This window comes from Pongo pygmaeus, chromosome X (assembly GCF_028885625.2).
Source record: "Pongo pygmaeus isolate AG05252 chromosome X, NHGRI_mPonPyg2-v2.0_pri, whole genome shotgun sequence".
Taxonomy (NCBI): domain Eukaryota; kingdom Metazoa; phylum Chordata; class Mammalia; order Primates; family Hominidae; genus Pongo; species Pongo pygmaeus.
In genome coordinates, this window is record NC_072396.2 from 110812182 (window position 1) to 110937037 (window position 124856).

General features: G+C 36.2%; 1 protein-coding gene across 2 annotated transcripts; it reads left to right on the forward strand.

Annotated features, from left to right (window-relative positions):
* Window positions 1-13338: 13338 nt before the first annotated feature.
* RNF128 (ring finger protein 128) lies at window positions 13339-119355 on the forward strand. Of its 2 annotated transcripts, none has more exons than XM_054473129.1 (7): window positions 13339-13744; window positions 92898-93145; window positions 105042-105113; window positions 107912-107994; window positions 112522-112618; window positions 113403-113571; window positions 117914-119355. In XM_054473129.1, exons 1-7 carry the CDS (start codon window positions 13339-13341, stop codon window positions 118045-118047), a joined length of 1209 nt encoding a protein of 402 aa, XP_054329104.1. In that variant the 3' UTR covers window positions 118048-119355. The 2 variants fall into 2 exon arrangements, with proteins under 2 accessions (XP_054329104.1, XP_054329103.1); XM_054473128.2 differs by lacking the exon at window positions 13339-13744 and adding an exon at window positions 48247-48968.
* The last annotated feature ends 5501 nt before the right edge of the window (window positions 119356-124856 follow it).

Sequence of the window (124856 nt, forward strand, 5' to 3'; positions counted from 1 at the left end):
GACCAATGGGAGTGAGCATATGTGATATGTACAGTTTTGGAACCATTCCTCAAAGGTTAAGAGGGAATGTTTTATTTCCGTCCACCCCCCTCTTCCTGCTAGCTGTAAAGTGAGCATAGTCATGAGACATTGTGGATCACTCAGAGAAGAGCAACACCCTAGGGATGGCAGAGCAACCAGCTATTAGGAGCCGAGGTCCCTGTCATTGTGGAGCTGCCATACCAGCTTTGTACACTGCTTACCACAGTTTTGGCTGTTACATGAGACAAAAAATAAACTATTTTCTTTAAGTCACTGTTATTTTGAGTATCTGAACAGAAGTTAAATCTGTATTCTACAAATGTAGGAGGCAAAGGTGAAAGCAAGGAGACCAGCTAGGTAACAAATAATATTGAGAGAGGTAGATAAATTCAATATAAATTTTAAAGGTAACATTAAAATGCAGATTTTGTTACAGTTAAAATATAGATTTTTAAATGTAATAAGTACTTTCATTCAGGTACTTAATATTAAGTACAAGTAGTTGAAAAGGTCTAGTAATGTTAAATTTTGACAGCAATATATAGTAGTGGTTCTAAAACTTAGCTTCATATTGGTATCACCTAGAAAGCTTCATAATTACTGTGCCTGAGCTGCACCTCTAATTGGGGTGTGGCCTGGGCACTGGAGTAGTTAAAAGGTCCCCAGGTGATTTTAATGTGCAACTAACTTTGCAAATCATTGGTATATAGTGCTGTTTCAAGCATTTGTTAGTTTTATTAGAGCTCAAGCATCACACAATGCTTTAAACTCACCGCCTATTTAGGCTCTGTAATTTCATGTACTCTTAATTCTGCTTTATTATGAATTGTGCTGCTGGGAAGGAAAATATTAGAAATTGGTAATTTGTAAACAAGTTTTTCACAGAGCTCTAGTGCCTTTCATTTGGAAAAGACCTTATAGATAAATCCTAGTCTAACCTTGTTTATTGTGCAAATGAAGTAAAGGTCCCAGAGAGATTTTTATTTTCCCAAGGATATGATACTAGTTATTGCAGAGTTGGCACTTGTGGAAAGTTTTGGGTTGTGAGATGCTCCATAAATGTTCAGAGTACCACTTAAAGTAAAAGTAAACATCAAACATTTATAGATTGGAAGTTGAGGCACAATTAGTTTAAAATGAAATGGTAGCAACTCATTTGTCAAAACCAGAACTAGATCCAGTTACTATACATCATATAGAAGTTGTATGATCTAAAGTTCTTAAACTTGAAAGTGCATAGAAATTACCGGGAGAGCTTATTTAAAAAGCAACTTCCTAGGTTTCCCCTCAGATTTTGATTCAAGATGATGGAGGGTGGGACCCAAGAACCTTCATTTTAGTAAGCTTCCAAGGGATCCTAATGTAGGTGTTCCACAGACAAACTAAAAACACTGAATAAGCACTTAGACCATTCACCTTGCAGCAAATTATCTTAAGAGTTTAAAAAAAAAAAGAAAGAAAATTGTATTGATGGATATTTATTATTTTAGGACTAATTCTACTTAACTGCAAATTTTTAAAAACAATTGAAAATTGTATTTGCAAGTTATGACTCTCTGAAAACCATAAAAGGAAAATGTAAAAGCACTTATGTGCATTATATATGACGATGGTTACCATAACGTCATGTACTTCAGGTGGAAGCAGAGCAAGATGGTCAAAAAGAAGACTCCACCAATTATATGCACAAAAGTAACACAAAATTGAACAACTATCCACACAAAAACACCTTTATAGGAACCAAAAATCAGGCAAGTGATCACAGTACCTGGTTTTAACATATTAAGGAAGGAGGCACTGAAGAGGGTAGAAAAGACAATCTTGAATTGCCTACACCACCCATCCACCAGCAGCAACCATGTGGTGTGGACAGAGAATCTGTGTGCATGGGGGAGGGAGAGTGCAGTGATTGTGGGACTTTGCATTGGAACTCAGTGCTGCCCTGTCACAGAAGAAAGCAACACACGGCAGAATTCAGCCGGTGCTCACAGAGGGAGCATTTAGAACAGCCCTAGCCAGGGGAATCCTCCATCCCAGTGGTAGGAACCTGAATTCCAGCAAGCCCCACCACCACAGGCTGAAGTTCTCTGGGGTCCTAAATAAATGAAAGGCAGTCTACACCACAAGACTGCAATTCCTGGGCAAGCAACAGTGCTGTGCAGGGCTCACAGGCAGTGAGACACTGGCTAAGGCAGCCAAGGGAGTGCTTGCATCACCCCTCCCCCAACCTTAGGCAGTGCAGCTTACAGCTCCAGGAGAGACTCCTTCCTTCTGCTTAAGGAGAGGAGAGGGGAGACTAAAGAGGACTTTGTCTTGCAACTTGGATACTAGTTCAGTCAAAGTAGGATAAGGTACCAGGCAGAGTGCTGAGGCTTCCATTCCAGGTCTCAGCTACCAGATGACATTTCCAGACACACCCTGGGCCAGACAATAACCTACTGCCTAGAAGGGAAAGACACTGTGCTAGCAGGATTTATCACCTGCTGACTAAAGAGGCCTTGGGTCCTGAATAATCAGCAGTGGTAGCCAGGCAGTACTCACTGTGGGCCATGGGTGAGACTCAGAGACATGCTGGCTTCAGGTGTGACCCAGCACATTCCCAGCTGTGGTGGCTACAGGGAGAGACTTTCTGCTTGAGGAAAGGAGAGGGAAGAGTAAAGGGACTTTGTCTTGCAGCTTGGGCACCAGCTCAGCCACATTGGGGTAGAGCACCAAGCAGGCTTCTAGAGTTCCTGATACCAGGCCTTTGCTCCTGGATGGTATTTCTGGACCTTCCCTGGGTCAGAGGAGAGCCAGTGCCCTTAAGGGAGAGACCCAGACCTGGAAGCATTCACCACAGGCTGACAGAAGAACCCTTGGCCGTTAAACATCAGCGGTAGCCAGGCAGTACTTGCCACAGCCTGGGGTGGTGATGGCCACAGGAAAAAACTCCTCCACTTGAGAAAAGTGGAGGAAAGGGTAAAAAAGATTTGGTCTTGCAACTTGGGTACCACATCAGCTTCAGTAGAATAGACTACCAGGTAGATTCCTAAGGTCCCAACCCCAGCCCTTGGCTCCAGGATAGCATCTCTGGACCCTCCCAGGATTGGGTGAGGAACTTGCCACCCTGAAGGGAAGGACATAAGCCTGGTTGCATTTGCCACTTGTTAATTGTAAAGCCATAGGGCCTTGAGTAAACATAGGTGGTAGCCAGGAATGGTCACCATGGGTCTTGGGCAAAACCCAGTGCTGTTTGCTTCAGATCTGACCCAGCACATTTCCAATGGTGGTGGGAACAGGGGTACTTGTATCAACCCTCACTCAGCTCTAGGAATTTCAGCACAGAGAGAGAGATTCTGTTTGTTTGGGGGAAAGTAAGGGAAGACAACAAGAGTCTCTGCCTGGTAAACCAGGGAATTCTTTTAGATCTTACCCAAGACCACCAAGGCGGTAACTCTGTGTGTCGACAAGAGACACAGAATTACCGGGTTTGGACTGCCCCCTAATGAAGATATGGCTGCAGGGACCAAAGACTTAGACCACAATACCTAAGTCCCTTTAAAGACTTGGCAAGCTTCCTTAAGCAGGATGGGTACAAACAAGCCCAGACAGTGAAGACTGCAATAAGTACCTATCCCTTCAATTTCCAAAGTCCACAAGCATCAAGGCCATCCAAGCAAACATTACCTCACCAAATGAACTAAACAAGGCACCAGTGACCAATCCTGAAGAGACAGAGATATGTGATATTTCAGGCAAAGAAGTCAAATGAGCTGTTTTGAGGAAGCTCAAAGAAATTCAAAGTAACATGGAGAAGGATTTCAGAATCCTATCAGATAAATTTAACAAAGAGATTGAAATAATTTTAAAAGAAGCTGAAATTCTGGAGCTGAAAAATGCAAATGACATACTGAAGGATGCATCAGTCTCTCAACAACAACAAAAAGATCAAGCAGAAGAAAGAATTAGTGTGCTTGAAGACAGCCTATTTGAAAATACAAAGAGAAAATAAAAGAAAAAAAGAATAAAAAAGAGTGAAACACACCTACAAGATCTAGAAAATAGCATCAGAAGGGCAAATCTAAGAGTTATAGGTCTTAAAAAGGAAGTAAAGAGATCAGGGTTGAAAGTTTATTCAAAGGAATAATCATAGAGAACTTCCCAAACCTAGAGAAAGATAGGAATATTCAAGTACAAGAAAGTTATAGAACAGCAGCCAGATTTAACCCAAAGAAGACTACCTCAACGCATTAAGTAATAAATTTCCAAAGGTCAAGGATAAAGAAAGGATCCTACAAGCAGTAAGAGAAAATAAACAACTAACATACCAAGGAGCTCCAATATGCCTGGCAGCAAACTTTTCAGTGGAAACCTTACAGGCCAGGAGAGAGTAGCATGACATATTTAAAGTATTGAAGGAAAGAAGCTTTCATCCTAGAATAGACTATCCAGATAAAATATTCTTAAAACATGAAGGAGAAATAAAGACTTTCCCAGACAAACAGAAGCTGAGGGACTTCATCGACACCAGACCTGTCCTATGAAAAATGCTACAGGGAGTTCTTCAATCCGAAAGAAAAGGATGTTAATGAGTCATAAGAAATCATCTGAAAAGACAAAACTCACTGGTAATAGTAAGTACACAGAAAAACACAAAATATTATAACACTGTATTTGTGGTATCTAAACTACATATATCTTGAGTAGAAAAACTAAGAGATGAACCTATCAAAAATAAAAACTACAACAACTTTTCAAGAAATAGGTAGTATAATAAAATATAAATAGAAAAAACAAAAAGTTAAAACATGGGAGGATGAAGTTAAAGTATAGAGTTTTATTAGTTTTCTCTTTGCTTGTTTGTTTGTTTGTTTATGCAATCAGTGTTAAGTAGTTATCAGTTTAAAATAATCAGTTATAAAATATTATTTGCCAGCCTCATGGCAACCTCAAAAAACCTACAACAAATACACAAAAAATAAAAATCAAGAAATCATAACACCAGAGAAAATCACCTTTACTAAAGGAAACACAGCAATGAAGGAAAGAAGGAAGAGAAGACCACAAGACAACCAGAAAACAAATAACTAAGTGTCAAGAGTAAGCCCTTAATTATCAATAATAAGATTGACTATAAATGAACTGAACTTTCCAATCAAGAGATAGACAATGGCCGAATGGATGAAACAAAAAACAAGACCCGACTATCTGCTATCTATGAAAAACACACTTTACCTCTAAAGACACATATAGACTGAAAATAAAGGGATAGAAAAAGATATTCCCTGCCAAAGGAAACCCAAAAAAGAGCAGGAGTAGCTATCCTTACATTAGACAAAATATATTTCAAGACAAAAATTATAAGAAGAGACAGAGATCGTTACATAATGAAAAACAGGTCAATTCAGAAAGAGGATATAACAATTGTAAATGTATATGCACCCAACACTAGAGTATCTAGATATATAAAATAAATATTATTAGAGCTAAAGACAGAGAGACCTCAAAAAATAATAGCTGGAGGCTTCAACGTCCTACATTCAGCATTAGACAGATCTTCCAGACAGAAAATCAACAAAGAAACATTGAACTTAATCTGCACTATAGACCAAATGGACCTAGTAGATCACGAACCACAAAGACATTGGAACACTGTACTTGTTATTCGGCGCATGAGCTGGAGTCCTAGGCACTGCCCTAAGCCTCCTCATTCGGGCTGAACTAGGCCAGCCCGGCAACCTCCTGGGCAATGACCATATCTACAATGTCATCGTCACAGCCCAACTTACAGGACATTTCATCCAATGGCTGCAGAATACACATTCTTCTCCTCACCACGTGGATCGTTCTCAATGATAGACCATATATTAGTCCACAAAACAAGTTTTTAAAGTTCAAAAAATAATGAAATTATATCAAATATATTTTCTGCCCACAATGGAATAAAACTAGATATCAATAACAAGAGGAATTTTTGAAACTATACAATCATATAGAAATTAAATAATATGCTCCTGAATGACCCATGGGCCAATGAAGAAACTGAGAACAAAACTAAAAAATGTATTGAAACAAATGATAATAGAAATACAACATATCAAAATGTATCATATACAGCGAAAGCAGTGCTAAGAGGAAAGTTTATAGCAGTAAGCACCTACATTTTAAAAGTAGAAAAACTTCAAATAAACAACCTAACAATACATCTTAAATAACTAGAAAAGCAAGAGCAAGCAAAATCTGAAATTGGTACGGAAAAGTAATAAAGATCAGAGCAGAAATAAATGAAAATGAAATTTACAAAAATACAAAACATCAATGAAACAAAAACTCGTTTTTTTCAAAAGATAAATAAAATTGAAAAAACCTTTAGCTAAACTAGCTAAGAAAAAAAGAAGGAAGATACAAATAAATAAAATCAGAAGTGAAAAAGGAAACATTTCAACTGATACTACAGAAATTTGAAGGATCATTTAAGGCTGCTATGAGCAACTGTATGCCAATAAATTGGAAAACTTAGAAGAAATGGATAAATTCCTAGACTCATACAACCTTCCAAGATTGAACCATGAAGAAATCCAAAACCTGAACAGGCCAATAACAAGTAACGAGACCTAAGCCATAATAAAAATTTTCCCAGTAAAGGAAAACAAGAGACCAAATGGTTTAACTGCTGAGTTCTACCAAATATTAAAGAAGAACTAATACAAATTCTACTCAAATTATTCCATAAAACAGAGAAGGAGGGAATACTTCCAAACTCCTATGAGGCCAGTATTAACTTGATACCAAAACCAGAAAAAGATAAATAAACAAAAAGAAAACTACAGGCCAATATCCCTGATATACATTCATGCAAAAATCCTCAACAAAATACTAGCAAACCAAATTCAACAACACATTAAAAAGTTCACTCATCATGACTAAGAGGGATTTATCCCAAGGATGCAAGGATGGCTCAACATAAAAAGGTCAATCAATGTGATACGTCATGTCAACAGAATAAAGGACAAAAACCATATGATCATTTCAATTGATGCTTAAAAACATTATGATAAAGTTCAACACCCCTTCATGATAAAAACCTTCAAAGAACTGCGTGTAGAAAGAACATACCTCAACACAATAAAAGCTATATATAACAGACCCATTGCAAGTATCATGTTGAACGGGGAAAAACTGAAAGTATTTCCTCTAAGATCTGGAACATGACAAGGATGCCCACTTTCACCACTATTATTCAACATTGTACTGAGAATCCTACCTAGAACAATCAGACAAGAGAAAGAAATAAAGGGCATTTAAATTGGCAAGGAAAAAGTCAAATTATCCTTCTTTGCTGATGATATGATCTTGTAGTAGGAAAATCTAAAGATTCCACCGAAAACTATTAGAACAGATAAATAAATTCAGTAACATTGCAGGATACAAAATCAACATAAAAAAAGTTAGTAGCATTTCTATATGCTGATAGCAAACAATCTGAAAAGGAGACCAAAAAATTTATTCCACTTACCAAAGCTAAAAACAAAATAAAATACAGAGGAGTAAACTTAATCAAAGAAATAACATACCTCTAAAATGAAAACTATAAAACATTGACTTAAGAAATTGAAGAGGCCAAAAAAAAAAATGAAAAGATAGTCCATGTTTATGGATTGGAAGAACCAAAATTGTTAAAATGTCCACAATACCCAAAGCGATCTACGGGATTAAACACAATCCCTACTAAAATACCAATGACATTCTTCACAAAGAGAAAATGAAAATTCCTAATATTTATATAAAACCCCAAAAGATTCAGAATAGCCAAAGTGATCCTGAACAAAAAGAACAAAACTGGCAGAATCACATTACCTGACTTCAAATTGTACTACACAGCTATAGTAACCAGAACAGCATGGCACTGGTATGAAAACAGACACAGAGACCAAAGGAACAGAATAGAGAAACCAGAAATAAATCCATACATCTAAAGTGAACTCATTTTCAACAAATACACCAAGAACATACATTGGGGAATGGACAGTCTCTTCAATAAATGGTGATGGGAAAACTGGATATCCATACGCAGAGGAATAAAACTAGACCCTATCTCTCACCATATACAAAAATCAAATCAAAATCAATTAAAGATTTAAATCTAAGACTTCAAACTCTGAAACTACTGCAAGAAAACATTGCGGAAACTCTCCAGGTCATTGGACAGGGCAAAGATTTCTTGAGTAATACTCTACAAGCACAGGCAATCAAATAAAAAATGAGTTCACATCAAGTTAAAAAGCTTCTGCACAGCAAAGGAAACAATCAACAAAGCGAAGAGACAATTCACAAAATGGGAGAAAATATTTGAAAACTATTCATCTATAAACTAGGGATTAATAACCAAAATATATAAGGAACAAAAGCAACTTACAGGACAAAATCTAATAATCCAATCAAAATGGGCAAAAGATCTGATAAAAGATTTCTCAAAAGAAGACATACGAATGGCAAACAGATTCACGAAAATGTACTCAACATCACTGATCATCAGAGAAATGCAAAACAAAACTACAATGAGATATCATCTTACCCCAGTTAAAATGGCTTTTATCCAAAAGACAGGCAATAATTAATACTGATGAAGATGTGGAGAAAAGAGAACTCTCATATAATGTTGGTGGAAATGTAAACTAGTACAACTACTGTAGAGAACAGTTTGGAGGTTCCTCAAAAAACTAAACTAGAACTGCCATAAGATCCAGCAATCCCATTGTTGGGTCTATATACAAAAGAAAGGAACTCAACATATCGAAGATATATCTATACCCCTATGTTTATTGCAGCACTATTCACAATAACCATGATTTGGAATCAACTTAAGCGTCCATCAACAGACGAATGAATAAAGAAAATGTGGTATATATACATAATAGAGCACTATAAAAAGAATAAGGTTCTGTCATTTGCAACAACATAGGTAGAACTGGAGATCATCATGTTAAGTGAAATAAGCCAGGCACAGAAAGACAAACTTTGCATGTTCTCACTTATTTGTGGAAGATAAAAATTAAAACAATTGAATTCATGGATATAGAAAGATAAAGGTTGGTTACAAGGCCTGCAAGAGTAGTGCAGAGGGAAGAAGCAGGGATGGTTGTCGGGTACAAAAATATAGTTAGGTAGAATGAATAAGATCTAGTATTTGATAGCACAACAGAGGAACAATTTGTTGTACATTTACAAATAACCAGAAGAGTATAATTTGATTGTTTATAACACAAAGTGAAGATAAATACTTGAGGTGATGGATATCCCATTTGCCCTGATGTGATTTCTACACATTGCATGCCTGTATTCAAATATCTCATGTTCCCCATGAATATATACACCTACCCACACACAAACATTTTTTTTCAAGTTTAAGTTATGTACTTCAACCTCCAGTGCAGTGTAACATAATAGCTTAGGAATGTTCTCTTATTACACCAACACTGGCACGAGATGTTATGGGAAAGTTGTCATTGTTTAAAATTTATTTTATTTGTATTTTTTTAAATATATATATAGAGAGACGGGGTTTCGTCTTGTTGCCCAGGCTGGTCTCGAACTCCTGAGCTCAAGCAATCCGCCAGCCTCAGCCTCCCAAAGTGCTGGGATTACAGGCATGAGCCACTGCACCCAACCAAGTTGTCCTTTTTTCAGAACTTCATGATTTAACTTGTGCAAAAATATGTCAAGATTTGAAACTAGTATGTTCAGATTATTTAACAGGGAGCCAGTGGTAAAGGCCTGGGTGTGCCTTCCTACCTTTCTCCTTGTTTGTGTATACAATTACACTTCTTTTTAAAGATACAAAAAAGGCTTGGTTTTATTACCAAAATAAAGTCATAGTATGCATATTATTCTTTAATTTGCTTTGCTTTCCATGGGTATAAGATCTTTAATAACATGTAATAAAATATCTTTGGGGCATTTGCTACAAATATTTCCCCAATGTATCACTGCCTATTTAAAATAGTTTAACATTGTTGAGTGGGCAAATGTTCCACTTTAATTTTTTCCACTGATATGATATGATTTTTCCCTTTCACAAGGTTTAATAAATACCCAGGTCTGTGCCTGCTGGTTTTAAAAAATTCTTAATTTTTCAAGAAACATTATTACTTAATCCAACTGTAATTTATTTGGGTGTTTTGTGAGGAGGAAATGGGGAGCAAACTGATTATTTTCCTTCTTTAACTGACTAGCCAATTGTCCCATCACCGTTTATTGAATGGTGCCTTCTTGGGTTGTTTTGTTTTGTCTTGTTTTGTTTTTTGAGACAGAGTCACTCTGTCACCCAGGCTGAAGTGCAGTGGCGCAATCTCAGCTCACTGTAGCCTCGACCTCCCAGGCTCAAGCAATCCTCCTGCCTCAGCCTCCCAAGTAGCTGGGACCACAGATGCACACCACCACACCAGCTATTTTTTTTTTTTTTTTTTGGTAGAGATGGGGTTTCACCATGTTGCCCAGGGTTGTCTCAAACTCCAGGGCTCAAGCAATCTGCTCACCTCTGCCTCCCAAAATGCTGAGATTACAGGCATGAGCCACCGTGCCTGGCCTTTTTCTATTTTTTATTGATAGATTATAGTTGTGCATGTTTATGGAGTACATGTGACATTTTGACACATGCAATGTATATTGATAAAATCAGGGTAATTGGGATATCCATTACCTCAAACATTTATCTTTTCTTTATGTTGGGATCATTACAATTCTTCTCTTCTAGCTGTTTTGAAATATACCATACACTGTTGCTAACTATATTCACCCTTCTGTACTATCGAATACTAGAACTTCTTCCTTCTAGCTAACTGTATTCTTGTACCCATTAACCAACTTCTCTTCATCACTCCCTCCTCCTTCCCTTCCCAGCCTCTGGTAACTACCTTGGAGACATGGGAGGAGGAATAAGGCAGGAGAGCTTTTCCTTAGTGTATTTGTATCCTGAATTGTTTCCTGAATACGTAAAATGTGTTAAGATTTTTTAAATGTTCAAAACTTCAACCTATTAAATCCACTGAAAAAATCTGTTAGGATATAATCTTAAACACAGAAAAAGTTATTATAACAAAATGATAATAGCAAAAATATTATTTAAAATTTTGACCAAGCAAACAAAAATGGAATGACTAAGTAAACCGAGGTATTTCCATAATGGAATATCATTTATCCAACAAAGATTGTCTACAAAGATTATAAGATAAAATATATAATGACTGAGATATTAAATGAAAAACTAATTTAAAAATATATAAATATGATCATGTAACTAAGAAAAAATCCCTACACAGAATAATGAAAAGAAATTTTAAGATAAACAAAGAAATATTATTTTTTAAAATTTGACTTCTAATGGATTTAAGTAACTTCTCACTAATCTGCTTTTAAATTTTTTTATGAGAAGGTTTTTTAAGGAGTAATTTAATAACTGGCAGAAAAGGATAGATCGAATTTCTGGGATTTTACTAATTATTTAAATGTTGAATGTTGATGTTGAATTTATCACAAAAGACTGTCCATCAGCAATCTCTAAGCTAATGGTTTTGACAACACTTGTAATAACAATAATAACATTTCTGTTTTTAGTCTGATAATTTTCTCTGGTGAATACAGGCTTTATTGTGATCTTAAAAACATATCAAAATGATAGAGCTGGTAGGAAAATAATGAACTATTTGTGTTTACTCTTAAATTGACCATAAGATAATACACAAGACCTTTAATCTTTTCGGTTCAATTATATGAATTATTAGGTTGTTGCTAAGTGTATCATGCTGGTAGTACCAGGTACTATGGGAGGGTACGCTAATGAGTAATTGGCAGCTATGATATGACAGCAAGGTTCATATTTGTATTTTACATCTGCTGGGATTTATTCAGCAGGTTCTGCTGCTGATTCCCTGAACTCCTTCCCTCTGCTGAGTGGTGTGAACTGTTAACTCTCACCTGCAGGGTCCACTCCAACACTGATATTTCAGATGTTTAAAAGCAGACAAGTAAGGAGAAGAAACAGCTTCATTGACCACCTCCATCAACAACGTCTCCTATTTTTTTATTTTCGGTTGTCCTGTCCCCTTGACTCTAGTAAACCTTCCTGATTCCAGATTACCTGACTTGGACCTTGGACTACCATTGTACCCACCTTCCTTTTGACCTGGTAGCTTTTTGCTTCCCTGGCAGCCTGATGCCTGTTTGTCTAGTTTGCTGACTCTTGGCCCAGTCAGACTCCTGATATCTCTGTTTGTCTTGTTTGTTCATCTATTCCTTCACCAGCCCTTGGCACACATTGCAATCTCCCCATACCAGCAATTTTCACAGACCAGTTGACCCCGTAGCGTATGTGTCCTAATGCTGTTAGTGTCCAGTGTGCTCCTGAATAAAAACAGAGCTTGAACTAAAGGAAGCAATGAAATAAATAAAGTTGTCTATACATCTGGGAGAACTAAAACTTTAAAAATGTAAATGTTAAAAATTAAACCTTAAACAAACTTTTTTAGAGTATAACACATGGGGCACAAAAATTAATGGAATGCAGCAACTCACAGGTATCAATCAACAAATATTTGAGTGCCTGCCATGGGCAAGGCACTATACTTGAAAGGGAAGGAATTCTAGCTACTGAAATATGTTTGTTTTCCAACGAATAAACAAGGTAACAGAGGATATCCCTTGGGGAGCCTGCTAAGAAAACACACACACACACACACAGAGAGAGAGAGAGAGAGAGAGAGAGAAGTTAGAAAAGAAAAAAGCAGTAAAATTCATTCTACTAATGCCATAGCAATTAAACTCATGGATCTTAACTTACTCCCAGCTGAACTGGTTGATAGCATATTTCAGCAGGGCTTGGCAAACCAGTTTAGTGTTTTAGATATTCTGAGAGAGGTAACTTTCAGCCTTGTCACGTGGGATTCCCCAGAGTCCAGTTCCTCATTCCAATCCACTCCATGTTTATGAAAGTGCATTAGTTGGAACAGTAAGAAGAAAAAGAAAATGTACTGCAGGAAGTCATCCAATCCTAATAAGTTGACATGTAAAATAAAGTTGATGGTGTTATTTATTACTAAGATAGTCCTGGTTAAGCGTTGCCTGTGTGTACAGTTGGAGGAGTGGCAAGCAAAGGGGAATGTAGATAACTAAAGTGAAATAGAGCTGATATATCCAGAGGTTATGTTGCTAGAGGTGAGATCAGTTACCTACGTGCAACTGAAATTTCAAACTTCTGTTCAGCAGGGACGTGAGTGGACAATAGTAACTGATAGTTGGAAATATCAGCAAACATCTTAAATTTTATGCTCAAATGAATGAGCAATGAACCAGGAGAATAGGTCCAGTTTTTTTTGGCTCCTTGTAATTTTTACCTTTTTACTTAAAATTACAGCATCTTTTTCAATGACCGCCTATGTGACTGTGACTTATTACAATGAAACCAGCAACTACACTGCAATAGAGACATGTGAATGTGGTGTTTATGGATTAGCTTCACCAGTGGCTAATGCTATGGGAGTTGTAGGCATCCCTAAGAACAATAACTACCAAGCTTGTGACCACAACACTGAGTTTAGTAATACTAAGAAGCCCTGGATTGCGCTGATAGAAAGAGGTAATTGTACATTTTCAGAAAAAATTCAAACAGCGGGCAGAAGAAATGCTGATGCTGTTGTGATTTACAATGCTCCAGAGACTGGCAATCAGACGATACAGATGGCAAATTTTGGTAAGTAATAATTGATTCACAAAGAGAGTTAATGTCCGTTTATCTTAGAGTGGTATTTCCATCTAGAACTGCTCTAGGATCTGGCAACAAGGTTGTAAAATAATTTTACTTTAAATTTTCTTGCCTGGCACGACTTGTAATTACTTTATTATTATTTAATATTTTTAATTAATTTGTTCCAAAGACAGTAGCAATTCATGAAGTGATTCCTATTTTCTTTCATGTTTTCCTAGCAATATAAGTTTCCTCAGTGGGCATTATATCGTGAATTGCTTTTTAATAAACTGTGCCTTTACCTCTAAACATTAAAAAATTTAATTTCATTATTAATTTGCACTTCTCAGTTTGATTTATTTTCTCCTGCAAAAGGGATTGTATGTTTTCAAGTTTGTGAAACTGCAAAACAGTTTCATTATGCTTAAATAATAGCATATTATAAGTGTGTAAAATGTTATAGAAATGAGAACTTGACTCTACTCTATGCTTGTAAGATTTGAATCTTTTTGCGGGACTGATACAAATGAAACTACTCTGCAAAAAAATGATGTTACCCATTGAAAAGTGTATGGCAGAAATAGGATAACACTGTAATTCACAAAGAAAATAAAGATTTCCCTTAGAAATATTTACTAATGGCTTCTTAAGTAAATAGAAACTTCTAATTTATTAACTTTTTAAAGGAGTTACTTCTGAAAATTACTGGTTTTTATTTTATTTATTTGAAAAAACAGTTTCTAAGTAAATAGATTCTTAAACCAATGAAGAAGTAAACTTCTGAATCCCATTTTGTTCACTGTGGATAGGTATGTGTGTTTTTATCAGACTTGTTCTAAAAAAAAAAAAGGAATAATTTCAATCAAGGCAAGAGCTGACAGTAAATGAATACAAAATTTTGATAATTGGTGTTATTGCCAAATTTGGCCTCTAAGAAAATTAATGCAAATTAAATTAAACAGATTTTAGAATTATGAAAAGGAGAAAATCAAACTTATGTTAAGAATAGTATGGTGCTTGGAACGTTCCAAGTTGTACACATACAATATCACTGTTTAGTACTACTATTTGAAAACCAAACTGCTTATTTCGCTAAGCATCAAAAAAAAAGTAAGATGAACTTCAGCAGTACAAAATTACTGTAGATGTAACAAAACTCCATGTGCTACCTTTTGTGACACATCCTGGACACTGCAAGAGCTCGGACATTCACATTTTATATTATTTTCTATCTAAGAGCATTTCATAAGCATTCCCTGCCTGTTCCTGTGTTTTTACGAGTGACTTTCATTTTTGTAGAAAGAAACCAATGCCATTTTCTGATAAAACTTAGGAATTAAATCTGTCCTAAGGAACCAACTTGCTATACATTTAAACTTAGAGATTCTGAATACTCTGGGTTTCCTTTTGCACGAACACATTCTACTTATTCACTCTCCTGCTATTTTTGAAATACAAACAGTATCAAACTAAATAGTAGCCCTGTTTTCAAAACTTTCTTTGCAACCTGTATTAGGGACCAATATCTAGTAGAATGTAGGTACCCTGCCAGTAAATTTGGAATATTTACCAAAGATCACTCACAGTAAATCTCTCCAAAAGAAACATGTGCATAATCATTTGAATATGTGACTCTGAACAGAGTTTTAAAAAGGAGGCAGTTAGACTTATCATTCAATATATACCTCCAATATAACCAAAGACACATGATCAAAAATATTTTTAAAGCTACAGTATTGCACTTTTGTTTAAAACTGCAATTGCAGTATTGTTTTAAAATAAACACATTGAAAAAGATAGCATAATGACCATAACTGTGATAGTTAACATTTATTGGCATTTATTATATTTCAGGCACTGTTATAGTGTGTTTATTTTATTTAATGAACGTTGTTTTTTAACATATGATGATATCAACCCCAAAGAATTAAAACTAAATTTGGAATTTTGCCCTTTTAAGACCTGCCAACTAGTGTGCCATTGGATTTTTTCCTTCCTAGAAATTTCCCTTATATAAAAACTATTCAGTGATGCAGTTGACAAACATAAGGAATCAAGTGTGGATATGAAAACTAGATGACCAGACACTAGATCATTAAAGACTGTCATTATTTTATGCCAACATTTTGTTTGTTGTTGCTGTCTTTTCATTCGTGTTTTGTTTTGTTTTGACACAGAGGATGTGGGAAATCCTCCTACAATAAAGCTCACGGTTTCACCTTCTGTCATCTCATCTTGTATTACCCCCTAAAAACCACCTTTTCAGAAAATCACACTGTAGCCCCCTCAGGCCCTTGTACTCTTCTACTCTTCCCTGGCTCCCCCTACCTCCTCATTCCTTCAGTCCCATTTTCCTGTACTAGGTCTTACTAAGCACTTCCACAATGTTGTGTCTCTTTACTTCTTTCTAATGTCAATGCTCTCCAGCCAAAGACCACTAGCAACAGACCTGTAGTTTAAAAAGGTAGATTTATTACTTGTTGCAGCAATTGGAAGAGCACACACCATGGAAAACCATAGGGCATCCTAGTAAGAGGGTGTTAAAAAGGACTTGCAGGATTTGGGCTTGCTTTAGGTGTTTTGGGGGAGAGTTGAAGGAAGGTGGCTGTTAACCAACCATTCTAGTTTACTTGAGATTGAAGGTTTCTTGGGATGTGGGACTCTTAATGTTAAACCAGGAAATTCCTGGGAAAACTGTGACAAGTTGGCCACCCTAGCTGGCCTTGTTCTGAACTTGGAGGCTGCCAGTAAGTTGTGGTTCTGTGTTTAGGTTCCTAAATAAACCTTTTTTATAAGTGGGGAAGACTAGCCCATGGCTAAAGCTGTAATTGGTAAAGAAGCAATAGTTACCCTTATTAGCCAGAATAGAGAGATATTTGGTAGTTATCCTTATTAGCCAGAATAGAGAGATATTTGGTAGTTACCCTTATTAGCCAGAATAGAGGAATATTTGGTAATTTTTGTGGCGTGGACACTGTCCATATTTTGTCTGTGTTCAGATCTGATTATGGAGTGGTCTTTTTTGTTTGTTTTGATCTGTCATAGTCACAGATTGACCTTCTCTAATGTTGATGTTTCGTGAGATGGTTTATATTCAACAAGAAAATGTCGAGGCTTAATTGAGAGTGCCAGGCTAGGTCCTAAATATCAGGAGCAACTTGTCTCTTTCTCACTGACAATCTACTTCAGCCACCCTCGTACTGTTGTGCAAATATACTCTCTTCCCCCATGTCCTTTCACATTTCTGTGCCTCCGCATCCCCTATAAGTTGCCTTCAAGGGACGTGATAAGTCTAAGGGATGCTTCTGCACCCCTTGTCTCACGTGGTTTCACGATTTAAATACAGAATGTCCTTACTCTTGAGTCCAGTCTATTTACAGCCTCCCTACTAAGAGTGTTATTTTTCTGAAGGGGATAATTTCAGTTAGAGAATAGCTTTCACTGAGGAAGAATAGTGTATAGCCTAATACTTGGAGGTAAACTTCTAACTCAGTTTCCCATTGTGCTGTGTCCAGTAGCAGTTTCTTAATTTGCTCTTGGATTTCTCCTTTGGGTTATATTCTGCATTGGTGGATATATCTGTATCTATCTACACACAAACATACATGTATATATACATATATTTTCATATTCTAGCTTACCAGAAGGAATAATGGGATTTTGACTTGGCATTTTGATGAGGTGGGAAATAAAAGGATATGTTTACCATGTTCTTAAGTAAGTATGTAACTTCCTAACAATCTTTTCCAAACACTGCACACATGGCCTTTCGGTTCTATTCTAGAGATGCAAGAAAATTCAGGACTCCTGAGTTATCCAAGCAGAAGACGCGTAACATGTTAAGTACTTGTTTGCTGAGCAGTCAGCTTTGGAAGTTAAATATGCTATTTTTAGGTAAAATGTTTTAAGAAATGCTTAGATTTGCATGTAGTTTATATCAGTATGGTCAGTAATTTGGGAGGAATAAAATGGTTTTTACATTTTATCATTTCAGCTGTGTCCAACGAAGTGGATTAGAGTGAAGTGTGCGGCATTCAGAATCCCCAAAACTCACCAATTCCAGAGTAGTGAAGTGCATGAAAAGGAAGGGTTTAATTATAACAGCAAACTCACATGCTTTATAAAAATGCTTTTCTAGAAGTAAAAGGGGAAATAAAAGCATGGTATATAAATGAAGTGAGAAGATGATAAAAACTTCAGTAAAACTAACTCAGATATGTACATAAAGAAGAGCTTAATTCAAGAAAACTAATCAGTTCCATTTCAAATGAGCCTCAAATCTGTCTAATTCTGTGCATCTCCAAGACACCACTCACTCTATCTTAGACCTCTACAACAGCTTTCTAGTTGATTTCCCTGCCACTCTTGTCCCCTTCCAAGCCCAATCTCCAGACTATAAGCCAAAGTGGCTTTTTAGAGAAAATAAATCTCACTCTGTTTAAAATCCTTCCGTGGCTTCCCATGATACTCAGGGTAAATCCAAACTTCTTTCCAAGACTTTATCCAGCTCTGAATCATCTGGCCTACTGCTGTGACCTCATTTCCTCTCACTCCCTCCTCTTCTACTCACTGAACTCTTGCCACACGGGGCTCGTTTCAGTGCCTCAATTCCACTAAACATTTCCTTGCCAGACAGCCTGAAAGTAACTCCTGATGCCTTCCTCATCTTCGCTCCCACATCTCCTTAAACATAAAGTTCTCTTGATCCTACCTCCAAGCATTTCTTAAGTCCATTCACTTTTTCACCTCTGCTGCCTCCATCCAAGCCCAGGCCAAAATCATCTCCCACCTGGACCACTGCAATAGCTTCTTAAGTGTTCTCTCTTGCTATTCTCGCCCCTCTGTAGCACATAGCAGCCAAAGTGATCCTGTGGAAAATGTAATTCCACCCCAGTTAGAATAAAATCCAGGCCTTGAGCCTAGGCCTACAAGGTTTGATGCTAATCGTGTACAGTCAGACCTTATCCTATGCCCTTCTCCCCTGCATTACCATGCCTCAGCCACTCTGGTTTTCTCTCTGTTTTTTAACTAAGAGAAATAAGCACAAGCTTTTGTATTTGCTGCCTCCTCTGCCTGAGTCACTTCTCCTTCATTATTTTTTTTCACATAACACTGCCTCCAAAATATAACCATGTCTATCTACTACCACTAGTCTAGTGCAGGCTACTGCCAGCTCTCGCACTGACTACTGCAAATAGCCTCCAAACTGGGCTCCCTGCTTCTACTCAACCTACCCCATATATTCTCTACACAGAAGCCAGAGTGATCTAAAAATATAGGTTGATCACATCACTCCTCTTCTCAGAGCTCCCCAGTGACTTTCCATTGTTCTTCAAATAAAGTCTAAATTTTATCAGGCCTAAAAGGAGTTGCATGATCTGGCCTCTGCCTATCTCTCCAACCTAACAGTCTACTCTTTCCCTCTCCCTCACAATGCTTCAACCACTCTGATCTTTGGACATTTTCTCCAACATGTGAAGCTTTTTCCACGTGGGACGCTTTTTACTTGCCTTGCTCTCTCTCACCACCATCATTATCACACATAACAGGTACTCCATATTCCAGTTTAAATGTTTCTTCTAACAGGTCTCCCTTGACCTTATTCGTATTATTTTCTATCAAAACCTTCAGCTCTTTCTTGTTAAAATTTATTTTAATGTATATTTTCTTTTTTAATTTATTTTTTAAATTTATTTATTTATTTATTTATTTATTTTGATACGGTTCTTGCTCTGTCACCCAGGCTGGAGTGCAGTGGCACAAACAAAGTTCACTGAAGCCTCGAACTCCCTGGGCTCAAGCAATCCTCCTGTCTCAGCCTTCCAAGTAGCTGGGACCACAGGCCTGTGTCATCACATCAGGCAATTTTATTATTTTAGAGACAGGGGTCTCACTGTGTTGCCCAGGCTGATCTTGAACTCCTAGTCTCAAGCAATCCTTCTGCCTCGACTTCCCAAAGTGCTGGGATTATAGTCATGAGCCATCGCACTTGGCCTAATTATTTTCTTATTTGTTTATTATTTGTTTCTCCCACTAGATTGTAAGTTCCAGGAGGACAAAGACCACGTCTGTCATGTTTGCCATTGTATCCATTGTACAGAGCATAGTGCATGGTCTTCACTATTTGCTCAATGAATAAAAGTTTAAGAAACTACAAAACAATTCTCTTTTATATATGAAAAGATGGACAAGTTTAAATGAAGTTTGGTAAATTTGGCAAACTATTGTATTTTTTAAATTGTTTTTATTTTTACTGATACAAGTAATAAATGAGTAGTTTCTCCTATTAAAAATACTAACAATATAATTAAAGTCTCCCCTTGACTACCACCCCCAATTCCAGCACCCTTTCAAGAGATAACTATTGCTATTCATTCAGTATGTAACCTTTCAGACTTTTTCTATTCATTTTTGCATATATACGTACAGAAAACACGTAGTCAATTTGTGTTTTATTTTCAATATTAACAAAGTTATTCTGTAGCTTGCTTTAGCTACTCAACAATAGGAACTGGAGTTATGTTCATGTCAGTAAATTTGTATTTAAATCAAATTCATTCTTTTAACTATTGCATTATATTAATATTGCATACGCACACGTAATTTATTTAACCAGTCCCCTAGCAATGGACATTTGGGTTGTTTTCAGTGCTGCTCTTTTACAAACAATACTTCAATTAACATAATTATTGCTGATACATAAGAAAGCTATTGATATTGATCTTGTATCACTATTGTTGACCTTGCATCTGACCACCTTGTTGAACTCCTATTAATTTTATTAATTCATTCATTGATTCTCTTGAATTTTCAAGATAAGTGATCATTTTCTCTAGAAAGTTTTGCTTCTTCTTTTATTTTAATTCTACCTCTTAATTTTTCCAATTGTCTTATTCCATTGTCTAGGGCTACAATAGTGATAACAGTATACATCCTTGACTTGTTCTTGACTTTATTAAAAAGTGCACCCACCGTTCTATCATTGAGTATGTTATTTGATAGAAGCTTCTGGGAGATAGTCTTTATCAAGGTTCAGGACTTCAGTAAGATTTTTTAATTTTGTTATTCTTATGGGTAAACTAGAATATGAATATATATGTATATATGCATATATGTTTGTCTGTAGATAGATACAAATAGAGTCACCATGTAGGATATGCCCAAAAGGGAAATCCAATAGTTTACTGTTAGCTTGCGAGAAATAATAAAGTGGTATACAGAAACAATAGATGATCTCCATAAATTAGGTATGGAAAGAAGAAACAATAGGTAAAAGGGACAATTTTGGGTTATTTTCCAAATACTATTTTATTAGTGCCCTGGATAAAACAATTGAAAAAGAAATTTCACTGCGACTCCAAGTTGAGTGTCAAGTTGTAAGACACAAACAAACAGTAAAAGCATCTTGACAAGTTAGGAAAATTATTTATTAAAAACAAGATGAAGTACCATGGTGAATAGTAAAGAATAATAAATGTAGAGACAGATATAAAATAGAAATATATGGGCAAAAAACACAGGTTTCTAAGCAAAATATTTGACAACTACATTGTACCACAAGTCAACTAAAGAATGACACAGTTATTTTAAAAATTGACATGATTATGGGATGTATTAGTAAGTATATAACATGTTACGCCTGGAAAATAACTCAGCTATGCTTGGAATTCATGAATCTCTGAAACATCATAAGTTTTTTTTTTTTACCTGACTTACAATAACAAATGATTTTAGTACCTCTTTTATGCTTTCACACAAATGCCCAGGTGCCCCCCTCCCCTGGGTACAGGCACATACAAACATAATTGCATAAAAATGTATGTTTATAAGGAAATCAAGATATAGTACCTCTGAGCACCAGTTTCCAGATAAAAACAAAATGAGTAAATTTACTGTGAGCCCTTTCAAGTACATTTCATCTCCCTTTTCTCCATTTTAAAATCAAAGAACATTTTGAAAGCATCTAAACATGTGCCATTTGTTCATTAACATATCCTTGGCTTAACTCTTGGCCTCTTCCTCCTAAATTTTTAATGTTTCATTTATTATATTATGATTTGCTGCTCAGACAGATTTCCCCCACAATTACTTGCAATTATTAGAAAAGAGTGTGTGTGTAAATACACACAGAACAATGCCTGAGCAAGACTACATAAAGTAGGCTACTTCCTCTTAAGTACTCTCTCTCTGTCGCTCTCATTTCAGTAGTCCTCAGTTCACAAGTGCTCTTACCCCAGCTACCTCTCTTCCTTCATTCAAGAGTACATTCCCTAGGCAGCAAGGACATCATATAAACAAATTATGTCTGTTTCTGTCTAAACTTGCAAGTTTTATGGCTACTTATTTAGAAAATTTTTCGATATTCAGGTGCTATTTTGATAAAGTTGGGGGAAAGATTTACTTGTTGCACCTAGAAACAATATGCCTTAAAGGAAAAACAAAACAGATTTCTTACTGGTGATATCAGGACCTTTGACAGAACAGTGGAAGAGTGAATTCCAGGAGATGATGTTTCAGAGTGTCCCTCATCACATCATGCAAGCAACAACCTGTTCCACCCATGCTCAGGACATGCTTTGAGCACATAAATATTCAACAGTATAGTAATGTTAATTGTAATGTAAATATTTAACAATATAGTAATGTTAACTGTAACTTTTTAGAGTTTTAGATGTATATCATATTTTTGCCTAAATTTTTAATGACATATATTCTCAGCATGACCTAGCTAATGACCTTAATATGCAATGATAGTAACACAATGTAGTTAAGTAAATTCGTCTCTAGCAATAATCAATACATTGACATCTCCCCTGTGGAAAGAACAAAGAGAAATGAAAATTTCCTTAATAATTCACTTGCTTTCCATTTATATTTTGAATGACTGTCTCAGCATCATTTCTCATAATAAATTGGAACTCTTTATTTCTTTCAGTAATGTACCTGTTAAAGTATCTGTTTTTCCTTCCCCTTTATGAAGGCAGTTGTTAATAGTAAGTACTCTGTTAGCTATGTGCCAAGCATTCGTCTCAGTGTAATCATCCCAACAACTCCTATGAGGTACATAGTGTCAGTATCTCCATTTTATATATAAGAAAACTGAGGCACAGAGAGATTGGTTAAATTTGCCATGGTCATACAGCTAGTATGTTTCAAAGCTGAGGTCTGAAACCTAATATCCCCTTCCTATGTCCATGTGTTCTCATTGTTCAATTCCCACCTATGAGTGAGAATATGCGGTGTTTGGTTTTTTGTTCTTGCGATAGTTTACTGAGAATGATGATTTCCAATTTCATCCATGTCCCTACAAAGGACATGAACTCATCATTTTTTATGGCTGCATAGTATTCCATGGTGTATATGTGCCACATTTTCTTAATCCAGTCTATTATTGTTGGACATTGGGTTGGTTCCAAGTCTTTGCTATTGTGAATAGTGCCGCTATAAACATACGTGTGCATGTGTCTTTATAGCAGCATGATTTATAATCCTTTGGGTATATACCCAGTAATGGGATGGCTGAGTCAAATGGTATTTCTAGTTCTAGATCCCTGAGGAGTCGCCACACTGACTTCCACAAAGGTTGAACTAGTTTACAGTCCCATCAACAGTGTAAAAGTGTTCCTATTTCTCCACATCCTCTCCAGCACCTGTTGTTTCCTGACTTTTTAATGATTGCCATTCTAACTGGTGTGAGATGGTATCTCATTGTGGTTTTGATTTGCATTTCTCTGATGGCCAGTGATGGTGAGCATTTTTTCATGTGTTTTTTGGCTGCATAAATGTCTTCTTTTGAGAAGTGTCTGTTCATGTCCTTCGCCCACTTTTTGATGGGGTTGTTTGTTTTTTTCTTGTAAGTTTGTTGGAGTTCATTGTAGATTCTGGATATTAGCCCTTTGTCAGATGAGTAGGTTGCGAAAATTTTCTCCCATTTTGTAGGTTGCCTGTTCACTCTGATGGTAGTTTCTTTTGCTGTGCAGAAGCTCTTCAGTTTAATTAGATCCCATTTGTCAATTTTGGCTGTCGTTGCCATTGCTTTTGGTGTTTTAGACATGAAGTCCTTGCCCATGCCTGTGTCCTGAATGGTAATGCCTAGGTTTTCTTCTAGGGTTTTTATGGTTTTAGGTCTAACATTTAAGTCTTTAATCCATCTTGAATTGATCTTTGTATAAGGTGTAAGGAAGGGATCCAGTTTCAGCTTTCTACATATGGCTAGCCAGTTTTCCCAGCACCATTTATTAAATAGGAAATCCTTTCCCCTTTGCCTGTTTTTCTCAGGTTTGTCAAAGATCAGATAGTTGTAGATATGCGGCGTTATTTCTGAGGGCTCTGTTCTGTTCCATTGATCTATATCTCTGTTTTGGTACCAGTACCATGCTGTTTTGGTTACTGTAGCCTTGTAGTATAGTTTGAAGTCAGGTAGCATGATGCCTCCAGCTTTGTTCTTTTGGCTTAGGATTGACTTGGCGATGCAGGCTCTTTTTTGGTTCCATATGAACTTTAAAGTAGTTTTTTCCAGTTCTGTGAAGAAAGTCATTGGTAGCTTGATGGGGATGGCATTGAATCTATAAATTACCTTGGGCAGTATGGCCATTTTCATGATATTGATTCTTCCTACCCATAAGCATGGAATGTTCTTCCATTTGTTTGTATCCTCTTCTGTTTCGTTGAGCAGTGGTTTGTAGTTCTCCTTGAAGAGGTCCTTCACGTCCCTTGTAAGTTGTATTCCTAGATATTTTATTCTCTTTGAAGCAATTGTGAATGGGAGTTCACTCACGATTTGGCTCTCTGTTTGTCTGCTATTGGTGTATAAGAATGCTTGTGATTTTTGTACATTGATTTTGTATCCTGAGACTTTGCTGAAGTTGCTTATCAGCTTAAGGAGATTTTGGGCTGAGACGATGGGGTTTTCTAGATATACAATCATGTCATCTGCAAACAGGGACAATTTGACTTCCTCTTTTCCTAATTGAATACCCTTGATTTCCTTCTCCTGCCTAATTGCCCTGGCCAGAACTTCCAACACTATGTTGAATAGGAGTGGTGAGAGAAGGCATCCCTGTCTTGTGCCAGTTTTCAAAGGGAATGCTTCCAGTTTTTGACCATTCAGTATGATATTGGCTGTGGGTTTATCATAGATAGCTCTTATTATTTTGAGATACGTCCCATCAATACCTAATTTATTGAGAGTTTTTATCATACTCTGGGGACTGTTGTGGGGTGGGGGGAGGGGGGAGGGAAAGCTTTAGGAGATATACCTAATGCTAAATGACGAGTTAATGGGTGCAGCACACCAGCATGGCACATGTATACATATGTAACTAACCTGCACATTGTGCACATGTACCCTAAAACTTAAAGTATAATAATAATTAAAAAAGAAAAAAAAAGAAACCTAATATCCTAATAATTAAGAGTCTGTGCTCTTAATCAGCACACAATACTACCTTTCCAGTGATCATATACTATGGAAGGCACTGTAAAAAATGGTACAAAAATATCATCATTGCCCTCAAGGAGGGAAATGTAGTCGGGGGACTAATATTTATACAAGTCATAAAAGGCAGAATAGAAATGTTAAGGTTATTAGAACTGAAGCAATTAAGAAATTGTAAAGGTCAGAGTGTTGGAAGGGTCATCAACACAGAAGGTGATAGCAGAGAAGTCAAAGACCAGTACCGGGAATATGAAAGTGAGAGAGTTATAGGATAACCAATCAGAAAGTGGGATATTTCTGTTAGGATTTCGGAGGTTTAGCAGATTAGGATGCTGATAATATACAGAGTATGGCCATGGCAGTGGGGTCAATAAAGTGGAATGGCGACAAAAATTCCTGAAGTTAAACCACACTGAGGACAGAATGTTGAGTGATGGAAAGATTTGAGGGTGAAAAGGATGGCTGTGATCCAAATGATAATGTCTTCGATAAATGTGGGGAAATTACTGGGAGGTTGGTCCATGGCCAAGCAGAGAGGAAAGTAATAGAGGTTATTAAAACCAAATGCTGTGAGTCTCCAAGAAGCAGATTTTGATTCATAAGAGTGGGGGAGTAGGCCGGGCGCGGTGGCTCATGCCAGTAATCCTAGCACTTTGGGAGGCCAAGGCGGGCAGATCACGAGGTCAGGAGATCAAAACCATGCTAGCTAATACGGTGAAACCCCGACTCTACTAAAAAATACAAAAAAGCCAGGCGTGGTGGCTGGCGCCTGTAGTCCCAGCTACTCGGGAGGCTGAGGTAGGAGAATGGCGTGAACCCGGGAGGCGGAGCTTGCAGTGAGCCGAGATCGCGCCACTGCACTCCAGCCTGGGCTACAGAGCGAGACTCCGTCTCAAAAAAAATAAAAAATAAAAAAGAGTGGGGGAGTAGTCTGGAAACAACAATGTGGGAGTGAAGAGACTCCTATTCCTTGAAATATGTGGGGCACGAACAGATGGGCTGCCTTTACTGAAAATATCTGAAGGAGAAGTCGCGTCCTCATGATAAGATGGGTTTTGGTTGAGTCAGGAAGCACAGGGAACCCACAGTGAAGAGAAGATGAGGAAAGTATACAAGTTAAACATCTGTCGTGTAACCAGAGATCTAGAAGACACATGGAAACTTTTAGGAGAGGAGAAGTAGAAGAAGAAAGTAAAGAGCAATACAGAGAGAGGTGCACAGAAGTGAATAGTAAACAAATTAGCTTCCATTTGGGGCACTAGCTAAGGATGGAATGAATGTGATACCAGGTGGCAATAATGTAAAGATTTGAAACAAAATTCTGGAGTAAATTTGTCTCAGGCAAGTATGGTACTTGGTTTATCAATGTAAAGGGCTGGCATTGTATATACAATGTAAGAGCATTATTTACAAGGGAGCAGCCACTCTTGAAGGAGCTGGCAAGGGCAGAGCTGAACAGATTAGAGATGAAAATGTGAATAAATTTAAATCACAAGGGTTTGTTCCTAGATCTATGATTGTAGATCACAGGGATGGAGAAGCATGTCAATGTTTGGGCAGGGAGGTAGGGTACAGTGGAGGGTAACAGGTGCTAAATGACCTGAATATAAAATTAACCTGCCCTAGGGTTCCAAATGGAACTGCTTTATAGTCTTAATCCAGGTACAAGTTGGTCCTTGACTTGAGTGTCACCTGGGTATCTGGAGGATGTTGCATAAAAATAGGAAATCATTATAAAAAACAAGCACATGAAAAATTATTTGGGGCCATTTTAATAAATCAAATGGCTGGAAAATGATCTGTTTGTTATGACTAATGCTAATTACCTATCTGCATTGAGGAGATTAGAATTTTAGTAAAAACTGGTAGAAACTTAGTCAAGGCCTTAGGATGTCAAAATTGCAATCACTAAATGCCTGGATACCCTGCATTCCAGAATTGAATTAAATCCAATCAACATTTACTTATGTATATTTTTAGGTTTTAAATGGAAATGTAAATTGAGTTCTTTTCCTCAAAGCAGTCAATTCAGCAGAGGAAGAGGAGTGTACAATCAGTCAAATAGGATGTTTGATATTGTTTTAGCTCTAAAAATGTCAGCATGGACCGAATAACCATTTTTCAGAAATAATTTTTCAACTGATATTTTTAGCCTCATATAGGATGCAGCCAGCATCTAAATGCTCAGTTAACTTATGTATAGCAAGATTAGCTGCAGTTGGAGGCCACAGTAGTTACATCTGAGAAATGTAGTACTATTTCAACCATACACACAGGCAAATGCTCTTAGAAAATTAGTTTTCTCAAAAAGCCAGGATATGCAAAATGACCATATTTACCAAAGGGCTTTGTGAGGACTCCTTGGAGCAGAACTCAGAGAGAGGTGGGTAAATCACATGTTGGTTAGAAGAAGGTGTGTGATTTGATTGTTTCACAAGGAATACATCTTTCTCACCTGAAAGCTGCTGTCCATTACCTCAATAAGGGCAGCTTAAAGAAGGCCTACAGAGAAATACTAGGGCTCTAACCTGATGCATTACCGCATGATACCTCCACGGCATGGGAGACCAAGGGGTGAAGAGAAACCCTGGGGTAAGAACCCCTGAGTTGCTATTCATTCTTGTTTACTTGTCCATAGCCTTGGCCAAGGGTAGCTTTGCAGTGTGGCTAGGAGGAAATCTCTTAGGGAGAGCAAGTTCTGGCTGACAATTGGATTTTCTAAATTGGGAATAAAAGAAGGCAAAACTGTGATTTTTGTAAATCTAAAAAACAAGGATTTACTTATTCACTCAACAAATGTTTACTGAGAGCCAACTATTTGTCCTCCCAAGTTTTACATTTCATAGTTCTATCTCTGAACCTTCAAGCATGCATGGCTTCTACCAGAAGCAGTGAGATGTAGTAGTGATTCAAGGCATGGGCTTTGTAGGCGGATAGACCTGGGTTTGAATCCCAGATCTACTGTTTGTTTTCTAGCTGTGTGATCTTGGTCTAGTTACTTAAACACTCTGAATTTCAGTCTTCTTATCTCAGTCATCTCATCTGTAAAATGGGAATACTAGCAATACTACTTTAAACGGCGAAAGATGTACAGGATCTGAAAAGAAATAAGAGTATGTGGTACTACTTTATATAGGGTGGTTGTAAGGATTAAATTACATAATGCATATAAAGAAGGCACTTTGCGCAATGTCTATTCTATAGTAGACAGTAAAAACTACGGTAGTAGCAAGATGATGCTCATGAAGTCATCCTTATTTTCAGTTCATTCTCCCTCTTCTTCACCTATCTGTGTCTCTTTCTCACTCTAAACTCTTGGGCAAAAATATTTGTCCTACAAGAAGTTTTTTTTGGCTAACAGTTTATCCTGATATTTCCTTTACTTGGCACCTATTCAAAATTTACATACATAGTTCGGGTCATGCTAATTTTGCCTTTTTGCCTATTTTTATGTATTCTTATATATTCATTTGTATAATTCCTGAATTCCTAACTATCATAGGCTAATAGATTCATAGCTTAAACATTAAAAAATATATAATTTCCATGTACTTCAGAAATCCCTTAAACTAAAACCCTGTCCAGTGGTCATTCACTTACTACTTGAGCACTGTCAGGGACAGAGAGTTCATCATCTCACAAGGCATTTCAGTTCATAGCTGAATAGCTCAAGTTTTTAGAAAGTTATTGTTCAAACTATGCCAAAATGTGCCTTCCTCTAACTTTCACACATTTTTCCTTGTTGTACCTTCCTGAGCAATATAGGACATATTTTAAGTTGTCTTCTATTTACTTTATATCATCCAGTCAATTCCCAATCAGTGGTATTGACATGTTGGCTTTTTTATTAACTAATGTTAGAATTTCAATGTTTTTACTACTAAAATAATTATAAATAAATTATTTTTTAAATTTTGTCTTGGTGGGATGGGATATACTCCATCTACTTTTTGAGGATAACTTTACTTTTGTGTCTTGGAGAAGGATTTGGGGACCAGTCACCTGTGCAATGTGTGGTTTTTTGGGTCTCAGGAGTCCCCCTCCCCAACAATATTCTCCTCCCTATTAACATGCTGTATAAAATTTCATCCTTCATTAAAACAGCATTCTTTCGGGTTTTAAAAGCTGCAGGGTCTTTGAGTCCTTGTTAAAAAGGCAAATGGTCCCAGGGAAGAAAAAAAAAAAAAACACCCACTGAAAAGTACTACTGATAACTTAGCAGGGATTAATTCATTGATGGCAACCTGAGTGTAAAATAGCAGATTGATTGAGGTGTGATCTGGAAGCAGTACGAGACTGACGGAGATCCAGGGACTTTATTTCATTCATCTCATTATAGCACAGTGACTGATTCATATCAGGCTCTCACTGATGAATGAATAAATGAGAGTATGAAAATGAATGAATGAAGCTGGAAAAGTGAGCATCTATCCCCCCAGTCAAATATTTCCTACTTCATAATCTTATCTAGAACCATTTAAGTGTTATAACACCAGAAAGATTGGGGTTCCTCGGCTTAATGACACCATGCTGACTCTTAACAGAGTGTTCTTTTATTCTCTGTCTGCTCTCCCCACAGCTATTTGATGTCTCATCTTTAGCTGGCAGTTGGAGACATGACTTCTTTGTTAGGCTGTTTCTATATAAAGCTCTGGCAGTAGGAACTGCCTAGGTTACCAACAGTGATTCACACAGCTACATAAAGTGCTTACACCCACACAGGGTTATGGAGTGAAGGAACCAGATTCCAGTTCAGATCTTGTTTCACTGCACGATATTGTGGAATTAGTTAACATTACTCTCCACTTATCTACATAAGCTATTGTAGATGTAGTGATCTCCATCATACCATGTGAATTTGAGTAGAGTATTAAAAACCTCATTAATTCTCACCAGTGTTTAAACTAAGTTTAAAATGTGGGGTTAGCACTTAGAGGAGTGAGGAGATTATTAAGTGCCTTCAGAGAAAGAAACTCTTTTAAGTAGTATATAGAAGCAACTGTTTTCTGCAAACAATCTTTGCCTATTCAATAAAGCAGATCTGGCAGTGCTTCTTTTTGGCATCATTTTAGTAGCAATTCATTTGTGTTATTATATTACTTGAAAATAATAGAGCTGCATTTTATATTTTTAAAAAACTTTAAGAGGAAGGCCTACCTGACAGCAGTTTTTTTAACAATGGAAGGATATATTTAAAAATACATAAAATGCCTGGTTTAAGACTATATAGTAATGTAATCAAAGCTAAAGAAATATAGAAATCTGCTTCAAAGAACAATGTAAGTGATTTGAATTAATACTTCAGTTGCTTTTATGCAAATGAATACTTCCTAAAGCACTAGAAAAATTGTGGGGTCTTTTTTTGTACAAGATTCCTAGTGCAGAACTTATATACAGTATGAATTTCCTTTATCATAGAATGAGTGCTAACCATTCTCCAAAATAATAAAATATTACTATATTCTATGATTCCAATTATAGAACTTGCCTACTTCAAGCAAGTTTTATTAGTATAGTTTCACTCTATTTGCAAAATAATTTCATAATGAAAGTAGGCTTCTGTTTCCTTTATTTTGTATGCTCAGACTGTACTTCTGACAATGAAAAAAGTTATATCTAAAAGAATATCCCCATTGCTCATTTGTGGATATTGTTCAAATTATTGGATATCCTATTAATACTTCTCTGAAGAAATAGATGTCCACAGCCCATTAATCCTTACTCTATAAATACATAAAATGTTAACAAAGTGATAAATATTGATAAAACTTGTCTCATTCAAGCAATAATACGTTATAAATCTTCTACTTTAGGCTTTCATTTCACTGAACTGTGCCGTTTAAATGTAATTACATTTTCATAATATGAAGCTATGGTGGTTTTGTGTTGTTTTATATTTATTTGGAACATTTTTAACTGTTATAACTTCTTCTTTTTTTTTTTTTTTTTTTTTAGATGGAGTTTCGCTCTTGTTGCCCAGGCTGGAGTGCAACGGCCCGATCTCGGCTCACCGCAACCTCTGCCTCCCGGGTTCAAGCAATTCTCCTGCCTCAGCCTCCCGAGTAGCTGGGATTACAGGCAGATGCCACCACGCCCAACTAATTTCATATTTTTAGTAGAGACGGGGTTTCTCCACGTTGGTCAGGCTGATCTCGAACTTCTGACCTCAGGTGATCCCACCACCTCGGCTTCCCAAAGTGCTGGGATTACAGGTGAGAGCCACCGTGCCCAGCCTGTTTTAACTTCTTAATGGAATATTTTTATTTCCCTACGGTAGGATCTTGGAGATAGTCTATATTTTTTGAAAGGCTTCCTCAATCACATATCCTATTTGTACTTTAGGGAAAGAAAATATTACTCAGAATAGAAGGGTAATTTAAGACTTTTACCTTCAGCCAAACAAAATGGCAAAAATGAACAAACACTCCAATGTTCTAAATTTACTTTCATATAAATTTTAAGTACTGCATAAATTGTGTTCTGATTCCTGAGAAGCTAAACAGTAAAGTACCATGTTCTACTGAACTATGAAAAAAATAGATAATCTCAATTCCTTTAATATGGTTGTTTTCCTGACCCTAGGTCAGTTTCACCCTTGTCTTTGATATACCACTAGAATTTGTTATGAACAGAAGGAAAGCAGTGAAGATATACACAACAAAAGGCAAATTTCTAGTCCTCCAAGCACTACTTTTGCACCTGTTATATATTTTGTTAAAATGGTATAAGCAATTATGGATAATATATTAGGAAACTCAGAGAACTACAGTTTATTGAGGATATTGACTTAAATGAGTCAGAATAATTTTCAGTTTGATAAAATTAAAACCTTTTAGAGTTTCAGGGATACGAAAAGCTGATCTGGCTGGGCACTGTGAATCATGCCTGTAATCCCAGCACTTTGGGAGGCTGAGGCGGGCAGATCACTTGAGGTCAGGGGTTTGAGACCAGCCTAGCCAACAAGGTGAAATGCTGTCTCTACTAAAATACAAAAATTAGCAGGGCATGGTGGCAGGCGCCCGTGATCCCATCTACTGGGGAGGCTGAGGCAGGAGAATTGCTTGAACCCAGGAGGCAGAGTTTGCAGTGAGCCAAGATGGTGCCACTGCACTCCAGCCTGGACAAGAGTCTGTCAAAAAAAAAAAAAAAAAAAAAAAAAAAAAGCTGATCTGGGTGCCTTAGGGAGAAATTCACAAAGAAAATAGCCAACTATATTCTGGCCAATTTTATTTAGAAATAATAGTCTCTCTAGGTTTAGTCTAGCTTCTTGATTTGCCTCTTCTGAAGCTATAAGCCGAAATATGTGGTCAACTAAAATGTGATTTATATGTGTACAACATATGCAGCTGAACTATGAACAACCCCATTTGACTGTGAAGGAAGTTGGTGGGAAAATACTTGTTGAATATTTGCTACTTTACCACACAGGATGTTGAAAAATATTTTGATCCACAGCAAATATAAAAATAATTTTTGCTAAAAAAAAATCACTGAATCTGATTCCTCATTTTCAAAACACCCACTTAATTTATAGGAAGATGTGCTTATTTATAGGAGCCAGCCTCTCTCCCCATCTACTCACCGCCTAGCCCCAAGGGAGTGGAGGGTTGGAGTGGAAATGCACTTTTGCAAACACTGCAAAAATCTGAAATTAGTATCCACCCCTTAACAGATATCCTCTTGTGGATGGTAGAATTATTTAGTTGGTTTACATATTTATGGAGCAATCACCAGACGGTAAGATCATTTTGTTTCATAAGACACAGGAAAGTTCCTAAGCACATAACAAAGTTTGCATTTATTTGGATCTCGACGGTTTTTTAAATCTTCCTTTTGAAACTAGCTAAGTGAGCCAGACTTATCCATACCAGAAAAACCTGTGAATATGTATTTAGGATTTATTTATTGCATATCATAGTTAGAGTGGAATTCCTTTTTTCAACCCACTGTACAACAGATGACACAGCATTTTTTTGTTCCAACCTTATAAAAGAAAGGCCCAACAGAGAGCATGTTGAACATTTTTATGGCTAATTCAAACACTTCAGTACTTGTCTCAAGCACATTTTATTTTGGTTTATTTTTCCACATTTTTTAAATTTTATTTTATTTTAAGTTCCGGGATACATGTGCAGGACGTGTAGGTTTGGGTAACTTGTTATATTGACATCTGAAATCAAATTTCCAATGTCTTCTGACACCATATGGCAACTGCTTCAATTATGAGAACACCAAGACACTCAGCCAAGGTCAGCCAAATAGATTTAAATAAAACAAAAATCAATCTAATTGATTATTTTAAAACTAAGCATCTTGAAGATGGGAATAAATTCCCAGAATGAATAAGATCAGTAAGTTCATAGAATCTCTTTAGTGGCTACATGCTCATGGGAGTAAGGTGACATACAGAATACAAATATGCTAAGTTTTGCCATTAATTTAATTACCTGCATGTGGCTAGCCCACCGGTGGTGGTTAAATCTCAGGCTAACTTTCTTTGATCACTCAACATACTTCAGAGTCACCTCTTTATAGGTCTGAAGAGAATGCCTGCATAAAACAGAATATGAAAATGTGCTGAAAAATGCATTTCAAAGCCAACTTCAAGTGTCTTTTCATTATCTGCTCCTTTGTATTATCTGCATCACTGCTTCCCATCTACTGGTATCTGTAACTGACTCAATTCCTTTTTAAGGACTAATAAGCAGCAACTCTGAAAAAACTATACATTGCTTTAGGTAGAAAATAAAATTCAATTCAAAAAAGAAAAAGTTAATTTTAAGATCTCAAGAAGAAAGCCAGTAAAGCAAGGTTATTGTTAATGCTTTAAGCGTATAATTCTTCTAAGAGAAAGATCATTAGAGCTTTGATAAATCACTAACACTTTGAGCATGAGCACCTTCTATTCCTAAATATCTGACAAACTACAATGAACCAGAATGCTACTTTTTGCAAGACACAAGTTCCCTTATGCATTCTCCACCTTTTTTTCTGCCTACACATCTAAAACGTTACTCAACTCAGCTATTTTTCGCATCATAGTATTTAAAATTTTGCTCTTCCCTCTTAACTGAGTTAAAAGTTAAGTAAAAGGGTTATTTTAATAACCCTTTGCCACAGTTAGTATCATATATGTTTACTAAAATAAAAGATATACTATTTGAACAAAGTCACTGAACATTCCACTTTTAGCCAGTTGTTTTGGTGTTATGTAAATAAGCCTGACTCTTGACTACCTCCTAATATTCTTGAAGTTATAAGTAGATAAAGTTACTTTTTTTTTTTTTTTTTGAGATGGAGTCTCACTCTGTGGCCCAGGCTGGAAGTCCAGTGGCGCTATCTGGGCTCACTGCAACCTCTGCCTCCTGGGTTTAAACGATTCTCCCACCTCAGCCTCCCCAGTAGCTGGGACTGCAGGTACCCACCACCTCGCCCATCTAATTTTTGTATTTTTATTAGAGATGGGATTTCACCATGTTGGCCAGGCTGGTGTCAAACTCCAGAGCTCAAGTGGTTCCCCACCCCCTGCCTTGGGCACCCAAAGTGCTGGGATTACAGGTGTGAGCCGCTGTCCCCAGCCCGATGAAGTTAATTTAAAAAAAAAAAATACAAGCAAATCTCTGCCGGGTGCGGTGGCTCACACCTGTAATCCCAGCACTTTGGGAAGCCAAGACGGGTGGATTGCTTGAGCTTAGGAGTTGGAGACCAACCTGGCCAACAGGGCGAAACCCAGTCTCTACTAAAAATACAAAAATTAGTAGGGCGTGGTGGCACAGCCTGTAGTCCCAGCTACTCGGAAGACTGAGGTGGGAGGATCGCTTGAGCCCATGAGGTGGAGGTTGTAGTGAGCTGAGATCAACCACTGCACTCCAGCCTGGGCAACAGAGTGAGACTCAGTCTCAAAAAATTAATTAAAAGCAAATCTTATTCTGAATGTTCTAGAGCAATGCTGTCCAACAGAACATTTTACAATTATACAAAATTCTATTTCTGTGTTGAATATGTAGCCACGAGCCATCTGTGGCTACTGAGTGCTTGAAATATAGTTAATGCAACTGAAAAACTGAATTTTTCATATAAAAAAATGTAAATAACCACATGAGCCTATTGGCTACCATACTGAACAGTATATGAACATGAACATGGGGTCGTTGGATAACTTTCATAAGGTCCGTACAACTCCTTGAAATTGTGCACAAAATTGTGTGTGTTGATTTATTTTGTACCTAGGTTTCATCAAATTTTCAGAGGTAACTCTGACCTCAGAAAGGTTAAGAACTACTATAGCAAGGCCGGGCACGGTGGCTCACGCCTGTAATCCCAGCACTTTGGAAGGCCGAGGCAGGCAGATCAAGAGGTCAGGAGATCAATACCATCCTGGCTAACATGGTGAAACCCCGTCTCTACTAAAAATACAAAAAAATTAGTCGGGTGGTGGCGGATACCTGTAGTCCCAGCTACTGGGGAGGCTGAGGCAGGAGAATGGCGTGAACCCAGGAGGCGGAGCTTGCAGTGAGCCGAGATGGCGTCACTGCACTCCAGCCTGGGCGACAGAGTGAGACTCCGTCTCAAAAAAAAACAAAAGAACTACTATAGCAGGAGTACTATGGGCTTTATGTTTCCTGACAGAAAGTTAAAACTAGAAACACGGTGATTTTTATGTTTTAAGAAAATATGCAAATTCTTCAACAAAAATAATTTCCTAAAGTTGAATTCAAATAATGCATTATACAATTCTACAATCAACATGTATTCCTCTTTTTTAAAAAAGAAAAACTTTTTATTTTTTAAAAATGTAGATTTACATGCAGTTGTAAGAAATAGATCCTGTATACCCTTCATCCCTTTACCTAGTTTCCCCCAGTGGTATCACCTTGTATAACGATAGTACAATATCACAACCAGGAAATTGGAGTTGATACAATCCACCCACCTTACTCAAATTTCACTAGTTTTACATGCAATTATATGCAAGTTCTACACAATTTTATCACATGTGTAGGTTCATGTGACTATCACCACAGTTAAGATTCAGAACAATTCCATTGCAACAGAGCTCCCTCATATTGTCCCTTTATAGCCAAAAGGACCTCCACCCTGTAACCCCTTATTAACTCTGGGCAACCACTAATCTGCTATTAGTATAATTTTATCATTTCAAAAAATGTTGTATAAATTGAATCTCATTGTATGTAAACTTTTGGGATTGGCTTTTTTCATTCAGTATAATTCTCGGGAGATTCATCCAGATTGTTGCATATATTAATAGCTCCTTTCTTTCTACTGCTAAGTGATATTCCATGGTGTAGATGTACCACAGTTTGTTTTACCATTCACTCACTGAAGGATATTCAGGTTGTTTCCAAGATTTGGCAATTATGAATGAGGTTGCTATGAAAATTTGTGAATGGGTTTTTGTGAATGTAATTTTTCATTTTTCTGAGATAAAGGTCCATGACTGAAACTGGTTAGTTGGATGTTAGTTTTATAAGAAACTGCCAGACTGTTTTCCAGATTGACTGTGCCATTTCACATTCCCACCAAAAAAAATGTACATATGATCCAGCTTCTCCACATCCTTGGCAACATTTGGTGTAGACACATTTTTTTTTTTTTAATTTTAGCCATTCTGGTAGGTATGCAGTGATATCACATTGTGATTTTAATTTGCATTTCCCTAAAGGCTAATGACATTTAACATCTTTTCGTATGCTTATTTTCCATCTGTATTTCCTCTTTGGTGAAATGTTTATTCATGTCTTTTATAATCAGACACAAGCATCCAAAATAGGAAAAAGTTCTTTTTACATAGGAATTCAAGTAATCAGTGGATAATATGGTTTTACAAAAGAAAGAAATGCTGTTCAATGGGGATTTTTTTTAATTGGCTATCTGCTAAGACAGATGCCCTAACATTAACTCTTACCCCAGTGAAGATGTTTTTGTGGAGGACTAGGAAAATAGGATCCAGGAACAAAACTTGCCTTTCTGATACCTTGACTGTAGACAGAATTGAGAGAATACAACTGGAGATAAAAGAGAGCTTTTAGCAGGTATCGGATTCAATAATTTCATGAATGCATTTTCTAGCAAGTATCTGTAGTGCAGATATTTTATGTCCTTGGTATACTTTGGATATATTTAGATGTAGTTTGTTGCCTTGTTTTAGGAGTCCAAGTTGTATACCTACCTGGACAGAGAGCTGTCTACTACAATTCAGGCAGGGCAACAGAATTACCTGCAGGCTAAACTACTCTTCTCCTCATAAAAGAGATCGAATAAAAAGCCTACAATGACAGTCCACTGCCCAGTGAATCAAGACCAACTCCAAAATATGTTATTCAAGGTCAACAATGCCCTAACCTACCTTTTCTGCCCAATCTCCCACTACTCCTCCTCTTGTACTCTAGCCAAATGAAAATACTGTTTCCCAAATCCGCTCTGCTCTGTCTTGACTCTGAGCTTTTGTTACTGCTACATCCTCTACTGAAATACCTTCCCTCACCATTTGTGTCTATCAAAATCCCACCTATCCCTCAAGGCCCTGCTGTTATCCATGAAACAGCCCCTACTTCCTTGAGTCAGATGCATACGTTCCTGCCTCTATTCTAGCACAGGACTTTGTACTCCCTCACAGCACTTATCTCTCTGACCACTCTTTTGTTTAAATGCCACGCCAACGCAATAACATGGATGAATCTCAACTGCATTTTGCTAAATGAAAGAAGTCAGACACAAAAAGCTACATGTATATGACAATCCAGAAAAGGCAAAAACCATAGGGAAAGAAAACAACTGAGTAGTTACCAGGGATTAAAAGTGGGAAGGGGTTTTGACTAAAAAGGCATAGCATGAGGGAGTTTTTGTGGTAATGAAACCATTCTATATCTTGATTGTGATGGTAGTGGTTAAATGACTGTATATATTTGTAAAAACTTATATAACCATATACTAAAAAGGATGAATTTTACTCTATGTAAATTATATCTTAACAAAAACATTAGGAAAAAATACCAGCTAGGCAGCAAGCTAGACAGCCTGCCCTCAAATTCTTGCAAATCATTTACTTGCTCTTCAAGTCATGTGCCAGAGTAAGATCTGTGGCTACAAAAAAGATACATGGTCCCTTCTCTCAAGAAACTGTCTCTAATGAAGGAGATAGGAATGTAAGTAAATAAATGCAATATAGTATGAAAGATGCCATATATATTATGTGTAAAATACAGTGAAGAGGTAAAGGAGGAAGTGGTCAGATTGACTTAGATTGTTGAAGGCCTAGAATTCCAGGTTAAGAAATTTATATATTGCTGGGCACGGTGGCTCATGCTTGTAATCCCAGCACTTTGGGAGGCCGAGGCAGGCAGATCACGAGGTCAGGAGATCGAGACCATCCTGGCTAGCATGGTCAAACCCCGTCTCTACTAAAAATATAAAAAAATTAGCCAGGCGTGGTGGCGGGCGCCTGTAGTCCCAGCTACTCAGGAGGCTGAGGCAGGAGAATGGCGTGGACCCGGGAGGCGGAGTTTGCAGTGAGCCAAGATCGCGTCACTGCACTCCAGCCTGGGCGACAGAGAGAGACTCCGTCTCAAAAAAAAAAAAAAAAAAGAAAAGAAATTTATATTGTATTCAATATGCAATGAAAAGTGACATAATCATAGCTAGGTTTTAGAAAGTATAATCTGGCTGTAATATGAAGGATGATTTGGAATAGGGAAGAGACTAAAATCAATTAGAAGGCTATTTACAATAATCTAAAAAAATTAATATCACTTCTCTTCTCCAGTAGCAGACAATCGAGATCAGACTGTGCTTTCAATTAAAGCTTATATTGCTGATAATCTAGATATGTGAAAGTAAAAGCAAAGAGAGGACCCACAGATCTTTTCTTGATACAGTTTAACCCTATTAACTGAGATCTTTAATGGGGGGAACTTGTCGCATTCATGTTTTTATCTTCCCCAGCAAATTTGTAGGACTTTGTAGACAGCAGAAACTCTAAGAATGTTTATTCTAATGAATAGAGTGGATGAATTTTATTTTAAATCACTGAAACTCCAAAATAGAAAATTATAATACCTCTATGCCCAATGATAGTTACTGCTTACAATTTTATGTTAGAAATCCCAGAGGGTTAAAGTTGATAAAAATGTTTTGTTCCTTAATTTGTATACTTAATGTAGAGATTAAGTGGGATTCGTCTAGCACATTTTTCCCTAGCAATACTGTTTCATTGAAAGTCTTCTGTTCTTTGCTTATTCACTGCTACCTATTACAACTTGCAATGAGTGACAAGGGTAAGATTCTGTTGCAAACTGGACAATAGCAGGCAGTATAAATCTACTCTTTGGTAGACTGCTCTTAAGCAATTGATTATTGCCTCTGTCTTAGAACTTGGAAACCTCTGCCTAAAATGCCATACATGGGGCATATTGAAAGCACTGACATATGTTAGCCTGCTTACTGGAATGTGTGTACTGAAGAGTTTTTATTCTGTTTTAAATCTAACCAATAGAAGGCCCTAAAACCAGGAGGGAGCTATGCCCTAAACACCATATAGAGGCCAAACATATGCTCTCATCAGGTCTCTAAATACCTCCATTATCACCTAAGAAAACTAAGACATTTAATGAACTAGTGGGATCATTGAAGATAAACTTAATGAGCCTCTTCTTCAAACAAACAAGAGCTTCAGGGTTTCAATTTCTGCCCTCTTTTTCCCCTCTCGAAAATCAAACATTGCTGAGCCACTTCCTTGCCTCTGATAAAAGACTTTCTGTGACTCTAGAGTTGGCAACATCCAGAATATTCAACAGTCACAGATTTCTGTGTCTGAACTAGTTTACTATGAAGAAGATAAAATATTTTGATGTTATCTGCACCCAAAGCTACACAGAGACAGCTTAGAAAAAATGTGCCTCCCCCGACCCCCCAGCTAATTGGAAGATTGTCGGCTAAGGGAGATGTGATTTTATAGATGCCAGGTTGTGCTCTGATTCAATGCATCTGGGCTTTTTTTTCCTTTTGATGTTCCCGTTAGTATTTTTCCCCATTAAAGTTCTTGTACTTTATACTACATGATTTGTGGTGAAGTCAAAACCGAAGTCATTTTTGTAGCTATAAAATACCTTACTGTTGAAGGCCTGCTTGTTCCTTGCCTGTTTCCTGCTACCAACATAACCATGACACTTGTCTAATTCTGGTGTGACAGAACTTAATTACTGTGTGAATCATGAGTGGCAAGGAAGCCAATTTCAGTTGTCCCAACTACGTGCTAGCACCTGGTCACTTATTGCCAGATACTTGTTTACTCCGAGTTATTGATCAAGTTTGAGTCCTGCGCAGCTGCCACTAATCCTAATGCATATAGTTGGCAGCTGTGAATTTGTGACTTTGCCCCCTTGGAATAAAAAGGCGGTCTTTGCCCCACTCATGAAGACTTTAACTTCTAAAGGGTAAGTCTTAGCTTAATAGGTGATTGTGATTACATACTACAGTAGAAGGATGTTTGTTCATAAATTGTTTTTTCAGGAGCCCCAGCCTTATTAGAAATTATCAAGTTAGGTTTCTATCAGAAAAGAATCCCATTGCCTGTAGATTAAAAAAAAAAATACTGCCCATGGGCATTTTTTTTTTTTTTGAAACAGAGTCTCTGTTGCCCTGGCTGGAGTGCAGTGGCATGATCTCAACTCACTTCAACCTCCACCCTCTGGGTTCAAGCGATTCTCCTGTCTTAGCCTCTCAAGTACCTGGGATTACAGGTGTGCTCCACCACACTCGGCTAATTTTTGTATTTTTAGTAGAAACGGGGTTTCGCCATGTTGGCCAGGCTGGTCTCAAACTCCTGCTCTCAGGTGATCCACCTGCCTCAGCCTCCCAAAGTGCTGGGATTACAGGGGTGAGCCACTGCACCTGGCCATGGGCACTTTTAATAACTTAATTTCTCCCCAATTTACTAAACTGATTTTATCCATGCCTGACAGGTCCACTTCCTTCTACAGCTCTTCTCTCATTTGTCCTAGGCAATGGCAAGATCATAGATATTTATTTTAGATATACTATCTGATTTGTTAGGCTTTCATCTAATATGGAATATTAAGTGATTCAAAATATATCTGTTCAATTTTTTATCAGTAGTATTGCTATTTTAGTTGAGAAAGAAGAAAAAGAGACTCCCTCAATGTTACATAACCAGTCAACAGCAGAGTTAAAAATAAGAACAGAGACTAAAATAGGGGGGATTCTGTGGATCTAGTATATTGAGTGTCATACTGGATCTGCTGAATGGATTGGAAATGAACCTCGAATACGTGGTCATATTTACAGGGCATAGTTCATTAAAAATATTTTCCTCTCCCACTTTCCCCAAATAGTTGTTTTTCTTTCTTTTAAGATATACAGAAATTCTCTTGTGGTCACAGGTTTAATTCTTTCGGAATCTTCACCTTATTGGAAACCTGAAAAGGAAAGATAAGAGACTGCATGAGACGAGATGTTTCCGAGGTAGGTTTGCCCAATACCACAGTGGGGAGTAAAGACCACTCATCTCCATAGTTCCTTCCAGCACCTCCCTTGCTCAACTTGCCCCCATGCCTTGGGCCTTTCCCCACTCTTTATCCCTCTCCTTCTCAGCAATCTGTGATCCTCTCAATCGCCTCCCTAAACTCAAGATAGCTAATTTGATCTCCCAGTAGCAATCAAGTGCATACAATTTAGCTCAAGTTTTCTGCAATGATCTCCACCAACACAATTTCTTTCTTTTTTATTTAAAAATATATATTTTTTATGTTTTGTAGAGACAGGGTCTCACTATATTGCCCAGGCTGGTCTCAAACTCCTGGGCTCAATCAAGCAACTCTCCTGCCTCAGCCTCTCAAAATGCTGGGATTACAGGCATGAGCCACCACACCCGGCCTCATAATCTTTGTTATCTAGGATTTCTGGGCTGCTCAGCAGGATTCTGGTGAGGGGGTTCTTAGCATGGTAAAATGTGTGGCTGAAGAAGACCCATTTTTTCCACCTTGTAATAATGTTCTCCCTATGTATGTGTAGAGGTAGTACAGCAGAATGAAAACAGCATGGAATTTGGAGTCATACATAACCCTATGTGAATTCCAACTCCACCACCTACCAGCCATGTGACCTTCAGCAAGATACTTCATTTTTCTGAGTCTCATTTTCCTCATCTGAAAAAATGTAAATTATAATAGGATATCATTACCTGTTGTGAAAATAAAATGATATCATTAATATATGTAAAGTACCTGGCCCATAGTAGACTCTCAATGGTAGTTATTAAAGTTATGGATATGAAAAGATTGTTCTTAGTTTTAGATACACCGTATCTACCGTTTGTAAAGCCACTCTCGGTAATTCTGTCCTTTCTTTGGGTGCATGAAAGTTTTGCTTTAAAAAAAGAATCCCTGTTTCCTAATGGTTGTATACTAACTTGAGCTGACTGAGGTTTAATCTTCATTTGCAAGTGACATTATGTTATTTGGAAGTATGCTGTTGGCATCATGCTTTGGCTTTTCGTTTTGTTTTGTTGGCTGCTGCTTCTCTCCACACACCCACCATTTTCTTCTTGCTATCCATAGAGCAGCTGCCTGGAGTGGAGATTTATTGTCATCCCTTGTCTACACATTCTCTATACCTATGTTGTCGAGCTGTGTATCCAGCATCACTTAGATGCCAGGATACTGTTTGTCCCAAGTTGTGCTTTGCCATTCATTTAATGGTGAGAAGCCAGATATAATGTCTCATTTCTTGCAAACATATTAAAAGCTGAACACTATCGTCCATCTCAACATCTCTATAGAGTCAGTGTGATGGGAAACTAAATCTGCCACAATGGTTCCCTGCTGTTGCTCCTGCAGGATGCTGCTCTGCTTATCAGTTCATCATTAAATAGTGAAGTGCTCAGGGCAGCTTTCAGTTTAGTATTGCTGATACAAATATTTGGCAGGGTAGGCCTTTGTGGTAGGATTTGAAGAATTCAAAAAGGCTCCTGGCCCATATATGTCTCCCTCAATGGTCACAGTGCCTGAAATGCATACAAGAGACATTTCACTTGAACTTTCTCTTTTCGGTATAAAGCAACATCCAAATGCGAATGGCACTCTCCAGAGGGAAAACTGTTAAGTCATTATCAGCTATTAATACTTAAGAGTCAGAACGGCATTGGAATCCTTCTTCTGTTCCTAGCTATATGCGTTTTGGCAGGTTGCTGTAATTCTCTCTGGGCCAGTTTTCCCTTCTGTAAAACTAGGGTTAATAATAGATACTTGTGAGGATTAAATGAGATAATGCATGTAAAACATACAGTAAATGCTCAATGAACAGTAGCTGTTATTAGTCTTAGGGAGAGTAGGACTCTGAGGGAATATATTTGGGACTAGTAAATTTGATTTGTCAGATATAAGGTGAAGTCTGGTACAGGAGGACTGCTCAGAGCAAAGGCGCTGGTGGAGTAGTGATATGGCCAGGGAGTAGCATGGAAACTCTTGGGGCCTGGGTTTGGAAGAGGAGGGTGGAAGGAAGAAGAAGGACTGAAACAGGGTCAAACTATACTTACATTAACTTCCAAACAAGAAAAGTGTAGTCTTACTCAGGATGGGATGCTTGGTGAGGTAGTGAGCTCTGACACTGGGAGTGTTCAAGCAGACGCTGGATGCTAGCTACCTGTCAGGAATACTCTAGTTTACCCTAGGGCTCCTTAAACATATATACATGCAGATCCCCTGGGAATCATGTTAAAAGACAGGTTCCAAGTCAGTCGGTCTGGGTGGAACCTGTGATTCCGCATTTCTAACCAGCTCCCTGATGATGCTGATGCTCCTGATCAACAGACCTCATTCTTGGTAGCAAGGCTCTGTTGTAGTTAGAAAATAACTCACAGTGAAATACAGGAATATGGTTGGGGAAAGCCAGTGGGTTACCCAGGCAAGTCTCCATAGAGTGGAAGGACTTTGTTGCAGTCATGATCTACAATCTAGTTCTTAGCTTTGTAAGCCTTGAAATTTGATTGGTAGTATAACCAGAGACTGGGTTTCTGGGGACTGACTCACACTTAACCAAATTCACTAGAGAACAATATATAAGCCAGAATGCCAATTGATTAATTTATAATGAGAAGTACAACTTCCAAGTGGACCAGATACTAGTGTTTGCTAATCAGTACATTATCTCCCTGTAGGCATATTTACATGAGGAGCTAACTGATAATAAGTAGGGTTGCTTGGTGAGGATGAACTCAGAGCAAGGGGAGTTCATAGGATGATTTTAATGACTCACGTTATCAAGCTATGGTAGTCTGATACCTCCATTCCACAATTGTCTAGACCTCCAGAATAGTTCTGGAGATATTGGCCTCCTCACTATTCTCTTTTTCATCAGTCTTGTCCTCATACAATCCATATGATCTCTTTAAGTTCAAATCTGATCATACCATTCATTCGCTCCATTGACTTCAATATAAATTCACAATTTTAAACTCATTATTACAAAATGTTTAAAATACTGTATAAGTAGAAAAAAAGTACAATGAGCACCCATATACCCACCATCTAGATTTATCACTTGTTGTCATTTTGCCATATTTGCCTTATGTATGTGTATACACATGTGCATGCATATTGAGTCCATACTCTTTAATATAATTTTCTGGCCTGGCGCGATGGCTCACGCCTGTAATCCCAGCACTTTGGGAGGCCGAGGCGGGCAGATCATGAGGTCAGGAGTTCAAGACCAGCCTGGCCAACATGGTGAAACCCCGTCTCTACTAAAAATACAAAAATTAGCCGGGCATGGTGGCACGCGCCTGTAATTCCAGCTACTTGGGAGGCTGAGGCAGGAGAATTGCTTAAACCTGGGAGGCAGAGGTTGCAGTGAGCCAAGATCGTGCCATTGCACTACAGCCTGGGCAACAAGAGCAAAACTCTGTCTAAAAAAAAAATATATATATATGTATATATGTATAATTTTCTAAACTTTTCATGTTCTGGCACAAGTTATTTGACTAGCTTCACTGCCCTTGGCTCCCCCTTTGCAATTTTATATCCCAACCATACCAAACTACTGAATGCTAGTTCCCTGAATGTTCTTTGGAATTCTCATATAATATACTCTTGCCTATGCCTGAAAATACTTACTCTCTTTGCTTGGGTCACTCCATTTGTACTTAAAGACTCAGTCACACTCGTCTTGCCCTAGTGCCTTATACTTTTCTCAGTCATAACATGTATTACACTGTACTGTTATTGATAGTTTACCTCTCTGATTGTCTCACTAGACCATGAGCTCATTGAAGGCAAGGGCTGTTTCTTTTGTCTCTCTACACCCCTGTCTCTCCCATGCTTTGCACTTAGTAGGTGTTCAGTGATCAGAAACTCAACTGCCTATCACACAGTTCTACCTGGTTACATCATAGGCACCTCAAAATTGAAAGATCTAAAGTGAACTCATCTCTCCTTCTACCCATTCTATACATTTAAAACCCTCCTCCTGTATTCCCTGATTGAATGTCATCTAATCTTCCAAGTCAAAAACCTCAGAGTAATTTCTAACTCCTCCTTCTCTTTCATCCCCCAAACCAAGTCCTGTTGATTCTACCACCAAAGAACATTCCCATTCTGCCCACTTCTCTTCATGTCCACTACCTGTCTATCCAAGCCACCTTCATCTCTCACCTGTAGCACTGCCAACCATCTTCTGTATGGGCTCCCTGCTGCTATTCTTATTCCCTCCAATCTATTATCCACAGAGGAGGATCTCTAAACTTCAGATCTGATTCTATTACTCCCTGATTAAACCCTGATTATATTACTCCTTGTTTTTGGATAAAGTCTAAACTTCCTAGCTTTACCCAAAGGACTCTCAAGAACTGGCCCCCATGTACCTCTCCAACATGATCTGTTACAACCTTCCCTCTGTTACTTTGGGTTCCAACCATTTTGCATTTACTGGGCCTGTAGTAATTGTAGCTTCCTAACATTTCTTTTTCATATTTCAATGCCTTTCCTTGTGTTGTTTTCTGCCTAGAAAAGTTAACTCTCTCAAACTCAGCCCAGGTCTAACCTCCTCTGGGAAGCTTTTCCTTACTTCCCAGTCTGGGTTAGGTGCTTCTCTGTTATCCACTACTACCCTGTCATATCTCCATCATAGTGCTTACACTATATACATATATCAGTCTATACTGCACTTACCATTTTACTTGTCCTTCTCATCAAAACTAATGTATGAGCTTCTTGATAGGAGAGTTGATGTCTTATTTGATTTTGTACCACAATGCTCAGCCCATGGCTTATGGCAGATGTACAACAAATATTTAAGAAAATAATGAATGGACAAGCATTAATAAATGTCTCTCTGAACTTCATTTTTGTAGCTATAAAATACCTTCTTTCTTCTGAACACATTGTTTCTTCAAAGTACAATATAGTTGGCTGTCATTCAGGTAATATCGATTGAATTTTGAACGCTCTTCACCAGCAAAATCAGACAATTTCTGGAATTGTACTATTTCTCAGAGGTGGTTGGTCCTACCCATTTTTCCCCTAGGTAATTTTTATCTCAGAGATTACCATCACTATTTGGGGGTACCATGCTATTGGTCTCATATACCCACTTTGACCTCTAAAGTCCCTTTCAATACCTAAGAGTATATGTTTCACAAAATTGCCCATTTATTTATGTTCTAGGTGTTGTTTGGTATACGATGTTAATTTTCCTCTAGGTTTCTCTCAAGCCATAAGAGTATCAAGTACAGAATTGTTCCATGCTTAATCTTTGTAAATAACATTGATTAAGTAAATGCGGGGCCAGGGATTGAGGGGAGTAATTGATCAGAAATTTAACAAATGTTGAGCTGCATAAAGTAGACTGTATTTCTTTGAACTGAAAAAGTGGCTAAGACTGAACATCTTGAACATCATTTTCTCTGATATTACCTCAAATTAACAACTTTAATATTATTTTAGAATTGTGTCTCTGAACCTGTTTAATAATTTTAATATTTAACATGTATTTTTTATATTGCTAAGCATTGTTCTAAGTGCTTTATTACATGTATTAACTCATTTAATCATCTGAACACTCTGTGAGGTAGGTGCTATTATTATCCCCCTTTTACAGATGATGAGGAAACTGAGGCACAGGGACGTTCCCCAAGGTCAAAAGTTATTCATAACTATCAGACACCAGGTGTATTAATTCAGCTTAATTCAAGGTTCATTTGTTAACCATCTAGTAAATATAATAGTTGACAAGGTAGACAAAAATTGTATAATTGTATACTTAAGCAAGGATAAATCATAATGTAATAATGCCATGAGTGAATCGCCTAGGCGAGTCAGGCTCCTTTCAGTTAGTGGGAAATGGAGAAAGATTATGTAGTTAAGGTCATGAATAGCGCAGGAACATCTGCTTGGGTAAGTCAGGTTTGTGAAAAATGCAGAAAAAAGGCTTGGTTCTGAGGTGTGTGAAAACAGTCATTCTTTTGTGAGGACTAAGATTAGTTTTAGAAGAGGCATCTGATGCGGTACATTAAACCTAGGGTAATGGTTAAGGAAATACACATGTATGAGGCTTCTTAGGAGCAGGGAAAGAGAAAGGTGCCATTTGAAGTCAGTAAGAAAGGGTAACAACGCGCTTTTCCTGCCCTTCCCCCCTCTAGAGAATCAGTAAATAGCCTGATTCTACTCAAATTCCTTCCCTATCCAAATTCCCTTGACTACAACTCAGACCTTTTGGATTTGCGCTTTTTAGAAGTACTGTACTTCACATTCTGGCACCGTAAGCCCGAAATGTCCTTTAGGCAAATGTTAGGAGGGAAAAATGTATTCTTGCAATTCAAAACCGACTCGAATCCTGCCAGAAAGCTTTATGTTTGCGGACTTTATCGTTCCTCGCCTGTCCGTTTTTTATAAAACGACGCGACACACCTGACCACACAGCCTCAGATCCTATTCTAACATCGTTCCATCCTGTTACCCTTTTAAGAGGCGGATCCCGCAGTGTCCTTTCCTCCCTCCCAGCCACCTCTACCCCCAGTCGGCTGGGCGGAGCTTCACGCTAAAGCCCCAGAGCCCGACGCGGCAGCCGCGGTAGCGGAGAAGACTGGAGCTCCGAGGAGCTGCATCTGCGGCAACCTGTGTGCTGACGCTACGTGCCTCCTGGCTCCGACCTAGCTCGCAGCTCCCCAGTCTCCCTTCATTCCTTCCCCACCTGGCGCGCACCTGCTCAAGACCAGGGTCCTGCCAAGTGCTAGGAGGGCGCGTGCCAGGGGCACTAGGGAACTGCGGAGCGCGCGCGCCATGGGGCCGCCGCTTGGGGCCGGGGTCTCCTGCCGCGGTGGCTGCGGCTCTTCCAGATTGCTGGCATGGTGCTTCCTGCTGGCCCTGAGTCCGCAGGCACCCGGTTCCCGGGGGGCTGAAGCAGTGTGGACCGCGTACCTCAACGTGTCCTGGCGGGTTCCGCACACCGGAGTGAACCGTACGGTGTGGGAGCTGAGCGAGGAGGGCGTGTACGGCCAGGACTCGCCGCTGGAGCCTGTGGCTGGGGTCCTGGTACCGCCCGACGGGCCCGGGGCACTCAACGCCTGTAACCCGCACACGAATTTCACTGTGCCCACGGTTTGGGGAAGCACCGTGCAAGTCTCTTGGTTGGCCCTCATCCAACGCGGCGGGGGCTGCACCTTCGCAGACAAGATCCATCTGGCTTATGAGAGAGGGGCGTCTGGAGCCGTCATCTTTAACTTCCCAGGGACCCGCAATGAGGTCATCCCCATGTCTCACCCGGGTGAGTGCAGCTACTAGATTGCACCCCTCCAGACCTCTGCCATGGCCAGTTTCTCTTATTTTCCTCATTGCCCTCCTCGCCCTATCCCCTTGCTCCCAAGGAAAGTGGATGCCCTTTCTGTCCCCCACGGAGTGGGGCAGGGTCCTTCCCGAGATTCACCAGGGCTGGGTGTTGGGCAAAAAAAATCCTTCATTTGCCTCTCTGGTGGAAAAGGGTAAAACAAACCGGGTGCAGAGGCTGGCAAATCAAGGACTGTTTGAGCTCTTTGCGTTCCCTTGTCCTGGTTTTTCACAAGGGTGTCTAGCCTTGGATTAAGTGGTGGTGGGCATCCGGTCTTAAATGACAGAGGAGAAGATCACCTGGAAATCTCTTCCTCACTCTGCTTTTTAACAACCTCAGACTGGCAGATTTTCCCCTCCTCTCCATGTTTTTCTCTCCATGTTTCCTGGGTATAAAATACTAGATCGTGCTACTGTGCCCTGTTAACCTCATTGCAATTTTGGTGGAAACTTTGCTTAGTTCTTGGGTTCTTCTCTGCCCAGTGGTCTCAAGTCCCAAGTGACTGTTGGTATCAGTGCTTTTGTTTGCTTCTGAAAAATCTGATTTAGGTTATTGAGTTGCAAAACAGGTGACTAACGTTCTTGAAAAAGAAGAGGTTTCTGCATGAGGATAGCGAAGGCCTAGACTTTGGAGAAAAAAATAGTCCAGGTAGTTCTTAAATTCTTGGAGATGGTGTGAGGTTACTATTTTTCCCCCGTCGGTTATCCTTCCAGAAACCTCCCTATTTGTGATTAGGTATCCATACCTTATGTATATAGTTATCCTAGACCCTAAAGGACAAAGGGGAAAAAAATAGAGAAAAAGAAAGAGACACGTGTAATGGCAGTGTATCATAGTTTTTAAGAGCTGGGCCTCAAGTCAGAGCTTGGTTTAAATTCCTGCTCTGTTGCTTACTAGTCCTGTGACCTTGGGCAACTTATTTGAAGTCTTAGAGTCTGGGTTCTCTCATCAGTCAAATGAGAATGAATAATAAGAAAACTTATCCACAAGTTTGCCTTCAGGATAAAATGAAATAATGCCTTAAAGAGTTTAGTGCAGTAAAGCACATCATCCACTCTCAGTAAGGGTTAGCTGATAGGATTAGCCTTCTGGGAGTCACTGGAAGGATGAAGCTGCTTATTTGACTACTGGAGGTTTTCTGTTTTTCTTAAAACCTTATGACTGAACCTGCCTAGAGAGCACTTGTATTGAGTGGCTGGATGGCGTAATGGAAAGAACACTGAATTGGAACTCAGGAGATTTGAGTTCTTTTAGCCCCTTCTTTGCCTCTACCAACTTTGTAACCTTGTACAAGTTACTCACATGTCAAATGATTGTATAGGCAGTGGAGGCCAAGTTAGAAGGGTGTACCGAAACAAAACAAAACTAGATGAACTCTAAGATCCCTTTCAGATCTAAAATGCTATGATTTTTAGATTTTATATTGATTAAAGGAGAAACTGTATCTCTCTTGGCCAATAATTCATTGATTAGAATGAATCAGTAGCTTTTAGAAGTTACTGAAAATCAAGAATAAAGACCTAATAAAGTTTATAGTCTTTATATTTCAGTTGACTGTCTAATAGCAAGGGTTTGACTTTGTCTTCTAATGAGATTCATTTGCATGAATGATTTGTAATTAAAGAGTATTTAATTACAGAGTCCTACTTAGACCATTTTCCTTTTACTTCTGTTAAGGGTATTTATCTGATAGTTTTAGGAGACAATAAAATTAACTTTTGCTGGGCTCCCACTATATGCCAGGCACTCTACATACATGTTACTTATACTTTATTGAGAGGCAATATGGTGTACTAAGAAAAACACAGGCATTTTAGTCAAGATTGGGAATAAAATTCTGGATTTACCACACAATAGCTTTGTGTCCTTGATAGGATTATTTAACTTTACTGAGCCTTGGATACCCCATCTGTAAGATGGAGATAATATTTATGTTGCTGTGATTATTAAGGATTATATATATACTACCCAGCTGATAATAGTCACTGAATGTTATAATAGGTTAATGCTAACAGGATGCAAAAAAATAATGTACAAATGTATGATTGTGCAATTGTCGATTTGAAGACATGAATACACTGGGAATCTAACTATGGCTGTTGTGTTTCAGGATACCATATAGGAATAAAGCCCTAAATATTGATCACCAAATTACACTACATTCAGAAAAGCATTTTGATACTTTAAAAACAATATTATCTGAGATAAAGGCTATACCAAAGTTTGCCATCAAGCTAACTAGACAAAACTAGCAAATTACTTGAGGTAAGGAATCACATTTCTCCTTGAACTCCTGGAAAAACTATTTTTCAATATGGGGGAAAATCACCTTGCATATTATCCACATGTGTTATTGAATATTTGTTTGCAAAGTGTTATATTGTTTACTTTACTCATTCCTCAGAGTAAGCCTAGGGTTTCCTTTTAATCTCTGGTCAAAAACTTATCTTGGATCATAGTGGCAGAGAGATAGGACTGAGATTTAAGTATGGATTAATTCATTATATATTGCTGTGAATTACAAAGGGGCCACCAAATGTGGAAAAGCCTTCTGTATCTTCTTTGTTTACAAAATCTCTCTTCACTCACTCTCATAGGGGCCTGCACTTGAATTGTTTGCCCTTGGTTAGAGTTTGTGCTGAGTGTCTATACTCTCACCTAACTAATTTAGAACAGTTGCTTTAAAATTTTTGTTTAGGAGAAAGAAACTCCACTATATAAGAGCAATCAATTAGGAAAATGAGACTTTTATGTATACCAAAATTTTACAAAAGTTAATTGTAACCTAGCATCAACTCATGCAGTTTATTTCTGTATTTTGTTTGAAGAGTATTCAGAAAATTCTGTTTCACACAGATAAATAATTGCAAATGACAGATGCTTATTGGCAGTTTGGCTTGCAATCTCTGGATATATTTCAATCAAATCAGTGCAGAAACCTGAAAGGAAATTAGGAGAAAATTTTTATTCCAAAGTATAATTACTATTCAAATTTCTTATCTTAAAAATGAAAGTCAGATAAGAAGTGGCCAAATCTTAAAGTAAGCATCAAAACCACCTAAAATGTAAGATTGTCACGAGACACGTTAAGCATGTTCTCACTATTGCGCAACAAACTGTTCTGCTTTCGCCAGGCAGATGGGCCTGAGCTTTGCCTGGTGTCTAATTGAGCACAACCCACAGGTTGAAGAGATATGTATACTTGCTTGTACAGTTTTCCTTGAGTCAACATTGTAGGCATGAATTTATTGAAAGACCAGTGCAGAACTACAACCTTCATAATTCATGAAACATTTACAAGAGCTTGAAACATATGCAAAGGGATGTCAGGAGAAGCATTATTCCTGAGGGCTGTAAAAAAAAAAGTGAATGAACCAAGCAGTTTAATTAATGATTTGGGAGTCTCCAATGGGATACAGTTTGATATATAACACAGTTGCTTGTGTACATTGTTGAAAGATAGTGGAACAGATTAGTTAAGAGGTTGTGCTCTGCCAATTAGTATTTTTTCAATCTTAGGCCAGTTATTTTACTTCTCTAAGTCTCAGTTTTCTCCTATGTAAGGTAGGCATAATAATAAACTTGCCTCCTAAGGTTGCTGGGATTCAATGAGATAATGCAGGTAAAGTGTTTAGCACAGTGTCTGACATATAGGAAGCTATTATTATGTTTTAATCACAGTTAAGATAAATATGTTTTAGAAAATGAAAGTTGAATCCTGTGTTTGTAGAACATAATTGGAAATGAACAGTCTAGAGTACTTCAAAGTCCACATTACCTGAAATTCTAATTTGATCCCTTTAGGTACGGAGGGTAGACTGAATTTTAACAGGAAAAAGATCTTTTGGTCCTCATATGTTTGTTGTACTTTTCTCAAATAACTGCTTCTCCCTCCTGCTACCAATCTTTTTCCGTTCACAGAGGACCTTGGAATAGTATGTTTGTACTACTTAATCACCACCCAATCCCTTCTCAACCCTTTTATATTTAAGTTTTATTCTACTTTTTCTAGAATGTTGGCTTTGAAAATAAATCTTTTTTTAATAGAGAAGTTCAAAAGGGATTGGCCAGTGATGATTAACCAATGTAAAATACTATTCTCAAAGCCATTTTCAGATGTAGCCTTCTTGGTATCTCTGCAGGACTGTATTTGACACTGTTAACTACCTCTTTAAAACTATCCCAAGTAGTGTCTTCCTTCCTTGCCTCTCTTTTGTTTCATTACTATTTTATTAATTCATGCATCTGACACTTCTCACTTGCATCCCAGACTCCTAGTACTCCTCCTCCAGTAAATAGATGCCACATCCTGTTGATTCTGGCACTTTAAACATTCTCACATATGTCTCCTTCTTCCTTGCTTTCAATACCCTGCTTTCAGTTCCTGTGTCTTCTCATGGGAAAAAATACTTAGCCTCTTGATTGGTCTCCTTGCCTCCAGTAGTTTTTTTCCTAGTATGCAGTTCTTCCTCCATGCCATCAGAACACAGCTCTGATCACATATATGCTATTACTTATAGATTTTAGACTACATTTATCAGCATGGCATATAAAACTCCTAGTAATTTGATCCCAAACTACATTCAAAGCTTTATATGCCTCTTCTTTTATGTTGGTCCCTAAACATTCTCTATTCTTTTCCACTAACATTCCTTTGCTTCTGCTATTGCCAACAGACCTGTTTTTCTTGGCTCTGCTGGTCAAAAATTTACACATCCTTCAAAATACAACAAAAATGCCTCCTCATCTTTGAAGCCTTTCTTAATTCTCTCTTTTCCTCTTCCCAGCACAGCCCACACCCAAAACAAAGTATAGTAATCTCTTTTTGTTCCAATAGCACTTCCTCTCTTATAGTATGTTCTGCATTTTGCTGGTAATTATTTGTTTACATATTTTACCTTCTACTGGATTATAATCATTTTAATGTTTTGTTAATCTTTGTAATCTCTATAGAAACCTTTGTACTATACATGCTCTAGAAATGCTTGCTGAATTGCCTTAAACACCCAAGAACTCTAATGCCAGAAGGGTCACAAGATTCACTAGAAAAGTATCTAGTGGATTGGAATTCAATTCATCGAGCATTTATCAAAGATCTGCTGTCTGATAGATACTGTGCTTCTTGCCTGAGTATACAAAATAATTAAGATAAAGTCCCTGCCCTCTTAAGCAATGTACAGTCTGGTAGAAGAAAGAAGAGCATACAGGAATAGAGTGTACACATACTTCAAGATTGCTGGCTAACTTCTATGGTGATTAGCCTGGTTTTATGGATTTTTAATGGCAAAATGCCCTAGGTAACAAGAAAATAATGACAAATGAGTTTTCATATTGAGCTTTCCCTGTGCTGGTTTTTTTTTTTTTTGATCTTTTAAAAACTACACCAGCATTATATTTATGTCTCCAATTAAAATGCTTCCATTGAACATGTTGGTGAATGTGAAATTTCATAAAGTAAAAATCTTTTTTAAAAAAAGGAAAATAGAGTCAGCCCCCTGTATCTATGTCCACATTTATGGATTCAACCAACTGAGGAGCAACAATATTTGGGGGAAAAGAAGCATCTGTACTGAATATGTACAGACCTCATTTTCTTGTCATTATCCCCTAAATGATACAGTATAACAACTATTTACATAGCATTTACATCGTATTAGGTATTATAAATAATCTAGAGATTATTTAAAATATACAGGAAGATGTGCACTGGTTGTATGCACACATTGAACCATTTTATATAAGGAAATTGAGCATCTGTGGATTTTGGTATCATTGGGAGGTCCTGAAACCAATCCCCCATGGATACTGAGGGATGACTATATAGCTTGATCAGTGAATTGTTTTCTAAGCACATAAATAACTTTTCCCCCGTCAGTCCCTGGAAGATATGTGTTTTCAATACAGAATGCCACATTTTAAGTCTGTTCACACTCAAATGGACAGAAAAGAGGAGAGTACTAAAGACATTTTCTAAGTAATTTTCTGATTATAAAATTAACTGTTATAGAAAACTTGAAAAATACAGAAAAGTGTAAAACTAAAATACCCATAATTTTACAACACAGATGACACCATTAATATTCCTTCTTACCTTGACTTCTGTACGTAGGCATAACTTTGTATTCTACTTTTATAATAGTTAATTTTTTATAAATATTAATGTAGTATTAATAAAATACAGAAAAAAATGAAAAAAGATATACAAATCTGTTTTAGCATTTTTTTTGGGGGGGGGGGTTAGTCATTTTATTCTTTTTTTTATTTATTTATTTTGAGACAGAGTCTCGCTTTGTCTCCCAGGCTGGAGTACCATGGCGTGATCTCAGCTCACTGAAACCTCCTCTTCCCGGGTTCAAGTGATTCTCATGCCTCAGCCTCTCAAGTAGCTGGGATTACAGGCCTGTGCTAACATACCTGGCTAATTGTTGTAGTTTTAGCAGAGACAGGGTTTCACCATGTTGGCCAGGCTGGTCTCTAACGCCTGACCTCAAGTGATCTGCCTGCTTTAGCCTCCCAAAGTGCTGGAATTACAGGCGTGAGCCACCGCGCCCAGCGTATCATTTTATTCTTTTGCTCTGTATATAGATATATTATTTAAAGAATTACATACTATATATACTAGTTTTCTATACTGCTTTCTATTGTAAGAATTTCTCCATGTATCTAGAAATAGAAGATGGTCCTCTTGTAGTTGAAGGTTGTGGTCATTGACTGAGAGTTGGGGATTGAGCCTCTCTTTCTTTAGCTACCAGAAAGGAAGTGCAAAAATGGAGATGGGGAGGGTTGTGAATTGGGGCATTTAAATAAAAAATATGCTCCACCGAGGTTTACATTGAAATATACTTACTAGCCATAAACATGGTCTGATCTAACCCATATGCATTGCCTATTGTGGCCTTGGTATTTCTTAGGATTTGATCACCACTTGTGCTTCAGTTCATTTTCTTCCCCAATATTCCCATAGGTAATGCCTTTTTCTTTTTCTTTTTTTTTATGTCTTCTTCACAATTGAGGTTTGCACCTGGTTTCCCCTGTTGCTTTTAAGTAGCTTTTCTATTATAATGATGGCTACTGAACTATAAACTGTTGTTGGTGTTTACCCCAAAGTTTATTTGATAAGGCACCATAGGTATTTCCTGGGGATAAATAATTTTTGTATATATAAGTTCTATCGAAGTATAATATACATCCCAAAAAGGTACATAAATCATTGATTTATAGCTCAGCGAAATTTCACAATTGAGCACACCTGTGTGACCAGTGCCCCGCTCAAGAAATAAAATAGTACCAAACTCCAGAAGAGCACCTCACACTCCAATATGAAGAATTTTTATGTAGCACAATTATCAACTTTGTTTCCTGAGGGAATGATGTCTTGCAGCGTGTGGTAGGAGCCCAGTCACCCACAGAAATATTCTCCTCTTCACTGCATTGGAGTTATTTTATGGTGGTGATCCTCAGCTACATACCGTAGGGAGTTATTACCAAGCACAGAGTACATGCACCTTTCCAAGCCAGTTCAGAATTGCCACACTTTACTGTACACCACCACCTTGGAGCCCTATGGGCAAAGTGGAACACAAGGGCTCTTTGTTATGTTATTTCCTGTTCTGTCCTTTTCTTTTTCAGCTGTGTGTATGTCCTTCTATGCACCATGGCATGTAGTTGCTGCTTGAATTTACCGATAGTCTTAGTGCAATATTGATTTGTTTCTTAAGGAAAGTTTGGTGATTCATGCTGACCTCTGGGAAACTGGACTTGATGAAGGTTGTTAGCTCCAGAATCTGCTCATGAATTACTTGCTTTTAATACTTGAATGACCAGGTTAGGTACAAATCAGTAATTCTGAGTTAACCCTATTCATTTTGACCTTTTTTGAAAGAAGATAGTCCTTGAACTCAATAATTGATATATGTTTCTCTTTAGATGTTAACTTGTCATTTCAGACAAAATGTTGAAATAGCTTAGTTAAATACTACCTGCAACTAAAAGCATCTTAGCTTTTAAAAAGAAAATACACCATAATGTTAATATTGTTGGTGAAATTATGGGAGAAAGTATTTGTTCTCTTCATTATTATTTTTCTATATTTTCTGACTTTCTTATAACGAATGTTTTACTTTTATAATCAGAAAAATTCGTAATTTTAAAGAACCCAAAATACTCCAAAATTATTGATAGATCCTAAAGAAAGGATTACTAATGTGACTATAGTGACAACAGGAACAAAGCATATCTGCTCATAGAAATGATTTACAAACTATTATGAGAATTTAAGAATTGCTTTGGCCTTTTGAATATAGCTATCTAATCCATATGATAGTTGGTGTTACCTTTTATTGTTAACACTGGTTTCTTCATGTGCCTTGACGACTAAAAGAATTTTCAGGACTGACTTTGCCTATTTTAATATGGAATCTTTCTCTTCTCTTTACCCATTGTATCACTAGCTTTTTTTTTAACCTCCCCCCAACACACACATACATAAAAAATGCACATTCCATGCCTTTCTTTGCATTTTTGTTTTTTTTTCCCATAAGAGGCCTGCTTACCCTCATTAGCCCCCTTCAGTATCCATTCTACTGTTAAGATTAGTGCTAATAGCTCAATATGAAGAATTCAATATATTGGTAATTTTCATCCATGAGACACTGACTTCATCTGATGGTGATAGATTTTGTCATTCTAGAAAACAGGAGGAAATTGTATTAGATTAAGGGCAGAAGGGAATCGTGATATTCTTATTTTACACTTTGTTAATGATAGAACACACAAGCTCATTTAAATTGAGTTACTTGTTTTTAAAATGAGCATTTCCCTTGGGATTTTATTCAGCTATATAAAATTCCACTAGTTGGTGGTTTATACAAGAAACTGTCAAATTCCAAGGTTGTTTTGGTACCACTTATTTTCCTCTTAGAATGTATTTTGTGTCATACTTTTCTACCCTCTTCCTCTGTCTTTCATAACATGATTAATTTTACCTTAGATAATCTTACAAATACATACACACCCCTCTTAGAGCTTCTTTTTCCTTTTCAAAAATTTTTTGCTTCCTTCTATGTGATTCCACTTCTTTTGATGTAGTAGTAAACATTATAGCAAACCAGTACTCTCAAAATCTAATGACCTTGAAGGTGTCCATAACTTACTCCCATAAATTCTATAAAAACCACCCGTTAACCATGTAATCCTCCTGATTAAATACACATTTCCTTCATGTACCAGTATTCATGATAAATTTGATGTGCCTTTGTTTGTTTTACTTTAGATATTGCAGTGATACTGTTTTCTGAGAAGTTTTATTACAAATATGGGTTAAATAATAATTTAAATTTGCTTTGCAGTTTTTGGTCTTCAAAGCACTTTCATATGTAATAATCTTTGAGCTCATTTGAGAACCCAGTGTTTAGCAGCATTACTATGGGAAAATATGTTGTCTCTACTTCCAAAGAACTGGTTTACAAATGAACTTTTAAAACGTAACCTATTAGTGTTTCTATTGTGGCTGTTCATTATGATAGCCCCATCGAGTATGGATTATTATATTATTCCCAACCATGCTGGTTTAGGGAGTTTTAATTCAGTTTCTTTGTCATGTTGACCAAAGTTCTGTCTCACCTTTTCCATGTACTTCACCTTAAAGACTACATTTTGTTTTCTTAATCTTTGAGGATCTCAGATGTTGGCTTATCTTAAGAGCATTTGTAATGTCCCTAAAAGTCTTAAGAATGTATCTTGATTTATGGCTTAGTTAGCCATCAATAGATTTTCAAGTACAGTTGTCCATTGGTATCTGTGGAGGATTGGTTCCATGACCTCCCGCATATACTAAAATCCACAGATGCTCAAGTCCCTGATATAAAATGGCATAGTATTTGTATATAATATATGCACCTCCTCCTATGTGCTTTAAATCATCTCTAAAATACTTGTAATACCTAATACAATGTAAATGCTATGCAAATAGTTGTTAATAGCATTGTTTAGGGAATAATGACAAGAGAAGAAAGTCTGTACATGTTCAATACAGGCACTTTTTTTCCCAAATATTTTTGATCCTTGGTTAGTTGACTCCATGGATGCAGAACTCATGGATATGGAGGGCTGACTATACATCTCTTATCTTCGAAGATTTCAACAGTCACTTGGATGAAAGCTAGAAAAAATGTGATCATATTGAGTGAGGGTTTCATTCATAGAACCATGGGCAATCTATATTGAACACAATTCCAAAATACTTTTATAGGTGTGTTTCAATCAAATTCTTTCATCGCCAGTTCATTTTGGCAAAACGGCAGGATATATAAGACTGAAACTGGATGGTGTAAAATCACCAATTACCTCCCTTGGCACAAACCATAACTGCCATTATCTTTGCTGCTCCTCTATGGCTGATGCTTTTTGATTGAACTAGCTAGTAAGACAAAAGAATTGACTTACTTTGAGTAATGTAATTAAAGGCCAACAGATCATCATTTGATGGTAAGGAAAGCTATTTGATTGCTCTGTTTTTATTTCAACCTATTGTACCAAGGTGAATGTGTTCCATTTGAAATTGGGAGACAGCATATTGCAGTGGAAGCAGGTGTCCTTGAGTTAGACAGATTGATTTGAATTCCAGCTCTACCAATTAATAAATATGTGATCTTGGGCAAGTTGTTAACCTAGACCTTATTTATCTTGTTCATCAAAAGGGGGATGATAATACCTACTTATTCTATGATATTATAAATCAAGTGTTTGGCAGGTAGTGAGCGTTTAGTAAATGCTAGTTCTCTTGAAACTTTGCTAACAATTTCATTACTACTAAACATAATACTTCTCCATTGGTTATTATAGATATTTACTACCACATTTTGAAATATGTAATTGTTTCATATGTAGAAGCAGAAAAAACGTAACATCCATATTGCAATTTTTCTGGGCAGTTCCTTAAAAATGCAGGAAGAAATCACATAATCAAGAAACTGAAACGACTATATTATCTTCCTTCTCCCTGGTGTATTTCCACTTTAAGCAAAAGCAAAACCTTAAAATCAAGATATTAAGCTCTAACAATGGAAATGGCTATGACCCTTTTGCTGGCACAGTGGTTAAGAAGAGGGGACTTAGGAATCAAATGGATTTGGTATGAGTCCCAACTCTATCATGTAAAACTTTGTGACCTTAACCAAATTAATCTAAGACTCAGTTTCTTCTCCCATAGAATGGGTGATATAATTGTCTTTATGTCATAGGGTTATTGTGAGGTGTAAATTAAATAATATATGTTCAGTGCTCAGTGCACATCCTGGTTTATTAAAGGATAGCTTAACCATCTCCTTACCCTCATCTATAGCCCAGCTTTGGAGATTGGCAGTGTATATCACTGCAGGGCTTCTTAGAGCCTCTAATATGCAAAGGAAACCCTGTTTGACTTTGTTCAATGCATTATTTTCTGAATTTATCTGCAGAGTCCTTTTTGTCTTTCCAAATACTTAACATCTGAAATACGATTTGGGTAGCACTGATTATCAGACACTTAACAATTTCTCTCTTCTCTTCTCTTCCTTCCTTCCTTCCTTTTTTCCTTCCTTCCTTCCTTCTTTCTTTCTTTCTTTCTTTTTTTCTGACTTTTTTTTTGAGACGGAGTCTTGCTCTGTCACCCAGGCTGGAGTGCAGTGGTGCAATATGGGCTCACTTCAACCTCCGCCTCCCGGGTTCAAGCAATTCTCCTGCCTCAGCCTCCTGAGTAGCTGGGATTATAGGAGTGTGCTACCACGTCCAGCTAATTTTTGGATTTTAGTAGAGGCGGGGTTTCACCATGTTGGCCAGGCTGGTCTCAAACTCCTGACCTCAAGTAATCCGCCCGCCTTGGCCTCCCAAAGTGGTGGGATTACAGGCATGAGCCGCCATGCCCAGCCCTCATATTTTAACTGTATCAAAGTTTTGTCAATGTCAGAGACTAACTAATAAAGTTAACCTCAGTATGATAGGAACAGAATATATTCAATGTGATGACAAATATTCTTTTTTTGTACTAATATGGTAGCTTCTATATCAGGTTTATGTGGCTTTAAAGTGGTTCTACATGCTAGGTTTATTCTCTTTACGGACTTTCAGAAACAATTTATAGTGAAAAGATAAGGACATAAGTGAGACAGATTCATGTTTGGTTTTATAATTCGTGTGTGGGCCTTAATGTAGAAGCTAGCTTTTGTAATATGTTATACAGGAGGAAATTTAATATACTCAAGTACTAGAATGTTATTTTTTATAGATTTGTTGGTGCCTATAGGATACCAAAAGTCATGCAGAGGCATCCCAAATTCTCCTTTTCTCTAATTTGAATACATAATGGAATAATAACTAATTGGACTACTGGAACTCTTGCACCCTTGGATTTTGTGGCCAGGTCAAAATGAATACCTAATCTCTCAACATAATACTCTTCCTAACTTTAATGACAAATGCAATTTCCAACCCAATCCCCATATTAAAAACTATACCTGAAGAGAATGCATATAAGAAGAAGCACCAATTTCAATAAAAGTTTGAATGCCCCTTTATGACCAGCATTATGCTGAATGTTGTAGTAGGAGAAGGGGAGTGAGTAAGCAGCATGCTCAAAACAACAATGATAGTGTTTTTTCCTTCCAGGGACCTCACATTTTTAGCCTCTGTTGTTGTTGTTGTTGTTGTTTTGTTCGTTTGTTTTGCCTAATAATATTTTAGTCCGGCACTTAAATGTCAATTTAGGTAGGGCTTTCAGATCTGCACAAAAAATTACATTGACTAGAGTTTGGCAACATTTAAGGTACAGAGTACAGGTACCTTTCATGCATTGTTTTACTAGTTCCACCTGGTCTGAAAGGTTCAGGATAAAGTGGTGAAGGTCATGTCCCAGTTTCATTGTAAGTCTAGGCTATGACCTATGTCTGTACCCATATGTTTGCTCCTAAATAAACAATTGAATAAACAGTGGAATTCTCCTTTACAAGGGCTCACATTATAGGAAAATACAACCAACAAATAATTTTTACTTTTTATTTTTAGAGACAGGGTCTTGCCCTGTCATCCAGGCTGGAGTGCAGTGGTGCAATCATAGTTCACTGCAGCCTTGAACTCCTGGGCTCAAGCAATCCTCCCATCTCGGCTTCTCAAAGTGCTGGGATTACAGACATAAGCAACCACACTTGGCTAGAACCGAAAAATAAAGGACAAAAGGAACACCGTAATTTCTAATGATCATTTGTATAAATTTTCTCTCCCTAAAACCTCAAAGTCTCCTGTTTGCTCCTGTTTTTAAACTGCCCGGCAAATAATCTAATTATTTTTAACCACTTGTATATATCTTGTTAGTCATAGTTGTTTCACCTTTTCTCATCAAATAGTCCTATCAGATTCTGAACAGCTTTTTATATTTCATAGTTTATAATCCCAAGGGATTGAAAATGTTGATGGTATAGAGTTTACTGACTAGCATTCCTCTAGAAAACATAAATAAATAGCAACTGCAAATGTTAAATCTGGTTTCTAGAAACCTTACCACCCCAAAACAAAAACAACGACAATACAAAACATTGGCATAAAAATTGTAATATAATTACAGAATACCCATTTATCAGTATAATAACATATACACTATAATTTCTGCCTGGCCTTGCAATAGCATATCTTATTTTTTTCCTCAGTATCAGCAGAAATTTAAGGTTTTATAGAGACTCAACCTGTTCTGGATGCTTCAGTGCTTCTCTTTTATGCCCTCTGAAATTCCTCATAACCGTCCAAGCCATCAGCCTACTAGTGAACCAGGATGATTGTGTTTTAACTTGAGCTTTGGGCTAAAATGGCATGTGTACCAGCATCTGAATGGAAGTTTGAAACTGAGGTATACCAAAGCCCCATGTTGGAAGGGGATTATTTGTCACCATTAGTGCAGCTCTGGAAGTATGGTAATTTCAACAGAATCAGCACTGTGGCAATAAGCATTCCGCTAAACCCAAGGTCTATAGGATAGAATTAATATTTAATTTTTTATCTGTTTTTGTGATAGGTCTTTGCTGTAGGCAGACATGTCTTGTCTAGATATGCCATCTTTATATAGAGAGAGGACGCACACGGTAGACTGTTAACCACAGTTATCTTTAAAAGATGAATTTGTTTTCAGATTAAATCAAAATTCAAATTATCACTAAATATATTATACTTAAAATTGCATTCATCAGAAATTTATTTGACATGTGTTATGTGGTAGGCACTCTGCTAGTTGCTATAGATACAGTGATGAAAGACCTAGTCCCTAACATGAAGTTCATAGTTTATGAAGGACAAATAAACCAGATAACTTTAAGGGAAGTCTGTAGTAGGTAGTGTAAAAGCAGGACATCTAACACAGTCAGGTCAGGATCTTATAAAAGGAGGTTTAATTTTATTCCATTGGTGAAATGGAACTCTTTAAGGGTCTTTTGAAAAAGAATAATGTACTTTTTCCTTTTCAAAATGTTTCATTAGTAGCCATGAAGAGAATGAATTAGAAGTCTAAAACTGGTGGCTTGGAGACCAGCTAAGGGGTTGTTAATGGTGATTTAAATGAAAGATAATGGTGACAATGGAGATATACTATAACAGGAAAGGAATGGGACTATTTCTGATATAGCAAATTTTTAAAATTCTATGTGAAGTACATTACATACTGAGGAAAACAAAATAATTCTATTGGCAGAGTTTTTCTCTGCATGGTAAAGGATTGGCATTGATCTGGACAGACGGAATAGACTGCTATCTTGAAACTCTTTGACCTTAATGTTGGAAAAGCTATAAACAAACTCCAATCCAGTATTTCTCAATGTATTTTCCACAGACCACATGCAGCAAAATAACCCACAGAACTTGTTAAACCTGCAGATTCCCAAGCCCCACCCCAGATATACTGAATGAAGGAATGGGGCCCAGAGAGCTCAGTGTTTTAACAAGTTTCCCAGCTAATTCTTCTGCCTATTAACGTTTGAGGATCATCGATCCAGCACAATGGTTCTGAAATTATGATCTGGGGACTACTAGTCTCTGAGATTCTTTCAGGGGTCCATGAGATCAAAACTATTTTCATAATAATGCTTACACATTATTTGCCTTATTCACTGTGTTAATATTTACACAGACGATATAAAAGCAATGGTGGGTGAAACTGCTGGCACCTTAACACAAATTAAGACTGTGGCACCAAACTGTATTAATTGTATTCTCTACCTCCATGCACTTCAGGAAACAGAAAATGCTGGTTTCACTTAAGAATGCCCTTGATGAATCAAAAAGAATAATTAATTTTATTAAATCTCTACCCTGCACAACTATGTATATAGTGTGTGTACATATTGATATACGTATATGTATATGCACATATATATACATGTGCATATATACACATATATATGTATTTCTGTGTCATGAAATGGGAAGTAGGCATAAAGCACTTCAACAGCATACCAAAGTATGATGGTTATCTGAAGGAAAAGCACTTGTATGACTGAGTCATGAGATGAAATAGCCACTTCAAACAACTCTTTAACTTGAAGATCCACTGACAAACAACAGTTGTTCAGACTTCAGTCCTATTTGGAAGACATTTTCTCAAAAGTTAACTGGGTGAGCCTGTCCTTTCAGGAAAACAAATGACAATATTTGTTGCCAATGATAAGATTTAAGTTTTTAAGCAAAAATCAGAATTTGGAAAAACTTTTATCTACTATGTAAGCATAACTTCCCAATACTTAGACTTTTCTAATGGGATCAATGGTGATATTAACAACTGACTTTTTTGTTATTGTTTTATCTTGAAATGAGTCCCCATATAACTGCATAACTCAGTGAATCTGCATAACTGAGTCTGCCTAACTGGGATCTATGTAACACAGTGAGCCAATATTTTCCAAATGACCAATGCATGATATTACAAAACCCCATATAAATAAAAGATCCATTCAATGTGTGAGATAGACCAATGGATTTTCATTTAACCAAGTAGAAAGAATTCATTGATATTGTTTCAAATTCTATCTTACACATAGTATTTAAGAAACTACTATTTGTTGAGTTTTGGTATAGTATCAAAGGATAATATCTACAGTTATCTGAAAATGCTATTGAGACATCCGTCAATTTTCCAATTGCATATCTGAATATAGTTTTCCTTCTTGTGCTTATTTGACCCAGCCATCCCATTACTGGGTATATACCCAAAGGATTATAAATCATGCTGCTATAAAGACACATGCACACATATGTTTATTGCGGCACTATCCACAATAGCAAAGACTTGGAACCAACCCAAGTGTCCAACAATGATAGACTGGATTAAGAAAATTGGCACATATACACCATGGAATACTATGCGGCCATAAAAAATGATGAGTTCATGTCCTTTGTAGGGACATGGATGAAGCTGGAAAGCATCATTCTCAGCAAACTATCACAAGGACAAAAACCAAACATCGCATGTTCTCACTCATAGGTGGGAATTGAACAATGAGAACACTTGGACACAGGAAGGGGGACATCACACACTGGGGCCTGTTGGGTGGGGGGAGGGGGGAGGGATAGCATTAGGAGATATACCTAATGTAAATGATGAGTTAGTGGGTGCAGCGCACCAACATGGCACATGTATACATATGTAACAAACCTGCACGTTGTGCACATGTACCCTAGAACTTAAAGTATAATTTAAAAAATGATTTCCTTCTTGTGCTTTAACCAAAACAACATATCACTATAGATCTCATGCAGAAACAGCTATGAAGATTCAGCTATCTTTTATTAAATCTGATATTAGAGGTTGGCACAAATGAAAAACAATGCCACTCTTCCTTGTTACATTTTTTTGGGAAATATAGTTATTTTTAATACAATTAGGTTAATTAACATGAACTTATGATTATTTTAAATGAATATATACATATATTGAGATGGAGTCTCACTCTGTCACCCAGGCTGGAGTGTAGTGGCACGATCTCAGCCACTGCAACCTCTGCCTCCCAGGTTCAAGTGATTCTCCTGTCTCAGCCTCCCAAGTAACTAGGACAACAGGCACATGCCACCATGCCGAGCTAATTTTTTGTGTTTTTAGTAGAGACGGGGTTTCACCGTGTTAACCAGGGTGGTCTCGATCTCCTGACCTCGTGATCCACCCACCTCGTCCTCCCAAAGTGCTAGGATTACAGGCGTGAGCCACCAAGCCCAGCTGAATAAATAAATAAATATTTTTCAAATTCCTCTGTGTTAATTTCTAATGTGGTAAATATCAATAGAAATAATCTACTAAACAAAAGTTCTTTGGAGTTCTCAATAACTTTAAAGAGTGTAAAGGGGTCCTGAGACCAAAAAATTGGAGAATTGCTGATCTAGCCCTTAGGTTCTATGTGATACGTTAAACATAACCACTAGTGGAAGTCAGAATAGTTCAAGCAGGATCAGGTGTTTTACATAATATTTCTAAGAATTGTTTACCTATGAGTATGACATGTCATCCACAAATTATTCATCTGTGACCTTTTGAACAGTGTCATTTCTAATTCCCCAATGTCTTTAATATACTGTTTCCTGAGGACTCCATCTGCCAGAGAATTTTTGTGCTATATCAAGTATGTGACCCATTCCCTAAAGTATTATTGCCTTCAAAAACTACAGCAAAATTATCTAGAGGTGCAGGGCAGAAAGGCAACTCACTGTACTCTGCATTAGCTGTGTGCCTTTGTTGATTTAAAAAAAAAATGGTAATAAAGGTGATTTGGGTCACATTCCCTGCGATACACCCTCCCTCCAAAAGATGATCTGTGATAATCCAGAATATTAAGAACCATTGCTTTAATCAACAGCTAATCTGTACTAATGCCTATTCTGCAACAGACTAGATTTTAACAAAAGGCTAGATAGGAGGTGTCTTAGTTCATTTGTGTGGCTATAAAGAAATACCTGAGGCTAGGTAAAGAAAGAAAAGAAATCTATTTGGGGGCCAAATAAACCATATTCAAACCATAGCAGGAGGATAATCACTTTATACAGGGGTGTGCACTACTGATTTTGTCTGGTTCCTAGTGAAACACTGATATATAGTCCAGATACTTTTAAGAAATCACTTGTGTATTTATTTCTTTGATGAGGTACACTGATAGTAAATACATATATATATTGCAAGAACTGCTATGAAGGAATCAAGAAACGCAAATTTAGTTCATCTGTGACTGAGACCAATCAAAAGGAAAAAAAAAAGTTGCCACTAAACAGGACTTTGAAGAAAGAGAGGCTAGTTTGGCTTAAAAGTTTAGATTTTTTTTTTTTCTGTTTTGAAAAAGCACCACTTGGGATTCTTGGTCTGATGAGGTTTGGTATCACCCTTTGAAATAGTTGTCCTTCCCTAGTTGCCCAAAGAGTTTGGGATATAGGAGGAAAAGCCAAGCCTTTGAAAAGCTACTGTGGACAAAATGAATATTTAGAAGTCCACTTGAATTGGTTCCAGATTTTATAATGGAGGAAATGTTTGTTATGTTGGAACTCTTTACAGCTAGATCTTGTTCATTCTGGATATCAGCAAATTCAGAAGTGCTGACCCTATTGTATTATCAGGATGTTTGGACAGTATTGAATGTAGTTTTAGAAGAAGAACTACTTTGCCCTTCAGTTGCCCTTATTATTCTCATTGTGAATAACCTCTCTTTTCTAATATGTTAATATTAGAAAATGTTGGTTGAAAGAGATACTAGAACAGCTTCCTTCACCTTGTATTTTGTATTTCAATGCCAAGGTGCTGTAAGTATGTTATCACTATGCTTAGAATATTTAATATATTGTAAAAATATTTTAGAATTTATTTTACATTTTAACACGTTAATATTAAATGTGGGGGAAAAAAAAGGTCCAGAGGCACAGAACTTATTACATAGTTGGTGCTTAATAAATATTTGTCCAGTGAATTTGTGTTTACAAATAAGATTAGACAAAAACCATAATATCATTAGCTTTTTGAAAGAAACAAGTTGGCCACCAGCAGGATCCTACAACGGATTTCTATATGTTGTGAATAATAATTTTTCCCCAATAATGCCCAAGATAGACATTCTTTGTATTAACATTTTAATTGAATGATATTCAACAATAGGTAAGAGTTGCTACAGCTTATTTCATTACCTTTGTTCCCAAGATAGGTACATGCCAAAACCTTTTTTCACTGTTAAACATTTGAAATTGAATCTCTATTTCTTCTTCTACTTAATTGCTACCTATTTCTAATCTGTCCCTTCTCCTAAGATACTTTAGATAGCAGAATGAAAATGCATAAAACTCTAGCCATGTCTTGTTATTATTAATGACTATTAAGCTTGAGAATTTCTCATAGAATTGGAATCTATAACTACTATATACATTTGTTGTATCAAGATAAGTGTTCTTTAAGTTATAATGGACTCAGGAATCTGTATTTAAGTAATAAGGGTCCAGATTAACTACTCTTGATGACTAAATTGTCAAATACAAAGTGGTATAAATACACTGGAATTATAAAAATGACAGCTTTTTCTGCTATTCAACTCTGAAAATGTAATTATTAGATATAAGATTTATGAGTAAATCCTTGATTGATCTCTACAAATCAGATAGGCATTTAACAAATAAATTTTATAGTTTGTGTTAATGATTTTTGCCTAACAGTCCGTGAAAGAAAAGGGTGTGAATGATCTCACAATTACCTTTGAAACAAAGTACAGATTTAGAAAGATTGAAATCTTGAAAAGACAGCTGTTCGGTGATTGGGGTTTAGACTATTAGTTCGTTGTCCAATTATCAGTTTTTCTCATCAGATACTTTTAGCAAATTGAGGACTTTTTTCTTTTCTTTGGGATGAGCGCTCTGTTTGTTTAGAAAAATAGGATGAAATTAATAAATGATTTGGAGATTCTATAAAGATAGAAGAAATGTAGTGATCTTCCTTTGCCAGACTTGATTATAGAACCTTAGAAACCTAGCACAGCCTGACCTCCTTCATGCAGAAGATGCAGCCCAATCTTCTGATCCCATTTGAGTTACTTTGGCTACATTATACTGTTTCTCTCTCCCAAACTGTAGACTGTTTCAGGTTACCAGTTTTTAAATAAAGAACACTATCAAGTTGCGAAATATCAAAACCAATACAAAACAATTTGTTATTTTACAAATCATTGGACATTGAAGGAAAATAAATTTTCCTTTTTATTCTACTTGTATCAGTTTGAAATGTGATTTGGGAATTATTATTTTCTACTACTGGCCATAATAGTAGATATATACAATTCATTTCACTGGCTTGGATCATATTCTTCCTAGTGATGAATATCTAACATATGGAAGATATTTGCAAGTGCGTAGAGGGCAGGGACTGCACTTTATTACTCTCTGTAGCCCCACAGGCTAGCATAGTGCCAGGCATGTGTGTAGATATTCAGAAAAACACTTAATGAATGAAATTAAGAGTACTGTCTGTCTTCTGTATAACCGGTCCACAAGAAAGTTAATGGAACCATAGCTTTGATCTTATTAGTGCTACATTTTAATCAACTGAGCTATGTAACCCATTTTTGGCTTCTTAAGCCTGGTACTTTCCAAAGGAAATAGTTGTTACAGTGAAATTTTGGACAGAAAAGTGGAAAACTCTAGAACTTGTACAGCAATCTATATATTAGCATATCAACATTGGTTTTAAAGATCAGCTCTCAACGTTTTGAGGAAAAAACCTTAATTTTACAGACTGGTAAAACTGATTGCATTTGTATAATATGGTGTTGTTTTATTATGAGAGAATAACAAAATTTGCTGATAAGCAAAACTCAGCAACATAAACAACATAGATTCAGTGATATGGTATCTGTTCATTGAACTTGTGTTCTTGAGGACCTAAACTCTTGTTTTCAAAGATCAATTTTTATGAGCACTTAAAGAAATGCTTTGATATTGCAGCACTATTTACAATAGCCAAGATATGGAATCAGTCATCAAAAGATGAATGGATACAGAAAATGTGGTATGTATACACAATGGAATACTATACAGCCTTAAAAAATGAAATCCTGTCATTTGTAGCAACATGGATGAAACTAGAGGATATTGTATCAAATGAAATAAGCAAGGCACAGAAAGACAAATATCACATGTTCTCACTCATGTGGGAGCTTAAAAAGTGAATCTCATGAAGATAGAGAGTAGATTGGTGGTTATTGGAGGCCAGGAAGGGGAGGGATGAAGAGAAGTTGTATAAGGGGTACAAAATTACAGTTAGACAGAAGAAATAAGTTCTAGTATACAATAATACAGTAGTGAATAACTTATAGCTCAAAGAAATGTAATCTTCTCAACACAAAGAAAAATAAATATTTGAAATGACAAATATCCTGATTACCCTGATTTAATCATTACATATGATATACAGTTATCAAAATATCACACTTATCACAAAAATATGTACAACTATGATACATCGATTTTTAAAAAACAAAGTGAATTTTTTTCTCAGGCAAAAGATGATATTTTAATCTGTCTTTGAAAAAAATGCCATCCTTCACATTTTCCAAATCTTGTTTAATATGAGAAAAGCTTCTGGTCCTGTGTATGTTTTAAATATTCCCTTCACTTTCTATTCCCTAACACACTGAAAATCAGGGAGATTAAATATCTATGATAAATTCTGAACATGACCACATCTATATTGCTTATAATAAATGGCTAACTTTACATACTGAATGTTTTGTGATCCTTTAAAAAGATAACTTACAAAGTCACTAATTTTAATTTGAGAAGTTTGGAATTTGCTGGCGCATTATAAGAGACCCTTTCCAATATTTTAAGGATAGAAAAAGCTAACGGGAAAAAGAGGCTCAACAAGGCCTGCTGTAGCAACAGAAACACACAACACCACACAAAAAAGCACACACACTAAAAGGGTTTTTTTCTTGTTCCACAAAGGAAGTTTGATTGTTCTTCCTTGGAGTTTCAGGGTACATATTTTGTGGTTTTCAACAGAGTCACAAGTAGAGACACTTAATTTGGGAATGTGCATGGGTTTTCACTAGTTTTTAAACACAAGTATGAGGCCAGCCATGGTAGTTCACACCTGTAATCCCAGCTCTTTAGGAGGCTATGGTGGAAGGATAGCTTGAAGTCAGAAGTTTGAAGCCAGCCTGGGCAACATAGTGAGACCCCTGTTTCTACAAAATAAAAAAATTACCTAGGTGTGGTGGTGTATACCTGTATTCCCAACTACTCGGGAAGCTGAGGCGGGAGTATCACTTGAACCTGGGAGGTGGAGACTGCAGTGAGCCGTGATCGTGCCACTGCACTCCAGCCTGGGCAACAGAGCAAGACCTTGTTTCAAAAAAAAAAAAAAGGAAATTAGGTATGCACAAGTGAAAAGAATAGCAAAGTAAAATAGTTACAAATTTTGAATTGTATTTAGTTGTAGTTAAGCTTTTTTAAGACTAGGTAAGTTCAGTATTGAGAAGTGGGGAAAGAGTAGAATAAGCAGTTCAATCTGTAACTGACTGAAAAATCAATTGTACTTAAGTTTTGAATCTGTAATGTCCAGTGGTGAGCTTCTTCAGTCAATTGTACACATTTCATCCCAATTCCACATTCATGTGGCTATGGTGGGAGTATTTACACCATGGAAACTGGCACACACTACAAATTAGGGCTTTCTCCAACCCTGAGAGCAGATTTCTAAACATTTACTACTGCACCCATGAATGTGCCTATTTAATTTTCACTTTTACAGTTAAATAACAGCTTTAGGTTTCATTGAAGAAAACTAGTGTAGAATGGTGAAGAGCAGAGATACCAGAGCCAAACTATCTGGGTACAAATACCATTTCTTCACTTACTAGCTTGTGTTATCCTAGGCAATTAGTCAGTCTTATCATTAATGGGGATGGTAGCAATGCCTACCTTATAGGGTTGACATGAGGATTAAATATGTTAAGGGTCTGTTTTATAGATAAATCTTATCTGGCAACCTCAGAAATCCAGCGCATAGCCAGGATTCAGGAAATAAAAACATCACTGAGCCACCAATGTAAATGTCAGACAGAGGGTACTTGCCCTGAAGCCCCCAAGCTTTCTCTAGAAGCTAATTTTACTCTTTCTGTAGAACCAAGCTTGATTGTCTTTTCTGAGCCAAAGGTATATTAGAAGCATGACATCACCAAAAAAAAAAAAAAAGAGAGAGAGAGGAGAGATGCTGCTAGAAGCAACAACTGAAGTGAGAACCTTCCTCCCTCAAAGAAAATTATCCAATGTGAGAACTCAAAAATGAGTCAGACTGCTTGATTGCTAAGATCTGTTCCATTTCCAAAAATTTATGACGAGTGAAAAATTGCAACGGTTTAGAAACAAATAATCTTACTACTATGTTAAATAATGGCATACAAAGATAATCCAGTGTCAATAATAAATCATAATCAGTATCTCTTAGTTAAGAAAATAGGACAGGGAGCAAGATGGCCAAATAAAACCCACCAGTGATCATCCCCTCCATAGGAACACCAAATTGAACAACTCCCCACACAAGAAAGCATCTTTGTAAGAATCAAAAATCAGGTGAGCAGTAACAGTACCTTGTTTTAACATCATATCAAGCAAAGAGGCACTGGATAGGATAGGAAAGATAGTCATTAATTTCTTACACCACCCCTCCCTCATCCCCTGGTGGTGCAGCATGGCACTGAGAGAAAATCTGTGTGTTTAGGGGAAGGAGAGCACAGTGATTGTGGGACTTTGCATGGGAACTCAGTGCTACCCTGTCACAGAGGAAAGCAACATGGGGCATAATTGTGCCCATACCCATGGAGGGAGCATTTAGACTAGCCCTAGCCAGAGGAGAATTGTCCATCCCTCTGGCAAGCCTCACCACTGTGAGCTAAAGTGCCCTGGAGTCCTAGATAAATATGAAAGGCAGTCTAGACCAAAAGGACTGCAATTTTGAGGCAAGTCCTGGTGGTGCTGTGCTGGGCTCAGAACCAGAGGACTTGCGGTGCATATGGCCAAGAAAGCGTTTGCATCACCCCTCCCCCAACTCCAGGCAGTACAGCTCACAGCTCTGGGAGGGGAGGAAAGATTAAAGTGGACTTTGTCTTAACATTTGGATACCAGCTCAGCCACAGTAAAATAAAGCACCAAGCAGAGTCCTGAAGCCCACATTCCAGGCTCTAGATCCTGGATGACATTTCTAGACACAACCTGGGCCAGAAGGGAACCCACTGATTTGAAGGAAAGGACCCAGTTCTGGAAGGATTCATCACCTGCTGACTACAGAGCCCTTGGACCTTGAATAAACATTAATAGTAGCTAAGCAGTACTCACCTTGGGCCTTGGGCAAGGCTTCAGGTGTGACCCAGCACATTCCCAGCTGTAGTGGCCAAGGGGAGAGACTCCTTTTCTCTGCTTGAGGAAAGGAGAGTGAAAAGTAAAAAGGACTTCACCTTGCAATTTGGGTACCAGTTCAGCCACAGTAAAATAAAGCACAGAATAGATTCCTAAAGTTCCTGACTCCAGACCCTACCTCCCAGACAGCATTTCTAGACCCACCCTGGGCCGGAAAGGACACCACCACCCTGAAGGGAAAGACACAAGCCTGGCTGGATTCACCACCTGCTGATTAAAGAGCCCTTGGGCCTTGAACAAACAGCAATACTCACCATAAGCCTTGGGCAAAACCCAGAACTATGCTGGTTTCTGGTCTAATGCAGCTCAGTCCCAGCAGTGGTGGCCACAGGGGTGCTTGCATCACCTCTCCTCCAACTCCAGGCAGCACAGCATGGTGAGAGAGATTCCTTTTGTTTGAGAGAAAGTAAGGGAAGAGAACAACACATTCTGCCTGGTAATCCAGGGAATTTTCCTAGATATTACCCAAGACCACCAAAGCAGTACCTCTACTAGTCTGCAAGAGCCACAGCGTTACTGGGCTTGGGGTGCCCCCTAATGCATATATGGCTATAGTGACCAAAAACTTAGATCACAACACTCAATTCCCTTTGAATGCTTGAAAAGCATTCTCAAGAAGGACAGGTATAAACAAGCCCAGACTGTGAATATTATAATACCTATCTCTTCAGTGCACAAGCACCAAGAAATATCCACAAGCATCCAGATCATCCAGGATAACATTACCTTAGAAAATGAACTAAAGAAGGAACCAGTGACCAATCCCAGAGTAACAGAGATATGTGACCTTTTAGACAGAATTCAAAATAGCTCTTCTGAGGAAGCTCAGTGAAATTCCAGATAACACAGAGAAGGAATTCAGAATTCTATCAGATAAATTGAACAAAGAGATTGAAATACTTTTAAAAAATCAAGCATAAATTCTGGAGCTGAAAAATGCAATTGATATACCGAAGAATGCATCAGAGTCTTTCAATAGCAGAACTGATCAAGCAGAAGAAAAATGTATTGAGCTTGAAGAGGGGCTGTTTGAAAATACGCAGTCAGAGGAGACAAAAAAAAGAATAAAATAGAATGAAGCACACCTACAACATCTAGAAAATAGCTTCAAAAGTACAGATCTAAGAGTTATTTGCCTTAAAGAGGAGGTAGAGAGATCGAGATAGAAAGCATATTCAAAGGAATAATATTATAACACTGTAGTTGTGGTGTGTGAACTACTCATACCTTGAGTAGGAAGACTAAGAGATGAACCTATCAAAAATAATAACTGCAAGTTTTGAAGACATAGACAGTATAATAAGATATGAATAGAAACAATAAAAATGTAAAAAGCCATGGAGGGGATAAAGTTAAAGTATAGAGTTTCAATTAGTTTTCTCTTTGTTTGTTTGTTTTAGCAATCACTGTTGTCATCAGTTTGAAATAACGCAATATAAGATGTTATCTATTAACATTCATGGTAGCCTCAAATCAACGAACCTACAACAGATACACCAAAAAATAAAAAGCAAGAAATTAAAACATACCACCAGAGACAATCACCCTCACAAAAAGGAAGACAGAGAGGGAAAAAAGGAAGAGATCACAAAACAACCAGAAAACAAATAATAAAATGGCAAGGGAGTAAGAACTTACTTTTCAATAATAACATTGAATTTAAATAGAATAAACTTTTCAATCAAAAGACATAGAATGGCTGAATGCATTAAAAAGCCCCAACTAGCTGCTGTCTGTAAGAAACACACTTCACCTATAAGGACACACATAGACTGAATATAAAAGGATGGAAAAAGATATTCCATGCGAATAGAAAACAACAAAGAGGAGTAGCTATACTTATATCACACAAAATAAATTTCAAGACAAAAACTATAAAAAGAGATAAAGAAGGTCATTATATAATGATAAGAGGATCAATTCAGCAAGAAGATAGAACAAGTGTATATATGCACCCAAAGCTGGAGCACCCAGGTGTATAAAGCAAATATTATACAAACTAGAAAGTGGGATATAGACCCTGATATAATAATAGCTGGAGACTTCAACACCCTACTTTCAACATTGGACAGATCATCCGGACAGAAAATCCACAAAGAAATATCACACTTAATGTGTAGTAGAGAACAAATGGACCTAATAGATATTTACAGAACATTTCATCCAACAGCTGCAGAAGACACAATTGTCTCTTTGGCACATGGATCATTCTCAAGGATAAACCATATGTTAAATCATAAAACAAATAATTTTTTTCTTTTTTCTTTTTTTTCAGACAAGTTCTCACTCTGTTGCCCAGGCTGGAGTGTAGTGGCATGATTTCGGCTCACTGCAGCCTAAACCTACCAGGCTTGAAGGGAACCTTCCACCTCAGCCTTCCAAGTAGCTGGGACTACAGTGGGACTACAGGCACATGCCACCACACCTGGCAATGTTTTCTTTTTCCTTTTTTTTTTTTTTTTTTTTTTCTGGTAGAGACAGGGTCTCACCATATTGCCCAAGCTGTTCTCAAACTCCTTGGCTCAAATGATCTGCCACCTTGGCCTCCCAAAGTGCTGGGATTACAGATGTGAGCCAGCATGCCCAGCCAAAATTTTTTTTTAATTGAAATATCAAGCATCTTCTCTAACCACAATGGAATAAAACTAAGTCAATAATAACAGAAACTTTGGAAACTACACAAATACATGGAGATAAAACAGTATGTTCCTGAATGACCAGTGGGTTAATGAAGAAATTAAGAAGAAAATTTAAAAATTTCTTGAAACAAATGGAAATGAAAACAAAACGTAACAAAACCTATGAGATATAGCAAAAACAGTACTAATAGGAAAGTTTATAAAAATGAGTGCCTACATCAAAAAAGTAGAAAACCTTCAAATTAAAAACCTAATAATAGAACTAGAAAAGCAAGAGCAAACCAAATGGAAAATTAGTAGAAGAAAAGAATTAATAAAGATCGGAGCAGAAATAAATTGAAATAAAAAAATACAAAATATCAATGACATGAAAAGTTGGTTTTTTAAAAAAATAAATAAAATCAACAAACCTTTAGCCAGAATAAAGAAAAAGAGAAAACCCAAATAGATAAAGATGAAAAATGGGACATACAACCAATACCACAGAAATTCAAAGAATCCCTGGAGACTATTGGGAGCAGCTATACGCCAATAAATTGGAAAACCTAGAAGAAATGGATAAATTCCTAGACACATAGAACCTTCCATGATCGGATCAGGAAGAAAACCAAAACCTGAATAGACCAATAACAAGTAATGAGAAGAAAGCCATGACAAATAGTCCCCCAGTAAAGAAAAACCTGGAACCCAATGACTTCACTGCTGATTTTTGCCAAACGTTTAAAGAAGAACTAATGCCAACCCTACTGAAACTATTCTGAAAAAATAGAGCAGGAAGAAATACTTCCAGACTCATTCTATGAGGCCAGTATTACCCTGATACCAAAACCAGACAAAGACATATCGAAAAAAAAAAAAAAAAAAAAAAGGAAACTACTACAGGCAAGTCTCTCTGATGAACATCAATGCAAAACCTCAACCAAATATTAACAAACCAAATTCAGCAACACATTAATAGGGTAATTGATCATGATCAAGTGGGATTTATCCTAGGGATGCAAGGATAGTTATACATAAATCAATGTCCTACATCCTATCAACAGAATGAAGGATAGAAAGCATATAATTCCAATTGATGCTGAAAATCATTTGATAAAATTCAACATCCTTTCACGATTAAAAACCCTAAAAAATCTGTGTATGCAAGGAACATACCTCATTGCAATAAAAGCTGTATGTGACAGATCCACAGCTTAGTATCATATTGAATAGGGAAAAACTGAAAGCCTTTCCTCTAATACCTGGAACAGGACAGAGATATCCACTTTTACCACTGTTATGCAACATAGTACTGGAGGTCCTAGCTAGAGACATCAGACAAGAGAAAGAAGGGCAACAAAATTGGAAAGGAAAAAGTCAAATTATCCTTGTTTGCAGATAATATGATCTTATAGTTTGAAAAACCTGAAGGCCCCACAAGAAACTATTAGAACTGATAAATTCAGTAAAGCTGCAGGATACAAAATCAACATATATAAATCAGTAGTATTTCTATATGCCAATGGCACACAATCTGAAAAAGAAATCAAGAAAGTATTCCCATTTACAATAACAACAAATAAAATAAAGTACCTAGGAGGAAACCTAACCAAAGAAGAGAGCTCTACAATGAAAACTGTAAAACAATGATGTAAGAAATTGAAGATGGCACAAAAAGATGGAAAGATATTCCATGTTCATGGATTGGAAGTTTCAATTTTATTAAAAGGTTCATAGTACCCAATGCAATCTACAGATTTAATGCAATCCCTATTAAAATATAATACCAATGACATCATTCACATAAATAGAAAAAATAATTATAGAATTTATATGAAACCACAGAAGACCCAGAATAGCCAAAGCCATCCTGAGCAAAAAAAACAAAACTAGAGGAAACATATTACCTGACTTTAAATTATACTACACAGTTATAGTAACCAAAGAAGCATGGTACTGGCATAAATACAGACATATAGACCAAAGGAAAATAATAGACAATTCAGAAATAAATCTATACATTCACAGTGAGCTTATGTTCAACAAAGTGCCAAGAACATACATTGGGGAAAAGATAGGCTCTCCGATTAGTGCGGCTGGCAAAACTGCATATCCATGTGCAGAAGAATGAAACTGGACCCTTATCTCCCGCCATATACAAAAATCAAATCAAAATGGAATGAAGACTTAAATCTAAGACCTCAAAATATGAAACTACTAAAAGAAAACATTGGGGAAACTCTCCAGGACATTGGACTGAGCACAGATTATCTGAGCAATACTCCACCACAAGTACAGGTAACCAAAGCAAACATGAAGAAAGGAGATCACATCAAGCTAAAAAGCTTCTACCAGCAAAGAAAACAATCATCAAATAGAAAAGACTACCCATAGAATGGGAGAAAATATTTGCAAACTATTCATCTGACAAGGGATTAATAACCAGAATATGTAAGGAGCTGAAATCACTAAATAGGAAAATATCTAATAATCCGATTAAAAATGGACAAAAGATCTCAATAGACATTTCTCAAAAGAAGACATACAAAAGGCAAACAGGTATGTGAAAAGATGCTCAACATAATTGATCATCAGGGAAATGCAAATAAAAACTACAATGAGGTATTATTTCACCCCAGTTAAAATGGCTTTTATTCAAAAGTCAGGCAATAATGAATGCTGGCGAGGATGTAGAGGAAAGGGAACCCTTGTACACTGTTGGTTGGAATGTAAATTACTACAGCGGCTGTGTAGAACAATATGGAGGTTCCTCAGAAAACTAAAAATAGAATTACCAATTAATCCGCAATCCCACTGCTAGATATATACCCAAAAGAAAGGAAATCAGGATATCAAAGAGATGTCTACACCCCCGTGTTTATTGCAGCACTATTCTACAATAACCATGATTTGGAAGCAACCTAAGTGTCCATCAAGAGACAAATGGATAAAGAAAATGTGGTACTTACACACAATGGAGTACTATTCAGCCATAAAGAAGAATGAGATCCTGTCATTTGCAAAAACACATGGAACTGGAGAATTATTATGTTAAGTGAAATGAGCCAGGCACAGAAAGACAAACTTTGCATGTTTTCCACTCATTTATGAGAGCTAAAATTTTAAACAGTTGGAGATATATATTAGAAGGATGGTTACCAGAGGCTGGGAAGAGTAGAGGTGGGTAGAAAGAAATTGGGGATTATTACTGGGCACAAAAATATAGTTAGATAGAACGAGTAAGACCTAGCATTTTGTAGCACAAAAGGGTGACTGTAGTCAACAATAACTTAATGTACATTTTAAAATAACTAAAAGCATAGCTGGAATGTTTGTAACACAAAGAAAATAAAAATGCTTGAAGTGATGGATACCCCATTTACCCTGATGTGATTATTACAGATTGTATGTCTGTATCAAAATATCTCATGTAACCTAGAAATATATACACCTGATATGCACCCATAAAAACTAAACATTTTATAAAAAGAATAAAAATCAAATTTAGGACAATATAGATTACTTTTTCAAGTGTTCATTCAAAATTGTTAAAACTAAGTATTTGTGTAAAACCTTTTGTTACCTGTAAATTTTACTTTTATGGAACATCTAATTCCTAAAAATAGCAGATAAAGGCATTACTGTCATTAAGAGACTGTTAACTCAAACAATTAAATAGCAAAACAACAAATAATCTGATTTTAAAATGGGCAAAAGTCCTGAATAGACAGTTCTCAGAAGAAGCATACAAATAGCCAACAGTTACATGAAAAAAATATTCAACGTCACCAATCATCAGGAAAATGCAAATCAAAACTGCAATGTGATATCACTTCACTCCAGTTAGGATGGCTATTATAAAAGAGACAAAAAACAAACAAATACTGGCAAGCATGTGGAGAAAAGGGAACTCTTATATACTTACTGTTGGTGGGAATGTAAATTAGTCCAGCCATAATGGAAAACAGTATGGAGAGTCTTAAAAAATGTTAGAAATACAATTACCATATAATCTGGCAATTCAATTACTGGGTATCTATCCAAAGGAATGGAAGTCAGTTTGTCCAAGAGATATCTGCCCTCCCATGTTTATTTCAACACTATTCACAACAGCAAAGATATGGAATCAAGCTAAGTATCCATCAATGGGTGAATGGATATAGAAAAAGTCACACGTATATACAATGGAATACTATTCAGCATTTAAAAAGCAGCAAATCGTGTCATTTGCAGCAGTGTGGATGAACCTGGAGGAAATTAAGTGCCAAAAGCAATTGCAACAAAAGCAAAAACAAAAACAAAAGTTGGCAAATGCAACCTAATTAAATTAAAAAGCTTTTGCATAGCAAAAGAAACTATCAACAGAGTAAACAGACAACAACAGAATGGGAGAAAATAGTTGCAAACTATGCATCCAGCAAAGGTCTGATATCCGAAATCTTTAAGGAACTTAAATTAACAAGCAAAAATCCAACAACCCCATTAAAAACTGGACAAAGGACATGAACAGACACTTTTCAAAAGAAGACATACATGCAGCCAACAAATGAAACATATGAAAAATTGCTGAACATCACTAATCAGATTACTAGAGAAATACCAATCCAAATCACAATGCAATACCATCTCCCACCAGTCAGTATGGCTATTATTAAAAAGTCAAAAAATAACAGATGTTAACAAGGTTTTAGAGAAAAGGGAATGCTTATACACTGCTCGTGGGAATGTAAATTAGTTCAGCCATTGTGGAAAGCAGTTTGCTGATTTCTCAAAAAACTCAAAGCAGAATTGCAATTTGACACAGCAATCCCATTATTGGGTATATACCCAAAGGAATATAAATCATTCTACCATAAAGACACATGCACGTGTATGTTCATCACAGCACTATTTACAATAGCAAAGTCATGGAATCCACCTAAATGCCCATCAATGGTAGACTGAATAAAAAAATGTGCAAATACACCATGGAATATTATATACAGCCATAAAAAAGAATGAGATCATGTATGATCTCATGAGTACTCAGATACAGCCACATGGGACTATTGTCATTCACTTTTCTTAACTGTTCATTCTGATCCTTCTGCCTAAAATACCCATATTTGCTCTGACACTCCCTGTCCTCTGCTTATCTATGTATTACTTAAGTCCCAGCTCAAATGATGCTTCTATACAGGTTCTCCAAGCTCCAAGTGAGAGAATAAATGTTTCCTCTTTGGTCCCCTGTCTCTTGGTTTCTAACCTCTATCTAGTATTTCATTTTACTTTGCATCTCAATTGGCATGCCTCTCTAAATTAAGAACTTTTTTATTTTGGGCAGATGCTGTCTTTTTTTTTTTTAAAGACCCTTAATTTAAAAATTTATAATTGACACATAATTGTATATATTTATGGGGTACAATGTGATTGTCAATGTAAGTATACTATATAGTATAATGATCAAATGGGGGCAATTACCACATCCATCACACTGAACATTTTTCATTTGTTTGTGGTGACATCATTCAAAATCTTCTCTTCTAGTTATCTTAAAACATACACTACATTGCTGTTTGCTATAGTCACCCTACTGTGTAAAAAAACACCAAACTTATTCTTCCTGCCTAACTGTAAGTTTGTACACATTGACCAACCTCTCTCCATCCTTCCCTACCCTGTATCCTCCCCAGCCTCTGGTAATCACTATTCCATTCTCCACTTTTGATTTTTTTTTTTTTTGAGATGGAGTTGTGCTCTTGTTGCCCAGGCTGGAGTGCGGTGGCACCATCTCGGCTCACTGCAAGCTCCGCCTCGGGTTCAAGCGATTCTCCTCCCTCAGCCTCCTGAGTAGCTGGGATTACAGGCATGCATTGCCACACCTGGCTAATTTTGTACTTTTAGTAGAGACAGGGTTTTTCCATGTTGGTCAAGCTGGTCTTGAACTCCTGACCTCAGGTGATCTGCCCCCCATCGGCCTCCCAAAGTGCTGGGATTACAGGTGTGAGCCACCAAGCCCAGTCTTGAAATTTTTTAAACTTTTATTTTAGGCTCAAGGACACATGTGTTGGTTTGTTATATAGGCAAATTGTGTGTCACAGGGGTTTGTGTATAGATTATGTTCTTTGCAGCAACATGGATGGAGCTGGAGGCCATTATCCTGAGTGAACAAACACAGGAACAGAAAACCAAATACCACATGTTCTTATGAATAAGTGGGAGCTAAACTTTGAGTACACATGGACACAAAGAAGGGAACAACGGACACCGGGGCCTACTTGAGGGTGGAGGAAGGGAGGAGGATGAATACCTATTGGGCACTATGCTTATTACATGGATGATGAAATAATCTGTACACAAGCCCCTGTGACATACAATTTGCCTATATAACATACCAACACATGTGCCAGATCAGTTGAGATCAGATCATATATGACTTTACTTGTTAGGCCAAGAAGTCAGATTGTAATGAGTAATTAGGAGCCACTAAAGACTCCAGGGCAGAAAAAGAGGCACGATTCAACCATGTTATAGCAAAAGTCAAGCAGAAAGGTCAACTCTAATGAAACTTTAAGGGAGGGACTGGATATAGGATGACCAGCTAGGAGGTTACTGTAATAGTTTCAGTACCCTATTTCAAAGAAATTTTGAGGGTCTATATTAAAACAGCAGAAATAGAAAGATCTGATAATGGAGACACCAAGAAAGTAAATAGCATCTCCATGACTGACTAGGTGAGCAGTGAGGATTCAAACATGATTCTGAGGTTACTAAACTAGGTGACCAGAGGGGTTGTTACACTGTTAACTGCAATTGAGAACAGTGGAGTGGGAGCAGTTTACAGATATTTTCAAGTGTGTGGGAAGTATCAAAATGCTTAGAAATAGGTCTTTTACATGATTAGGAAGCCAATTCAGGGTTTTTTGTTTTTTGTTTTTTATTTTCGTTGAGACGGAGTCTCGCTCTGTCGTCCAGGCTGGAGTGCACTGGCACGATCTTGGCTCACTGCAAGCTCCACCTCCCGGGTTCACGCCATTCTCCTGCCTCAGCCTCCCGAGTAGCTGGGACTACAGGCGCCCGCCACCATGCCCGGCTAATTTTTTGTATTTTTAGTAGAAATGGGGTTTCACCGTGTTAGCCAGGATGGTCTCGATCTCCTGATCTCATGATCCGCCCGCCTCCTCGGCCTCCCAAAGTGCTGGAATTAAAGGCGTGGGCCACCGCGCCCGGCCAGTTCAGGTTTTTTAATAGTTGGACTGTATATAGCATGTATGAATATAGATTGTGAGGACTGAAGCACAGTATTGTTGCTAAGATGTATACAATGTACATTTCTTGCCTATCCTTGTTTTTTGTTTTTGTTTTGTTTTGTTTTGTTTTTTGAGATGGAGTCTCGCTCTGTCACCTAGGCTGGAGTGCAGTGGCACGATATCAGCTCACTGCAAGCTCCGCCTCCCGGGTTCACGCCATTCTCCTGCCTCAGCCTCGCCAGTAGCTGGGACTACAAGCGCCCGCCACCACACCCGACTAATTTTTTTTTGTATTTTTAGAAGAGACGGGGTTTCACCGTGTTAGCCGGGATAGTCTTGATCTCCTGATCTCGTGATCCACCCACCTCAGCCTCCCAAAGTGCTGGGATTACAGGCGTGAGCCACCTCGCCCGACCTTGTTTTGTTTTTTAACCTTCATCTGACCACAATGGCCCATATGTTCCTGAGTATCTACCCCGCCACCTACCCCATATGTTCTAAAAGAACAAAACATTTCTATTAGCCATGTCACAGGATAAAAGATCGAACATTAAAATTAATCCTATTTCTTTATAGTAATAGAGAACATGAGGAAAGCAAATTAAAAACAGTACCATTTACAATTACTGCAAAGAAAACAAGCTACTTAGTGCTATGGACTGAATTGTGTCCTCTCCCCACCAAATTCATTGGTTGAGGCCTTAACCCCCAATGCAAATATATTTAGAGATGAGGCCTTTAGGGGATAATTAAGGTTAACTGAGGTCATAATGATGGGTTCCTAATTTGATAGGATTGGTGGATTTATAGGAATAGGAAGGGATCTCTCTCTCTCTCTCTCTTTCTCTCACTCTCTTTCCCTGCTTTTCTCTGAGAAAGGTCATCTGAGCACAGAAAGAGAGCCCTCACCAGAACCTGACCATGCTGATACCATGATCTCTGATTTCCAGTCTCTAGAACTATGAGAAAATAAATTTCTATTGTTTAAGCCAAAAAAAAAAAAAAAAAAAAAAAAAAAAAACTTATGGCCAGGTGCAGTGGCTCACACCTCTAATCCCTGCACTTTGGGAGGCCAAGGTGGGTGGATCACCTGAGGTTAGGGGTTTGAAACCAGCCTGGCCAACTGGTGAAACCCCGTCTCTACTAAAAATACAAAAATTAGCTGGGTGTGGTGGCATGCACCTGTAATGCCAGCTACTCGGGAGGCTGAAGCAGGAGAATCACTTGAACCCAGGAGGCAGAGGTTGCAGTGAGCCAAGATTGCGCCACTCCACTCCACTCTGGGTGACAAGAGCAAAACTCCGTCTCAAAAAAAACAAAACAACAACAACAACAACAAAAAAAAAACCAATTTATTAGCAGTACACATCTGTGATTCAAAAGAAATATTTAAAAATATATTCCAAAGCCTAACTTTTAGAATTCTCTATGCTTTCAAAGATTATACAGTTTATAATATCGGACAGGAATGCTACATTATATAATTAATCACAACTTTATTACTATACATTTTCCTGAGAGATGGCTCTTAGAGAAAAGACAAATAATGTCTGTGATTTTAGTGCCATAGCTAAAAATGTAAAGCCCCTAAATAAATAGAAAAAAGGGCCACTCTTTGGTAAAATTATCTCCAGATCCATAAGGGATATTTGGGTCATATACTGATATTGGAAGAAAATATAACAGAGGGTCTCTACGTTTCAGACTCCTTCACTCCCCATTGTTTTTGAGATTTTCCTTTTGTAAATGAGAACAAGGTGAGTCATTAATCTCTATCAAACTGAATGATCATACATGAGTCAGTAGAGTTATAAAAAGGGCTTAACTACATGGCTATCATGTAAAAATAGTGTCTTTTGGAATGTTAAGGATCTATAATAAAATGCTTTGAATAAAATTTTTAAATTAATAACTTCAAATAAAGAGAGAATCTTAGCATACTATGAGATATTTCTTTTTGGCCTCATCTTTTGAAAACTTTGGCTACTGAGGACCATAAATTTAAGGGATTGCTTGATTAACAATTTTACTGTGTACATTGCCATTTAATGTTTGTACCCTTAATTTGAAAATTAAAACTGTGAATACTATTTTAATATTTTCCTGAGAAATGGCTTTTAGAGAAAAGACAAATAATGTCTGTGATTTTAGTGCCATAGCTAAAAACTTAATATCCCCAAATAAATAGAAAAAAGGGGCACTCTCTGGCAAAATTACCTCCAGACCCATAAGGGATATTTGGGTATTATACTCATATTGGAAGAAGATACAACAGAGGGTGTCTACATTTCAGACATTCAGTATTTTTGTATTTAAATTCTAGTCTAAAAGTCCTTTTATTTTATTTTATTTTATTTTATTTTTATTTTGTTGGGTTTTTTATTATTATACTTTAAGTTCTAGGGTACATGTGCACAACATGCAGGTTTGTTACATATGTTTACATGTGCCATGTTGGTGTGCTGCACCCATTAACTCGTCATTTACATTAGGTATATCTCCTAATGCTATCCCCCCCAGCCCCCCACCCCACGACAGGCTCCAGCGTGTGATGTTCCCCATTCTGTGTCCAAGTGTTCTCATTGTTCAATTCCCACCTATGAGTGAGAACATTCAGTGTTTGGTTTTCTGTCCTGGTGATAGTTTGCTCAGAATGATGGTTTCTAGCTTCATCCATGTCCCTACAAAAACATTAACTCATCCTTTTTTATGGCTGCATAGTATTCCATGGTATATATGTGCCACATTTTCTTAATCCAGTCTATTATTGATGGACATTTGGGTTGGTTCCAAGTCTATGCTATTGTGAATAGTGCTGAAATAAACATACGTGTGCATGTGTCTTTATAGCAGCATGATTTATAATCCTTTGGGTATATGCCCAGTAATGGGATGGCTGGGTCAAATGGTATTTCTAGTTCTAGATCCTTGAGGAATCACCACACTGTCTTCTACAATGGTTGAACTAGTTTACACTCCCACCAACAGTGTAAAGGCGTTCCTATTTCTTCACATCCTCTCCAGTACCTGTTGTTTCCTGACTTTTTAATGATCACCATTCTAAGTGGTGTGAGATGGTATCTCATTGTGGTTTTGATTTGCATTTCTCTGATGGTCAGTGATGATGAACATTTTTTCATGTGTCTGTTGGCTGCATAAATGTCTTCTTTTGAGAAGTGTCTGTTCATATCCTTTGCCCACTTTTTGATGAGGTTGTTTGATTTTTTCTTGTAAATTTGTTTAAGTTCATTGTAGATTCTGGATATTAGCTCTTTGTCAGATGGGTAAATTGTAAAAATTTTCTCCCATTCTGTAGGTTGCATTTTTCACTCTGATGGTAGTTTCTTTTGCTGTGCAGAAGTTCTTTAGTTGAATTAGATCCCATTTGTCAATTTTGGCTTTTGTTGCCATTGCTTTTGGTGTTTTGGTCATGAAGTTCTTGCCCATGCCTATGGCCTGAATGGTATTTGCCTAGGTTTTCTTCTAGGATTTTTATGGTTTTAGGTCTAATATTTAGGTCTTTAATCCATCTTGAATTAATTTTTGTATAAGGTTTAAGGAAGGGATCCAGTTTCAGCTTTCTATATATGGCTAGCCAGTTTTCCCAGCACCATTTGTTAAATAGGGAATCCTTTCCCCATTTCTTGTTTTTGTCAGGTTTGTCAAACATTGGTTGGTTGTAGATGTGTGGTATTATTTCTGAGGGCTCTGTTCTGTTCCATTGGTCTATATCTCTGTTTTGGTACCAGTATCATGCTGTTTTGGTTACTGTAGCCTTGTAGTATAGTTTGAAGTCAGGTAGTGTGATGCCTCCAGCTTTGTTCTTTTGGCTTAGGATTGTCTTGGCAATGCGGGCTCTTTTTTGGTTCCATATGAACTTTAAAGTAGTTTTTTCCAGTTCTGTGAAGAAAGTCATTGGTAGCTTGATGGGGATGGCATTGAGTCTATAAATTACCTTGGGCAGAATGGCCATTTTCACGATATTGATTCTTCCTATCCATGAACACGGAATGTTCTTCCATTTGTTTGTGTCCTCTTTTATTTCATTGAGCAGTGGTTTGTAGTTCTCCTTGAAGAGGTCCTTCACATCCCTTGTAAGTTAGATTCCTAGGTATTTTATTCTCTTTGAAGCAATTGTGAATGGGAGTTCACTTGTGATTTGGCTTTCTGTTTGTCTGTTATTGGTGTATAGGAATGCTTGTGATTTTTGCACATTGATTTTGTATCCTGAGACTTTGCTGAAGTTGCTCATCAGCTTAAGGAGATTTTGGGCTGAGATGATGGGGTTTTCTAAATATACAATCATGTCATCTGCAAACAGGGACAATTTGACTTCCTCTTTTCCTAATTGAATACACTTTATTTCCTTCTCTTGCCTGATTGTCCTGGCTAGAACTTCCAACACTATGTTGAATAGGAGTGGTGAGAAAGGGCATCCCTGTCTTATGCCAGTTTTCAAAGGGAATGCTTCCAGTTTTTGCCCATTCAGTATGATATTGGCTGTGGGTTTGTCATAGATAGCTCTTATTATTTTGAGATATGTCCCATCAATACCTAGTTTATTGAGAGTTTTTAGCATGAAGGGTTGTTGAATTTTGTCAAAGGCCTTTTCTGCATCTATTGAGATAATCATGTGGTTTTTATCTTTAGTTCTGTTTATATGATGGATTACATTTATTGATTTGCATATGTTGAACCAGCCTTGCATCCCAGGATGACGCCAACTTGATTGTGGTGGATAAGCTTTTTGATGTGCTGCTGGATTCGGTTTGCCAGTATCTTATTGAGGATTTTTACATGGATGTTCATCAGGGATATTGGTCTAAAATTCTCTTTTTTTGTTGTGTCTCTGCCCGGCTTTGGTATCAGGATGATGCTGGCCTCATAAAATGAGTTAGGGAGGATTCCCTCTTTTTCTATTGATTGGAATAGTTTCAGAAGGAATGGTACCAGCTTCTGTTTGTACCTCTGGTAGAATTCGTCTGTGAATCCATCTGGTCCTGGATGTTTTTTGGTTGGTAGGCTATTAATTATTGCCTCAATTTCAGAGCCTGTTATTGGTCTATTTAGAGATTCAACTTCTTCCTGGTTTAGTCTTGGGAGGGTGTATGTGTTGAGGAATTTATCCATTTCTTCTAGATTTTCTAGTTTATTTGCATAGAGGGGTTTATAGTATTCTCTGATGGTAGTTTGTATTTCTGTGGGATCGGTGGTGATATCCCCTTTATCATTTTTTATTGCATCTATTTGATTCTTCTCTCTTTTCTTCTTTATTTGTCTTGCTAGTGGTCTATCAATTTTGTTGATCTTTTCAAAAAACCAGCTCCTGGATTCATTGATTTTTTTAAGGGTTTTTTGTGTCTCCATCTCCTTCTCTTCTGCTCTGATCTTATTTATTTCTTGCCTTCTGCCAGCTTTTGAGTGTGTTTGCTCTTGCTTCTCTAGTTCTTTTAATTGTGATGTTAGGGTGTCAATTTTAGATCTTTCCTGCTTTCTCTTGTGGGCATTTGGGGCTATAAATTTCCCTCTATACACCGCTTTCAATGTCTCCCAGAGATTCTGGTATGTTGTGTCTTTGTTCTCATTGGTTTCAAAGAACATCTTTATTTCTGCCTTCATTTCATTATGTACCCAGTAGTCATTCAGGAGCAGGTTGTTCAGTTTCCATGTAGTTGTGTGGTTTTGAGTGAGTTTCTTAATCCTGAGTTCTAGTTTGATTGCACTGTGGTCTGAGAGACAGTTTGTTATAATTTCTTTTCTTTTACATTTGCTGAGGAGTGCTTTACTTCCAAGTATGTGGTCAATTTTGGAATATGTGTGATGTGGTGCTGGGAAGAATGTATATTCTGTTGATTTGGGGTGGAGAGTTCTGTAGATGTCTATTAGGTCTGCTTGGTGCAGAGCTACGTTCAGTTCCTGGATATCCTTGTTAACTTACTGTCTCGTTGATCTGTCTAATGTTGACAGTGGGGTTTTAAAGTCTCCCATTATTATTGTGTGCGTGTCTAAGTCTCTTTGTAGGTCTCTAAGGACATGCTTTATAAATCTGGGTGCTCCTGTATTGAGTGCATATATATTTAGGATAGTCAGCTCTTCTTGTTGAATTGATCCCTTTGCCATTATGTAATGGCCTTCTTTGTCTCTTTTGATCTTTGTTGGTTTAAAGTCTGTTTGATCAGAGACTAGGATTGCTACCCCTGCTTTGTTGTTTTTTTTTTTTTTTTTTTTTTTTTTTGCTTTCCATTTGCTTGGTATATCTTCCTCCATCCCTTTATTTTGAGCCTATGTGTGTCTCTGCATGTGAGATGGGTCTCCTGAATACAGCACACTGATGGGTCTTGATGTCTTTATCCAATTTGCCAGTCTGTCTTTTTTTTTTTCAGTTTGTGTCTTTTAATTGGAGCATTTAGCCCATTTACATTTAAGGTTAATATTATTATGTGTGAATTTGATCCTGTCATTATGATGTTAGCTGGTTATTTTGCTCATTAGTTGATGCATTTTCTTCCTAGAATCAATGATCTTTACAATTTGGCATGTTTTTGCAGTGGCTGGTACCAGTTGTTCCTTTCCATGTTTAGTGCTTCCTTCAGGAGCTCTTGTAAGGCAGGTCTGGTGGTGACAAAATCTCTCAGCATTTGTTTGTCTGTAAAGAATTTTATTTCTCCTTCACTTATGAAGCTTAGTTTGGCTGGATATGAAATTCTGGGTTGAAAATTCTTTAAGAATGTTGAATATTAGCCCTGACTCTCTTCTGGCTTGTAGAGTTTCTGCCGAGAGATCTGCTGTTAGTTTGATGGGCTTCCCTTTGTGGGTAACCCGACCTTTCTTTCTGGCTGCCCTTAACATTTTTTCCTTCATTTCAACTTTGGTGAATCTGACAATTATGTGTCTTGGAGTTGCTCTTCTCAAGGAGTATCTTTGTGGCATTCTCTGTACTTCCTGAATTTGAATGTTGGCCTGCCTTGCTAGGTTGGGGAAGTTCTCCTGGATAATATCCTGAAGAGTATTTTCCAACGTGGTTCCATTCTCCCCGTCACTTTCAGGTACACCAATCAGACATAGATTTGGTCTTTTCACATGGTCCCATATTTCTTGGAGGCTTTGTTCATTTCTTTTTACTCTTTTTTTTCTCTAAACTTCTCTTCTTGCTTCATTTCATTCATTTGATCTTCAATCACATACCCTTTCTTCCACTTGATCAAATCGGCTACTGAAGCTTGTGCATGCACCACGTAGTCCTCATGCCATGGTTTTCAGCTCCATCAGGTCATTTAAGGACTTCTCTCCACTGTTTATTCTAGTTAGCCATTCGTCTAATCTTTTTTCAAGGTTTTTAGCTTCTTTGCAATGGGTTCGAACATCCTCCTTTAGCTCAGAGAAGTTTGTTATTACCGATCATCTGAAGCCTTCTTCTCTCAACTCGTCAAAGTCATTTTCCATCCAGCTTTGTTCTGTTGCTGGCGAGGAGCTGTGTTCCTTTGGAGGAGAAGAGGCGCTCTGATTTTTAGAATTTTCAGCTTTTCTGCTCTGGTTTCTCCCCGTTTTTGTGGTTTTATCTACCTTTGGTCTTTGATGATGGTGACGTACCGACAGGGTTTTGGTGTGGATGTCCTTTCTGTTTGTCAGTTTTCCTTCTAACAGTCAGGACCCTCAGCTGCAGGTCTGTTGGAGTTTGCTGGAGGTCTACTCCAGACCCTGTTTGCCTGGTTATCACCAGCAGAGGCTACAGAACAGCAAACATTGCAGAACGGCAGACGTTGCTGCCTGATCCTTCCTCTGGAAGCTTCGTCTCAGAGGGGCACCCCACTGTATGAGGTGTCAGTCGGCCCCTACTGGGAAGTGTCTCCCAGTTAGGCTACTGAGGGGTCAGAGACCCAGTTGAGGAGGCAGTTTGTCCGTTCTCAGATCTCAAACTCCGTGCTGGGAGAACCACTACTCTCTTCAAAGCTGTCAGACAGGGATGTTTAAGTCTGCAGAAGTTTCTGCTGCCTTTTGTTCAGCTATGCCCTGCCCCCAGAGGTGCAGTCTACAGAGTCAGGCAGGCCTCCTTGAGCTGCAGTGGGCTCCACCCAGTTGGAGCTTGCCTGCCGCTTTGTTTACCTACTCAAGCCTCAGCAATGGCATACGCCCCTCCCCCAGCCCCATTGCTGCCTTGCAGTTCGATCTCAGATGCTGTGTTAGCAGTGAGCGAGGCTCCATGGGCATGGGACCCTCTGAGCCAGGTGCGGGTTATAATCTCCTGGTGTGCCATTTGCTAAGGCCATTGGAAAAGTGCAGTATTAGGATGGGAGTGTCCCGATTTTCCAGGTACCGTCTGTCATGGCTTCCCTTTGCTAGGAAAGGGAATTCCCTGACCCCTTGTGCTTTCTGGGTGAGGCGATGCCTTGTCCTGCTCCGTGGGCTGCACCCACTTGTCTGGCAAGCCCCAGTAAGATGAACCCAGTACCTCAGTTGAAAATGCAGAAATCACCCGTCTTCTGCGTCACTCACACTGGGAGCTGCAGACTGGAGCTGTTCCTATTCGGCCATCTTGGAACCTCCTCTAAAAGTCCTTTTAGAGTTGTATGTGTGTATTTGTATTTATTCCAGATTGGAGTTGAATCATTAACCCAGATTAGCACCTTAACTTAATATCAGTGGGAGGTTTCTCTAGTTGGTTATACCTTAACATTCAATAAGTGCTCTTCTTTTGCTTAAGATTATTGGTCTCAGGTCATATAAACTAGAGGGAATGTAAACCTTGATAAGCATTGGAATGGCATGAGCAATCTGACATTCTTACAACATTGGGAAAGATAACGTTTGTACTTTATTTTTTTCCACAAAACTTATATAATTGGTGGTAGAGAGGTAAGTATTATAGATAATTAGACCTTTAGTAATAAGATTAGTCTTATTTTAGGCTTGTCTTTAATAGGTAGTGCATAGAAATGTGCATTTCTATATGTTATCTTCATTGCTAACCTGATCACGTCCATGTAAAACCTTAGAACACCTTGAGCAAGTTTTATATTGCTTTTGAGGATATAGAAAAATGGTACATCATGGACATATGTATAGTTTGTACATTTGGGTTTGTAAACATTGTTTGGCTCAAATTGCTATCCCAATATGTAAATCCTTATACATGCTAGTAGTGAGCTCTTGAGATAATTTATCATCTTATAAATTGGGAAATATTTCTGTATTCCCCAAATCTTAGATTCCTTATCATATAAGCCCTATTTTCTACAATTTGGGGGACTATTTGTCTTTAAGCAAGCCTTCATATAAGATGCAAATTGGGTCTCAAAGGCAGTACTGTTGAATTATAGATAGTTAATCTGAGGAGGGGGAGGTGTTTGTTGTATATAATAGCTTCCTTACTAAGTTATGAGTTCCCTAAAATCAGTAACCAAATCTCATGCGTGTTTATGTAGCCTACAACTTTCATATAGATAGTAGGTGCTCAAAAATGTTAATTGAATGAATGAGTATCCTTCCTTTGTCTCATTGAGACCCATTTAAAATCATTTTAGCAATTGGGTTATTATACTAAGAATGTTTCACCAAACTAAAACTGAATTTGTTTTATTTTACAGGTGCAGGAGACATTGTTGCAATCATGATCGGCAATCTGAAAGGCACAAAAATTCTACAATCTATTCAAAGAGGCATACAAGTGACAATGGTCATAGAAGTAGGGAAAAAACATGGCCCTTGGGTGAATCACTATTCAATTTTTTTCGTTTCTGTGTCCTTTTTTATTATTACGGCGGCAACTGTGGGCTATTTTATCTTTTATTCTGCTCGAAGGCTACGGAATGCAAGAGCTCAAAGCAGGAAGCAGGTTTGTAATGGTCCTTTCTTCCACTATTAAAAAAAAAAATTACTGTTCTAATTGTGGTTTCAGGATCCTGCATTTCAATACATTTTACGTGCTAGACAATGATCTCCCCATATGTTTTACAAAATCTGGTAGTTTTTAAAAGTATGTCAGCTCTTCTCAAAGGTTTTATTTTCTATATTTGTCAAAGAACTTAATCCTACCTGATTAAATCTTCTAACTCCTCATTAGAGAACACATCCAGCATTTAATTACATATGGGTGCAAATACATATGTTCTTTTAAATAAACATTTTTTTCTAAATTACAAAAACATTTCATACTCAATATAGAAAACTTAGAAATTAGAAAGTACACAGGAAAAAAACTCACCTAAAACCTGATATAGCAATATAACTATAGTCATCACCCAAAGGTAACCACTATTATTTTATATGTATGTCTGTATTTGCATGTGGGGATGGGGCTGAGAAGAGGGACTAGGCTGAGAAGGCAGATTAGAAGATCTAATTGTGCATGATATATTGTTAGGCTTCAAATGGAGTCAAATATTAATAGTTTCTACCATATTATAACAGTGTATAAAAAGGTACAAGGTATAGAAACAACAGAGCAAAAATACCAAAGCATTATTGAACAGTAAAGTACCTAAGGTTGTATGGCATTGTTCCTGCCACCATTAAATTGTCCCCCTCAGCCCCCTGATATGCTCCCATTTCTCCTTACCCAGCTTAAATTCCATGGTCACTCCCATGCATACATCTTCAGTTCCCTTGGCCCTTCTTTCTCTTTGTTATAGTTGCTGGAAAAACAAATCCAACCCTGGTTAAATTTACTTCCCACCTACTCTATGTCTTCACCTTGCACAACTGAAGTATCAGAAAGGCATTTACAGCTGTACTGACTGATCTCACTTTAAATTTGTGACCGTAAAATCAGAGTGGGCCCTTAATGCTACCCAGGAATCACACTATGTTTTCTTGACCATTTACTCTCCTACTGTTGGCTAACCATATGTGTTCCTCTCCCTTTCTCCAACACCTCCTCCAACTTTACTCTCAATTTGTATTTTATTTTACTGAGAAGATTGAAGCAATCAATAATACTTCCACATCTTCTCATCTATCTTCATCTGCGTCTATCCTATTCCCCTGCTTTGTCTTCTGTTTTTATGGATGAACTGTTCCTTTGCAAAGGCTAACTCTTTCACTCAGGTATAAGATTATTTTTGTCTTTTGTATACTCAAGGACATCACTCCAGAAATTGTCCTATCTCACTCTCCTACTTTAACAATTTCTCCCTCTCCTCTGGATCTTTTCCACCAACATGCAAACATAGTATTATTGCTCCCATTTTCAAAAGATTTTCTCTTGGCCCCAGGCCAAAAACCTTGAAGTTATTCTTTATTCCTTTTTTCTCTCACCTCCCACGTAAACTCTATCAGCAAATCCTTTTATTTCTACCTTCATTATATATCCAGAATTTGATTATTTCTTATTACTTCCGTTGCTTCCACCCCAGTCAAAGCCACCATGATTTCTTACCTCCTCCTCCCTTCAGGTATTCTCAGTATAACAGCGGAATGGTGTGCCACTTCTTTAGAAAGCTCAGTAGGGATTTAATGCTTTCAGATGAAAATACATTTTTATATGTACTGAGAAGTTTCTCTAAAGGCAATTGATTTCTGGTCACTTCATGTACTCTTCCTCCAATAAGTGAAAAGTAACTCAATTTATTTAGGGGGCGGAAGGAGCAGTGAGGATTTTTATATAGCAAGAAAGTTAATTTAATTTAGGAATAGATGAGAAATTGAAATTTTATTATAAAAACTTCATAAAGATTAGATACCAGCATATGGTAATAAGTGATGGTTATCTCAGTGTTTAAAGTTAATTGGCTTCTATCCTTCTCCTTAGACAAGCAGCTTATCACATTGGTGGCAGGTTCAGCCTGATACTAGCTGCGGTCAAAAAGATGTTTAAAATTCCTGTACCAGGCCACTCAGTAGTTTCACACTGTGTTAATATTTGACATTTGTATATTGTGCAGTTTTTTATCTGTGATGCTGGAAGGAAATTGGTGTCCAGTGTGACTAACTATTCAAAGGTTATAGTTACAATGACAAGAGTGTTTGGTTTGCATATGTTCATGGTGGGGTATGTGTTTCAGTATTCTCAGTGCTATAATAAATTTATTGACATGGCATTAAACCCCATCAGAAAATAATAAGGTTTATAAAGAACTTTGTCTGGTGTTACAGAGCTTCATTGGACATTTAGCTCTGGTCTACGCATTTAATTTTCATAGTTTATAATACATCTTATGAAAATTAACCTCTGTAGAAATGGTCAAGAATAGCATTAAAACTTCTCATCTATTTGGAGAAGGCTTTTGAAGGGGCTTTTAAAAATTACTTAATGGACTATATCTGTTTATCCTTTGGGGACTAAAAGATTAAATATATGGCTGATAATCCTTTTTGCTTGTAAATATTTGAGAGTGCTAGAATGTCATTTATATATTTAATTTTCATGACTTAGTATTAATTTTTAAAAGGTAGAGATTAATGCATATGCTGATTATAATTATCACTAAACATTTAACTATATTATCTCCATTTTACTGGTAGAAATGATGATGAAGCTGAGTTATGGAAATTTGGCTTCATTAGAATGTTAGGCAAATTTAATATATTCAAGAATTTCTTCCTCTGAAGGTTATGATACGTGATATATAATGTCAGGAAACTGATAACTGTAACCATAAATTCCGATGACTGAATGCTCAGATGAGCCCCCAGACAGAATAGCCTCATATGTTGTAGTGTGATGTGTAAGAACACATATCATCCCTGTTTTGTAGATACAACGCTTTTAAACAGAACAAAAAAGTATCAATGGATTATAAATGAAAATAACATATTAGGCCTTATAAGTTAGTTTCATGTCCCTTCCAGGAACAACCCTAACTTGAGACAAGAAAGATTATGGGAAACCTTATGGCATACACAAATTAAACTACATTTAGGAGTGACCACTATACACTTGACTCTAGCATGGAGTACCAAACATTTTCGGGTACAGTAAATGTATCCTAACTGTATTCAAGCAGTTAATACTCAATAGTCACAATGCGTGTGTTGGATTAAACATTGACCAGTGAAACAAAAGAGGGCTGTAGGTGAAATAGGAGCTGGCCTAGATATAATGTGAAAAGCTGAATTTACTTTTAATGAAGAGTGGCTTTCAGAAGAAAAGGATTTACTAACTAAAATAGACAGATTAGAAGGAAATCATATTCCAAGAGGAGGGAAAAGAATGGGAATCCACTTGCAAAGGTCATAAAGCTTTGATAAACTGATCACACAGACCCAACACATAATGCTAGAGAATGCTAGGAATCGATATTGGGAAAGAAAATATACTCTAACACAGCAGAATCTATTAACTATTTTACTTAAAAGTGATCCCCAAGTAGCCATGGGGGTAATGACCTTCCATTTTTAGCTGTAGAAGCTCAGGCAGAGAATATTTGAGACACATGCAGATCTCCAAATTTATGGAATTTTTTTTTGTAAAATTGCAACTTGCACTGCTGATCTCTGAATGATCTTGACCAAAGGATGGGCCAAAATAAGGCTAGTAGGAATAGAATACTGAATGATACCCATGTACTCCCATGGGAGGGAAATGGCCTTGCTGTACAAAGTTAACAGGAACCTATAACTTTATAATAATATAAGTTGAGACAAATGATTGGCTTTGTCCCCAGCTAACATGGAACCTAGAAATGACAGAATGATTGCTACTGGTGACAGCATTTGTTCCTCATCATATCTGGCATATGGGCAAAGGCTAATTCTTCTAGGAAGGTTTAATAAATATTTCTGTGACATTTCCAGATTTTTTTGTAGCCAAACCAAACTGTATCATAACCATACTCTGATATGGTGTAATACTGGTATTGTTAGTAAAATTCAACTATCTTATATAAATAAATCATATGGTAATCAAATGTATTTGAGACATTGAACTAAAAACTCCTCACAGTGTGATACCAAGGGAGAGTGACTGGCATGAAGAAGAATTAGAATGATTTAGTTCATTACTATATTAAATAGCTCTGTGCAAGTTTATCACAAAGTTCAAGTGGCCATAGATCAAGGGAATAAATGGATAATTAAATTGGTATAATAATGTAAAGATGTTTGTGATGGTCTTATAAACTGGATGAATTGTTCCTTTGAACCTGTTTCCACTCCTTGTTGGCTTCTGCAAGTATTAGATAGACTTATGTTGTTCTTATGGCACCTTATATATAAATACTGTGCTAACTGAACAGTATATACAGTTGACCCTTAAACAACTTGGGTTTCAACCACATGAATCCACTTATACACGGATATTCTTCCACTTCTGCCACACCTGAGGCAGCAAGGCCAATATATCCTTTTCCTCCTCCCCAGCCTAGTGAATGTGAAGAAAGAAGGATGGAGGCCTTCATGATAATCCACGGCCTCTTAATTAAGATAAAATTTATTTTCTCTCACACCTGTCGTACCAGCACTTTGGGAGACCGAGGCGGGTGGATTGCTTGAGCCTAGGAGTTCGAGACCAACCTGTGCAACATGGCAAAACCCTGTCCCTACAAATAATAGAAAAATTAGCCAGGCATGGTGGCGTGTGCCTGTAGTCCCAGCTACTTGGGAGGCTGAGGTGGGAGAATCACTTGAGCCCGGGAGGCAGAGGTTGCAGTGAGCCGAGATCATGCCACTGCTTTCCAGCCTGGGTGACAGTGAGACCGTGTCTTTAAATATATATTCTTTTCTTCCTTATGATTTTCTTAATAACATTTTATTTTCTCTAATTTACTTTATTGTACAAACACAGTATATAATTTATATAACATACAACATATGTGTTTATTAACTGTTTATGTTATCAGTAAGGCTTCCAGTCAACAGTAGACTATTAGTAGTTAAGTTTTGGGGGTGTCAAAAGCTATATGTGGAGTCTTGGCTGTGTGAGGGTCAGTGCCCATAACTGCCATGTTGTTCAAGGGTCAACTGTATACTGTATGTAGTACACTGTTTATAAATATTATGCTAACTGTATAGTTACTGTATAGTAACTATACTGACTACTGTACTAACTGAAGTGATAATATATAAATACTGTACAAACAGTTGCTGTACTGAAAGTTTTATTATAAAAAGGCTTTGACAAACAGGATGGATTGTGATGAAAAAGGTAACACAACAGATGTAGTTGCTTACTCCTTCCATGTCCCCAAGGGAACCATGATTGGCCCCTGGCCAACCCTGGGAATGTGGCTCTCAAAGTGGTCTTTATGTTAGTGATTGATAATTTTGTTATATACACCTGGAACAATGGACCATGTTGTACCAGCCTGTCAGAGTTGCTTTTCACAACAATCAAGATTGATGATATCCTAGTTTCATTGTTGGGGTCCTCAGTTTCCAGCAACATGGCCAGTTGCTAGCAGGATGCACCTAGTAAGCAGTCCCTTCATCTGAGTCTTGGATCCCAACACTTAAATTGGTTCCCTGGGCAGAGATATGCCACACATTTCTGTAGTTTGCTGCCAGGGAGAAAGAGCACTCCTGTGTGCTCTCAAATGAGGAAGGACTAGGCTACATTAATATCTTAAAATCTGTCCTTCAACTTAAAGCATTACTAAAAATTATCTAAACTATTTCTGGTTACATTAAGTTTTTTTCTACTCCACTAGTACACGAAATTACCTGGAAGATTCATTAAGTACCTGCACACTGTACCACTATTAACATATATACATTTGCAGTTGGTGTGTTCACATGTATGTATCTATTTCTGCCTACATTTGAGAGTAGTTCAGGGTCTTTTACAGAAACCATGAGAATTTTGACTCTTGTATAAGAAGAGCAGATTAAATCCTTGTCTAAATAGGACTTAGTTTTACAATCTTTCTTCTGACTTTCTCACTGAACAAAAGAAAGCTCTTATAATGGGTCTCAGGATTTTTATATATTCACTTACTCTAATTTTAAATTTATATCACTAATTCTTTTTCCAGCTTTATTGAAGTATGTTTGACAAATAAAATTTGTATATATTCAAGGTGTACAACATTATGATTTGATATACATATAAATTGTAAAATGATTAACATAAATTAACACATCTATCCCTACACATAGTTACGTGTGTGTGTGTGTGTGTGTGCATGTGTGTGTTGAGGATACTTAAGATCTACTTTCTTAGCAAATTTCAAGTAAACCATGCTGTATATAAGATCCTCAGGATTTATTCATCTAAAAATTTGAACTCATAGATGCAGAGAACAGAGAAGTGGTTGCCAGGGGGGTTGGGGAAATGGGGAGATGTTGGTCAAAGTATACAAACTTGCAGTTATACCACAAATTCTAAAGGGTGTTAATCACATTTATTTGAAAAAAATGCTGTAATCTGAGCTATAACCTATCTACTGAATCAAATTCACCCTTTCTTCACGGTTCTTCCTTATAGTGTATTTCCTTACACTGCTCACAGTTATGTTCTTCATGGGAGTGGTCTGCACTCATTTATCCCCTCATCTGTAGTTCCATAGATTCATGGGAAGCTGTTTTATAGCCTGCACCTCCTCTTGCCTGTAGGAATGTTTTCACTCAAATATTATGGATAAGTTTTTATTGAATAAAATGGATTTCTTTCAGTTCTCAGATACCTAAACAGCTACATGGCTCGGACTTTTATTTTGTCCTAGGAATATATCTGAGGAAAAGAATCCTCTTACTATAATTCTTGATTTTAAATATCTGGTGTTAAAACTTTTAGCCAAATTTTTAGGAAAATGTTTATTTTTAAAATATGGTGACTTAAGTACAGAAAAATCTAGTTTGCTTATATCTCTCTCCTTTCTTGCTTTTTGCACGCCCTGTCCTCCATCAAGTAATTAGGTTTGACTACATACTTAATATTATTCATGTGGGTTTCAGTTAAGCTAAAAGCTGAACACCCTGGGACCAAAAATCAGGCTGACAAATCACCAGACTGAAACATATATTTTACCTAATTGGATATAAATACACCAGTGAACTAGGTAGAATATCTTTGCATTCACCATAATTTCAAAATTGAACATTGTAATAAAGTGTGATCATTGGTCTGACATTTTATCGTCAACCCCAATATATTCCCATTCAGAATAAAAAAATATATATATAGTGGAAATTCTTCACTAACTAGAGCGAATGCAGCTTTTGATTAGTCAGAATAGTCACATTAAGCTTCTGTTAAGAAAATTGGCCAAAACCAGCTTCTTTGAATCAGTCTTCAGTTCTACTGCCAAATATTCTTAGACCAGGTATCTCTTAGAATTAGAGAGGAGGAGGGGAAAGGCAAAAGGCATTTGACATAATGTACTTGCTTTTTAAAATTCCCCAAATCACAGTAAATAGCCAGTTTGGGAAGAATTTTAAGATTGGATAATTGCTGGCTTTAAAGGGGTTTTTAAATTTCCTTCATTTGTCATCTTCACAAGGAATGTGAAGCCTCTTAAAGGCTTCTTTGCCATTACACAGTGGAGGCAGTGTACAATAGTGGAGAGATCATGGGCTTTAAAGCCAGATAGAACCTGGGCTTGAATTGAATCACAGCGCTGAAACTAACCAGCTGTCTGGACTTTAGTCAAGCTTCTGAACCTTACTTTTCTTGTCTATAAAACTTGGATATTAAAATAGCTATTTCACAATGTTGTTAATGATTAAACAAGATGACACATGTAAAAAGCTTACAACCTGACACATGGTAAAGGCTCAATTAATGTGTAAACCTTTCTTTCCCCAAACTTAATGGAGTAGAGACTTTTAATAATTGAAATGAGAAGTGTCTTGCATGAGAAAATCAGGAAAGTCTGTTTATATTTTCTAAATTCAGAAAATAATTTTTGAGCAAACTCTAGCCACTGGGGAATTTTTTTCTAAGTGACTAAGGCCCAGTCCTCCAGCTACTCAAGAGAGAAAGGCACATTAATAATACAATTACTGAACAAGATAAGAGGTGGAAACAATGTGTTACTGGAATTTATAGACTAAGGAAATTCTGATCTGGTAGCAAGGCATTGGAAAAGTATCTCATGTGATTTGTATAATGTAGATATGTTCTTGAAATTCTGTTTTTTAAGGAGTAAGGTACAAATTATAGTTCACATGGGGCATATTGTCTTTAAATGTTGAGGTTTATTTGGGCACTCAAAAGTTGACATAATGTTGTTCAAACACATGTTGAATATAATCTACTGGGCCCTAATGGTGTTCTCATATTTCAGTTTTTTTAAGAGGGAGGCTTGCGTCTTGGCACTCTTGCTATCAGTGTCACAGTGAAATATCTTGAGTACTATCTTGAATATCGTGAGGCAGTTTTTTTGTGAGTGACTTTCCTTTAAGCTCTAAAAATACAGTTTGTGCTTTTTACTAAAATCACTTGTCTTGCATCTATATTTAAAGAAAATAGCTTTTCTTTATATCGGCCCAGTAGGAGCTATTGAAAATATTCAAATTTTCTTTTAAACACACTTTTATTCTAAGGCTGCTTTGTTAAACATTAGTTTATGCTATGCTGCAAATCTTTTAGAGATCCTTTATAATCAAATCTCTTGTCTAGTGTCTTCTGGCATTTTGGGTTTGGCCCTGTTTTTTTATTTTTTGTATTCTCCCCCATCATCATTTTCTAGCATCGGCCTTAATGCAAGTTCTACTGTTCTCCTGGGCATAGACTCAGACATTACATACAAAGTTTCCCTTTGATCCCACACTTCAAATTAATTTGCATTATAGTCTTGGCTATAATTAAGAAAGTTACATATTTGACATTAATGCCTAATAAATTGATAAGCACTAGCACTGGAGATTCAGACATTTATATTGTATTGAATCAAATATTTTGCAATGAGAAATCAGACTGTATAGAGTGAATCAAGTAAATACCCTAGAGAGGTATCAATTCCTTATGAGAGCTTTCCCCAACTGTGTGATACAGCTTGTTGCCTAAACCTAAATTAGAATTGCTTTAAGGACAAAGAGCAAAATGATTGTGAAAGACATCATCAACTACATTACATTTTTTTCCCCTTTCTTCTTGCTGGCTCTATTTTTTTCTCATTTGCATTTTTCTCATCTCGATGTCCAACTGACTCATGATCTGTGTGAAAAGAAAGTAGTGAAGTGTAGGTGTGTGGGCCAGGGCCAGGACCCTGTAGGCATACAGGTGGAAGGATTGCCACAGTTTGACAGACCCTAGAATCCAGGAGCTAGAAAAACATCAAAAGACAGCTGAGTTATGGATGGTTATATTGTAATGGACTCGGAATATGAACAGCAGAGTTCCAGTACCAGCTTTATTATTTAGATGCTGCATTCCCTTTTGAATAAGTTATTTTACTTTTTCAACCCTCCACTTGAGCATCTCTAAAATGAGGATATTACCTTCTTCTGGGGGTTGTTGTGAGGATTAAATGAGGTAATGGATATAAAAAATATATTTTAAACTGTATAACAACTGTGTATTGTAAGGAAATGGTGGGAGTAGCTTCCTACTCCATGCTACAGTCAAAACAGATAGCTACTTTGGTATAACTCTGGATTTCAGTGGGGCTGACACTAGCTCTGATATTTCGAGCAAGACATTCTTCCTCTTTGAGCATCAGTTTTCTTCTCTGTCTGATTAGATGTCGGGCTCGGTAATCTAAAGATCCTAGGTGTACCTTTGTTCACTGTCACTCTGTTATTACCTTACAAGTAACAAAATAGAAGGGAAGATATTTGTGCTGAAATTAAGTCCCATCATGGAATTTTTTTAGTTCACAATTATGTCCCAAAACGGGAGTGAAAGTGCCTTGATTATCACCTCTTTTCCTTCTTAGAATCTAGGCCTTCCTATTCACTGTTTCTGTTAGGCTTATTTGCTGGTCAGGTAATAATCTGAGAGGTTTCTGCTTTTCCTGTGACAGCAAAGAAATACTTTGGCTAATATTCTCCTTGGCATTAAGCTAAATATCTTCTACAAAATGATATCTTATATAGGAGACAGGTTTGGGCATCAAGGAGATTCCTCACATACTGATACTTATAGATTCTTACCTTCCAAAATATATTTGCTACAAATATTTGTAGCATTTGTAGCAAATATATATTGGCAAGTACCTGTTATGCTTATTGATGAATGGTAGTTTACATTTTATGTAATAAACATTTTGTTGAGTATCTGCTATATGCCAGACATTATACTAAATACTTACATTATCTCTAATTTTCATGTAACATAAATGTCAGCTGGGGATGGGGGTACATATAGGAAGGAAGCTGCTTACATTCTCCCAATGATCTCTAGTTCTGGGGGCCTACTTTTTGCCGAATTTCTAAGTTTGTTCATTTTACAGTTCAAAATAGAAAGATCACTTATCTTGCCATGCTGCACATGCTACCATTATATTTCACACATGTATTAGTCGGGTTTGTGTTGCTGTAAATGAATACCTGAGGCTGGGTAATTTATAAAGACAAGAGGTTGATTTGCCTCATGGTTCTGCAGGCTATACAAGAAGCTTGGTGCCAACCTCTGCTTCTGGTGAAAGCTTCAGGAAGTTACCTATCGTGGCAGAAAGGAAAGGGGGAGCACGCGTGTCACAGGATGAGAAAGGGAGCGAGAGAGAGGAAGCAGGTGCCAGGCTCTTTTAAACAACCAGCGGGAACTGAGAACTCACTCATTACCATAAGGACGGCACTAAGGCCTTCATGAGGGATCCTCCTCCATGACCCAAATACCTCCCACCACGCCCCACCTCCAACATTGGGGGTCACACTTCAGTGAGATTTGGAGGGGACAAATATTCACCATTTCAACACAGCATCTACCAAGTGTCATACTTAGCCTCTACTTCAATTCATATGTATATTATATTCACTTGAGGCATTCGTGTATGTAGTAGACTTTAGTGAAGGGGAGTGAAGTATTTGCAGCGTCACCAGTAACTTCAAATTGGCAAATATCTTAACAAATGTCACCTGGGATTTTTTCCTCTGGCTGGTTCACCATACATAGAGGGACAATGTGTTATTGAACTATATAGACTTTCTTTATAGTCTTTCCATCACCTGGTAGATTCTTCCCACACCTCAACTTCACTTCTGACTCAATTATGCATAATGTTTTAGTTTTTATTCCATAAATGAGCCTGTGGCTTGCTTTTGCATATCCAGACACATCTAGATATATGCTCAGTGAAACAATAAAAGGCGACCACTCTCAGAATCAATCTTCTTCATTAAGCAATCGTGGTTATAAGCACCAATATTTTTCTTAATACCAAACAGTGTAAAGGTTGGTACTACCCTCATTTTATAGATAAGTAAACAAGCTCAAAGAATTAAATGACTCGTGCAGGGTTATTCATTGAGTAAGTGACAAAGTCAGATTTTGAACCATTGGAATCCAAATCCTATGCACTTTCCACCAAACAAGACACGATTCAAAAAGGAAATTGGAAAAAAATGCATATTAATGTCCTCTGAGCTTGCAAATAGGAAGATTGCTTTGAAAATTCATAGTATTTGAATCCATTAGGGGTGGGGGAAATGTATTTTTACCATTATGGTCCCAACAGTATTGTTTAAGAAAGTAGGGAAACATAAGTGAAAAGTCTCAGTAACTTGGAAAATCCTGCCTTATATCAGGTAAATGGGACATTTATTATGGCTAATTAAGTTTTATCTTTTAAAATTGATTCGTACATTGACTTTTACCTGATAAATATTTATTGATCCTCTCTATCTTTTTCATCATACTTCTTTTAAAAATAGTTTTTCTAATACCTGCTTTTTTTTTTTTTTTTTTTTTACAGAGGCAATTAAAGGCAGATGCTAAAAAAGCTATTGGAAGGCTTCAACTACGCACACTGAAACAAGGAGACAGGGTACATTCATGACTTTTAAATGCTATTTGTTTTAAAGCAGTGCTACCAAGCCATTGTTGAGGCTAAATGTTCTTCCTAAGTATGCTTTTATTGGCATTTATGAACCTTATTGACTTTTTATATGCATTTGATTCTAGAGGTTGGCTGAATAATGGCCTCCCAAAGATATCTAAGTTATCTATTCCCTTGAACCTGTGAATGTTACCTTATATGGCAAAAAGGACTTTGCAGATATGATTAAGTTAAGGGTCATGAGATGGGGAGATTATCCTGGATTATCCAGGTAGATTCAAAATATAATTGCAGTGTCCTTATAAGAGGGAGAGAGAGGGAGATTTGACCACAGTACAGTAAGGGATGTGACAATGGAAGCAAGAGGTTGGGGCGATACAAGGAAGAGGCTAGGAGCTAAGGGATGCAGACAGCCTCTAGAAGCTGGGAAAGGTAAGGAGAGGGATTCTCCCCTGGTGCCTCCAGAAGGAGTGCAGTATTGCCAGTGCCTTGGTTATAGACTTCTGATTTCCAGAACAGTAAGAGAATAAACTTGTGTTGTTTTAAGCCCCTGAATTATGATAATTTGTTACAGCAACTACAGGAAACTAATACAATGCTTTAGTGTTACTTTGGTTGAATATGCATTTTCAGATTTAGGACAGTTGAAAACTACCATTGATGGGTAAAACATGTATTTCAAAAAATGGCTATAGAACTTATGGAAATAATACACCATTTTAAGTCTTACCAAAGCCATGAAACTGTAAAACACTAATGAAAGAGAGAAATCAAAGAAGATCTAAATAAATGGAAACATATACCATGTTCATGGGTCAGAAGACTTGCTGTTGTTAAGATGTCGGTTCCCCACCAAACTAATTTATGGATTTGATGCAGTTTCAATAAAAATCCTAGTGTAAATCTTTTATAGAAATTGACAGGCTGATTCCAAGCTTAGATGAAAATGCAAAAGAACTGGAATAAACAAAACAATTTTGATAAAGAACAACTTTGGATGATTCATGCTACCTGATTTCAAGAATTATTTTAAAGTCACAGCAGTCAAGATAGTGTCGTATTGGAAAAAGGATAGATTTATAGATCAATGAAACAGAAGAGAGAGTACAGAAATAAACCCATACATATATGGTCGATTGATTTTCCATAAAAGTGCAAAAGCAATTCAATGAAGAAAGGATAGCCTTTTCAGGAGGATAGCCCTTTGTTGGCTATCCGTATGCAGTGATTGGATATCCTTAAGCAAAAAACAAGCAAACAGACAAAAAAGAACTTAAATCCATTCTTCATACCCTACGTAAACATTATTTCAATACATCATAGACCTTAAACATAAAACCTAGAACTATGAAATTTTTAGAAGAAAACTTTAAAGACAAATATTTTCATGACTTGGGTGACAAATATTTCTTAGATATAACTCCAAAAACAAGTCCAAAAAAGAAAAAAAAAAGATACATTTGGCCTTGTCAAAATTAAGAATTTCTGTTCTTTGAAAGGCACTGTTAAAAGAAGGAAAAGATAAGGTACAGACTGGGAGAAAATATTTGCAAATCATATGTCTGTTAAAGGGCTGTACCCAGAATATAAAGAACTCTTAAACTTAACAGTAAGAATACAAACAACCTAAGAGAAAACTGGCAAGCAAAACAGACAATTCACCAAAAAAAAAAAAAATATATATATATATATATGGATGGCAAATAAGCACATAAAAGATGCAACATCATTAATAATTAAAGAAATACAAATTAAAGCCACAATGAAATACAATTACACATTCATTAGAATGGCTAAAATTCATACAACTGAAAATACCAAGAGCTGGGCGAGATTTGGAGCAACTGGTACTCTCATTCATTTGCTGGTGAGAATGCAAAATGTATAGCCAATTTGAAAATGTTTGGCAGTTCTTTATGAAGTTAAAAATACACTTACCATAGCACCTAGCAATCTCACTACTAGATATTTACCCTAAAGGGAGAAAAAATCTATGTTTACATAAAAACACAACTGTTCATAGCAGCTTTATTCATAATTGTCAAATACTGGAAAAAAGCCAAATATTGTTCAACTGGTGAATGGATAAACCGTGGTACATACATATCATGGAATACTATTTAGCAATAAAAGTGTGATGGGAATCCCACTGATACATACAGCATTATGGATGAATCTCAAATGCATTATACTAAGTTTGAAAAGCCAGACTCAAAAGCTAGATAATGCATGATTCCATTTATATGACATTCTGAGAAAGCCAAAACTATAAGAACAGATCAGTGGTTGCCAGGAGGTGGAGGTGAGAGGAAGGGTTAACTACAAAGAGTTTGGAGGAGTTTGTTGGGAGTAATAGCACTATTCTATATATTGATGGTGATAAGGATTAAATGATGATATATTTTTCAAAACATGCAGAACTGTACACTAAAAGGGTGAATTTTACTGTATGTGAATTATACCTTAATTTTTTAAAAATGAGAAAAGTTATAGAACTTGTACAAATGGTATTTTGTGAATTCTAAAATCAGGAAAAATAAATCAGTGCTACATCTTTCTCTTTGTTCTGTTCCCCTTTTGTTTCACTTTATTCTTTTACCTTTTTAAAGTCTGGATACTTTTAAATCACGTTTGGGAACTTTACAGTTACATAATCATTAGGTGATATAATGCTCCTCTTTTTATAGGAATTTAGGCTTGTTAAGTACATGTATGTTCTGATCTTGTTCTGTAGTTTAACGTAATTTTTCTTATCTGTCAGAGTAACAATAACTACTTCCTTGTAGGAAATTGGTCCTGATGGAGATAGTTGTGCTGTGTGCATTGAACTGTATAAACCAAATGATTTGGTACGCATCTTAACCTGCAAGTAAGTTTGATTTTATTCTATATCTTCAATAAAAATAGCTGACCTACAAAAATGACTGTGATGGAATAAAACTATTTTGAATATTTCCAAATTAATGTAAAAAATGTTTATTTTTTAACTTCATTTAAATGTAGAATGGTTTCTTTTTATTTTTATTAATTTCTTAATACCACTGAAATTGGTATAAGTCTAATTGTAATCTGGATCAACTTGTTCTAAACTAATTCCATAGAAAACTGAGAACCTAGCCAGCACAATTTATATATATGTATTATATAAGTAATATATAGTATATATATATATTATATAATATATAAATACTATATATAATATATTACATATAAAAATATATTTATATATTATATAGTATATGTAATATATATTATATAGTATATTATATATAATACAAACACTATATATTATATACAGTATATACTATATAATTATATATAAATATATTTTATATATAGTATATTTTAAATATAGTATATATAATACATATAGTATATAATATACATAATATACCATATAATATATACTATATGGTATGTATGACTATATATATACTATATAGAGAGAGTATATATAGTAATATATACCATATAGTATATACAATTATATATACTACATATATGTTATATATTATATATTATACTACACATAATATATATTATATATCATACTACTTAATATATCTTATACTACATATAATATGTCTTATATATATTATATAATACATTATATATTATATATTATATAATAATACATGATACATTATATCTTATATATTATACGATAATACATGATATATATTATATAATAATGCATTATATATTATATATTAGAATAATACATTATATATTATATATTATAATACATTATATATTATATTATAATAATACATTATATATTATATCTTATATAATAATACATTATATATTATATGATAATATATTATATCTTATATAATAATATATTATATATTATACATTATATAATAATATATTGTATATTATACATTATATAATAATATATTGTATATTATACATTATATAATAATATATTATATATTATGTAATAATACATTATATAATAATACATTATATATTATATGATACATTATATAATACATTATATATTATATAATAATACATTATATATTATATAATAATACATTATATATTATATATTACATATTATATAATAATACATTATGATATACCATTCTATATTTTCTAATAATACATTATTATATAACATTCTATATTTTCTAAGAATACATTATTATATAACATTGTATATTTTATAATACATTATTATATAACATTATATATTTTATAATAAGACATTATTATATAACATTATATATTTTATAATAATACATTATTACATAACATTATATATTTTATAATTATACTTTATTATATATTATATATTTTATAATAATACTTTATTATGTAACATTATATATTATATAATAATACATTATTATGTAACATATGTTATATAATAATACATTATTACATAACATTATATATTATGTAATAATACACTATTACATAACATTATATATTATATAATAATACATTATTATATAACATTATATAACATTATATAGTAATACATTATTATATAACATTATATATTGCATAATTCATAATATATAATATAGTCTATATACTATAGACTATATGTAGTTTATATATTTATATTATATATACTATATTTACTATATAGCATATAGCGTATATGGAATATATACGCTATATAGCATATAGCGTATATATGGAATATATACGCTATATAGCATATAGCGTATATATGGAATATATACGCTATATAGCATATAGCGTATATATGGAATATATACGCTATATAGCATATAGCGTATATATGGAATATATACGCTATATAGCATATAGCGTATATATGGAATATATACGCTATATAGCATATAGCGTATAGGCTATATACTATATGCATATTATATATATTATATAGTACATAACATATATTCTATAACTCTATATATCATATATAATATATAGTGTATATAATATATTATGTATAATATATAGTATATAGAATATATTATATACAATATATAATATATATAATATAGTATATATAATATACTATATATTATATACTATATATTATATAGTAGATAGTATATATACTATCTATACTATCTATAATGTATACAGTATATATACTATCTATACTATATATAATATAGTATTATATAGTATTATATATGTAATATATAGTATAGATATATATATAATATATAATATTATATATATAATATATAGTATAGATGGTATATATACTGTATACATTATAGATAGTATAGATAGTATATATACTGTATACATTATAGATAGTATAGATAGTATATATACTGTATACATTATACATAGTATAGATAGTATATATACTGTATACATTATATATAGTATAGATAGTATATATACTGTATACATTATATATAGTATATATATACTATATATATAGTGCATATATATACTATATATATAGTGCATATATATACTATGTATATAGTGCATATATATATACTATATAGTGCATATATATATACTATATATAGTGCATATATATATACTTTATATATAGTGCATATATATACACTATATATATAGTGCATATATATATGCATTATATATGTAGTGTATATATATATAGTGTATATATATATATACTATATATTCCCAAAGGTGATTATACATCATATATAATACATATATTATATATAATATCTGTATTATATATAATATGTATTATATATTATATATTATATATATAATATGTATTATATATTATATATATAATATGTATTATATATTATATATTATATATATAATATGTATTATATATTATATATATTATATATAATATGTATTATATATTATATATTATATATATAATATGTATTATATATTATATATATAATATGTATTATATATTATATATTATATATATAATATGTATTATATATTATATATTATATATAGAATATGTATTATATATTATATATTATATATAGAATATGTATTATATATTATATATTATATATATAATATGTATTATATATTATATATTATATATATAATATGTATTATATATTATATATTATATATATTATGTATTATATATTATATATTATATATTATATGTATTATATAATATATATAATATGTTTCATATATAATATATAATATATATTATATTATACATATTGTATGTATAACGTAATATGCATTATATAATATATTTAATATATTATACATAGAATATATATTATATAATATATAATACATATATTATATATACTATATATAAAATATATAGTATATATAATATATAGTTTATAGTATATAGTATGTAGTATATATTATATAGATGCTATATATATTATATATAATACATATATATAAATTGTGTATATATTATACATATATGTAAATTGTATATATATAAAATACATATATACAAATTCCAACTAAGGAATGAACACTTCCAAATAGATGCTCATAACTTGATTTCATTTTATTTTTTTCTCGATGGATTAGAAGAAATTTAAAATTAATCCAGTATTATCCTTACATTTATATGTGTATTTACATTATATTTATATTATATTATGTATATATGTATATTATATATTTACGTGTATAATGTACATTATATACTATATATAATATATAGTATATAATGTACATTATACACTATATATAACATATAGTATATGTTGTATACATTATACATCATATATATTATATATTATATATACTATATATAATATATAATATTATATATTATATATTACATATAGTATATATAATATATAATATTATATATTATATATACTATATGTAATATATAATATATAATATTATATATAGTTACGCATGTGAATATAAGGATAGTACTGGATTAATTTTAAATTTATTCTAATCCATCGAAAAAAATGAAATCAACTTATGAACATCTATTTGAAAGTGTTCATTCCTTAGTTTTTTAAATTATCCCTCTCCTGAAGGTTGTTTTTACCACTACTTCTCTTAGCTATTTAATACAATAGTGATGCTCTTGGAACATATCACATTGCCTAAAGCATCAGTACAGTGTTGTTGTACTCAGTACTATATTGGACTGTATTATTGAGAATGACTGTACCATTTATCAGTTAGGGAATTATAACTGTTTAAGATTTGAAATAATGAACAAAGTCTTAGGTCAGGTAGCATCCTAGCCATTTTCAAATGAGTACTGAAAATATATTTTTTTTGGAGCTAGAGTAATGAGGCTTTTACATTTAAAAGTACCGTATTATGGAATTTCCAAGTTTTGTTTCTGTGACTCCTTCATTGTATGAATAGTGTGTTTAAAAGAAAAGGCATCCATTCAAAGACTAAATAAAGTCACACTAAGTAATCTGTTAATATATATTAGGTAAAGTGTTGCTACTTTACAACTGATAATTATGTTTTTTTCCTGCATTAGCCATATTTTCCATAAGACATGTGTTGACCCATGGCTGTTAGAACACAGGACTTGCCCCATGTGCAAATGCGACATACTCAAAGCTTTGGGAATTGAGGTAAACATTAATATGTTATTTATATGAAGAATATATGCCTTGGCTTTGGGGAAAATAAAAAAATAACATCCTTATTTTTTCGCTATGTAGTATGCCATACTTATAGTTTATACCTAAAACCAGGCGTATTTATATCATATAGACAGTGAGGTGTCATCTTGGGCCATCTCCATTTTCCTTCTTCCTCCCTCTTTCCAAATAGACTCATTATTTGGTCAGAATTTGAAATGATAACCATATAAACCACCAACTTGGCATCCCTCTTTCTGTTTTTGTAATCTTTTACTATTGCATAGTGACCAAACTTGTAGTTAAATAAGCAGACATAATTTGAGAAAGCATAATAAATATTAAATTACAATTTTATATTTGGTAAATGAAAAAAAGGCCTATTTTCAAGATACAACATAAAATCAAGCTCAAATCTTGACTTGGGAAGGTACATAGATGACAATGATTCTCAAGTTCCATAGGGGACAGCATGATGTTTTTTTAGGATCTAACTTGTACCCAGCATTATTTTATGAAGTGCTGGTATCACCCAAATGAACATACCAGATGAGAGTGCACTCTGCCTATAGCATCTTTCACCCCATTGGTGGACCCAGTTACTCTGTTTTCACTGGGGCTAACAAGAGACTTGTGATCATCAAAAGGGATCATAGGTTTAAAAGGTTAAGAAATATTGCTCCAATGAGTCACCTATAAAGAAACTTTGAAGTGATATGTCAAGGAAAAGCGTGTACACTGAGAGGCTTTTAATTTGTTAAAATGTTCTTTAAAGGTGGATGTTGAAGATGGATCAGTGTCTTTACAAGTCCCTGTATCCAATGAAATATCTAATAGTGCCTCCTCCCATGAAGAGGATAATCGCAGTGAGACCGCATCATCTGGATATGCTTCAGTACAGGGAGCAGATGAACCGCCTCTGGAGGAACACGTGCAGTCAACAAGTAAGCATCATACTAAAGGTTAATGAGTGCCCTGCAATCCATTGTAGATCATATGCCTGTATAGTACTCTTGCTTTTTAGCGTTTGTTCCATTCAGCCATTATCATGATCCAGGTTTTTTCTACTTAAAATAATGCCGTGAAGGATGCACCCCTACCTTAATATACATATATTCAAATGTATTTGAAATAGATGAAATGCATCAGAGTGGGAATTATTTACAAAAGAAAGATTTATTGGAAAGCTTCTCTCTGATGCATTTAAATCTTGGCTTATTAACTACTCACAGAAGGTAAGGAGAAACTTTAAACTTTAGAAGCCATTGTTTATTGCAGATAAAGCAGAAATTAAAATAAAGGAGTTCTGAAATGATAAAACAGAATTCAATTTACAAAAGGTTGATTTATACCCAGCTTCTCCGGAACCCATGTTTTGCAAGTAGGAAACTGTTTAAGAATGGTATGTGCTGCCACCTGTTGACTATTTACCATGAAATGAACAAACTGTTAGAAACTAAAATTGAATATATCATTTTCAAAATTCATGTGAATTTGTATTGCAACTTAGTAATTTTATGCCAAATGAGAAATTTTAGGGAGTTCTGTTTTTCCCTATAAAGATAAAACCCCTATAAAAATTATTTTCCCTTTCTTTAACCTCAATCTTTTCCATGTTTTTGTTGGTTTGAAAGTCTTCTCTCAATCCTCATTTTGAGATAATTTAATTCTAGTATAAAAGTAAAACAAAAACTGATTGTCAAGATGACTTATGAAACTTTCAGCTTCCTATGATATAAACCTCTGTCCTCTATAGGCTTATCAGTGCCATAGATACCACTTCTGAAGATATCACAATGAATATAACCACGCAAAGGCAAACTTTGTGTTTCTTGTATCTAATCTTCAGACATTCCCTTGAATATAAACTAGTTATAAGTATCTTAATAATCTGTGGATTATTCTACCTGTAATAGAGAATCATTGATTGCCCCAGATGATCTTGTAATCTCATAATTGTGTGGTAATAGAATTCAGTAAAGATAAAAGAGAGTGTATGAGATAATTTCTTGCTAGTCTTTTAAAAAACAACATTCCAATCTACTCTTTTTGTGTTCTGTTCTTCTGTGGGTAGGGGTGGGGTGGGGGAAAAAGGTAAGCACAACAGATTTTGCAGAGATTTGAAAAGCAAATGAAATAATGATCCATGTTTCTCCTCCTGTATTCTTAATTTGGATGATAGTAATACTCACCCAACCGCCCCAAACCAGAAACTAGGGACATCCCAAATTCTTCCCACTTCCACTTCTGTGTTCTCAACTCTGTCCCCTAATTTCCAACCTTAATTCCACAGTCATAGTTTGAGCCACTATCTTCTCTTTGCCTATTCCTTCTATTCTTCGTTACCCAAGAAATTAGGGGATCCCAGTATAACTCCTGTTTCTCCTTTAAGATTGACACCTCTTTGAGAAGCCTCTCTTGACTAGATGTGATGGCCCTACTGTTGGCTTCCGTAGAACTTTGATCATTGCACTTACTACACTGAATTGTATTAAAACTTTTAAAGTTCCTTTGGGTAAGAACAGTGTCTTATATTCACTGTTGTCTATCCAGCACCCAGCACACAGTAGATACTCAAATTTGTGTTGAATGAATTACCACTTAAACCAGATTTAATTTTGTCTGGGATTACATATTACTAGTTTAAGAATCTTACGTATTAGCCATTGATTCTTATGGTGATAGTTGATTTGCATAACTTTGTAAACACACATAGTTCATGTCGTGTGTCACATCATTGGGCTAAGTTCTATTAGAGCACTGGTTTTCAAACTTAAGTATTCATTGAGTCACTTGGAGGGCTTATTAAAACAGAGAGGTCACCACCAGAGTTTCTGACTCAGTGGGTCTTGGGTGATGCCTAGGAATTTTCATTTCTAACAGGTTCACAGGTGATACTGATGCTACTAGTCCAGGGACCACATTTTGAGAACCATTGAATAAGGGCCCTACTGTTAATCGTGGCTGTACATAAAAATCACCTGGAGAGATTTTAAACTTTGCTGATGTTTGGACTGCACCTCAGAGCAACTGTGATTTAACATGAGGTGCAGGGCCCGGGCACAGGTATTTTTTATTTTAATTTGAAATGATTTCAGACTGACTGACAAAAACGTTTCAAAAATAATACAAAGAATGCCCATATACCGTTCACCCAGCTTCTCCAAATGTTAACATATAACCATATACAATTATCAAAACCAGGAAATTTGCCGATAAAATGTTATTATCAAAACTATAAACTTGATTCAAATTTCACCAACTGGCCCACTAATGTCCTTTTTCTGTCCCAGGATCCCACATTGCATTTAATTGTCATGTGTCCTTAGTCTCCAATCTGTGACACTTCTTCAGTCTTTGTCTTTCATGACCTTGACACTTGTGAAGATTACTGGTCAGTTATTTTCTAGGGTGTCCCTCAATTTGGGCTAGTCTGCTGTTTCCGAGTGATTAAATTTATTGTCCATTTTTGTCAAGAATACTACAGAAATGATGTTGTGCCCCTTTCAGTGCCCCCATATCATACCAGGAAGCATGTGATGTTGGTGTCTTATTACTGATGATTCAAACTTTGCCCACTTGGTTGAGGTGGTGCCTGCCAGGTTTCTCCCTTTAAAGTTACTATTTTTCCCTTTGTAATTATTAAATATCTTATAGAGAGATACTTGGAGACTGCACAAATGTCCTGGTACTCATCATACTTCTACCCACTACTTTTAGCAATCATTGATGCTTCTTGCTTGCCTTAATTATTGCTGAAGTATTTACCAAATGGTGATTTTCTGTTTGCATCATTCTTTGTACATTTATTGATTAAACTTCTAATATAAGGAAGAGCTCTTCCTTCTCCTCCATTTATTTATTCAGTTATTTATTTATTATGCTGTAGGATCCTAGATGTTTCTTTCATTCTATAATATCATTCTCATCGTTTATCCCTTGCTCATATCATCCTAGATTTGGTAATCAGGAACTTGTTCAAGTTGGTTTCTGTGTTCTTTCAACTTTCTTACTTTCTGGTAACACAAGGTGTTCTAGGTCTGGGATTAGCCAACTTTTTCTGTAAGGGGCCACATGGTAAATATGTTAGGCTTTGAAGGCCTTAAATCTTCATTTTCATACTCTTATTTTTTTGTTTTTGTTGGTTTGTTTTACAACCTTTTACAACCATGATAAGCACTTTTAGCTATAGTTTGTAGGCTTGAGTTCGCTGGCCCCTAGGCTAAAATCTAGGTTAACCTTGTACTTTCCCTCTCCTAGCCCTAGAATCAGCCACTTCTTCAGGAGGCCTTTTACTGGAGAATGGTATTTCAAAACCAGGATCTGAGCAACGGGCATGTTTATTGCTACCGGGGTGTCATTGCTATTGGCCCTTTTAGTGAACAAGACTAGAACATATATGTATTTACTCTCACAAATATACACATACATATAAATTATTTCTCTATCTGTCATTTTATCTATCTGTCTGAAAAACAATGACCCTACTAATACATCTGATTCCAATCCAACACCACAGGGTTCATTCTAGCCTCCCCCTTTATTTATTTGTAACTCCTTTCTCCAACAGTGAAAGGAGAAAGATTCTTTTTATCCACAGTATTTTTACTTATTTGTTCAATTATAGAATATACATAAAATAGTTTCAGCATTGCTAACACATACCCCTGTGTAAAACAATGTCAGTAACTAGTGTACAGTTCTTTTTGTTTTTAGCCTTACAGGTTAGAGTCAAAATACTGTTTTCCAAAGTTATTTAAGTTTAGTTGTTTTCTTCCCCATTCTCTTCACATGGTTATGTATTTCATTTATAATACAATTAAGTTCATTTATTACTGTTTGTATTCAATTTTGGGCATCCTTCCAACTTCCTGGTTGATTTTCTTAATCTATCTATCTATATTTATGTGTATGAAGAAGCATTGGTAATTTTTTAAATGCCCAGGTGATTGAAATGTATAGCCAGATTTAACAGCTTGTTATATTTAAGGTAAGGAAAAAGTAGAAGACATAATTTTTGCTCTTAAGGAGGCTATAATCTAGGTAGAAATAAGCACATGTACGTGAATCAAAAAAGGAGCAATTATAAATCAATATAATAATGCCATATGTGCTTTATGTAAGATATAGCATAAATCATATAATTATTAAAGGTACAGGGAATGAGTATGATAGTCAGTGTATGTTGAAATTAAATAAGAAAGACTTATTGGAAGTAAATGATGAATTTTGTCTTAAAAGAAGAGAGGGGCAAAATCATCCTAAAATTGCTATTTCTTTTTAAAGATGAAAATCTACAGCTGGTAAACCATGAAGCAAATTCTGTGGCAGTGGATGTTATTCCTCATGTTGACAACCCAACCTTTGAAGAAGACGAAACTCCTCATCAAGAGACTGCTGTTCGAGAAATTAAATCTTAAAATCTGTGTCAATAGAAAACTTGAACCGTTAATAATAACAGAACTGCCAATCAGGGCCTAGTTTCTATTAATAAATTGGATAAATTTAATAAAATAAGAGTGATACTAAAAGTGCTCAGATGACTAATATTATGCTATAGTTAAATGACTTAAAATATTTAACCTGTTAACTTTTTTCCACAAACTCATTATAATATTTTTCATAGGCAAGTTTCCTCTCAGTAGTGATAGCAACATTTTTAGACATTCAAAACTGTCTTCAAGAAGTCACGTTTTTCATTTATAACAATTTTCTTATAAAAACATTTTGCTTTTAAAATGTGGAGTAGCTGTAATCACTTTATTTTATGATAGTATCTTAATGAAAAATACTACTACTTTAGCTTGGGCTATATGTGTCAGGGTTTTTCTCCAGGTGCTTATATTGATCTGGAATTGTAATGTAAAAAGCAATGCAAACTTAGGCTAGTACTTCTTGAAATGTCTATTTAAGCTGCTTTAAGTTAATAGAAAAGATTAAAGCAAAATATTCATTTTTACTTTTTCTTGTTTTTAAAATTAGGCCGAATGTACTTCATGTGAGTGTCAACCATAGTTTATCAGAGATTATGGACTTAATTGATTGGTATATTAGTGACATCAACTTGACACAAGATTAGACAAAAAATTCCTTACAAAAATACTGTGTAACTATTTCTCAAACTTGTGGGATTTTTCAAAAGCTCAGTATATGAATCATCATACTGTTTGAAAATGCTAATGACAGAGTAAGTAACACTAATATTTGTCATTGATCTTCATGCATGAATTAGTCTACAGAAAAAAAAATGTTCTATAAAATTAGTCTGTTGAAAATGTTTTCCAAACAATGTTACTTTGAAAATTGAGTTTATGTTTGACCTAAATGGGCTAAAATTACATTAGATAAACTAAAATTCTGTCCTTGTAACTATAAATTTTGTGAATGCATTTTCCTGGTGTTTGAAAAAGAAGGGGGGGAGAATTCCAGGTGCCTTAATATAAAGTTTGAAGCTTCATCCACCAAAGTTAAATAGAGCTATTTAAAAATGCACTTTATTTGTACTCTGTGTGGCTTATCTTTTGTTTTAGAATTTTGTTCAAATTATAGCAGAATTTAGGCAAGAATAAAACAGACATGTATTTTTGTTTGCTGAATGGATGAAACCATTGCATTCTTGTACACTGATTTGAAATGCTGTAAATATGTCCCAATTTGTATTGATTCTCTTTAAATATAAAATGTAAATAAAATATTCCAATAAAAGTTTGTGTCTGGTGTTAGTTTAACTATCTGTATTAGGATGTTTCTTGTGTCACTATAAAGGAATACCTGAGACTGGGTAATATATAAAGAAAACAGGATTAATTGGCTCATGGTTTTATAAGCTGTATAGTAAGCATGGGGCCAACATCTGCTTCACTTCTGGTAAGAGCCTCAGGAAGTTTACAATCATGATGGAAGGCTAAGTGGAAACACATCACATGGCAAGAGCAGGAGGAAGAGAGAGAGAAGCAAGAGGTCCCAGACTCTTAAGCAGATCTTGCATGAACTGAGTGAGAACTCACTTATCACCAAGGGGATGATGCTAAATCATTCATGAGGGATCCACCTTCATGATCCAATCACCCCCACCAGGCCTCATCCCCAACATTGAGAATCACATTTCAACGTGAAATTTGGAAGGGACAAATATCCAAACCTTATCACTGTCCATACACTAATTTTTCTCATATAATATGTCTGGATTTGGAAGATAAGAAAATGGTTGGATATAAATGGCCATTTATATATTTGATCAATAAACACTAAAACATTAGTATGATATATTTACATATTACATAGAGAGGAATGGATGCCATTGTAGTATCATTCAACTTACCATGAATTATTGTTAAATGTCAGCAAGGTAAAAAGGGTTTGACCAGTAATAATATAACATTAAAATAGACCTTGATGCCAGTCCATCTTCAAGCTATACATGACATAGAAACTTTTATTACTTTAAAGTTTTTCTTCAGCCTTCTCTTTGTCAGTGTGATTGTCAGGATGCTGTTAATAAGTTAAGTGCATCTTTCTTTTTTCAAGCATGTTAAGAGTACACAGATGCTTGGAACGCCTCAGCACTATGATTATCAAACCAGGCACATGTGTCTTATGTGACGATATGCCGGGGACGGGGGTGGATGTGTGATGCCTACATTCTTGCCCTGTATTCTTAGATAGTTAACCTCTTTTCAAGTTTTGTGGGACTTCTTTGGGGGCATTTTTAAGTGTTTTTTAATATTTAACGGCTGTACTGAAGTATAATTTACCCATTGTAAATATATCATTGGAATATGTTTAGCAAATGTGTAGATATGTACAACTATTACCACAATCCAGTTTTAAAACACTCCATCACCCCAAAACATTCCCTCATGCCCATTTAAAGTCAGTTCCCCCTCCCATTCCCAGGCCCACAGCACCACCAATCTGCTTTCTGTTTCTATAGATTTGTCTATTGTGGACATTTCATATAAATGGAATCATACATTATAGGCCTTTTGTGACTGGCTTCTTCCCCTTAGCATAATGTTTTCAAGGTTCCTCCATGTTGTAGCATATGACAGTATTTCGTTCATTTTCCTTGCTGAGCAATATTCCATTGTATGGATATACCACATGTGGCTATCCATTCAACAGTTAATGAACCTTTGGACTGTTCTAACTTTTTGGCCATTATGGATAATGCTGCTATGCATATTCACATGCAAGTATTTGTGTAGATATATGTTTTAGATTCTCTTGGTTATAAACCAAGGAGAGAAATTCCGTAACACTTGTGAATTTTCTTCCTGCTATTATCGTTTGACATTCTTTAGCTTGAGCATCAGACTTCATGCTACACTCTCACGTCGTAGTAAAAATATAAGCTGGTGTTTTTTAACAGTGGCAGTAATATTTGTATGTCTGTGGAGTCTCCAACTTAAGAAGGGTTTTCACAGTTTATTTGTAAGTTTAATGGAATGCAGGTTGTGTTATCTTATAAATAAGAATATACATGGTTCCCAAGTCAATCAGTAAAAATATATTTAGAGATACAATTGGAATGCTAGGAAGATTCCTTCCCCCACCTACATCTAGTTTCTGTTCACTTATGAAACATTTTATTTAAGTTCTATAATGTCTGGAAAAATGTTATCATCTTAGGCTGTAACAAATTTTGAGTTATTTACCTTGTTCATTGCTTTTGTTTGGAGTTAATTTTTTATATTTTTAAACATTGAACAATATAAAATTTAAACAAATATACTACATGAAACTTAAAAGAAATTCATTATTACGATGGGCACTTTGACTTCCAGAGATAAATGTTCATTATCCTCTACCATCAGAGCTAATGTGAAATGTTTGAGAAACACTATCCACTAGTTCTCAACCTTTTTCTACATAAACAGTCTCATGAATGTGGGACACTAATAGGCATACCTAGACATTGATGGTTAAGAGAATAGTATAGATAAATAGGATTTAGCATGGAAGGTTAGTGGCAATTTCCCCTTCTAGTTATAATACCAACTGATATCCCACATCTAAACCACGGCCTTAGAAAACTAAATGGTCATGTGCTGTTATAAACATTTTTTTTGGGGGGGGGGAACAGCATCTCACTCTGTCACCCAGGCTGGGGTGCAGTGGCACAATCTCGGCTCACTGTAACCTCTGCCTCCCAGGCTCAAGCAATCCTTCCACCTCAGCCTAGCGAGTAGCTGGGACTACAAGCACACACCACCATGTCAGGCTAATTTTTGTACTTTTTGTAGAGACAGGCATGTTCTCTTGCCATGTTCCCCAGACTGGTCTCAAACTCCTGAGCTCAAGCAATCCACCCGCTTTTCAGCCTCCCAAAATGCTGGGATTACAGGCGTGAGCCACTGCACCCAGCCCCTGTTATAAACCTTTTTAAAAAGCAATTCAGTGATCTAAAATTCATTAATAGCCTATTTTTTAAGAATATATCTATGTGGGTCTTAATGGAAACATGAGTACCCTCAATTTGTTGTAGAGTTTGATTTTCAAATATCTAATTTGCTTTAACTCAGTGCAACTAAAACGCTAATGTGCCTACAGGTTACTTGGGGATCTTGTTAAAATGCACATTCCAATTCAGCAGGTGTAGAAGGAAGTATGAGATTCAGAATTTCTAGCAAGCTCCAGGATGATGCAAATGTTGATGGTCTGGGGTCCACACTTTCAGTAGCAAAGCTTTAAATGGCTCTCCTCTGGCAGTAGTCCACCTGTTTTGAATCTTACTGCTTCTAAACTAGCTGCAGACTGCAAAAAAAGTATAACCTAAGCTAGTGACATTCCTTTCAAAAAAGCCAGTAAAATCCTGAGTGACAGCCTCAGTCTTTCCATAGCACAGGGTTTGGAATTGCTATTTGGGGTTTCCAAATACCTTTTCTTTTTTTTTTCTTTTTATTATTATTATTATTATTATTATTATTATTATACTTTAGGCTCTATGGTACATGTGCGCAACGTGCAGGTAAGTTACATATGTATACATGTGCCATGCTGGTGCGCTGCACCCACCAACTCGTCATCTAGCATTAGGTATATCTCCCAATGCTATCCCTCCCCCCTCCCCCCACCCCACAACAGTCCCCGAAGTGTGATGTTCCCCTTCCTGGGTCCATGTGTTCTCATTGTTCAATTCCCACCTATGAGTGAGAATATGCGGTGTTTGGTTTTTTGTTCTTGCGATAGTTTACTGAGAATGATGATTTCCAATTTCATCCATGTCCCTACAAAGGACGTGAACTCATCATTTTTTATGGCTGCATAGTATTCCATGGTGTATATGTGCCACATTTTCTTAATCCAGTCTATCATTGTTGGACATTTGGGTTGGTTCCAAGTCTTTGCTATTGTGAATAATGCCGCAATAAACATACGTGTGCATGTGTCTTTATAGCAGCATGATTTATAGTCCTTTGGGTATATACCCAGTAATGGGATGGCTGGGTCAAATGGTATTTCTAGTTCTAGATCCCTGAGGAATCGCCACACTGACTTCCACAAGGGTTGAACTAGTTTACAGTCCCACCAACAGTGTAAAAGTGTTCCTATTTCTCCACATCCTCTCCAGCACCTGTTGTTTCCTGACTTTTGAATGATTGCCATTCTAACTGGTGTGAGATGGTATCTCATTGTGGTTTCGATTTGCATTTCTCTGATGGCCAGTGATGGTGAGCATTTTTTCATGTGTTTTTTGGCTGCATAAATGTCTTCTTTTGAGAAGTGTCTGTTCATGTCCTTTGCCCACTTTTTGATGGGGTTGTTTGTTTTTTTCTTGTAAATTTGTTGGAGTTCATTGTAGATTCTGGATATTAGCCCTTTGTCAGATGAGTAGGTTGCGAAAATTTTCTCCCATTTTGTAGGTTGCCTGTTCACTCTGATGGTAGTTTCCTTTGCTGTGCAGAAGCTCTTTAGTTGAATTAGATCCCATTTGTCAATTTTGGCTTTTGTTGCCATTGCTTTTGGTGTTTTAGACATGAAGTCCTTGCCCATGCCTATGTCCTGAATGGCCAAATACCTTTTCTTATAGGTGTTTGAGGCTCTTAGAAGGCTGAGTCAGCTGGAAGACTGACCTTCAGAAAAATAAGGTATTATTTATCTCTACATGGTGTATTATTGGGTTTGTTAATATGTGGCTTAGATAAGTCAGAAAACAAGAATGGAAGCAGACAGATGAGTTGGGAAGCTATATTATCATATGGCAGGAAAGTGTTGTGAGGCTAATCTAAAGCCATAATAGGCAGATGGGATGGACTTTTGAAAAAGAAGTAGAGGAGTGTGTGTGTGTGTGTGTGTGTGTGTGTGTGTGTGTCACAGAGAGAGAGAGAGAGAGAGAGAGAGACTGGCCAACCAATGGACTGACAGACCAAGTTCTTACCTTCAGTGTCTTGGTAAACAGTGGCCTTTGAACTAGGAAACCCAGTAGAAGAAACATCAACCAGGGGGAATATTGGAAAAATAAGTTTGGCTTTGAACATATTGTATTTGAGGTAACTATGGACCATATGCATAAGCAGTATAGTGTCATGGTTTGTAATCAGACAAATCTAGGTTCAAATTCCAGCTTTGCTGTTTATTTAGCTATATGATCTTAAGCAAGTTACTTCTCTTAGCCTCCTTTCCTTCATTCGTAAAGTAAGCATGTAAAAATGTGCAAGCTTATTAATGAAAATTAAACGACATAATACATATACAGTACCAGTACAGCACCAGTACAGTACCAGCAATGCAGGCAGTGTGCAATCCCAGTCCTTCCCCAAGAAATTTATATTGACATTGAATAGAGTGGCACGCTCTATTTTTTTAAGATGCTTCTAGGAAAATACTTTTATTTGCAAGGGTGCAAAATAAGTTGTTTACGATCCGGCCAAAAATTTAGATCACATAAGTAATTTAATTAGAAAAAAATGTTTACATAATCGGTGAAATGTTTATTTACTAAAGCAGGAGCTCTCTAAACGCCCTGCTGTAAGCCAAAAGTGGCCCTGATCCTGTAACAGGGAGCATGTGGGTATACCTGGATGAAATTGCAGAGTAAACAGGTAGAAAAGCCATCCAGTTCTGGATAGCCTTTGCCACACTGTAACCTTTAAGGGTATTGGAAAATAATGTGGTTTGATGGGGAAGGAAGTAAAAACGGGAAGGAAAGGTAAAAAGAAAGGAAGATATCGCTCAACGTTTGCTACATTTACTGATCTTTCTCCAGGAAGAGAAGAAGAAATTACCT

Bases quoted from the DNA above. Each gene is read 5' to 3' on its own strand.
- RNF128 (XM_054473128.2), top strand. From the start codon at position 48,485: ATGGGGCCGCCGCTTGGGGCCGGGGTCTCCTGCCGCGGTGGCTGCGGC. The intron at 107,995-112,521 runs GTAAGTTTGATT...TTCCTGCATTAG, and splicing joins GTACGCATCTTAACCTGCAA to CCATATTTTCCATAAGACAT. The intron at 112,619-113,402 runs GTAAACATTAAT...TGTTCTTTAAAG, and splicing joins TCAAAGCTTTGGGAATTGAG to GTGGATGTTGAAGATGGATC.